The sequence below is a fragment of the Leopardus geoffroyi genome, chromosome A1 (genome assembly GCF_018350155.1).
Source record: "Leopardus geoffroyi isolate Oge1 chromosome A1, O.geoffroyi_Oge1_pat1.0, whole genome shotgun sequence".
In the NCBI taxonomy this organism is placed as follows: domain Eukaryota; kingdom Metazoa; phylum Chordata; class Mammalia; order Carnivora; family Felidae; genus Leopardus; species Leopardus geoffroyi.
The window spans coordinates 111,841,308-111,984,547 of NC_059326.1; the positions used below are offsets into that span (position 1 = coordinate 111,841,308).

Here is a 143,240-nt window from a genome sequence, read left to right on the forward strand (position 1 = left end):
CCTTTATGAGAAACTTGGAAAAAACTGTCTTTCAGGTTTGAGTTAGAAGCAGTTGCCTTTTCATTGAAAAGCATGGTTGTGTGATGGCTTGGGACTTCTGTTTTGATTTCATTAGGCACAGTTGGGAAAGGAAAACTGATCCTTTATGTTCATCTCTGATATGTGTGTGCTGCATATTTTCTCCTGGTTAAAGTCTGTTCTAGAAGCAGGCCTATTTCTTTTTAGAGAGAAACGGTCTTCTGTGCATTTTAGGCAAATGTACCTTCTGAAGCAAAGAGTGTCTGTGTTTTGCTGAATTTAGGTAACACAAGGTTTAGCCACTGTCGTCCAGCTGGGATCTCCGTAAATACAGCTGACCCTTGAACAAGATGTGTTGGAACTGCACAGGTCCACTTACGCGAGGATTTTTTTTTTGATAAATACAGTATAACATGGTGTATGTATTTTGTCTTCCTTCCGTTTTTCTTAACATTTTCTTTTCTCCAGCTTTCTTTATTGTAGCAATACAGCCTATAATGCATGTAACATACAAAATAGGTTAATCGGCTATGTTATTAGCAAGGCTTCCAGTCAGCAGTAGGCTATTAGTAGGTAAGTGTTGAGGGAGTCAAAATTAGACTTGGACTTTCTTTTTTTTTTTTTTTAATTTTTTTTTTCAACGTTTATTTATTTTTGGGACAGAGAGAGACAGAGCATGAACGGGGGAGGGGCAGAGAGAGAGGGAGACACAGAATCGGAAACAGGCTCCAGGCTCTGAGCCATCAGCCCAGAGCCCGACGCGGGGCTCGAACTCACGGACCGCGAGATCGTGACCTGGCTGAAGTCGGACGCTTAACCGACTGCGCCACCCAGGCGCCCCTAGACTTGGACTTTCAACTGTGCGTGAGTTGGTGCCCCGAACCCCCACCTCGTTCAAGGGTCAGGTGTAATCTGCATCACTAAACACCCACCGCTGTGAGAAAGCATGTCAAAGCTGGGAGCACATCTCAGGGACCTTGGGAGTGGCACCTTGCCCTTGGAAAGTTTTTGGCTGCAGGGACCCTGTCCTACAGGAACAAGAGGCCCGACCCAGCTCCAGCAGAAGTCTCCAGGCTTCTCCAGCTCCATGTGGCAAGCGGCCCGGAGACACTGGGCCCGTCCATGAACCAGAGAGACTGTCAGGAGGGGGCAGACGGGAGGAGAGAGCTGGGCTCAGATTCTGAAGATCTGGGCTCAAGTACCAGTCTGCCACTTACCACCCACATGGCTTTCAGTATACCTGCTTCCTCACCTGTGAAATGGGGAGAACGCCCTTGCCCGAGTGTCACAAGGATGGAAGGAGAGACTTTAAATGAGCTCCCCCTACCAGTCATTAGGGCCTGAGGATGCTCCTGTGTCCAGGCAGCGGTGGCCCTGTGGTGGCTCTGGGGGCAGCCGCTCTCGTCCCCCATCCTGTGACAGGAGAAGTCCACCTAGGGCTCAAGGGCACAGTAACTTGAAACAAGCCAGTCACCACAGCAATTTAACATTTTACTAAATCGATTCACACAAATTCCAAATCGCAAATATAATTAAGGACAACAGATTCTGTTCTGCCTTTTAAATCTTTCATTTTCAAATCCATCATTAAGACAAAAAGTAAACAAAAATGAAGTCTGCTGCAAATTCATGATCTTTCTTCTTGAGGAAAAAAAAGGAACATTAGAGTAAAAAGAACGCCACTGGGTGTACAATAAAGCACCACGACACACGGTTACAAAACAGGCTTCCTGGATTCAGCCACACGTAGAAGACACTGCTCTCCCCGCTGTTCTGCGTCAAGCAGGATTTCATTAAAATAAACTATAAAATCTCCTAGGTTACACTAAAGTCAGACACGGTCTGGAACACAGTGCTTAACAACAGTAATGCCAACTATCAGTGCTAACGTAAAAACATCTTAGAAGGTCAAAAACAATTAAACTGGAAACCAAAACCTTATCTTCCCTAGATGAGCAAAACTGGAAATGAAAGGGTTCCGCCTCCCAACAGGCGTGAAGGGGATTTTTCTTTCTTTCTTTCAGATCGGAGGCGGGGGCGCGGCGCAGGCTGCTTCTGTACTTCAGCCTAGTTGGCGTCCAGCTTGGCCATTTCCTGTACGTAGATGCCTATACTCTCGCTGTCAAAAAGCACGAAATACACCGTTTTGATGGAAGAGGACATCGTTGACACGAAGTAACTGGAGATGGCCTTCAGAATCAGCTGAGCTGCCGTCTGCTTTGGAAAGCCATTCCTGCAGGAGAGAACGGGGCTCAGCAACCAGGGCCACCGTGGCCACGGGCCTGCCGCCCTCCCTCCCAGAGGCCCCCAGGGCTGGGTGCTGTGCTTCGCCTCGAGGGGTCTCAGTGCCTGCGAGGGCTGCTCACACACAGGGGAAGGGCCAAGCAACAAGCACATACGCACGACTTGTGTCTCCTGCGTGGAGTCTCCCAAGGGTAGTGTGAGTTCCCACATTTCTCTTCCCAGTGTTACTGTGGCTACGACGGGGCTTGACGCCACCCCTCCCCCATGGGACAGCTGGAGGCTGGAGCTTCTACAGGAGGGGACTGTTGTTCACACACATAGGGGCGTTAAAGCCTTCATGTGAGCCTTAGACTTGACAGGTGCTGGGGCTGCTGGCCTGGAGTGCATCCCAGGACCCACCAGCTTGCTATCACCCATAGACCAGGGCATGGGGGGCTGGGAGTGCAGGGGACGACTCCTGGCCGAGGGGGCTCTTTATCTCAAGAAATGGCATTCAAATTTCCCTGCCAGACGGCTGTGAATTCACATATTTCCACTTAAGGTAGAAGTCAGGTGGGAATTTTGGAGGTAGGGCTCAGAACTCTGGCAGAATCTGAAATGAGGCCTAGAGAGACTGGAGTCTCTTGCTCTACATGTGCCTGGGGCTGTTCCTGGTCAACACCACAGGTGCAGGACCCAGGGAACCTGGGACAGTGACAGGAACATAGCGGCTTGCCTAGGCTGGCAGAAAGGATGTGGGTTTTGAGCCAGTGGTCTGGATTCAGATCCCTTACTGACCCCCTGGGTACAGTTAAGGATCCTCAGGTGAGAGTCTGAGGCCAGGTTTCATGGCGATTTCTTTTTTCATTGGCAGATCTACAGTCTTCCAGAGCCCCCAGCCTGTGGACCATTGTATCCAAAGTGCTGGGCCAGCCTGCTGGCTTAGGCCACACCCCTCCTTCAGATGGGGTGCCTGCTGCCAAGGTGAGAGGTTTTCAAATGCATAAGGTGGAGGCTTTCTTAGAACATTCTGAGCCTTGCTTGCTAAGTGCCTCTGAGTTTTGAACCACCTTAGCTTATTCCTCTGGAGAGCCACACTTACTCTCCAGTTGTCAGTACTAAGCACATCTCAGGGCCACAGGGCAAAACCATTCTAGTGACTTGGTTTTCATCAAACAGGGCTTCACCCAGCTGGAAGATGGATCCCTAGTACTTGTAGATGCTTTGGAAGTGAAGCTCATTCTTAGCAGACAGGGGGTGTCACCCGGGGCACGTTCCCAGCCTGTGCCAAGGGGCCTCTGGGCAACAGTGGGGTGTGAGGCTCGTCCTCAGCCACACGGCGCCCACAAGGCAGCCAGCCAGCACAGGACTGCCCGGGAGGAGCGGGATTCAGAGGTTGAAGGAAGAGCTGCAGAAGTGTACCAGCTGCAGGAAGGGGGTGTCAGGCCCAGACTCCCCTGGAGCAGATCCTGGGCGCTCTGTTTACCAGCAGCGCAGGAAGGGTGCCCAGCAGGTGGGGCAGGACGGAGGGTGGTGGGGACCATGCTGAATGAAAGGTTTCGCTGGAAGCGGGGAGAATGTGGGACCCACAAAGCAAGTTCTTCCCCTTCCCCCCATCCACTCTCAGATCTGCAAGCTCATTCTGGGAAGAAGCTGTTATCATCACCCCTGACAGAGTTGCCCTGACCATTTTCACAGGATAGGTTGTCTGGGAAAAGGCACGTGTTGGCAAGTATTCGAAGACATGAACTCGACTTCCCATTTTAGGGGCATGTTCCTAGGGGCACGTGTATACATGAGTGTTGTGGGGGGTCCACCTCACACCCTCTGTGGGTGCCTGAGTGTGTACAGGCTGCCCTTCACCCAGCCCCAGTCCTGAGGGTGAGACCAGGGCCAGCTTTGGGGGAAGGCTATGCCGTTACAGGGTCACGGGGGTCACTGGAATAAGGGACCCTTTAAAGTGTCTCACAAAGAGCCAATATTTACTTTCCCACTGTAAACTCAGATTATGGCCTCTAACTTCATCCCTGGCAAGAAAAGCCAGTGGCCAGATCTGCAGGAGTTCCGGGAGTGCCTGGAAGCTGAGGCAGGACGGGGAGCCTGGCCCACCCTCCCGAGCAGCCTGTGTCAAGATCAGGGAGGGCTTATTCAGATGCAGGTTGCTGGGCTCTGTCCAGGGAATCGGACTGGGCAGGTCGAGGGCACACCCTTTGAGAACCACTGTTCTGCATGGAGCCAGCAAGGAGGTTTTAATCTGAGCTCACAGGGTGGGCCCCAAGGTTAAGAACCTAGAAGTGAGGGAGAAAAGGTGGGGATCGAAGGCTCTAGGCCCGTAGTATCAGTATCTGTCAGCCCTACTGTTAATGGAGCACGGGCTGGTCTCTTTCAAGGTTGTTGGGTGCAAGTGAATTTGATTTATTTCCAGGAGAACCTCTTATTGACAAACCCATCCCTCTGTCCTAGGCAAGCACAGCCTAAAGAAAAAAATGCAGCCAAGGGAACATAGCTGTTCTGGACCATGCAGGCCGCTAGGAAGGAGTGGGGAAGGTGATTCCTTTCTTTATGCTTTCAGGGCTCCAGAATGGTTTCTCGTGGCCATAGTGAGTGGCGCTTGTAGCAAAATGGAGCATAGCAGCAGCTGTTCTCATGGCAGTGCTTTACACACCACACCCGGAGCCCTCAAGTCAGGGGCAGCTGTGTCGCTGCAGGGGCCCAGATGGCCTCCCGTCCTCAGGAGGGCCAAGCAGCAGGGCAGTTAGAGGTTCAGGCCGTGGAGCCACACAGGATTTGAGTCCAGGCCCTGCCTCTGTGTCTTGTTTGTCATCCGGGGAAATGGGGTAGGTAAGCAAGGCACCTGTTATCCCTGGGGGCTGTATTGAACAAGACAACGTGCAGAACATCCTCAATTGGTAATGGCGTCTATAGAACAGGCAGTCTGGCAGCATCTTTCTAGAGGCTCATGTGGTATAAAACTGTCTTCCTCCCAGGCCCCATGATCGCTGTCACCACTGCGCTTTCCCTGTGCCGACAATGTCGGCCTCAGGCCCCCGGAAGGCCATCGGGGTCTGCGATGCCCAGTCAGCGATGACTACTGGCACGCATGGTATGGCAGGGTGACGCAGGGTCGCTGGTGCTGTGTGGGCCAGCTTCAGAAGCATCACTGGTCTGTGGGGTCTCTCTCATCTCCCGGCTTCCTGGCTGGTTGGGGTCCAGGTTGCTGGTTGCTTCCCTGCAGCCGTCCCCAGTGGCCATCCCTTGGCCAAGTCTTTGGGCCCACCTCCCCTAGCAACACTCTGTCCACCTTCTGGAGAAGACCAGATGCCCCCTCCCCCAACGCACAGTAGAGTAAGGGGAATGGGGCTTCCCTTGTAGTATTAGATTTGGGTTTGAAGCCCAGCTGCCCTGGGGCAGGGGCCTTAACCTCTCCAAGCATTAGTCTCCTTGACGTGGGTACACGGGGTGCTGATGCTAAGAGGCAGGTGTCCCTCATACTCCCATTTAGGTCCCATGGGGCCTGCCAGGGGCCATGGTTAAGGCATGTGCCTTAAGTTACTCTGCAGGCAAGTGTCCTAGACGCCAGCCTTTTGGTCTTGAGCCAACTAAGGAGCTTCCCCTGAAGTCATTTCAGTTGTCTTCAGCCTCAGTTTCTCTAGACTAGTGAAAGGGGACCACATGAGCTGTCACACCCTTTGGGTCAGCCTGCTCAGTGATGGCTGGGGGCTACATATTGGTTGTCTGTTCTTGCATTCCACCTGGACCGCAGGGGTTCTGGGTTCACAAGGGCCATGTCCCATAAGAGATTGTCATGCCTCCAGCCCTGCTGGGCCCCCACCTTTGATGGGGCATCACTAAGTGTCTCTGTTATCAGTGAGCTCACCTGCAGGGCTGGCCACAGCAGGCACACAGGACTCTAAGCCAACAGCTGTGTTGCACAGCCTGATCAGGGACCCTGGAAGCTCCTGTGGGGAGAGGCTATGTCTCGGGGGTTGGAAGAGTCCAGGCAGATTCTTCTGGAGGAGACAGACTGGCAGCTTGCCTTTGAAGGCAGAGCAGGATTAAAGGTGGATTCTAGACGGACTCTGGTTTTTGTATGGGACTGGTCCACCTGTCTAATTGTCTTGGCGGTTTGCAAGAGGGTAGGGCTGGATGTCACAAAAGGTTGAGTGACTTTAGGAAAGTGTGTCCCTGTGTGGTCATTTTTTCTGGTAGATTAGGTTTCCCTCTCACGGTGCTCCTGCGCCTTTCCATTTTCCATGTTCTATGTAGCTTTGAGCAAGTGCCTTTGTCAAGTTGGGCTGCCTGAAGGCCACTCCCTCCAGAGGCAGAGACCAGGGCAGCAGCTGAGAGCAGTGAGCTCCACTTCCAGAGGGCATGGTGGGGGGGATGGACTGGGGAGCACAGCCCCCGTGTGGCCTGTAGCCTTCTTTCCAGATGTTCTTGTCTTAGGCTAGTAGGTAATTCTGCCCGTTCTGTTTGGTTTCTTCCTATCTCTTCTAAGGCCAATTCTCAAGGTGGAGGGAGGCTGACGGCTGGGCCCAGGGAAGTCAGGGACTTCCCCAGTGGGGTTTCTGAGCTTCCCTAAAACCTCCTCCTGTACATCACCCTCAAGCAGTGGGGCGATCCTCTGGTGGAGAGCAAATGGGGTCTGGAAGGGGCTCCGTGCCTCTCATCTTGGCCAAGGACTTGCCCTAAAATTCGGGCTCTCCCCCGTCTAAGTCGTGTCACCTCAGGGGAGCGAGTTAACCCCTCTCAGCTTCCTTTTTATTTTTTCTTTTAGTGGAATTAATGACAGTGCTCACCCTGTAAGGGTGTTGTGAGATAATGCAGATCAAGGGTTTAGCACAGTACGTGGGACTCAATGAATACCCATAAATGGTAGCTTGAAAAAAAATGAACTGGCCTTGAAGCTCATAAATCTACAGAGAGTTTAATCAAAGTTCCAAACTACCCATTCCCTATATCCTACCCCTCCAGAGAGGGGGGGTATCCATGAATGTTGTGACCATAGTACCCAAGGACAGTCTCCCTGAGGTCAGGGTCTGGCCCCCGGGGGGCTACAGGGAGAGGGCATAAGGGTGGGATGGCCCTCCACATGTTGGGCCTTGGCTGAGAGAAAGTGACCCCTCTGCTCCTTGCCAACATGTTTGCATTTCTATTATTTTCATTCCAACCCGACTTTCAGGCCGGAGACACTGGATGCCACAAACAAGCTTTTTATTTCCCCTCCTAAAACCCACTGTGATTTACAGGCCGGCTCTGGTGTAATCCTAATCTTTACTCATGAAAGAGAGGGCAGCTGTTTACATGGCTCTGTGGGGCAAGGTCTGCCTGACAGATGTGGGGCCGCTGGCATTGCACATGTGCTTGCCTTTGGCATTCTGCCCTCTTAAAAGCTTCCAATGGATTGTTTTTAAAAACTTCTTACTCCATGAAAAATGTAGAGAATTACTTTTATGCTTCAATTAAAAGTTTCCCAATAGCTATATGAAAGAATATGAAATTATTACCTCCAATAAAGGCTCCTGTTGCTTCTTTCTTCGGAAGCACCTTTCATCAGAGCAGATCAAAGTGCATCCGAAGCACTAATTGAGCTTCAGGACCATCTGTGAGGGAGGGCCATCCCCAAAGCCGTGCTCACTGATAAGGGAGGCCATGGACAGAGAGGCTAACTCGTTTAGCAAAGGTCACACAGCAGCACTGTGCCAAAGAACAGACCGTCTACAGGATGTGGAAGAAGCAGGAAGCTGGCTACTTAAACTCTGATTCAGAAGCACTTTGTCAAAAAAAGGTTCGGAATCGACTCTGGCACCCATTACACATCTCCCTAGTTCTGGGGAAATTTCAAGCTAGGGGCGGGGGGGGGGGGTGTGCTGACGACCTTACAATGGTGGCTTTTGTCTTTGCCACCGGCTGTGACAGCCAACTGACGGCAGCCTGACAGCAAATGGCTTTCAATGGTCCCTCTCCTTTAGCTTTTCTTTTAAGAGACCCTTAAATGGTGTTGCAAAGTGATGTTCAACATAGGCTCTTGGCAAAAGAGAACAGGATTTAAAAGCACAGACCGGAAGTGTGGACAGCACCCAAACCAACACGTGTCATCACATACCTCTGGATGTCCCTCACTTTGACAGTAAAGTGGCACTCAGCGTACAGGGTAGGGAGACTGTGGGCATGCATGAGGGTGGGGCGCTGGCAGGAGCTATCACTGTCCCCTGAGGGCCCCTCTTCCCCCCCACATACTGTGGGAACAGGGCAGCTTGGGCAGACGTCCCGGTGCCACGTGCTAGGAAGCCTGCCCAGGGCTAGCTCTGTCACTTGAGGTGTGGAACCCCAGTGGCAGCAGTGTTCAGAGAGGCATCATTACAAAGCCTGCCCAAGATGGAGCTCGCAAACTCTACTCTTTGCTCCTCGTGGGTTCAGAGGGGAAGTGCTTTGAAAAGAGGCGCTTTCTCTAAACATGAGGAAGGGGGTTGAGGATGGTCACCCTGTGCGGCCTGCAGTGTCAAAGGAAGCCGGTATATGGCCGCCACACAGCCCTGCCTGGGCACTGGGAGGGTCCGATGGCAGAGACCCAAGTGGGCGCACAGTCTGGATCGGATGCCCCAGGTGCAGCCACGGCCAATACATAGCCCTGGGTTATGGCCCTCTTGGGCCCAAGATGTCCACAGCTGCAGCCTCTGGTGCCAAATCCAGAGTGTGAGGCATGAGGCACAGACCGGGACAGGGAGGACCCCATGATGTGATGGGAAGTGGGGCACCGCCCCTGCATCATGGCATGGAGTTCCCAAAGCACTCTCCCTTCTCAGAGCTCTAATTTCTTTTAGTGCACACCCAGAGTTACTGGGGGCTACTTCAGCGCTGGAAGCCAGAGCAGACCCAGCCCTATGTCACTGTCACAGAAGTGTCCATTCATGTCCGCCTTGCACGAGCCAGACAGCAGGACACATGGAGACAGAGCTGGCAGGTTGGGGGGGGGGGGGCCGGGCGAGTGAAGGATGCCAGAGATACAAAGGTAAGGGGCAGAGGCATGCTGTGGCTGGGAGGGTGCTCCTGGAACGAAGGTCCTGGCTTTCACACCTCCCCTGTCCTCTCCACTTCCCTCATATCTGAGTCTTCGTGTCCTGCCAGGTTCACTCTCTAAACCGCCATCTCTGATGGTCCCACTACACCCTGAAGTCACTTTCTATGCTGACATCTGCTGTCACAAAGGAAATGTGATAAGTTCCTCAGTCTTCCTGTCTCACTCCGTCTCTTCAATTGCTGTTCACCATTGCTTAATGTTTGTATTCTTTCCCCTCCTGTGCTTTGGGTCTTCTCGACTAAAGCAGATGGCTCGAAAACAGCCTTAGCTGACCGTGCACAAGTCAGAGCTCCACGATTATGGGCTAAGTATGCAGCTAAGTATAATGACCTCACAAGCCACGATGTGCCCTTACCTGCCGCTGCCAATGGACGGGAACGCGATGGACTTGAGCTTCTTATCGTCTGCCAGGGCCAGACAGTTCTTCACCGTCTTTTCCAGAAGTTCCTCACACTTGTCTGCACCCCAGACCGGACTGTTACAGTGGATCACAAACTTGGCAGGCAGGCCGTGACCTGCGCTGACAGCAGCTGGAGGAGACAAGACAGGAACAGTGAGTTCTGTCCCTCACATGCCCAACACAGTGCCCTCCAGCTGCAGCGTGCCCCCAGGCTCCCCTGTGGCCTGCATCCAGGGAGGGCTGCAGCTGCCTGCCATCTTGTGCTTCTGATGTCCCCCTAGAAACTGCTCACCAGCGAGTCTTCTCGGGAAACACCAGGTCAAGAGCCACCCTTGGAAAGCTGGCATTGAGATGCACCGCCACTAAGAATTTTAGCCAAGATTACAGCCAGCCCTCTCTGTACAATCCTCCCAGAGGCGGACCCTGAACCACCTAACTTGACTGCCTGTGTCAGAATGTTTGCAGCCTCAAATTCGCCTCTGGGGATCTCTAAGCCCCCTTCCTCCTGTGAACTCCTGTACACATAATTATGATGTGTCTATAAATCTCCCTGACAGAGTTCAGGATAAACCTATTAGGAAAGCAACTCCATTTAATGAGCCACTAAGCAACATGACTGGCAGCTCTGGTGCCCTCTTCTCCTCCTGAACTGATCTTCGTTTTTGACAGAATTAAATTGTTCTTTCACGCTGGAACTGGTTTCTGTTCCGGGGAGAGCTGCCTTTTTCCCACTACACATCTCTACACCCCACCAAGCTCCCTCCCTCAGGCTTTGCCTTCTCATCAGAACTAAAGGCACTGGCTTCGGGCATGCTATCCCTTAGGAAGTGTTCCAAGTCAGCGCCGGGTCTCCCAGAGCATGGTCTGGGACTCCTGTTCCCAAAGGTGCAATGCACAGGTGGTGGTTCTGGGTACTGGGTTTGCTGAGTGCCTCCTGCGCCATTTCTGTACAGGAACACACTGAGGCCCCACATCGCTGCTATGATCTGATTGTTGCCTGAGCCCACTTGGGGTGACCGTCCTCGTGGGTAGGACTGTCAGGTCTGCTGTGGCACTAGTAGGTACTGGGGAAGAGTGATCGGTGGGTAGTGCCTCATGGTGCAGAGAAACAGCTCTGAACTAAGAGGTCTCAGTTTGATTCTTGACTCTGGGCTCAAGTGCTGACCTACAGCAACATGAGATTTGGGGGGTTTACGCACTGGTCTGTCCTCGGGAGAAGTCACTGCTGAACGATGCGTGGGAAAAGACTGGAAAGAAACATCGGTAACTGTGATCATCATCCGTTTGTAGAGCCAGGGCTAAGGTTTTACACCACATTTATATGTTCTAAAACTTTTTCTAAAATTGATCTTAATATCAAGGACAAAATGAGTTATTAAAACAGGCAACCATATCCTCAGCCATGCTAAATGTAATGGGTTTGCATCAGCGGTGGCCCAGGTGTCACCTGCTGAGTTTGGGGTATGGAAGCACCAGGCTGACCTTTCATCACACCTCCATCTGAGGGCCACCCATGGGAAGCACCTCCAGGCTGGCACAGAGAGGTTCTGGGAAGGGATTGAAGAAAGGTCAGGAGCCCCTGGCTGGGTAGTTAATACTACATCAGTTCTCCCTTGTTCAATATGGGACTTTGGTGGAAATACCTGTAAGGACTTGGAAATGTACACACTCATTGCAAGCAAAAGATAATGGGCAAGGCAGAGGTCCAAGGCAAAGCGAACGCTACCCTCTTATCCACACCGGGCTCTGTGCCTAGCCCAGGATGACTGGTCAAAGAGGGTCACTGGTGTACCCTCTGAAAGAGGGCTTGTGTAGAAGTCACACAGTAACTGTTGACACCTGTATTCAATTAATAGTCATTTTTAAAGCAGCAGTAGGATTTGCAAGACAGCTTGGACACTGGGGACCATCCAGTATGAAGAGGAACCAGAGCCCAAAGGAAGATAATGGCTTGTCCTCACATCACTGGTGGAGTGAACCGGGCCTCACCCCACTGTTTGGACCCCTAGGTCCTCAGGAGGCCCTCTGTCCTTCACCTCCTACTGACCACCTCCAATTCCAAAATCCAGGCCAGTAGCAGGAAGAAGGCTCTGCCACTAGCTCTTAGCAATCATTCTCCACACATCCGGTTCCAAGTTATTTTCTTACCCTTGGTATCAGGAAAGGTGTGACTGGCAAATGAAAAATGTCTATTTCTATTTTGCCCATTAAACACACAGATGGCTGAATGAAAATGATTAATTTGCACTTCTCGCCAGCACTTTCGCAGATGGCTCGGTATCACTGCCTACAATTCTCAGCTCTCAGCTTTGCCAAACTCGAATGCTGTAATTCCTTAAAATCAGAGTCTAGACACCAAACATTTAAAAGCTATTTTGAGCAATAAAAAAAAAAACTGGAAAGGTAGTTTTCACAACCCTTACACTCCCCCCGACAATTTGCATGTGTTTTAAGTCCAAATTTGTAAGGCTAACCGGCTCGGAGACAGGTTTGCGTGGCCACGCACTCCTGAGTTCCAAAATGCCTCATAATCAGGCTTTCCTAATGCTGCACGGGCCATGCCCAAATAAGCAAGGCGCTGCCCCAGCTCACCTCCAGCTACTTCCAAGGGCCCGTTCTTTTTTCTGAGTTCCAGAACAGCTTCCACAAACTCCTTGCCGCCTTTCTTCTCCAGCGTGTTTCCTAGACAAGGACAGGGTGAGGTCAGACTGTCATTCTTGCATCTCAGGGCACACACAGACACTTAGCATGTCAGGTGATTACATACTTCAAATGATCTGACCAGCTAAATTTCCATACAGCTGCAAAACAGGAAACTACGACTTGGTTAAGTCATGAAAGTGAAATTTAGAAAAGATTCACCACTCGGCCAATTACCACTGAGCTGGCTTTGCTATCCTGACATTTGGGGGTGACTCAGGGTAATCCTGGATATGCCAGAGATACGAGGGACACGGGACACGCCTGTTCCCTGCAAGCGTGCCTGTCCTGCATTTCTCGCCATGAGAAATCAGACGGTGTTGGCTTCTGAGGCTCATGCCCCCCCCCTAGATTTTCTTCTCTCTGAGGAGAACCCCCAAATATGAAGGCTTTAGGGGAAGCATACCAAGTTCCCATCAGGGAGCCAGCTCTCCCCTTGGCAGTGTGCCCAGAAGAAAGCATTCAGATTTGGTCACCTCTGGACCACCGTTATGACCATACTTCTTTCCTATTTTGCAGCTCTGGTGTCAAAGGTGAATACAAAAAAAAAAAAAAAAAAAAAAAAAAAGGAAAGGAAAGAAAAAAGATAAAAAAAAAAAAAAAAAGAAAAAAAATGGCCTCAGACAGTATTTCCTTCATCACACTAATGACTCAGAATCACTTTAGGTAAAGGAAGGCAACATCAGAAGCAGAGCTTAAAGGGGAGCTTGTACCACATGAAAGTTTGTAAAAGAAGATGACTGTTCACCAGATTTTCAAGGTTAAACCCAGCGGAGGTAGGCAGCACCTTTTCTGGAATTCGGGTTCTTGCTAAGTACCCAATTCCTGCCAGGAAAACCGGGTTCCCACACAAGGTTACCAACACCTGTGAGGCCTGTTGGTTAAATGCCTCGTGTGGCACAACAGGCGGCATTGAAAACATGTGACAACATCGTCCTTTAAAGTTTGGCCAGAATGGGGTCTCTCTTCCTTAAGCTCTGATTCATCAGTTTTGCACATTTTAAAGTACTTTTCCTCACAAGAGGATAAAATACTCCCCTTAAGATTCACCATTTATCTTGGAAAATTCGGAGTTGCACTCGGCACACTGTAGTAGGTGTCAGTCAGGGCGCATCAGAGTGCACCAGCCCAAATTCTCTTTGGATTCACCCTGTCGGGACTAGGTCTTTTTCTCTTAGAAAAACCTGCCTCACTGGCGTGCTTGTTCTGCAGGAGTGAACTAACCCCAAGAAGTATCTGGAAGGAAGAGCACATCGTCTGGGCACTGTCACAAAAGAGACGGCACCGGGGCTGATGGCAGGCACTGGCCTGCACGCCGGCCCACTGCAGGAAGTCTGGGGTTGTGTGCATGAACGTGACCGGCAGGCCGGCACCCCCAGGGAGCCCTAGGATGGCGAAGAGCAGGCCCTGCTCTTAAAGAGCAATTAGCACGGGATGCTTGGGGTAGGATCCAGCATCCCTTATTAGCCCAGACTGCCCTCACGCCGCCGCCTGTCTTGGAAAGCAGTCACAGACACTTAAAATAGCAGAGGTGTCAGGAGGGAAAACACATCCACTCCAGAGACTTTGAACTGCTGTGACAGCCGCTGTCTATTTCTGACAAAGACCAGCGTCACAAATGGTGGCCGCACAGGCATGAGGGAGCAGGGTCAGGCCTCACAGCCACCTCCACCCGGCAGGAAGGGGAGACTCTGAGGATACAACCCAGAGGAGTGAGGCCCAATTACGGGTTCACTCAAAATATCATGCAGCCGAGAAAAACGCCTCTGAATTCTGAATCTGCTGGGTCCCAAACACTGCTGCCCGCAACACCTGGTCGGGCCTTCCCTCCTGACCCATTCTCAAGTTTGCAGGAGGGAAACAAATACGCTCTACGTGCAACTATTTTAGGTGTGCATCCTCTACCCCTATATGCTCTTTGGGGAGAACTGAGAAATTTGGGAGGCAAAATAAGATCAGCACTGGAGGAATACTACCAGCTCCTCTCTAAAGCAAAAACGATTAAGAAAATGGGCTTATTTGTAATTAAAGGTGTTTGATCTTAGGAAGAGTGTTTACTTTAAAATTTTTTTACTTATAATTAAATCTCGCTTTAATTAGAAGTGAAATTTGCAAGTTCAAATACACTCAATGCATTTCCCAAACTTAAAAATTGAACCCTAGGTTGCAGGCAATCACCCGGTCAGGACTGGACTCCTACACACACATATGTACGCACATGTTCATGTAGACACACGTGTACTTTGTAACAAGAAACAGGCCCATTTCGACTGTATTGTCAACACTAGTAATGTAAGACTCTTGTTTTTTAGGCTTCACTTCAGGGTTAATCATAAAGCAATTGGCTTCTTTGCCCCCAAGCATAAACACGTGTTACTCCCATGAGAACAAGAACATTATTTCATGCTTAGAAAGCAGGCATAAGTATTGGTGTTCAAAACAGCCTAAGCGAAAATTTAGGCTTGGGCATATGTCAGGCTAAGCCTGTGGTCTATTTCACTGTTAGAAAGAACTGTGATGGGTAAGAGTTAATCACGGGGCTAAGCATTCCTGCACTGGCATTCCTTCTTCCAGCAGTCTTGGGTCTCAGGAATTCACACCCAATGGGAGAAATAGAGTGATCGTGTCCTAGCTTCCTCTTTTCCCCTCTCACACATCAAAGTGGGAGCTGGAACCAATTGAGGCCATGCATGAATCTGGTTTGTCATTGTTTTGGCATTGTAAAAGATAGGTGGGTTCAGTACTAGTCTGGACTGGTTCACTGAGAAAAGGCACTGAGGTGGGCTTTGGAAGACCTGGGTTCTGGCACAGTCATTTAGGGTTCCGGCTGGCCAGTGAAGCCATCCGGACCTGTGGAGGTTCTTTTCCAGCCGTGACAGTGTCCGTGAGTGATGGGCCCCCTGACCTCGGGCAAGCTCATGGACCCAGGGTACTTAGAAGTCACTGAGGCTCAGCATGCCTCCCCTGTGCACCTCAGTGGGGGGGAGAGCAAGCACATCACAGGGGAAAGGATTAGCACCAGTTCTGATCACGGTTTAGGAAGGACCAGGTTCTTTCCCTGCTATCCCCCGGCTGGTTCCTAACTCTTGTCTCAAAGCCTCCAGCTCTATGTCCCAGCACAACTAATCCTGCTGAACGCACCCCTTCCACAGCCACAGCAAAGAAAGTCAGCTTTCTCTTCTCCTCGGGCCTGGGGGAGACCCCTTTGCGCCCGAAGGGTGCTAATTTCCATTTTACCCAAAGTCCTGAATGGCAGGATGAACCCAGGCCTCAGTCACTCCTGGTGGAAAGATAAGCCCTTAGCTGTTCTGTTTATTTCCCTCCCATCAAGTGTTCATTTGGTCAAGAAATAAAGAGAAAGAATATCTTTCTCTTAAGCTGTCTGACTTAGGAGCTCTTAAACTCCTCCAAAATCTTGTGAAAGTGGAGTTTATTTTAATTGCCTACAGCCTGATTTCATTTTGGCCTGGACGACTTGGTGAATCCCAACTTCCCGTCCAATGTGTCTTTTCCATCCACGTCCGAGATCCAAAATGCCCAGGAGAGCAATCAGCCCAAATCCCAGTGGCTAGGGCGGGCTGTGCACAGCGGGCTTTGCTCGTGACACTAAACAGAGCTGGACAGCCTCGCATTGCTAAGCTGTTGGACTTCCACTGTCTGGGACGCTCATGAAAATCCCCATAGCCTCAGCCTTCAACATGACTTCACTTCTGCCCGTAGCAAGGGCACCACTTTAGAAAGTGGTGTTCAAATCTACACCTAGGGCACCACTCTCAGGACTAGCACATCGATGGTAAAAATCATTAGATACACATGAGAGTAAGGCTATACGGTAAGCGCCAATCAGGAGGCAGACACAAAACAAGGTGCTTTGCTTAAGTTATCCTAACTCTCACTATTATCACTCTTGCGATAGGACAGAGAAACCGAGGCACTGGGGAGTTAAGGAACTGGCCCAGCTCTCATGACCTACAGATAGCAAGGTTGGGATTTGCGCTCCTTCTACCTAGCTCCAAAGCGGTGCCTTTTTGCCATCCATCCGGATGCCCCCTCATCACGTAAGCAGCACAGCATACTCTTAGAGCAGGGCACTACCTGACTTTCATGCAGCAGGCCAGCGGCCCCAGGGCTCGGCACCCAGCCTTCCCTCTCTCTCCCTCACCCCACTCAACCCTCAGATGTTGAGCGCCAGAAGCCAAATGACTATGGGTGTCAGCTGCCAGGGAACAGGAAGGAGCTTTCTGGGTCTAGCAGAGTTTCTCAAGTGGTCTAGGCACCCCACATCAGAATGAGGTGACTTTCATGCAATAAAGGTCTGAGAACCTCAGTGTGGGAGAGTGTTCTCAAAATGCCCGAGTGCACCTGAGGCCTTGAGGCCATCTTCAGGAAAGCGTGCTTCCGATGCCAAAGTGGGGGGAGCGGTGCTGACACCTGTGCCTAGGTATTGCTATGTGTCTGATCCACAGCGGTCACATCAGTGGTCTTGGAGGCCACTCGGCCGACCTGGCTGCATCCCCTTCGCAGCTGAAATCACGGGTGAACCCAGTCTCCGACAAAGCTGTGCCTCGTGAAGCAAATGCAGAAATGATGCTGCCGAACCAGTTTCCAAACCAGAAGCGCGCCCATCTGTGAGCTGCATGACGCACCCTGGCTGCCAACTAGCTGTACCTCTCGTGTCTGCAGCCCGGGGACTGGAGACCTTAGCAAGGTCGACCTTGGGGAGGCCGGGGACAGCTGGAAGTGTGAAATGAATGCAGCCCTGCATAGCTGTCAAAGGATCAAGCTGTCTGCGGCGGCCGACTGACCATGCACACACACACTCGGCAGCACCCGGCTAGGCATTACCTACTTCACCACCGGTGTAGAAGTCAGTGTTTGTCGGGTGAACGACAGCATCACTGTCGATCGAGGCAATGTCAGCCTGTACAACTTGCAACTATAACAGGTAAACAAATGTATATCAACTGTGTTGGACCGAGACCCACGCACAGGCACATTTACTAATGCCCCAATGGCGGGGCTGGCCTACCTGGTCGATTCCAACATGTGAGCCCAAGGGGCAATCAGTCCACGAAGTGTGCGCACATGTGGATGGGGGTGAGGAGGAGGAGGAGGAAGAGGAGGAGGAGGAGGAGGAGGAGGAATATCAAATGTGACATGTTTAAATTAAACATTTGAATGACATGTCCAAAAAAAGAGAAACACACACATGAGATCATTTCCAAAGATTAAAAGAAATAACAAAACAACGAATGCCCCGTTTCACTTCGCAAAAGCCTATAAAACTGGCACCCCACTGAGAAGGCTACTAAAACATGGCATCTGTTTTAAAAAAAACGTGGACTATCAGGCCAACCACAACAACGAGTTTCTCCATTTTGTTGGCAGCCGTCAACGTTCAGAGCTGGAGTTTTGGTCTTACGACATTCAACGTTTGGTCTGCCTTCAAGGGACAGCTCTTGAAAACCAAGAAAACAGTATGTGTGCATAGAGAACTGCCTTTATTTTTTCCCGCTCAATGTGTACAAATGTGTTTCCAGGTCTACCATTTACTCTAGTCACTCTTTATTTTCATGTATTTTACACATAAAACATACTTTGGATAGATAGGATCCCTGCTTTTTCTAGCCTGTGGCTTTTCTTTTTTTTTTTTTTTTTAAGAAAATATCCATATGAAGAGAGTATGTGGTCGGAAAATAAGGCCGGGCAGGGCATTCTTGAGTCCCAGTTCCTATGTTTCCGGCCCACTGTTACACCCAATTGGTGTGGGTCGAGCCTGGGCTCTGGAATGAGCATCTGTGCCAGTAAACGAATCTGCCACCTTACAAAGGTAGCCAAAGGTCGGGGGTAAAGGTTTATAAAACAAACCTGGGTCGGCATCAGGCCTGAAGCTACCTTGGTGGGCCTGTGCTAGTCTGCTGCCCCTGTCAAGGCTCAAGGCTGAGAGGTCAGGAGCCTTCATTGAGCCCCTGAGCTGACAGTTCTCCGGGCAAAGATCAAGCCACAGAATGGGATACTGAGGGATCCCTCTCAGCTTGCCCCCAACCAGGGAGACACCATGGCTCTGAGGCAGAGTTGTCCTCTGTAGGAGCTCACCCAGAAAGAGATGTTGCCCTTCTGTTTAATATCATCCCCTAATCAAATAATTCATGAAGCTGGCATGCAGTCATATACTGTTTTCAGTTGTAGAAAAAATTGAGGAAGTGACAGTAAGTGGTAAATTTAGGGGAAACCAATTTACTGGTGGATTAAAAACAACTTAATGATATACTGATGCAGTTTAATTTTCTCCCTTTTCAAGTGCTTTTAAGCTTTGTCATTTCTAATTAGGGCTTAAATGGAGAAACTATCATTTTGTAGTAACCTGAGATTTTTCAGTTCTAAAAAAAACAAACACATTTTTAAAAAATCCCTCCCAAGTAACCAGCAGTCAGTATGATCATTATGGAAGAGAATTTAGATAGCAATACATTTACAATCAAGGGGAAAATAGCCAATTGCACTCAATGAAACATTATCGGATCATTTCCATTTGAAATGGCTTGGAGTGAGTTAACATTGAGGATTTCCTTCCAATGTTCAACTGGGATTTGGGAATTTGGCTTGACCATCTGAAGTTTGAGACGATGAAGAGCCTAAATTCTGGGTTCCATAACTTTTCATCTGACAGCTGGCGGTGCCAAACCCCATCCCCAATTACCTAGGTCATCTTTAAGGTCAATGTCAGCATTGGTAGGATTGATTATGGCCTCCACCTCAAAGCCGGCTAAATTACTGATTTCACTGTGAATAAGGTTCAGCTGAAAAGAAAAGCATGAGGTGGGAAATAACAGGACAGCCGGGAAGTCACAGAGAAGTGAGCCTTGGGATACAGATGAAGGGCAGTGCACACTCCAGGGGCACTGGGCGCACGGGGTGGGGGTGGGGAGGCGGGACAGGGAGTCGCTGGCTAAAATGAATCCAGTTCAAACAAGGCTCCAGGGCTGCTCGGGATGCTGAAAGGAAGCAAGCTAGGCTGAGGCTCCAGAACCTGCTGGGTGACGCTTGGGGCCAAAGGGAGGCATAAGCCATGTGGACTGGTGGATCCACTTCCCTCTAAGGAACAAAGTACAGCAGCTATCAGGACCCAGCATCGGGGTGCTCATTGCCGAGGTGGGAACGGTGTATGTGACCTCTTCTTTGAGCCCTGGGATGGTACAGAAGTCCCAGCTGGTGTGGGAAAGCCCTAGTAGCTCTGCCATTCTCCTCTAACTGGTCATGGGTCTTTAAAGTTGTCCCCATCACCCTGACTACTGGCTGGCTGGCTCCCCTGCCCTGCTCGGAGGTAGCAAGGAGCAAGATGGTTTGTTGCTTAGAAACCTCTAATCCTGAAGTTCTGGTGAAAGCCAGGAAGAGAACCAGCAGTTCTCTGGCAAGACCGTGTGTCTCTTAAAATGTTTCACCCTGTGGAGGCCCACTGGGTCGAGGATTTTCCTCGAGTTTCATGAGCATGGAAACCAACTGGCTCTCTTTGAAGAGCCAATGAATGTCCTCCCTTCCCACAGGTATTCCATTGCTCTAGCAAGCTTAAGGATGAGAGAAGCCCTGAGTTCTAGATTCGCCTGTCAGAAGGACAAGTGGAATTAGCTGGCCCAGGACTACTGTCCTGGGTCCTACCCTTTCCCCTCCTGTTCTTAGGTCCAAGTGCCTACAGCAAAGTGCTAGCTCACTCTCTAAGACGCTTATCCTTCAGTGACATGAATTCCTAACAGCTGCAGCCAAGAGCAATGCCTAAGCAGCCCTCAGAGGAGCTGGTGCCTGGGACCCACTGTGATCCACGCTGGAAGAGCTGCCCGCAGCCGCAGGGCCCAGCAGGACAGGAGCCTTTGTCCAGGCACGCACTTGGAGGACAGGGCCGTGTGCAGCCACTTGGCAGGGAGGCTCTTGGCAACTAAGCTCCAATGCACTGAATTTCTGAGGCCAAGTGTTTTGTTGAAAACAAAACCAAACAAAAAACCTGACACCCTATAAGCACCAGAAATACAAACCCGCATTTCTGATTCCCAGAAGTAGACAGGAGATTCTCAAAAAAGACCTGCTGAAACTAAGTCATTCTTTGTGAGAAAGCACTTCTGGAAAGAAATCTGGTCATACGACTGGAGAAAGGCTCAGCAGGGTCCCACTTCTAGTTAGGGCTGGAAGGTGGAAGAGGAACAAGTTTTCTGCACCGGGACTTCCTGGGATATGGTTCCCAGCACTGCAGGTGGTTCAGGGGCCACCAACATCCCCGAACCTGGAAGAAGCCCACAGGGGGGTGGGGGGTGGGGGGGTGACCTCACACAGCAGAGCACTCAGCACTGCAGGACAGAGGCATACAAGAGACCAGTACTGGGGCGAGGGTGCTAACTGCTGTGCTGAGGGAGAAGGGGTGTGCATGGGCAAGACTAGGGGGGCTCGAGGAAGGCAAGTGAGGAGTTGGGATTCAGGACAAGGTGAAGGGTTTGATTATCATATAAGTATTGCATCTCACTTCAAGCAAACAGTGTTTATAGCAACTCAAATTAAGTGAATCTTCCCTGCCCTTCCTCCTAAAACAAACACCCCAAGACCCTATACTGTAAAGTAGTAGCAGGTTGCTGAGGGAGGAAGGGAAAGGAGAAAACCGGGAAAGCAACACTTTACTTGGTATGGTATAGATAAGTACACTTTTAGGATACCTAGGAGTTTCCTTTCTTGTTGTTTTAAAAAAAGACATGTTCAGATCCCTAAAATTCATGCTATTTTTTATCCAATGGTGTAGATGCTTCTGAACTTATACTTGGAGATGCCTCAATGGAAAATCAGCTGTTTTACATGGGCTTTGATTTGGCTAGCAGAGAAGACCCCAGAACATGGTCTCTGACTCTGCCTGGGGAGAAGCCCCCTTTTGCCTGTGGGATGGGCTCTCTGGACAAACTGTGTGTGTGTGGGGGGGGGGTGGATTCCGGGGGCTTCATGGCAGTGCTGAAGCGAGGGAATGGTCGCAGACAGCGCAAATTCCTTGCAGAACTCCCTATTCACTCTCTGCACCTTCCTTTCTGACAGAGGCAGCCTGCTTTCTGAAGCACCGCACTGAGCCGCGGCCCCTGCAACAGAGAATTCCCAGACAACCAAGTACTCTCACTCTCCCTCACATCTGAGTCTTGCTTTTCTGACTATATTCCGCTGTGTACCAGGCTTAGTACAAGTCCTCAGAGTGAGGGGCTGAGCCACAGAACCATTCTGCTATTAAATATATAGAGGTACTTTAAAAAACCACCTCTGAACTATATAGCATGTGTTTGGGGTGGGGGGAGCCTTGTGTGTGTCTGGGAGAGACATGGGTGCGAGGGGAGAGGCCACATGGCTAGAGGCACTTTGGAAAGACACCTGGGTAACCAGATTGGCTTGGGCGGGCAGGCCAGTAGACAGAAGCCAACAGTGAAATGATTAAGAACAAAGGCCAAAGCTCCCCTGAACAGGAGGAGAAAGCCCATGAGCATGGGATACAAACAGGCCACGTGTGCAAATGTCTTGCAAGGATCCTGTTGTCCAGTGGGTACATACAAATAGGCCTGGTGGGGCCAGGAAAGATGGCCAGTCCTGCCAAGTCCCAACCCCCTTCCCCCAGGAGCCACATGGCTCTATGAAGCACAGGGCAGAGCAGGGGGACCTGTGGGCTGGGAAATAAGATTTCTGGGTAACTGCGAAAATTCTGGTATTTAGTTTGATTCTCTGGGAGGCGGGACTAATGATTTCGCAATTTGAATAAGGTCTCTACTTCTTTGTCTTATCATTGGGAATGATGGGAAAATAAGTTTTGGGGGCACCTGGGTGGCTCAGTCAGAGACTGAGACTTTGGCTCAGGTCATGATCTTGCAGTTCATGAGTTTGAGCCCCATGTTGAGCTCTGTGCTGACACCACAGAGTCTATAGCCTGCTTCAGATTCTGTGTCTCGTTCTTTCTCTGCCCCTTCCCTGCTCATGCTGTCTCTCTCTCTCAAAAATAAACATTAAAAAAATACATAAATAAAAGTCTTAAAAAAAACAAAAAAAAAGGAAAAATAAGTTCTGAATGACACCACGGGGAGTTTAAAACATCTGAAGATTGCTGGCCACCGTAGAGAGTGACGAAACGGCACTGCCCGTTAGAGAGCAGAAGGGGGTCCTACTTGGCTGTGGAGGTGGAAGAAGGGGACCTAGCTAAGTGTCCCGTGAGACCCTTCCACCTCTGGGCCCTGACTACCCTAATCTCAGCTGGGTTTACCACATCCGGTCTCTCGGTCTGTAGTACCCCCATATTCCCTCCAGTGGTTATGTCCACATTAGTCCTTTTTCTCTACTCACAAGTGAACTCATTAGGAGAAGCTCCCAGAAGGCAGAGACTGGGTTGTCTCTTAACCCTGAGTGCCACAAGAGGCCCGAGACAGTGCTCAGGCTGCTACAGGCACACAAACAGAGCTGGAATTGAATGTCAAACATTCCGACAACTCTGAGGTGAAATGCACATCTCTCTTCTCTTAAAGCAGGGCTAATGGAAATGCCAGAGCTCAGAAACCGGGCCCTTGGTCTGCAATGGACCTCAAGTGGCTCAGGGCCAACCTGGTCTTTCTGGAAGGCAGGCTGTGGCCCCCACCACTTAGGGCAGGTCAGAAGGAGGCCTGCCAATGATAGGGAAGGAGCCAGTGGCTTGGAACTACTAGACAGATATGTGGACTGTGCCTTGACATGACCTATTTGGCTAGAGGAATCCTATTTTTTTTTTTTTACTTATCAAAAATTCCATTTTAGGAAACAAAAGTAATTGATAAACAGTATCTGAAGGACATGTTAAATCTAGCCTGGAATTATTAAGTTTTGACATCTCTTTGACAATGCCTTCACAATGGACAAGGAAGGGAAAAGACTGACCAGTCTTATTTCCTTGTGCTGGCCATATACAATGCAACTCTCTTCCTGTCACCAAAGTCCACTTCAACCAAGGCCAAGGGAGAGGGCACTGTTTCTAAGCCCCTCATGGAGAACTGTGTCTTCTCTGTGGCCCCATCCTGCCCTGCCTCTGGGATCAAGGGGTTTTCTTTAACGGTGCTCTGATGCCCTGCCTGCACACATCCCCAGATCTCCAGCTTTAATTCTCCTGAAGATCTCACGTCTGGTGGTAGCATCTGGCAGGTTTCAGGCTAGACCTGCCACACAAAGGACACATGTGAGCACCGCTGGAGGCCTAGAAGCCCGGAGCCAGCACCCTTCATGGCATGTGAGAGGCCCATTGTCAGCTGTAGGGGTAGAAAGACAGCATCAGCCCTTTTCTCCTCACTGCCGTTTCAACTGCCTCCTCTCCTTATAATATTCCAGCCTCTGGGAATCGGGTGTCTCTGCGAGGCAGAAAACCTAAAGTACCCTGCCCCATGCCTTTAGTGGCCTATGGGGCTGCAGCTCCGATCCTGACAGTTGGGAGGCTTGGAGACTCACTCACACTCTCCTTACGCTGCCTTCCCTACTGCTGACCAAGGAAGCCCCAATCAGTTACTACCACTGACACAGGTTTATGGAAATACACATTGGAAGAATTTTTTGGAAATAAAAAAAACCCATCAGGTTTTTCAATCTCTGGAAGGAAGCTGTGAATCTCTGTTGAAGCACAAAGCAAAAACATTCGGTAGATTCAGATTCACAGCACTGTCTTCTTTTTGAAAACAATTCAACAATGTGTGTGAACGCTGGATAAAAGCAGAGTAATGAGGACGATCACTCCTGAGACTTGAGAACCTGAAATACACCATCGTCAATGATAATTAGACTCCAGGCTCCTGAGCCCTGGGCCAGCTTCTGTGAGTAGCTTAGCAACCAGGCCTTGCAGGGATGTGCAGGGTGCAGTATCACCTTTCTCTACCTTCTCCTGCTTGCAGCGTTCAAGCATGGGTTTCATGGCCAAAGATGGGAAAACAGGACTCGTGGGACAAAGGGTACGATACGGTCTTCATCTTCAGGTACCCTTCTTAGGACACTGCCTAAAATCCAACTCACAACTAACGTCCGTAGACTCTTGAATACAGAGAACTGAGGGCTGTTGGAAGGGAAGGGGTGGGTGGGGGAATGGGCTAAATGGGTGATGGGCATGAAGGAGGGGACATTTCAGGATGAGCACTGGGTGTCGTATGGAAGAGATGAATCACTGGGTTCTACTCCAGGAGCCAGGACTACATTCTATGTTAACTAGCTTGAATAAAAAAACAAAAACGAACTAAGGTCTGTAGTAACATTTTAAAATGCGCTTTGTATGAAAATTCTCATCAGTTTTAGGACTCTTGCCCCTCTTGCATTATTAAGCCATGACTTTCACCCCACAGTAATAGCCAATAAAGAACCAGAAAGTACTGCTTGCAAAATAACGCTCCTGACCATAAATACGTGCTCTACCTCACACTTCAGGGCCCAGCGTTCCAGAAAGGGTTGCTGGCACACTAGTTTCCGATGCTGGCACCCAGGCTGACTTGAGGTGTTCCCTTATTCTGTGATGCCACAGTTGGGGAGATAGAGGCATGCCTGCTAAAGGGCATGTGTGGTGCTGGATTTGGGGGTACCTCGCCCTGGATGTGTGAGTTTTGGGTCATTAACCTGGCAGCACATTTGATGCGGAGGGCAGCCTCGCGGTAGCTCAGTGTTTGTTCTCCCCACTGACACTTAACTGTGAGATGTGGGAAAGAAGGTGGGTGGTCTGTCTGGGTCTGCACGCAGCCCCCTCTCTGACAGCTGACCGCTTTACACGGGGTTCAGCTCAACCAAACAGAAGTCAAGACCTCAGACAGGCATATTAGTTTCTTTGCCAAGTCTACTTCTCCCATTTTCCTGTTTCTTAAACAACATTAGATGACACATCTGTAGGTTATTATGCAGTGTCAGTACTTCCCTATAGCTTTTTGCTCTCCCCTCTTCCCAATCCTGAATGGGGTACAGTGTTTGCCGATTTGTACTCTCTTGTACTGTTAGGCCTGTGGCACCTGGTCCTGAGACCCCACATGGTGGGGAAGAAGGCACTGCGTGCTGCAGAGGAACTAGCAAGGTGTCTGCGGCCTTTGCCAGCTCCCTTCCAGGGCTCACAGGCAGCAGAACCCAGACAAGACCCTGACCCCCGAGATCGAGAAGGGCATCCATTTGTACATGGACACCTGTGTGGCTGAGTGCTGCTATTCTGAGGGTACTGGAGTTCGTCCACTAAGGGGGTGTGAGGCTGGCTGTGGGGTAGTCAGCAGGAGACAGCAAGACCACCACAGGGAAGGGAGAGGCCAGGGGCAGGGCACCCAAGGGTGGGATGGGAGAAAGCGTGAGAGACGGTGGGGGACAGCAGGAGGGCCTGAACTGTTCTACCTGCTGAATCGGCTTCCAGGCCTGGCTGACGGTCTGCAACAGGGACCTAAAGACACTGGAGCTACCCCTCAAGAGCAGGCTGTTCACACTCGAGTTCAAACCAAAGCAAGTGGGAAGGCACTTCGCGTTAACGTTCCGTGTATTACCCAGAGGACAAGTTAAAGGGTGTGAAAGTAGACCCAGATGGTTGCCTTCATTGCTGAGTTGAAACTTTTAAACAAATAAAAACAAAAATCTTTTAAATGAAAACTCTGAAAGCCCCAGACCTTAAGATGACAAGCGCTGCTTATTTTTCCCTTTGAAAAATGCGTACAAAATACAGATAATGGTTATAAAATGTCAGCTGCAATGGTTATTTGCTGGAACACAAGGTCCACCACAGGAATTGCATCATGAGAGCCTGAGTGCAATTAGTGACAGGAAGGGGGGAAGAGGGGAAGGAGCGCTTGCAATGCAGGAGCAGGAGGGCTGTGTCACTGAGATGCAAAAGAAAATTGACAGTGAGGTTGTAAAAATGATGCAGCTTCAGAACCAAGTTGTTAGCCACAACGCAGTTTACATGAAGGTCAAATTCATTCATGCCTTTAATTGTTTCTCACGTAGGACTGAAACATTAAGAGAAGCGTAATTCCCTCTCTCTCCACCCCCCCGTTTTTTTTTTTGTTGTTTGTTTTTTTGTTTTGTTTTGTTTGTTTTTGGTGTTAATAGAGCATTATTAATTAACTCTCACTCTCAGGTCTTAAAAGCCTTTGCATCATTTTTATTTTCAACAAAAGTGAATCATCTTTTACAAAACCATGGCGTCCTGGCAAAGCTGCATCACTGGGATGGCTGAAAATACATTGCCCACGATTAAAACAAACAAAAGATTGGCTTGAGGAGTCCAGAGGTGGCTCAGTGCACCCATTACCTAAGGACGTCTAAAAACAATCCCGCCCCCGGAGCAGAGGCTCTGACTTCAGTGCCCACCCGAGCCTGTGCGCTGCCTACTAGACCTTTCCTTTTCCAAGACCCAGCTTTGACTTGGGGCAGTTTTGCTGGCCGGGGGCTACATGATGACCAGTGTATCCCACATTAGTAGCTTCTTCTGCAGACTAACCCCGGGGTTGTCCCGAGCCCCCCCCCCCCCCCCCCCACCAACCACGGGAGCGGCTTTCCCGCTTCTTTACCACTACCTCTTCTTCCCACCTGCCACTCTCCCCCACTGCTTCTGCCGCAGCCCCCCGTGAGGCTACCCACTCCTCCTTCCACACCCACACGGCCAGGAGTGGCCTCCGGGAATCCCCAGGCCTTCCTGCAACAGAGGTGGCCTCCACCCGACTGTCCCAGGGCCGCGAGCAGACCGAGGCCGCACATCTGCCTACCTTCTGGCCGAGGAAGAGGCTCTTGGTGGAGAGTACTGTGAAGCCATCGGCCGGCGTTCCCTCGGTGGTGCTGTCGGCGCTGGCTGCCTTGCTGACTTCGCCCTGCTTCTTCTTGCACAAATACAAGAGTCACTATGAGGCCCATGCAGGCAGAGACCAAAGGAATCTGGGCTTTTCTAATGGGGAGGAAGCTCACAGGCCCTCCCCTTAATACTGCAGAAAACAGGAAACTAAAACACAACCAGTTTGGGGCCTGTCTCAGCTTGGGAGCTGCAGGCTCACTGTGAAGTTGGGGAGTTCTATGAGGACAGTTAGCTGTATTTGCATCACTTTGTCATGTAAACACACAGCTACTTAAAGGCAAAACTCTACTGTAGAATGATAATCGAGAACAACTATTTTTATAAGTTTAGGCCAATTAAGTATCTCTTACTTAAGGGTCTTTGCTTTCTCGATGTCTGCACACTATTCAAGTTGGAGGGGAAAAAGCAATCTGTTCCTGGTGACTAGTTCTCAAAGAGCAAAAATCAGACCAAGAACCATAATCCTGCAACCTCTTCCAGCCCGGTAGGTAAGACACTCCCAACTGTCCTTCATGAAAACCAGCCTTGGAGAAGGATCCCTATGGTGGCTGTTGCTGAGTCCCGCTGCCCCTGGGGACTCCCCGTCCTCATAGTGGGCATGGATATCAGCATCTCATGGGCCTCCTTCCAGCCCCAACCCGACTCAGATATGTATACCCTGGGGTTCCTAAGGACCTTGCAAGGTCTATTGTCCAGAGAGGTTTAATTCATTTCCAGATCCTCAACTTTCTCATGTACTTTTTCCTGAAAGTGATCTACCCTAAGTGATCTGCACATGTGATAGAGGTCTCATGTCAGAACTCCCTGCACCACCACCCTTGTCCTGCTTCCCACAGTGACTAGTAGCCTGGCACACCCCCAGGGAGGGAAAAGGGATACAGGACTTTACCAGTCTTTCATGCATTTCTCTTAAGCATGAGGATTATAAGAGAAATGGGTATTCTGGCTCATTTGGGGATGTTCTGCATTCACATGTATCATACACTGAGGATAGCGGGAACAATGTCAATTTGTGTTTAGATACTTCGCCTTTTCCCTTCCCAAGTACGATCAAAAAGGACATCACTCTTGAGAGATGCTCCAGTGTGAGGAAACCAAGAAAACAGGGGATGAAAGGTATCCCAGATGACCATGCATTTATGAAGGAAGGCTCTGGACCACAGACCCTGTCCACATGCCAACTTAGGGATTCAAATTCATTAACATATTAACATTTTTGCTTACATTGAAAAAATAAGGGCTAGTTTTACTCAACACTGTAACAAGAAGGAATGCTTTGACATTTAAGTTCTATGGCCAACCTCGAACATTTTCCATAAACGAAATGACCTAAATCCGAAGCTCCAAGGTTTTGATATAAATAAGAGAAAAATTATTTTATCACGAAACAGGGTATTAGCAAAGATATGATAAAATGATCACTATTATGGCTTTCCTAATTCTTCCAGTACGCCAGACTGGACAAATGATAGACCAACAGTGAAAAAGGTATAACCCACAGTTACGTGGTAAGTCTTAGTAAGCCTATTTTTAATACACTTTCCAGGAAACAAGAAAGGGAAAGGCTGGGTGACAAATCCTTTCACTACTCAGATGTTTCTAATTCTGTGCTTTCAACAAAACGGGAGAAATACGAAAATGACTTAACAGATGAGAGATCATTAAAGAACAGACTGATGGAGTTAACAGTGCCAGTTTCTTAGTTGTGACAAATGTACCGGGGTTATGGAAGATGTTACGATGGGGAAACTGGTGAGGGGCATTCAGGAACACTCTGGACTGTCTCTGTAACTTTTCTGTCCAACTAAAACAATTGTGAACTAAAACATACTAAAAGAAATTGATGACAGATTACTATGTGACTGCTGCCACATAACTCAAGAGTTCGGAGGATCGAGTGATATTGCTGTGCCCCGAAATCCTTTCCATTCCCATTCAACTACTTTCTGTACGTAAGACATTCCAAGTACTTACACCTATAAATATCCAAATATAGGATGCTGAACCCTGTTTCATTTTATAAGTAAGTAACTGTCCTAGGAACCTGAGTGAATTATAAAAACGATCTCCATCTATCCCATTATAAGACACGGTTATGGGGAAAAAAAAGATACAGTTGAGGGAATATTTTCCTTAATATTTATTAAATTTGCACAGTATTGGTGTGATCAACTGTGTGTTAATAAATGTGACAATGATCCAATCCTGTAGAATCCACAGCATTTAGTGGATTTATGATCACAAGAAATTTTTTCCAAGTAAATTTAAATTTATATACCTTATTTTTGTTCTGAACATCAAGAAAATACCAGCAGCATAAAATGTTTGACATTAGGATAAAATATTGTGGGACAAGTGAAAGGGAAATACGAGTTCAAGGAGAAAACTAATGTAAATTTGCTGCCTGTTAAAAAAGAGCTTGTCTGTATGTTTTTAAATGATGGTACTCCAAATCAACGTTGTATTTCAATTTCTTTGGATACATGTAAATGAGTGATGAAACCGTGTTTTGCATACCAAAAATTATACACTTCACAGATATTTAAATTTATTATGAAAAGTTTAGCTGTCAAAATTTAAATGTGTGAGATATAAATATCTTCAAAATTGTTTTAGGATGTAGGCAAGCAAAAACCTTTGAGAACTACTGCTCTACCCAGGGAGTGCAGTGCATGCAGGGGGTCCTCAGTAAACACTTGGGAATGGGATACAGTTGATAAGTAGATAAGGATTTAGTGCTTATGCCCCCCAAATACTTGGACTTTTAGAGGTGAGAAAGCCTTAACTTTCAGAATTTCAGGTATCCAAGAAAGGGAGCTGGTTTTACTAGATGGGGTTGTGACAGCTTCTCTGGGACCCGGGTATAAGTCAGCAGCTGCCTATGAAGCCAAATTATAAGGCTTAGCCTGTGATAATTAATCCTGGTGGCTTTCAGCAATGGTTCATTTGCTCAGGGCCTCCACCATTAAAGCTGTTGCCCATGCTATACACTGGGACAACCACTAGGGGAAAACGATAGGAAGCTTCCTCAAAAAATTACAAGCAGAACTATCATATGATCCAGCAATTCCACTTCTGGGAATATAACCAAAGGAAACAAAAATCCTGTGTCAAAGAGAGAACCATACCCCCTGATCACAGCAGCATCATTTATAACGGGCAACACACAGACACAATCTAAGTGTCCACAGAGAGATGAATGGGTAAAGAACTGTGGTATATATATACTGAAATATTCAGCCATAAAAAAAGAAGAAAATCCTGACAGGAAGCCCACAGAGCTCCAAAAACTATGAACCCAAAGAGACCCACACCAAGACACATTATAATAAAATGTCACAAGTTAAAGATTTTTGACAAGGAGAGAATCTTTTAAGTGGCAAGAGAAAAACAACTTGTTGTTTTCATACAAGGGAACCCCCATCCGACTATCAGATTTTCAGCAGAAATTTGTAGGCCAGAAGGGAGAAGCACAATATATTCCAAGTACTGAAAATTAAAACAACTTCCAACCAAGAATACTCTACCTGGCCAAGGTGTCCTTTGAAATTGAGAGAGAAATAAGTCTCCAGACAAGCAAAAGCTAAAGGAGTTCATCACCACTAAACTAGCCTTATAAGAAATGTTTTTAAAAGGACTTCTTTAAGCTGAAAAGAAAGGAGTGCTATTAGTAATAGGAAAATACATGAGAGTATAACTCTCACTAATAAAGGTAAATCTATACTAAAGGTAGAGAATTAATCGCTTAGAAAGCTAATATGAATGTTAAGACACAAGAGTAGTAAAAATAACTGCGATAATTAGTTAAGGGATGCACAAGATTAAAACACATAAAGTGTGACATCAATAACATAAAATGTTGGGAGGGTAAAAATGTAGAGTTTGAGAATGTGTTCAAACTTATGTTATTAGCTTAAAATAAACTGTTATAGGTTGTTCTATAAACCTGTGTGTCCATGATAAACACAAAGCAAAAGCCTACAGTAAATGCACAAAAGATAAATCTATACCACTAAAAACACTCATCAAATCACAAAGGCAGAGAGCAAGAGAGGTAGAAAGGAACAGAAGAACTACAAAATAGCCAGAAAACAACATAATGGCAACAAGTACATACCTGTCAATAATTTCTTTTGAACTAAACTCTCCAACCAAAAGACAGGGAGGCTAAATGGATAAAAACACAAGACTGATCAGGGCACCTGGGTTGCTCGGTCCGTTGAGCATCCTACTTAAGCATAGGTCATGATCTCGCGGTTTGTGGGTTCCAGCCCCGCATCGGGCTCTGTGCTGACGGCTCAGAGCCTGGAGCCTGCTTCAGATTCTGTGTGTCTCCCTCTGTCTGCCCCTTCCCTGCTCACACTCTCTCTCTCTCCCTCAAAAATAAACAAACATAAAAAAAAAAACCCACAAGACTCATCTATACGGTGCCTCCAAGAGGCTTACTTCACAAGGACAAGACAGACTGAAAGTGAAATGATGGAAAAATATTTTTCATGTAACTAGCAACCAAAAGGAGGCTGGGGTACCTGTACATGTATCAGGTAAAATATTCTTTAAAACAAAGACTACAATAACAGATAATGAAGACCATTACATAATGATAAATGTGTCAATCCCACCAGAAGATATTTGTATATATTTCATAAATTCCGTAAACATTTATGCACCCAATCCAAGAGCACATAAATATATAAAGCAAACACTAAGAAACCTAAAGCCAGAAGTAGAAAGCAATACAATAATAATAGGGGACATTATACCTCCATTTTCATCAATAGATAGATCAACCAGACAGAAAAATCAATGACTCATTAGACCAGGTGGACTTAATAGATATATTCAGAACATTCCGTCCAAAAGTAACAGAATACACATTCCTCTCAAATGCACATAGAACATTCTGTGGTAAAGATCATGTTTTAGGACACAAAACACATCTTAAAAAATTTGAGAAGACTGAAATTGTATGAATCATCTTCTCTGATCACAGTGCCAAGAAACTAGAAGTCAATTACGAATAAAAAAAAACTGGAAGATTCAAATATGTGGAGATTAAACTACACACTACTCAACAACCAGCGGGTCAAGAAGAAATCAAAAGAGAAATAAAAAGATACCTTGAGACAAAGGGAAACGGAAATACAACATGCCAAAACTTACGAGATGCAACAAAAGCAGTTCTAAGAGGAAAAGTGTATAGCAACACAGGCTGCTTCGAAAAAACAAGAGAGGGGCGCCCGGGTGGCTCAGTCGGTTAAGCGTCCGACTTTGGCTCAGGTCATGATCTCACGGTTTGTGAGTTCGAGCCCCGCGTCGGGCTCTGTGCTGACAGCTTGGACCCCGGAGCCTGATTCACATTATGTGTCTCCCTCTCTCTCTGCCCCTTCCCTGCTCATGCTCTGTCTCTCTCTGTCTCAAAAATAAATAAACAATAAAGTTTTTTTAAAAAAAAAAAAAAAAACAAGAGAAAGCTCAAACAATATAACCTTACACCAAAAGAAACCAGAAAAAAGAAAAAGGAACAAATGAAGCCCCAAATTAGTAGAAAGAAGGAAATAATACAGATCAGTGCAGCAACACATAGACAAAAATAGAAAAGATAAATTAACCTAAGAGCTAGTCCTCTGAAAAGATAAACAAAACTGACAAACCTTTGGCTAGACTAAGAAAAAACCCAGAGGAGTCAAATAAATAAATCAGAAATAAAAGAGATGATACAACTGATACCACAGAAATACAAAGGATTTTAAGAGATGACTATGAACAATTATATGCCAAAAAAATTGGACAACCTAGAAGAAATGGACCAATTCCTAGAAACACACAGACTACCAACAATGAATCATGAAGAAATAAAAATCTCAACAGTCCGATTACTAGTAAAGGTATATAGCATCAGTCATCGAAAACCTCACAACCAACCAACACAAGTCCAGGACCAGATTTCAATGGTTAATTCTAGTAAACATTTAAAGAAGAATGAATACCAATCCTTCTAAAACTTCCAAAATATAAGAGGACATTTCCAAACTCATTTTATAAGGCCAGCACTACCCCGATACCAAAACCAGACAACGGTGCCATAAGAAAAGTAAATTACAAGCCAATATCCCTGATGAACACAGATGCAAGCCACTCAACAAAATACTAACAAATGAATTTGACAATGCGTTAAAAGGATCATATACCATGATCAAGTGGGATTTACTGTGGGGGATGTAAGGGTGGTTCAATATCCCACAAATCCATCAGATACACCACATTAACAAATGAAGGGTAAAAAACCCCCCACAAACCTATGATCACCTAAACAAATGCAGAACAAGTCTTTGACAAAATTCAACATCCATTTATGATAAAAAAAATCTCAACAAACTGGGTATAGAAGGAACATACCACAACATATTAAAAACATAAATGTCAAGCCCACAGCTAACTTCATATTCATTAGTGGAAAGCTGAAAGCTTTTCCTCTAAGATCAGGAACAAGATAACAATACCCATTCTTGCCACTTTTATTCTAATATATATTAGAATATATATAAATACATACATATACACACACATACTATATATGTATATATGTATATATATATACTATACATATAATGTATATGTGTATATATATATATACACACACACACAGTATGTATGTATACATATATATATATATTATATATATGTATTTTATTCTAATACTATATTAGAAGTCCTAGCCAGAGAAATTAGGCAAGGAAAAGAAAAGGCATCCAATTCAGAAAGAAGTAAAACTGTATCTGTCTGCAAATAGCATGATACTATAAAACCCAAAAGACTCCATCAAAAACCTGTTAGAATAGAGGCACCTGGGTGGCTCAGTCAGTTAAGCATCTGACTTTGGCTCAGGTCATGATCTCACAGGTCGTGAGTTCGAGCCCCGCATCAGGTTCTGTGCTGACAGCTCAGAGGACAGAGCCTGCTTGAGATTCTGTGTGTGTGTGTGTGTGTGTGTGTCTCTCTCTCTCTCTTTGCCTCTCCCCTGCTCACACTCTGTCTCTCTCAAAAATAAGTATACATTAAAAAACTTAGAATAAATGGATTCAATAAAGTTTCACGATACCAGATTAATATACAGAAATCTGTTGCATCTGTATATGCTAATAACAATTATCATAAACAGAAATTAAGAAAATAATCCCATTTACAGTTGCATCAAAAAATAAAATATATTACAAATAAATTTAACCAAAAAGGCAAAAAACTATATCCTCAAAACTCTAGTACATTAATTAAAGAAACTAAACCAGACACAAATAAATGGAAAGATATTCTGTGCTCATGGATTGAAAGGATTAATATTGTTAAAATGTTAATACTACCCAAAGCAATCTACAGATTCAATGCAATCTGTATCAAAATTCCAATGGCATTTCTTATGGAAACAGAACAAACAATATTAAGATTTACATGAAATCACAAAAGACTCCAAAAGACAAAGCCATCTTGACAAAGGAGAACAAAACAGAAGTCATCACGCTCCCTGACTTCAAATTATATTACAAAGCTATGAGATACAAGTGTAATCAAAACAGTATGGTATCAACACGAAAACAGACACACAGACCAGTGAAACAGAATGGAGAGCCCAGAAATAAACCCACATATTATGAATTCATGACATAAGAGCCAAGACTACAACAGGGAAAGGGCAATCACTGCAATTAAACAATGTTGGGCAAATAGGATAGCCACGTGCAAAAGGATGAAACTGTACCGCCATTTTACATAATACACAAAAATTAACTCAAAATGGATTAAAGACTAGAATGCAAGTCCAGAAACCAAGAAACTCCTAGAAAACAGATGGTAAGCTCATTGTTAATGCTCTTGGCAATGATGTTTAGTATATGATATCATAAGCAAAGGCAATGAAAGCAAAATAAAAAATGGGACTACACCAAACCAAAAAGATTCTGCAGAGCAAAGGAACCATCAACAAAATGAAAAGGCCACCTTCAGAGAAATTATTTGCAAATCATATACAGACAGGCCCTGACTTTGAATTTTTCTGCTTTCCAATGGTGCAAAAGCTATATGCATTCAGTAGAAAGTATACTTTTAATTTTAAATTTTGATTTTTTTCCCCAGGATAGCAATGTGCAGTACTATACTCTCTCGTGATGTTGGACATCAACACGCAGCCACAGCACCCAGTGAGTCACAGAGTCATGATGGTAAATGATTGACAGACTTACGCAAACATTCTGTACCCATAGAACCATTCTGTTTTTCACTTTCAGTACAGTATTCAATAAGTTACATGAAATATTCAACACTTTATTATAAAATAGGCTTTGGGTTAAATGATTTTGTCCAGTTGTCGGCTAATAAGTGTTCTGAGCACGTTTACAGTAGGCTGGGCTAAAGCTATGATGTATGGTAATTATGTGTATTAAATGCACTTTCAACCTAATGATATTTTCAACTTACAACGGTTTCATCATGACACAACCCCATCATAAGTCAAAGAAAATCTGTATCTGATATGGGGTTAATATCCAAAATGTATAAAGAACTCATACAACTTAATAGCAAAAGAAAAAGAATTTTTTTTATTAAAAAGTGGTCAGAGACCTAACTGTGAGACCTGAAACCATAAAGAGCCTCGAAGAGAACAGAGGCAGTAACTTCTTTGACATCAGCTGCAGCAACTTCTTTCCAGGTATGTCTCCTGAGGCAAGGGAAAGAAAGGCAAAAATAAACTGCTGGGACTGCATCAAAACAAAAAGCTTCTGTGCCGGGAAGGGAACAATCAACAAAACTAAAAGGCAATCTACAGAATGGGATATTTGCAAACGTCCTATCTCAAAAAGGATTAGTATCCAAAATATATAAAGAACTTATAAAACTCAACACCCCAAAATGAAAAATCCAATTAAAAACTAGGCAGAAGACACAAATAGACATTTTTCCAAAGAAAATATCCAGATGGCCAAAAGATACACGAAAAGCTGCTCATGATCACTCATCATCAGGGAAACACAAATCAAAACTACAATGACATATAACCTTGCACCTGTCAGAATAGCTAAAATCAACAACACAAGAAACAACAGGTCTTGGCGAGGGTATGGAGAAAGGGAACCCTCTTGCTATATTGACTGGAATGCAAACTGGTGCAGCCACTGTGGAAAACAGTTTGGGGGTTCCTCAAAAAGTTAAAAATGGAACTACCCTATTATCCAAAAAACACAAAAATACTAATTTCAAGGGACACATGCACCCCGATATTTATAGCAGCATTATCTACAATAACCAAATTATGGAAACAGCCCAAGTATCCACTGACGAACGGATGAAGAAGATGTGGTATATGTTCACAGTGGAATGTTACTCAACCATCAAAAACAATGAAATCTTGCCATTTGCAATGATGTGGAGGGAGCTAGAGAATGTTATGCTAAGCAAAATAAGTCAGAGAAAGACAGATACCATATGATTTCACTCATCCATGGAATTTAAGAAACGAAACAAATGAGCAAAGGGAAAAAAAACAGAGGCAAACCAAGAGATAGTCTCTTAACTGTAGAGAACAAACTGATGGTTACCAGAGGGGGAACGGTGGGGGGGGGTGGATGGGCTAAATGGGTGATGGGGATTAAGGAGTGCTCGTGTCACGATGAGCACTGGGTATTGTATGGAAGTGTTAAATTACTAACTGTTCCCCTGAAACTGATATTATTACACTGTATGTTAAATAACTGGAATTTAAGTAAAAACTTAAAAAAAAAAGTGGTCAGAGAATCTGAATACACACTCTTCCAAAGAAGACATACAGACAGGCAACAAGTACGTGAAAAGGTGCTCAACATAACTCATCACCAGATACATGCAAATCCAATCCACAGTGAGGTATTTATTGCCTCACACCTGTTAGGCTATTATCAAAAAGATAATAAATAGTTAAGTGCTGGTAAGGACATGGAGAAAGGGGAGTTCCTTGTGCACTGTGGTTGGAAATGTAAATTGGTACAGCCACCATGGGAAACATTATGGAGGTTCCTCAGAAAATTAAATAGAACTACCAAATGATCCAACAATTTTTACTTCTAAAGAAAACAAAACACCAACTCAAGAATATATGTGCACCTGCAGGGTTACTGCAGAATTATGTATAATAGCCAAGTAATGAAAATAACCTGAGTATCCATCAATGAAAACATGGCTAAAGACAATGTGAAATTTGATAAAGATACTTATATATTATATATACTAACATATTTTATATCCTGATATATATGTCCTTACATGTAATACGTCCTATTAGATATGTATCCTATTATACATTATCTCCTCATGTATTTTATATATACATATACACACACATACAAAATAGAGTGTTATCACTAAAAAAGAAGGATGTGACCTGGAGGGCATTATACTAAGCGAAATAAATCAAGACAGAGAAAGACAAGTAACTGTATGTTCTCACTTATGTGTGGAATCGCAAAAAAGAAAAAAAAATCCGAGTTTACAAATACAGAGAACAGACTGATGGTTGACAGAGGTGGTGGGGGGGGGGGGTGAAATGGGTGAAGCTTGTCAAGAGGTACAGACTTCCAGTGATAAAAAAAACCAAAGTCACGGGGATGTAATACACTGCACGGTGACTATAGTTTTTAATACCGTACTGCATATTTGGAAGTTGCTAACAAAGCCGACTTGAGAAGTTCTCCTAAGAAAAAAAACTTGATAATTACATATGGTGACAGATGTTAACTGGACTTACTGTAGTGATCATTTGCAATATACACAAATATCAAATCATCATGTTGTACACCTGATATTAATATGATATTAAATGCCAATTATATCTCAATAAAAAAAGAATTCATATCCATAATAAATATGTACTGTAAGGTATTTAAAAGAGATAGATAATCCACATTTTTAAAACTGCCTAAAACACTAGCACAAAAGGAACTATCCAAAGGGCCAAAATTTGTTTCAGCATATGCGAAAGCTAAATGGTCATGAAGACAATGCACAGGCATCAGACTGGCTAAAATCTAACTCTCAAAAAGCCTGCCTTGGCAAGAATGTAGAACTGGAATCCCCATTTGCTGCAATGGGAATGCTCACTTTCACCACCACTCGGGAAAACTATTTGGCACTCTCTACTAAAGCTGAACACATGAATACCCTGTGATACCACAATTCCACTTAAAAGTATACTCCCAAGACAATACAACATGTGTGCACCAAAACGCATGTACTTTCATAGCAGGAATATTGGTAGGAGCCTCAAATTGCAAACAACTTAAATCTCTCAAGAGCAGAATGGATAGCCACGTGGTGGTAAATTCCAACCATGCAACACGCAGACTCAGTGCTATATGCTACATAAGATAACCTAAATGAGTCAAACACAATGTTAAGACAAAAATAAAGAAAAAAAATACACCCTAATGGAGTTAAATGTACTATGGAGATTAAAAAGGTCCCTTACCTCGCTCAGATTCCACCTAAGTGTCTGTACCTAATTTTTTATTTATAGTTGTATATTTGTGGGAGAACTGGATGTCAGTGGTCAAAAGGCTCAAACTTTCAACTAGAGTTCCAGTCCAAAAGTATGACGTGGGAAGACCCTGACCCTCACCTCCGTCATAGACACACCCAACCTCCAGCTACTGATAGAGCAATTCCTTCTGAAGAATTGAAGGCTGACTGAACAGCTTTCGTACAACAAAGATAAAGAGACCACACAGAAAATAACAGAAGGAAAGAGACACAGTGATGAAGGGAACCCCCCACCCGCTGCTGCGAAGTGCAGTAGGGAAGGAGATACTGAGGGACTGGGAGCAAATTTGTTAGCCTTGGGCACAGAAAAAAAAGCCTTGATTTAAAACAGAAGCTAGTAGGGGTGCCTGGATGGCTCAGTTGGTTAAGAGTCCGACTTCGGCTCAAGTCATGATCTCATGGCTCATGACTCCAAGCCCTGCGTCAGGCTCTGTGCATTGACAGTGTGGAGTCTGCTTGGAATTGTCTCTCTCTTCTCTCTCTGCCCCTTGCCCTCTGGTTGGTTCATTTTCTCTCCCTCTCTCTCTCTCTCTCTCTCTCCCTCTCCCTCTCTCAAAATAAATAAATAAACTTAAAAAAAAAAGAGTGCCAGTATATAAAAGATCTAGATCCTCTGGCCCTCTTCTGCTTGTGCACATTCTTTCTCCCTCTCTCTCTCAAAAATAAATAAATATTGTAAAAAGAGCAGCTAGTATATAAAAGATCCAGCACTATAACTCCACCAAGTGACAGGGAAGCTGCTGGAACTCTTTTCACGTCAGAGGGGCTGATGAGTGCCATGGTTTACATTTCCCCTATACCTTGGTAGCATGGGTGGATGAGAGCAGGGTCCCAGGGCTCCAGATCCAATATCCTTGATGAACACAGATGAAAAATCCTCAACCAAGTATTAGCAAACTGCATTCAATGCAAGAATACATTAAAAGGATCATTCACCACAATCAAGTGGGATTTTTAGTCTAAGGATGCAGGATGGTTCGGTATTAGCAAATTAATCAACATGATGTACCACCATCAACACAATAAAAGATAAAAATCACATGATCATCTCAACAGATACAGAAAAAGCATGTGACACAATTCAACATCCCTTCATGATAAAAACTCTCAATAAAGTAGGTTTAGAGGGAATATACTTCAACATAATAAAGGCCATATATGAAAAACAGCAAACATCATACACTCACTGGTGAAAAAGTGAGAGCTTTTCCTCTATCAGGAACAAGACAAGGATGCCCACTCTCACCATTTTTATTCAACATAGTACTGGAAGTCCTAGCCCCAACAATCAAAAAAGAAAAACAAAAATAAAAGGGATGCAAACTGGTAAAGAAGTTAAAGGGTCACTCTATGCAGATGAAGTGATACCATACATAGAAAACTCTAAAGACTCCATCAAAAAGCTACTAGAAGTAATCGATGAATTCAGTACAGTTGCAGGATATAAAGTTAATACACAGTAATTGGTGTGTATACACTAAAAATGAAAGAGCAGAAAGAGGAATTAAGAAAACAATCCCATTTACAATTGCACAAAAAAGAATAAAATACCTAGGAATACACTTAACCCAGGCAGTCAAAGACCAGTGCCCTGAAAACTATCAAGAAATTGAAGACAACACAAATGAAAAGATATTCCACCCGCACGGAATGGAATAATATTGTTAATATGTCCATACTACCCAAAGCAATCTACAGACTCAACACAATCCCTAACACATTTTTCACAGAAGTAGAACAAGTAAAACCAACATTTGTATAGAACCACAAAAGACCCCAAACAGCCAAAGCAATCTTGAGAAAGAAGAACAAAACTGGAGATATCACAGTCACAGATTTCAAGATACACTCCAAAAGCTGTAGCAATCAAAACAGTACGGTACTGACACAAAAACAGACACACAGATCAACGGAACAGAATCGAGAAATAAACCCATGCTTATATGGTCAATTAATCTACAACAAAGGCAAGAATATACAATGGGAAAAGACAGTCTCTTCAACAAAGGGTGGGGGGAAACTGGACAGCTACATGCAGAAGAAAAATACTGGACCACTTTCTCATACCACACACAAAAATAAGCTCAAAAGGGATTAAAGACCCAAATGTGAGACAATAAGCCATAAAAACAGAAGAAAACATAGGCAGTAATTTCTCTGATATTGACCTTAGCAACATTTATGTAGATATGTCTCCCCACATAAGGGAAAAAAAAGCAAAAATAAACTATTGGAACTACATCAAACTAAAAAGCTTCCGCACAGCTAAGGAAACCATCAAGAAAATGAAAACGGTGGTGGTGAGGGGGGTGCTCCTGGGTGGCTCAGTCAGTTAAGCATCCGACTTCAGCTCAGGTCATGATCTCACAGTTTCTTGGAGCTGGAGCCGGCTTCGGATTCTGTGTCTCCCTCTGTCTCTCTCTGCCCCTCCCCTGCTCGTGCTTTGTCTCTCTCTCTCTCTCAAAAATAAATATTAAAAAAATAAGAAAATGAAAAGGCAGACTACTAAATAGCAAATGATATTTGCCATGATATACCTAATAAGGTATTAATATCTAAAATATATAAAGAACTTATACAACTCAACACCAAAATAATAATCCAATAAAAAACAGGCAGAGAGGGGCACCTGGGTGGCTCAGTCAGTTAAGCATCCAATTTCGACTCAGGTCATGATCTCACGGTTTCTGAGTTCGAGCCCCATATCGGGCTCTGTGCTGACGGCTCAGAGCCTGGAGCCTGTTTCAGATTCTGTGTCTCCCTCTCTCTCTGCCCCTCCCCCACTCACGCTCTGTCTTTCCCTCTGAAATTAAAACATTGAAAAAAAAAGGCTGAGAACATGAATAGACATTTTTCCAAAGAGGACATACAGATGGCTAACAGATACATAAAAAGATGCTCGACATCATTAATCGTCAGGGAAAACGCAAAGCAAAACCACAATGAGGTATCACCTCACACCTATGAAAATAGCTAAAATCAAAAGGACAAGAAATAACAACTGTGGGCGAAGATATGGAGAAAAAGGAAGCCCTAGTGGGATTACAGAATGGTGCAGCCACTATGCAAAACAAGTAAATACAGTTGCCATGTGATCCAACAATTCCACTACTGGCTATTGACCCAAAGAAAACGAAAACACTAATTTGACAAGACACACGCACCCCTATGTTTACTGCAGTATTATTCGCAATAATGAGTAGAGAGAAGCAGCCCAAGTGAGTATCAATAGATGAATGGATAAAGAAGTGGCACATACACATTTAATACACATTCACATACAAAAGAATATTACTCAGTCATATCAAAGAATGAGATCTTGCCATTCGCAACAATATAGACAGACCTAGAGAGCGTTATGCTAAGTGAGATAAGTCAGAGGAAAGATAAATACCAAGATTTCGCTTACTTGTGCAATCTAAAAAGCAAAAGAGATAAATAAACAAAAAGCAGAAACAGAATCATAAATACAGAGAACTCGTGGTTGCCAGAGGGGAGGGGGTTGGATGGGAAGGGCAAATGGGTCAAGGGCAGTAGTAGGTGCAGGCTTCCAGTTATGGAGGGAAGAAGTCACACGGGTAAAAGGTCCAGCACGGAGGATAAAATCAATGCTACCGTAACGATGCTGCACAGTGACAGATGACAGCTACAGGTGCGGCGAACGCAGTAAAAACATCCCGAGAAGACCCAAAACTAATTTAACATTGTAGGGCAACTACACTGCTTTTTTAAAATACTCCCCCAAAAGGTACAGAATTCCAGTGAGGAGATAAGTACAGGGGATGTAAGGTGCGGCAGGACAACCATAGTTAACACTGCTGTATGGCATATGTGAAAGTTGTTGACAGTCCTAAGCGTTCTCATCATAAAGAAAAACACTTTTTTTTGTATCTCTATGAGACAAGGGAGGTCATCTAAACTTAGTGTGATAATCACTTCATGATGTATTTAAGTGAGGTCCTTATGCTGTATACTTGAATGCGTGTAGTGCTGCACGCCAAGCACAGCTTAATAAAACTGGAAAACAGTGCAATAGAGAACGAGAGGGGGAAATTGTAAGCTGGGTATATATTGCAAAGGCACAAATATATTCACGATGAGCCCAGGATGTGGTATTAAAAAAACTTTTTAAGCTGTTGCCCCACTCACCTATAACAGAAGGCGTTCAGCCCTCCACCAACAGAACAGAGGGGCTTCTGCCAAGGAAAAGTAAGTGGTCCACGGTCAAAGGTCATACAAGTGACACTATGTTTGGGCTCTGAAATTCTGCATTTCATTTCTGGTTCTACTAGTGATGTAACCTTGAGAAAACTGCTGGACTTCCCTCTGCCTTCAATTCCTTGTGGGGAAAAGGAGTCTAAGGTGAGAGAACTCCTGTTAAGCCACTGGCCTTGATAGAAGGCCGCCAAACCCTGTCTGTACAGGACGGGCTTTTCCTCCCCGGTTCTCTCCAGCCTCTATACCTGGCAAATGGCTGTCTCTTCCGCGCAAGGTTCCCAGCCCAAGACAGGGTAGTCGCACTCAGGTGCCTCGTGAGATATCACAACATTCAAATCATTAGTAATTGTTTCATGAACTTTTACATAAAGCCTGTAGTCAGGGACTATTTCCCTTCCCAGCCTCTCGGATTAAAATGCCATTTTCTTTTAAGAAATGGTGATAGTGGTAGATTCTTTTCAGATCCTGGCCCGAAGGGAAAACGCTAGCAAGCAATACTCTCTGTCAAGCTCTGAAATGTTGATTTTGGAGTTTTTTGTATTGTTCTACAAATCTCAAAGCCCCCATGTATTGTACCTGCACCCTGTTTTGTTCTGAACGGCACAAATCCTCACCAGTCAGAGTCAGTGGCCTTTTTAAGAACACAAAGGACTGAGTGTCCAAAATGCCTTACGTGAAATCATCAATCCAGGATTCCCTATGCACACTCTCTTTCACCCTGATGTCCGACCTGCTAGAAAGCTCATTAAAAAGCCAGCAAAATCGGCCTCTTAATTGCAAGGATGGCGGCTTCTCGAAAGAACCAATCTCTTTCTTTGGCATCCCTAACCCGAACATTCACCACTCAATTTTCAGTTTCAATATTTATTTCTCAAAAAAGAAACAGGTGCTCTCCCAAAATCACCTTGGGCTTTCTGCCAGGCAGCGAGGAGCAAGCCTATCTTCATGATCCAGAGGGTGATTTCCACACGGGGGTGGCGTTCAGTTAGGGTGGTAGTGCAGATTTAGGTTTAAATAATCCTACGTGAGACTGAATCACTGTATTGTGCAGCTGAAACTAATATGACGCTGTAGGTTAACTGGAATTTGAATAAAAACTTAAGGAAAAAATAAGAAAAATCCTAGATGAGAGCATTTTTTATACAGATTTTTGGCAACAACTACCTATCTTCTTGGAGATCTCGTAAAGACTAGCCTATGGCTCTCGGTAAACATTCTGACAAGGGGTGTTAACCTGGAAGATTTAAGCATAAACGGTTTCCTTTGAATCTTCAGCATTTTATGCCCTTGAAAACCTTATCTTGGGAAGGATTCCTAGGCTCCTCCAACTGCCAAAGGTGTGCATGTTATGGAAATGTTGGAACCTCACATGCCAAGTCCTGTTGAGTTCTCCCTGGGAGGGGGACAGGCACACTTACTTGCTGGTCGTCTGCCAGTCACCTCCTCTACCAGTCACCTGAGGGCCCAGACACCTTACCCTCTCAGGTCTCTGTTCAAGGGTCACCTTACCAAAGAAGCCTCACCTGTGTGAAGTAATACCGCTGGTGCTGTCACTCTGCTGTATTTTTGTCACCGCACCCGCCTGTACCCACAGCCCTTCTGGAATGACTCTGCCTCTCCTTGCTAGACCAGAGCAGAGCTCACCGAGCACCAGGGGAGGGCAAGGGCCTTTGTTCACTGCTGTGCCCTCACTCCCAAGAGTGATAATGGGCACGTGCAGGCTGGATGAATACTGATCGAACGAACGCATCTTCTTTCGACAACTTTGGCGCTGAATGTTACAAGAACAAGGCAGATTTTGGAATTTCTTAATGGCACAAAATGTTCTCGATGTGACCAAGAGCCATCAGAAAACAGTCTGCTTCAGCAAGTTCACACTGGGGACTTTATCCTACGGGTGCGTGGGCACACACACCCATCAACCATCGCGGTCACTGTGGCACTGTCTGTCGGAACGCTCGGGACAGCTGTAGGCTCACCCACAGAGACGTGGTTAACACGGTACTGCACACTGTAGAGGCCACTCGCACCACATCATGAAATAGAAAGAACCAGCCATATAGTCAGAGCTGTAGAACAAGTCAGTAATAGCAGCACCCAACCCGTGTGCTGCACACCCTTCCCGTCCTTCTCCACAAAGCCAGTGAGCAGGCGCCCTTAAGCACTGCCCCACCCTGCGAAAGCACTGGGTAACAGGACTTATTTATATCCAAAGGCAGGTATGACGAGGAGGACTGTATGGGCCTATACGCTTTTCCATGCGAAGACTTTCTGAAAGGCCCATAAAAATTCACTGCAGAGACTGCTCTGGGGAGGAGTGAGGGGCCGTGGCGAGAGGGGGACTTCTTACAGCACTCTCTTTCATACCATCCCAACTCTGACACCGATTACCTCGTCAGAAACATGATGCAAATAGGCACAGTCATTGAAGCATAAGGCTGGATTGCACCCCTTCATTTCATGGGAGGGGGTAAACTGAGGCACAGACTTGGCTGAGGCCACCCAAGTAGGAAGGAGGAGCCCTAAGGCACCACCAGGGCCCCGGACTCCTGGCTGCGGTGGGTTTTGGCACCTTCTCCAACCGGTTCCACAATAGCTGACTCAGCTGTCACAACTGGAGACTCTCAAAACCTTCCAATTACATAGAACTGGGGGGAAAATTATGATTTGGAATTCACGTGTTGACACTTGAAAAATACCAACTCCCTTTTACTCCAAGTGCTTTAGCATGTTAGGAAGGCTTTCTCTGCATGTCTCTGGAAAGGTTATTTTCAGAACATTCCACTTAAACCTGGAGATGCAGGTTTTCTGCTGTTTCTGGGAGCTGACACCACAATTTACATTAAACAAATGTTTTGAAAATTAGCTGTTCACGGTTCCAATTTCAGCTTCCCCCAGGGTTTAATGTTAGCCAAATACTGGTACAGTAAGCAGACAATGTGTTTTATTGTGTGGAAGAAAAACAGACCACCATAACAGACTTCCTGCTTTTGTAATCAAGGGAAAAGCTGAATGTTCGAGTGATTATTGGCATATGGTTATTAGAAACACTGAGTTCCAAATATAGCTACTAGGAGCTGAACACACACACACACACACACACACCCTTCATTTGAAGTCCAAAAAGAAAGGCACAGCATTCTTAGTGTTCGCTTAAGTGGGAAGGCAGAAAGTCATCAGGCAGAAACTAATAGGGGAAGTAGTGGGATGACGGGAGCGGGGTTCAGCCCAGGGTTGCCCGAGACACAGAATCAGAGAGGCTGCTCAGACGCCAACCAGCAGTGGGCCTGCATTAACAAGGGCCATGGCTAGGGCCACAGCCAGAAGAAGGCTCAGCCAAGCACTAAGGGCACCAGCTCCCTGAGGCCCATGTTCAAGAGATGATGGACCTGACACCTTGATCCTCAAACATTTAGAAAGGCTTGCCCATGCACCTTTCCCCTGCCTTCCCTGCCCCACTATTCCCAGCAAATGCAAATGCTAGAACGGTTCAATATGCTAATTTTACAGTTGGTGAGCATGAGTAAGAGCATTCTGCAACATCCTCGCCTGGTCCTGAGCCTCCCCCAGGGACTAGGTGGAGCACAAGCGCCTGGCAAGAACCTACAGGACACTCCTCAGGAACAGGTTTCTCTCTCACAGAGCTGGGAGTGATTCTCAGGTGGGGTGGGGTAGGGCAAGGTGGTGTCCTGGTGGCAAGAGGAATTCAGATTTTGTTTTTAGGGAATCATGTGTCTGCGCCCAGAAGGGTGTACAAGAACTTCAACCATCAAAGGCCAGCGAACAGCGTAGACACAAACTTGGGAGCCTGGGGCCTGCTCTGTGGACTGGCTCAGAGGAGAGGATGTGTCGGGAGTGTGGCCCCGAGCCTAGCCCCGGGTCAGTGCTGCTGCAGCCTGTCCTGGGAAGGTGTCCTCACCACCTCATCAGGTAAGAGGCTTGGGTTTTGCTCGGAAGAACGTGCTGACACTGCATCTGACCCACAAGGCATTTCCACCAGCTACTACTGAGGGTCTCACAAAACAGCCAGGTCGTCTTCTGCCACGGGTAAATTCCTCCTCGTCTGGCTGGAGACCAGAAGGATCACACCTGAGGGGGGCGCCCAGGGCAGGGCAGCTTACATTCCATTTTACTGATGATGAACTTTCACTGCACTGTCCCTCGTTTGTTGGCCCCGGAGGTTCTGACAACAGCTCAAAGGCGGGGACGGGTGAGGGAGGAACACGGAGCACGTGTTCCAGTTGCTTCCAGTTGTGCCAGCCCTTGATCCTGCTGATACTCAGACAGGTAAGAACAACCACCTGCAGGCCCAGACCTCCCGAGGGTGGGCTGCTGTGCTGCGTGCAGTGAGGAGCGAACATGGGGATAAGCTGGCCTGCCCCACCCAAGAAAACATTAGGTCACACTAATGAGAGGGCTTCACTCACCACAAAAAGACCAGCACCTAGGACCTGCTCGGTGTAGGCTGGGTCTGGTAGGGGCACCTGAATAACACATCTATTTTTCTCCTTAACAAGGCAACCGTCCTACAGAGCCAACTGTCTGAACCATCCTACTGGAAGATGCACAGTGGAGGACACGCAGGCACAGTAACACAGTGACAGTTCCGAGAGGCAGCCAGTACCTGTGGGTAGGACCCGATGGCAGCCACCCCTAGCACAGGAAAGCTCCTGCACACGCAGATCCCTTCCCAGAGGTAGAAGCATCTCCCTGGCGGGCCAGGAATGGGCTCTTTCAGCCTGGGGCTATCTGCCCCAGACCCTCCTCACACCCCCTTGCCTACCGGGATCCAGTCCCCCAATTCTGCCCACCTGAGCTGGACTAGCCTCTCCGCAAGCAGCTCCCATATGTTCCTCCTTAGTCCTCGGATAAGTCTCAGCACAAAGGAGCCACTCATGACCTCACCTGCTTGCACCTGCCCCAACCCGCCCACTCCTGCCAAATCACATACCTTGGATTTCCGAGCCCCTTTCTTGCCTCCTGCTTTCTTAGACACAGGCTTCTTCTGGGATGGAGACTTGGCCTTTTTGGCTGGGGGTGGTGTGATGATGGCTTCCAACTTCCCTTTGGATCCTCGTTTCTTTGCTAGCAACTCCGGATGGATGTTTGGTAACACTCCCCCACTGGCTATGGTGACTCCTTTTAGCAGCTTGCAGGAAAATCAAAGTAGCAGATGGTGAGCCAGCCCACCCTGTCTCTGACCTTCAAGAAGCCGGCCCTGCCCATTCACATTCTTGCTTTGGGTTGGGATGAAGAGCTCCTTCATCCACGGGATCTACAAGGATGCTGATGAGACCCAGGCTCACTATACAGGGAATAAGTCCTCAGGGTCCCTCACTCTGGTGAAATTTCACTATCTTTCCTCCAGGGAGAGCCAAATACCTTGTTTCATTCCCTCCTGCTCCCAAATAAAGCCTGGAGGAAGAACTGCCATGGGGGCGGAGAAGCTGCTAACGGTCCAAAATGCAGCCCAAACCTCCGAGAGCCAGCCAAACACCAACCTCCCTCCATCTCTCAGCCACTGTGACTGCCTGCACAAGCGTCTGGCGTGCGGGACGCGGAGGAGAGCCCCATACCTGATTTAGCTCTTCGTCGTTGGCCACGGCCAGCAGGATGTGCCGGGGGGTGACCCGCCCCTTCTTGTTGTCTCTTGCTGCGTTGCCAGCCAGCTCCAGAATCTCAGCTGTGGGGAGCAGAGGGGTAGAGCAGCTGGTCATGTTAGATCATCAGGGGGTCCCGGGCATCCTCCTGATACCCCCCACAGTTCATGGTGCTGTGAATGGGCACAGGCAGCAGCCTCATCAAACAGCTGCCCTGAGGTATGAAGCTGCAGGGGTCCTACCTGGCCACACTTTGAGCGAAGCTACAGAGGTACCGAACGGAGCCAGGAGGCCCCCAGTCCATCTCCTTTGTTTTGGAGATGCGAACACGGAGGCTTAGAGAGAAGGGAGGAGCTGAGGGTCTCTTGGTGATAAGTGGTGGAGCTGACATGTGAACCTGTTTCCCAGAAGGGGCTGCCCTCAGCCGGCACTCCACACGTCACCAGGACCAACCCTGCAGAGCCAGAGTGCGACCCTGAGAGGCAACCGAGCACCATAAGCAACGGCTCATGCATGTGTCCACGGGATGGTGGGGGGAGGTGGCTGAGCAAATCTGTTGACCAAAGCAATGTCCAACACTGCACATTCACACTCAAAGCCAAGAAAAAAAAAAAAAGTTGTAATAGTCATTCTAGAGAAAAAATGAGATCTGAATGTCAACTGGATATTAGATACTAAAGGATTATTAATTTTCTGGGGTGTGGCCATAGCATCAGTACCCTGTAGAGAACACTGTTCGTAGGAGATACCTGCCCAAGTACTTGGGAGTGAACTATCTTGATGTCTGCAATTTAGTCTCTCAAACAATTCTGACAGACACCATGGAGTAAAACTAACGTGGGGATACGCTACGTGCTGTTAAGTCTAGGTGTGTGACACAAGCGTCCCTCCTTCAGCATTCTGTACGCTTGACACTGAAAAAAAAAAAAAATGTTACCAGCTAGCAAGCTAGGAGTTTGGTCCCTGGTTGGTGGTTAGTCAAAGTCCCCTGGCCGGTCCTTTGGGGCAGGCTCTCACTGGACAGGGTGACAGCTCTGCCACAGCACCCAACCCGGGGGACAGCCAGTGCCCTTTGGCAAGAGGGTTTTTCTCCCTGGCAGCACAATGCTCTTGCTGTCAACATCATCACTGTGTCCTCATTTCCTTAACCCAGACTGTCTCAAAATGTATCTTACACCCCCTCCCCATGTCTGCAATTCTGCCCATGCTGTGGTCCTCTGGGCCCAGCTCAAGCCTGACCTCTTCCTGGTACTAAAGATTTCCTAGTATTCCAGGTCACGGTGTCAACACTGGATGTCTCCAGCAAAGGCAAAACTGAGACTCATTACAAAGTAAGTAGGGCAAACCTTCTAGCTACATGAAAATCCTGTCTTCAAAGTTTACAATATTCCATGGTACACATCCACAAGTGCCAAGTGCCGAATCGAATGCAGTAACTATGGTGTGTGTAGAATGCTGAAAAATTGCTTGGCTACTCACACAAACTCTCATATTGGTAGAAGTGAAAAACCAGTCACACCTGGGACAGGTTTCCACTCTGAACCCAAGGCAGGACTTCATTTACTCCATAATCCCGTCAGTGAGCACACACGAACACTGGAGGCACCACAAGGCCCCTGGCCACCTGATGCTCCCAGGCCAGTGTCCCTCATGTTGAATTTCACAGTTGAGAGTCACCAGAGTGAGGCCCGGGGAGGGCCCGGGACAGGAGGAGAACCAGCCTACTTCCCACCCTGACTCATTAGTCTCAGCAGGACTGTTTCCCAGCGCCCTGAGTGCAGGTGCAGGGGAAACAGCCCCTCCAGCCATTTCACTGAAGCCTCCCTGTAAGTGATCATGGCAGAGTGTCCCTATGCCTAGCACAGATGGGCCTATTTTGACCAATGCAGAAGAGGGTGCTTGGGATGCCTCAGTGGCGCCAGGCCCCAGAGGCCATGAATGCAGAAATGAGCCCACCTCAGGCTTCTTCCTACTGTGTTCACTGAGGAGGCAGCACACCTGTAACACTACTGTCCTGCCCATGGCTGGCGAGGAGCTGAAGTGGGAGCCTCACGTGGTGTGAGCACATGCTCTAGGAGTGAGGGCAGAGGGAAGACAGTGAAACTGTGGCCATCTCTGGCCGGAGACCAAGTGGCAAGAAGGCCAGAGAGGAGCAGGTGGCACCAGAGAACTGAAGGCCATCTGGCATTCTTCCTGGCCTCAGCCATCCCCTCCGCTCCTTGCCACCTCTCCCCCCCCCCCACTTTCTGACACCACAGGGAAACACGGGGCCATCCATATCTGCAGAGCCAGAATGCACACAAGGAGGCTGTTGGATTACAACCTTTTCCCAATAAGGTGCTAAGAATGCTTTACCTGGCCTCCATTAGAGACCCACAACGGAGCCGGAAGTCCTCTGGCATAATGGATTGAAAGGATGGCTTCTCAGGCACGTGGACGTGGCCAGTTTCCTCTTCCCGCCCCCAGAGTGTCAGTGGAAGGCTCTCTCCCATGAGAAGGCACCATGGCCACTGTGGGCAAGGGCTGTGGTCTTAGGTTAGGCAGCGCTGCTTTAACTTTTTCTGTGTGCAGTGAAGATGGTGATGACAGATGCAAAGACTCAGAAGGTGGGTTTGGGCCGCTAATTTGGGTGGGAGACAGGCAGCATGTACAAGCATTTAAAGTACAGGAAGGACTGTGAGTAGCACCCGTGGCACAGCAATCTGGAGATGAATTCTCTAGGAACTTCCCCCTCGCTTCCAGCAGCGTTTGTGCCCCCGCCCGCTGCGCTCTTGCTTTGTGGCTAAAGGTTCTAATGGCCTGAGCTTCCACACTTGGGCCATCGCAAGGCCTGCACTCACTTACTGCTAAGTCAGCACGGATCCACGTGGAAGCGACACTGAGGGATAGGTGTGTTGAGTGGGATGAGGAGCAGTGTAGCTCCTTGGAAAGAGCCAGGCTGTCACTCCTCTGCCTCCTTCACCAAGGAGCAGGAAAATCCCCAACTCTTTTCTGGCTGCAAACCCCATCCAGCATTCAATCTGCGAGTGCCAAGAGGACTGGCCCTCCTGCCCTCTAGCCCTCTACTGCCAAAGGGCAGGCCCTCAGCTCAGCCTGTGGGGAGGGAGAGGAGGTGTGGCAGGTGGGGAGAACAAAGAGGGGCACATATTCACACTCCAGCTAGTTGAGCAAGAGCCATACCTTCAGTTGACTCCTGCATGTTTTCCAGAGGGTAGTTACCATAGCAACTCCTTTGTCAAGGGACACCCGAGACAGAGCACCTCTGAGACACACCTTTTATGAGAAGCCTGTTCCACGCCCGACCGTGCCATGCACCGCAGCAGGCAGAGAGCCGGGGCAGTTCACAGCAGCCAAGAAAGACGGAGGCCGATTCTGACAGCTAACAAAGGCAGGAGCCCAGAGCACGAACTCAGCCCTGGCCAAGTCTCCATAAATGCCCCCCCTGTAGTCCTCAGACCAGTTTCAGAAATAGCAATCACAAGGGGCTTTCCTGGCCAGGAGACGGCGGCCCGCCGCAGGCGGAGAGGAGAGGGCTGCAATGCCAGCTGCTCGGCCCTATGCAACAGTCCCCATCTGCTCTGCAGAGGGAGTGGGTGCTGGCTGCTGGGGAACTGGGGCAGGGCACATGCCACCAAAGGAGACTTCCTCGTTCAGTTTCCTTCCTAGTAATTGATCCCGTCTTTGCAAATGACAGCAAGGGCAGGGTCACGGAAGCCTTAGGCTCAGAGCTGTTATGTAGGTTCCTGCCACGGCCCCCACCACATACACAGTGGGAAGGGCTCATGCCCCCACAAACAAGGGGGAGGGGTAGTCCCGGGCCAGCTTCAGCTCTGTCTTAACCTGAATGGAAACCATGCCCTCCTGCAAGGGACGGTTTCCTACACTTGATTCATCTTGTATTTTGGAAGGTTTTGTCCATCTCTAAAAAAATTTTTTTTTCCCTGCCTACATTAAGATAAAAGCATTCTGGGAAAGACAATCCAGAAAGCACCAGATCTACAGACACAAGTCCTTTTCTCTATGGTGTCCAGAGCTTCATGGTTGGATCCTCCTTTGGAGGTTGCTTTTAGGAGCTACAACCCTGTGGGCGGTAACCAATACAAATGGAATCTGCAAGAAACCACAGGAGGAAACTGGGCAAGAGCAGTTAGGAAGAGAAAAAACAGACCCCTTCCCAGGTTCTCCACCCCCTCAAGCCATGTCTTCCTGGCCAGTGATGGGAAAAATTTTGTTACCAATGACCAACAATGAACTGGTTTGGGCCCAAAGGGTCAACTGGTTTGGGGTCAGCCTTGGAAAGGACTCTAAGTGTGGTAAGGTTCCCAATGATAAATCCTGTAAAGGGTAAAGGGGACATGTTGAATGACAAGTAACACTGGCCGGCTTCTGAGCTATTTTTTTTGTTTTGAGATCTTTTTGTTTGTTTTAAGAGCTAACTCACAAAACACCCAAGCGTCTCTGGCTCCCACTCCTGGCCAGGGCCGGTCTCTGGCGAGTAGTGAGCCACTGGATCCATCCTTTGTAGTGGCCCAGACCAGTAATGAGACCTTATTCTCTACTCAGAGCAGCAAGCACTGCAGACACCCCTGGGCCCCCCAGCCCCCAGCCTCATGGAACGTGATCTCTTTAAGGCCACTTGACAAAATTCCCACAGCCGTGAATAATGGCATTATTTGGCAGCCTTTTCAGCTATAGACCAGCTGTCTGAACGTGAATACCTCTGACAGGTCTACTTTCCAAGTTCACCCAGAGACCAAAGGCTTAGTCTTTCCCCACCCTGCCCCTCACCAACCCCCCCCCCCCCACATCTTGAACTGAACCCTATCTGTTGTATTGAAGCATTCCGTCTATCTTCCTTTAGGGAGATGAAGTCATGGCTTGCAGAATTAGACTCCTAACAGCTAACAGGTGACGTGTGGAGGCTGAGCCAAACTCTAAACACAAACCTTGCGAAGACTCAGGGGCTTCTCCAGAGCTGTTTGAAGCATCTCCGTTAACAAAAGAAATATTGAAAATAACAACCAGAAATCAAAGGAAAGCAAATGCTCACGTAATCCCAAGGAGAAAACAGATATTTGCTACAAGGCCAACAACATGACGAGCAATCTGTTTATTGTATTTCTTTCAATTCATCGGGCCTCCCTCAGCAGTTCACGGAGTTCAGAACTGTTTTACACCATTCTGGAAAGCTTTAACCCAATCAACTCCAATTGGAGAGGAAATGCTAAGAGTTTCCTGCATCCCGATTGCACCACGAGTTCCTCCAATTCCCCTGGGGGCCCAGAATCCACCGGCCCGCACCTCACCTTTTCAGGAGATGAGCGGCAGAGTCTGAAGCCTGCTAAGCTGTCAACCCAGAGCTCCAGGGCCTCACTTACAGGCCACAGCAAAGCTCTCCAGTCTGCCTGTCCCGGGGCCTCAAAGGAACTGGGGATTCCACAGAGAAAATAAAACCGACAGCAGTAACAGAAGGTAGCATTTTCTGTGCAAGATGCAAGGTATTTTGTAACAATGAGCCATTCTGCTGCTTTTCTGCAGATGTTCCAAGTCTGACACATACTGTCCCTTGCTGTTAAGCCCACGTTACAGACCCCTCCTAAAAACCCATGAGCATCTGGTCTAGTCTCCCACCTTCCCCACGTCTCCCAGTAAGACAGAAATACAGCTTAATTTGGGAGTTTCTAAAGTAAGCTGGTTCTTAGACTTCCAAGTAAAAAGTAGGTCATTCTACATGATACAGATTAACAAAAAGGAGATCTCATTCTTGACAAACATGACCTTCCTCTAACCCTGCAACCCAGCCGAGTGCCTGAGTACCTTCCCTTTCTGGAACATCTTCCTGTATCTTCCCCCAAGTCTCCAGCACTTCTGTATAAGCTTACCTCCTCGGTCTGTCTTGAACGGAGTGCAAGAGCCACAAAGGGCAGCGTGCTACAGCTAGGGTCTGCTGTCAGACAGCCTGGGTATGAATCCCAGCTCCCACACCTTGCTGTGAATGGCCAACGCACACCCAAGGCAGGCTCTCCCTCTCTATAGAAAGGGGATGAAAATTAGGTCACTCCAGGGCTAGTGAGGATTAACGAGTTACCAAGTTCCATGGTTAGAGCGGTGGATAAATGTAAACTACAGTTATTGGGGCTACAACCACACACTTCATCTTTTAAAAAGTGTAGCAGGCTGGATTTCCAGGAGAAGAAAACTAAACTTCCTATTCCTCAGTTTCCTCCTACCACACTAACGGCCTAGCTAAACGGATAGATGCACGTGCATGAGAGTTGGAAGGAGGAGGAGGAGAAAAGCAATATAGAAAACCTGGTGTTTCCTTGCCCGATAGTTTACTCTTTGCTGTTACACTTAACAGTTTACATATGTTTGAAAAACGCACTTGAACCTGATTAACCTTGGGGCTGCCAGACTTACCTTGATAGAATGCAGCACCCAGGGCGGCCCCACAGGCAGTCTCTGCCTGGGGATGGGGTCTGGGGCTGTTGTCTGACCCCCACAGAGTGCACCACAGCAGGGGCAGAACCAAAACCGTTTGCTGAGACAGCACAAGTCAAGGCCCAGGAAGGTAGGTGGAAGGATGAGGTGCCGGGGGCGGGCCCAGGAAAGCCTGCTCTAACTCTCCCCACCCCTGGCTGACAGCTGGGCCAGGCCCTCTGCCCTCCCACTCACTCCCTTTCAAGGACGCCAAGTTAATCTTCAAGGAAGCGGTTAATATGTGTGTTTGTTTTGATACGGAAAATCACAGCCATTTGTTCTTAATTCATCTCGGGAAGGGGCGAACAATCAGATGTCTGCTGAAATGAAAAGATCTGAAGGGGGTAACGTAAAGAGGAAACTCACTGCAACAGCCCTGACGTGGTGACACTTCCCTGACAGAGGGACGTTTAAGGAAGAGAACAAGAAGTGCTCGTGGGGCGGGCTGCCCTCGTGCGGGGGGCGGAGGCGGTGCCTGTCCTCCGCACTTACGCGGCGCATGCGCGTTCACGGACCTGTGACGCAGACATGCCTACTCTTGAGTGGAACTTCATCGGGGGAGAGCATTTTGCTCTACCGTCTTTGGTGCTGTTTCCCTTATGCACAGTTTGTCTTTTCAAAATGTCAGAAGTGAAATGAAAACGCAGCGTAAATGAACAGAGGTAACTATGGTATGTGCACCGCCCCCCCTCCCCACCACACCCCCACCCTTCGCAACTCTGCGTCACAGGCGCCCCCCCAGGCCCTGACAGCTGTCCCAGCCTGCTCAATCCTGCTTCTCACAAGAGTTATGAGCATTTGGACTTTTTAGGTTCTTTGCATCACCGACTCTCTTTAGAGCAGTGTGAGGGCACTGACTTCCTCTCTCCTAGGGCTCTTTTCGCTCCTCTTTCCCCCAGCACCCCACTTGTCCTGCAGCTGCTACAGCCAGCACCTCGACAGTGACCTGACCGCCCCTTCTCTATAGCCCAGCACAGGTCATGCCAACGGCCACGGCCCTTCTTGTGTTCAAACCCATCTCCTTCCTGTCGGTGACTCCTCACCCCTGCAGGACCCCTGTCCCCTCTGCCCACGCCAGGCCACAGGACCCTGCAACTGCTCAGGGTCTGCCCCTCTTGGGAGGCCTTGTCTGCCTCCTTCACCAGGCTGTGGCTCCACCCAGGACCAAGCCAGCCTTAGAGGACTGGGTGCATACCATCCTCCTGTGACGTCCACTGGAGACAACGGAGATGCGCAGTATACTGAGGGACCCTGAGACCCCCATGCTGTCCTGGTAACTGCTAAGGTCTGAGCTCCTGAAGAGAGCCTACAGGAGATGCTCTTCTAGAGACGAGTCACTATGCTGAGTGGCCTCACAGAGGTTACTTACACTCTAAGCCCCAATTTCCTTCTAAGCAGAATAGGAAGTGTGAGGATCCTGTGAACTACCAAATGTGAAGCACTTAGCCAGTGCCTGGCACATAGCAAGTGCTCACTATAAGGCAGATGTTTCATTCCTTAATCGCTCTGCCTTTGCCTAGCACTGAAAGCACCGGCCTCCATGCCCCCAAAGCTAACATTACCACAAGCCACTCTCAATCTGGAATGGGGACCTGCCAGGGCCTGGGGAGGAGGCCGGAGGGCAAGGAAACCAATGCTCCTCCAGGTAAAAGCCTTCATTTTCTGATACTGACTTTCAGCAGCCAATAGCCAGATTTACAGAAGCTGCAGATAAATGTTAACCAAAGACTACCTTAGTTACCAGTTACCACAAGGAGCATCCGTCAGGACAGACATGGCAAGGGAAGCCTACGATTAGCCTTTTACAGAGGCCCTGGATTCCCACATGGCTCCCACAGTCCTGCAGGCAAGAAATGTGGGCTCTGGCAGAGCAAGAGCCTCCTTGTAATGAGGACGACATTTATAAATGTCTTCTGTAAAGGCCACTCTACAAATGTCTCCCTGTGTACGCAGGCATGACAGTAATCCCGTGAGAGGACACCTCAGCATCAGGCGCCGTCACAGGCCTCTGAAGTACCAGGGAACACGCTCTTCTGGCCACCACACAGAAGGCACTTGCCTAAAAAGGAAGGTGGGACATAAAATGAAGGAGGGAAGACATAAAGGAAAGGAAGGTGGAAGCCAGGGTCAGAGCTGCAGGCAGGCTGAGCAGCCTGGCAAATGCAAGGAGAGTCCCTGTTATCCTCTTGGCAGCTGGAACTGGAGGCGGCTGGGGGGTGGGGTAGGGGGGACGGGAGAGACAGGGAGATGGAGGGAGGCGCACTGTCCTGAATACCCTTTGGGTCTGTCTTCTTGCTACAACGTATTTACAGCTCTGAGGAGTGGCTTTTCACTTTCACGATATTTTATTCTAGGTTGACTAGACATAGAGGCCCTCAGGCAGGGAAAGAAAGCAAGAGGACTATAAATATGTTTTATTAGTTGCTGATATTTTAACGGGAAGATATCAAGAGAGAAGATATTTGTAGAATTCTTATCACTTCCTTCTCCTCTTAGTAAGTAGTTCTTTAAAGCCATTCTTGGTGGTCATCCACAGAGAGACCCTGGGGTACTTCTAGCATGGCTCCTGGGATGCTATTTAAGTCAGTGGAATAGCTCCTTGCTTCCTCTGCTTTTCAAGGTACAGACATCCTCAGTGGCTTTTGTGTCAGAAGTGAGAGATCAGCTCTTGATAAACTTTCCATGCCTTCCCATTTGCCACCAACAGCTGCCTGACACTTGCTGTTGCTCAGGTCGGTCTGGCCCCCGATGCCTGGTGTCATTAGCATAACCCTAATTATGCCACATTTAAAAATCCAGGGGTCTAGTTCAGCTCCCATCTCATCAATTTCCTGGCAGGCTGTGACCTTACCAACATTCCCTCCTCCTGAAATTCATCCCTGTAGCTGGTCTTCTTACCTTCAGTAAAAAACTATTTACTAAGCGGCTGCAGAAGGTAAGCCCTCATGCTGGTAGCTGAGCACACAGTGATGGGGGAGGGGTGGGGAAGGTACAGTTCCAGCCCCCGGGGTCACAAATACGACCTCCGATATGTCTGACCCATCACAGACACTCAGTACAAATCTTCTGAAATGAACACGGATTCTTTCAACTTTCAGCACCCAGCCTAGCACCTTGCACCTGGTTAGAGCTTGGGAACTCCTTCACCAATAGGTCATTAAGGATGGATCACTAAACAAGTACACTAAGCACTTGCACCACTGAGACAGTGATTGAGGATGGAAGTACAGGGACATTCTCCAAGGCACTGGCCTGGTTTCATGTATTAGAGCCAACACTCAGGATCCATGGCAGGCAGTATGAACTGAACTATAAAGCAGTCATCCAAGAGGAAAGTCATCCCAGCCCCCTGATGGTCCAAGATCCAGGCAGGCCTCACCTCACAGTCTCAAGTGAGGTCTCAGGGTTGGCTCAGGGGCCTGGGGGGTACTGGGGAGATCAACAACCCTCAGATTCTCCCAGCCAAGATTCTGGCTCAAATATCAGTGTCAGTCTGTGCACATCACGTGTACCCATTATCCTGATTCATTATTTCTTGGCATTTCATATTTTAGATTTTGAAATGAAAACGGAGAAGAAAAATATCTTTAGAAAGATAGATAACTTACATATAACTAATAATACTGTCTCCTGGGAGGAGAACTGGGTAGGAAAAAGAGCACGAAGGGAAATGAATGTCTCACTGTATGTCCAGGGGAACATGGAAATTTTACCATTGGTAAACATCACTTAGTAAAGAAAACAATCAAAGACAATAAAAGACCTACCAGATATGAGAAACATAAAGTATGTAACTAGACAAACCAATGAAACAGAAAATAAAGCCCAGAAATAACCCTAAATATATCTAGAAATTTCACGTATGGTAAAGGTAGCATCTCAGATTACCAGGGAAAAGAGGAGATAATTAATTGTGTTGAGAAAACTGGGTAACCATCTGAAATAAAATTAAGTCAAGCCTTATCTCACACTATGTATCAGGATAAATGGATCAAAGTAAAAATGTAAAAAATTAAAACATAAAAATACGAAGCAAAAGCACAGGGGGAATTCCTTTGTAACCTTGAAGAGAGGCAGACTTTATGAACAACAAAATCTGGCAGAAATAGATTTATGAAGACTTCCATTATTAGGATTATTCAGATAAACTTGACAATCATTCCACAATATGTATGGATATCAAATCATCACATTATATGCTTTAGATATATACAGTCATATTTGTCATTTTCCTTGATGAAATTGAAAAAATGAGCTATTCAAATAAATACACAATAACTTTAGTTAGAGAAATAATTTTTAGAGAAAACTTTGAAAATGAAGAGAAAATAAGAAATTATAAAGAACAACCAAGCCGATTCAAAAGAAAACCAGACAGGACTTCTAGAAATAAAAGTTCAAAGCTGATGTTGAAAATTCAGTGACTGAATTAAATAGCAGATAAGACACAGCTGAAGAGAGAATTATTAAACTGGGAGACAGTTCCAGAAGATAGATCAGAAATAATTATCCACAAATAAGACCTGCAAGACAGAAATGAAAAATAAGAATGAGATGAACAGATATGGAAGAATGAAACACTAACATATATTTGATTTGTGTTTTATAAGGAGAAAGATCCCAGAATAAAGACACTAAAGAAGTAACAGCTAACGACTTTATGGATGTGACAGAAGCGTGTTCAAAAACAGCCTGAGAAAGCTGATCACTAAAAGACCTCATGAAATGAAATCCTCAAGGATGTATCTCAGTCACAATTAAGTGATCCCAGATGGCAGGTCTGAGAGGAAAGAGGCACACTTAGTGTTGGGCACACCTTTTTCCTTGCCTGAATCCAAAAACAGGTTTTGTCTTGCTGTGTGCTTTTCCACTGGCCCCAGCAAAAACCCAGCCCTTGATAGGGAACTTGTCGATGCATTTGCAGACCCCAATGGCAGAAATGAAAGTGGCATGTCACCGTTCCCAGGGAAATCATGAGGCAACAGTGAGATTCCTTGACCACCGAGCATTCCCAGGCAATGCAGCTTATCTTGGAGAAAACAGAGAGGTTATCAACAAATAGCGCTAGTGCTGTAAATCCACGTCCCAAGAGGTGAATCTAGACACAGACCTTATACCCCTTGCAAAAATTAACTCAAAATGGATCACAGCCCTAAACATAAAACACTATAAAACCCCTGGAAGATAACATAGGAGAAAATCTGCATGACCTTGGGTTGGCGAGAACTTTTTAGAGACAACACCAGAGGCATAATAGATGAAAAAAGAATTAAGATGCCAGACTTCATTAAAATCACACACTTCAGCTCTGTGAAAGACACTGCTAAGAGAGTAAGAAGACCAGCCACACCCTGGGAGAAAAGAAAGCAATGAGGCCGTTCCTTTCTGATCCCAGTGACACAGTCCAGCCCCCGGCCCCGAGAAGGGAGGGGTAGCAGGGCCATTGTTTCATGAAGTGGACCCCAGTCACACTTACACTCTCATGGACCACCTTATGGACCCTTTGGAAGGACTGGGTGGTGGACTGGATAGAAACTCAGTGTTTGAGCTCCATGGCAGATTCACGTGCTTGTGGGAGAAGGGTGCTGTCAAGCCGGGCTTCTACCTCCACATCTTGCCTGGGGTAGCGAAGCTCCAGGCATCGCACCCTGTGGCGGTTTCCAGGCTCTCTCCTCAAGCCCCGAGGCCTGCCAACCCTGGATCTGCTAACAGGCGGGCAGGCCGACAGCACACGACGAAGAAAATGTCAAAGGCACCTTGTGATAAACTGCTTTTCCAAGCACTCCTCGGATGTCTACCCACCATGGAATCATCTACTCCCCTGGGAGGGTGAGGGAGAACTAACAGTGCAGCATAGGTGGGAGCACCTCCTAAATTAACACATGATTGGCTCTGCAAGATTATGTATAATGATGATTTTCTGTGATGGGCTATCAGTGGAGATCGTTAATCGCAGATATTAATAAAAACAAATATTGAAGCTAAAATCTAACTTCCTTTCATGCGTGTGTACATACACACAAGAGGCAGTCAGGCCCAGCAGCTATCTCTGGGCAATGGCATGAGCTTTAGCTTCTTACATTTAAAAAATATGTGTTTTGGGGCGCCTGGGTGGCGCAGTCGGTTAGGCGTCCGACTTCAGCCAGGTCACGATCTCGCGGTCCGTGAGTTCGAGCCCCGTGTCGGGCTCTGGGCTGTTGGCTCAGAGCCTGGAGCCTGTTTCCGATTCTGTGTCTCCCTCTCTCTCTGCCCCTCCCCCGTTCATGCTCTATCTCTCTCTGTCCCAAAAATGAATAAACGTTGAAAAAAAAATTAAAAAAAAAAAAAATATGTGTTTTGTAATATTTATTTATTTTTGAGAAAGAGAGAGACAGAGTGCAATTGGGGGAGGGGCAGAGAGAAAGGGAGACACAGAATCCAAAGTAGGCTCCAGGCTCCGAGCTGTCAGCACAGAGCCCGACGCGGGGCTTGAACCCACGAACCGCGAGATCATGACCTCAATGGAGGTCGGATGCTTAACTGACTGGGCCACCCAGGTGCCCCTATATTCTTACATTTTTAAACACAAACTGCTCATATCACCCAAAATGGGAATATGAATTTAACTATGGTCTGCACACAATGGGTGTCCAGTGCACTAGTCTCAACTCCAGTGTTCCAGCTTCATTCTAGTCGCAGCCCTCTGGCTCATTAAATCTCTTCCCTTTCGTGTGTGTGTGTGTGTGTGTGTGTGTGTGTGTGTGTGTGTGTGTGTTCAGGAGAATAAAACTGGCAAAGGGCTTTGCAGAAGAATGAGCACTGTGGGGTGGTGAGAGTCTGAGGGCAGCATGAATGCCCAAGACGGTGCCAGCAAGAGTTAGCTGGGTTCTGGCCTGAAGTGTTAGTCTAAGGTAGGAGTGGTCAGGCAGACAAGCAAGAGACTCAGGAGGAATTTGGGGGGGCCTCAGAGCATCAAGGAGCCAGCCTGACTGTCCTCTTGTTCCTGCCCTATTTTTAGCTGCAGGAGTAACAGGACACACTCGGGTGTCCTGGATAGGAAAGTGGTAAAGAGGCCAGGTAAGTGATGGAGCCAAGGGCAGCCTCTGCATACCTCAATCTGCCAAGCTTGTCAGATCCTTTCTTTCCTAGGCCAGAAGCACCAAGTCTGATAGGTGTTTGCTGAACCGAGTATCCGTGTAACAGGACGGGCTGCTGAAAGGGAGGGTTCCCCCTCCTGCACTGAGAGGAGACAGGGCGGGGACGGAGTGCAACCCAGCCCCTAACACAGGAGAGATACCCAGCATCTGACCCAGTTACAGATCAGAAATGAAGCAAGCTGAAACTTGGGATAAGGATGATCATTTCATCAGCCAAACCAGACAGCAAGGTATATTCGCAAGAGTCACCCCTTTCCCTTAGGGTTTTATTGTAGGATGTGGTTAGGCACAAGGGCTGAGACTCAGCTAGTCTGCAAAGTGGCCATAAGGTCACCCAGGGGACCCTGCTTGTTCCCCAGGCCAGGAGCTGGCCCTGTAAACTTCACCACGGCAGCTTCTGACTGGAGCATCTATGGGGAGAAGATTCCAGGTACTGATTAGAAGACAGGGAGGCTCTGGTCCCCAACAAGAGACAGGAGAGGGAAGACCAAGGCTGAAACATGGGCACTGAGAGTGGCAGGGCTTGGGAAAATGGCAGGAGTGGGGTTTAGAAATATAAAACTCCAGAGGTCATCATTTTGTAGTTTAGATCCAAAGAAGACAGGAAAAAAAAATTCTAGCTATAGCCTTACCTTGTGAGAGGTGGAAATGCAGTCCTATGGTGCTGGGCTTTTATTTTATTTTTTTTTATTTTATTAAAAAAAAATTTTTTTTAATGTTTATTTATTTTTGAGACAGAGAGAGACAGAGCATGAACAGGGGAGGGTCAGAGAGAGAGGGAGACACAGAATCTGAAGCAGGCTCCAGGCTCTGAGCTGTCAGCACAGAGCCCGACGCGGGGCTTGAACTCCCGGACCGTGAGATCGTGACCCGAGCCGAAGTCGGACGCTTAACCCGACTGAGCCACCCAGGTGCCCCTGGTGCTGGGTTTTTAAATGGACCACAATTTAGGGACCCATACCAGCAGGCTGCTCCCATAGCTACCTTGGGAGAGTCTATATCTATCACAAGGTGTCAGCATTCAGTCTTGAGAGCTGGCTGCCAGGGCTTGACATCTTTCTCAGAGAAACCCTCTGGGAGTGCACTGAATTTCTGCAAACAAGCTTAAGTACTAGGAGGGAAGTTGGTAGAGTAAGGTTTGTGCTCAGGACACGTGACAGGGTTTCTGCCCCCCCACCCCCCAAAAAAGGAAAAGATGTCATCGCACATCTTTTTGGATTTGATGAACAGGAACCAGGCCTGTTCTTTGCTCAAGGGTTGGATAAAATGGCTCCAAAGGCACTTCCCTTCCAGGAAGTAAGTTCCTTGGGCAGAGACTTTTGTCTTGGACCTCAGTGTCTGGCACAGAGCCTGGGGTATGATAGGCCATCTCCGGGTCAATATGTGAGCAACTCAGCTTAGCAAAGTAAGTGCTAAGGGCTTCCCAAGATACCACCTCACCTAGCAAATGTTCAGGCACCTTCTATGGGTTGGGCCCTGTATGGAAGAGGAAGACCCAAGGTCTCCTTATGTATCAGCCAAGCTTCCTGCCTCAATGCCACAACAAACCAAAGCTGGTTCTTCATGACAGCTTTCGATTTTGTTTCCTCACTGAGCCTTCCCTATAGTGCCATCTGTCATGGGCTAAAGCCACACCAGTGTTCCCTACACTGTACTGTGCAAGGTGTTTAAAGGTGTTCCTTAAAGACTTCTGTGATAAAAGTCTGGGAACCACTACGTAGCACAGCTCCTTCCCATGGGGATTCACAGTGACACCAACATGTTAAAGGCTCTAAAGAGTCTTGCTATAAAGAAAGCTATTTCTTGCTGGTTCCCAAACTAAAACAAATTCCTTTACTGAGAAAATTGTCGAGGTTATTCATAAATCCACCTCAAAAGAGAGGATGTGAATCTAGCCATCTTCTGACCTCAGTCATACGGCCGTGGTTTTTTTGGTGGAATACCTCTCGAATTTCACCAGATACGTAGGTTCTGCTGAGCACTGTTTGAACAATGCTGACCCACAGGACCTTGACCCATGACTCAAGACCATCAAATCATAAGGGTGCTTGCTCTTTGCTCTACCACACACTGTTCATTTCCCACCACCCTCCACCCCCAACTGTGGGACTCAAGCACCTTTAACTTATCCCCCCCACCCTGTTTGCCCTATTCCCTTATTGGTCTCTGGGCTTGGGGATCCCCATCATCAATGGAAAGGTCACTGGGACAAAAGCCACGCCATATAGTTCTCATTTCACATCTCCTATACCTTCCAGTAGTGCTATGCTGGGCACAGAGGAGAGATTCCAGAAGCTTCTGAACTGATTAAAGTCGGGTTCCCTTTTCCCTTACATATCATTTAAGGGAGAAGTACCACAGTACCATGGGGGCAAAGACAATGAATGGACTGGGGCTGCCCTGACTGCCTCAGTTTCCATGCAGTAACACTTACTTCCATCTACCATGTATTGAGAGGTTACTAAAAAAGCTGGCTAAACACTTTAGATGCAGTGTCAATCCTCACAGAGCCCCAAGAGCAATACGGGCTGCTATACTCCCCTGGTGGAGAATGGAGGGAGGCCCAGATAGTCCTCCACACTGAGAAGACAAGTGGACAGTGTCACACTGCTTGGGGAGAACTCCAGGAAGAGGCCAGCAGGGAAGCTGGATCTGGGGAAGGAGCTATCTGGCTGCCACGACTAAGCTGGTTCCAAGTGTTGCCTTTTTCCTTTTAAGTGCAGCAGATGATTGGGCTCTGGACCCAAGAGGACAAAGAGAGGCCTGCTTCACTTTTCAGAGCAAGATGCAAAGCTACAACCTCCTCCCACATCTACCCCAGCCGGGAGCAGACTGTACGAAGCAGAACCTATGTGGTCCCTCACCACTGAAAACACGCTCTGCATGGCGGGGGTGGGAGGATGGTGGTGGGGTGTCACTGGGCTCTGACGGTCCCCTGTCTGAAGGGCTGCTGGTGGTTCAGACACTTTTTTTTTTTAAACATGTATTCATTTTTGGGAGAGAGAGAGAGAGAGTATAAGCAGAGGAGGGGCAGAGACAGAGGGAGACAGAGAACCTGAAGCAGGCTCCAGGCCCTGAGCTGTCAGCACAGAGCATAACGGAGGGTTCAAATTCACGGGCTGCAAGATCATGACTTGGCTCAACCCAAGGCACCCTGGTTCAGGCTCTCTTAACGGTGGTCTGGCCTCAGCTCTGGCATGCTCAGCTCCTGGCTAACTAAGAAATCTTCCAAGAAGATTTCCATGCATGTGCCAGACGCTCAGTCAGAAGTGGCCTCCAACATCAGACAGAAGAGTTCGGTAACAGGACATGTTGGTGGTGAGGCCAGTACAGGCTTCAGGAGGAGGAATCCAGTGCCACTTGAAACAGAGCAGAGAGAGTAGGGCCTGAAGCTGCCAGGGCATTCTGCGGGCGTCTGGTGAGGCCTGGTGGCTTCTGGCGAGTTGCAGGATAACACGCATGAGCGGGTGGTGACAGGCCCCATCACCAGCCCTAAGGAAAGTCACCTCAGCAGCCAGAGCAGGAGTACCAGGGACTTCCTCCTCTCTCAAATGCTAACGTGAGATTTGGGCACTTACACGGTGAGGGCGTGGGAAGAGCACTTCCCCTGCATCCTCTCACTGCAGCTTCTAGAACTCTGGGAGACACTCCCCACAACCCCATTGTACAGATAACCAAACCACAGCTCAGAAATGTGAGCGACTTGTCTGGGGCCATAGTAATGAAAGGGCGGCTCTGGCACCTGGGTCCACATCTTATCCGTCCAGCTCCACTGCCTCTTCCTGATGTCTAATGAACACTGTGGCGTCCCACATGGTCCCCAGGGCCAGCTACCAAGGAGACGTCAGCTCCCTGCTCCACAGCCACCTAGTCCCACCAGGGCCCTGTAGCTCAGCAGTCCTCTTAGCAAGCCCTCTCAGACCCCTCATCTCTCCACTGAGGCCTGCTGAAGGCAGGAGGCCTAGCCCAGCCATGTGCAAGGGTACCATGGGGCACTCCGCCATCACCGTGCCTGCAACTGTGTGTACCACCTGTAAGAGTCTGGGTCGTGCAGAGAACATAATCCTTCCACAAGCCTCTCCAGCTACCAGCAGCACGTACAGTTCTGCAGCATCACCGCCTTTTGCTTGCCTGGGCCGGACTCGGACAGGCAGCTCTGAGGGGTGAAGAAAGGTCTTGCTCTGGATTCGATCCCTGGGCCAGATGCAAGTTCGGTGAGGACCTGCTGAGTGAGTGGTGCTCGCTTCACATGCCTGGTGTTAGAGCATGATGTCTGCGCCACATCCTTGTCTAGGCCCTGAGCTGTTCGAAGGCTGCTGCTCGGGCTTCTCGCTCTTTCCCTGTCTTCCCCAAGCTCTGGGATGAGCCTGGCACCCAGCAGGCACACGGAGTACAGTTGAGTGAGTGGCACTGCGCCTCTCCCAGCTCTCACAGGGCCGGCTGGCCACACAGCTTTCTCCAGGTCTCAGCTGAGATCTCCTCAGAGAAGCCTTCCGAGCCAGTTCATCTCCAGGCCCCCAGTTAGCCCGGCCCCGCTTTGGCCTATTTACGCTCTCTGTGGCATCTATCACAGGCAGTAACCATCTGGTGTGGTTGGTTCTTTCTCCCAGACTAGACCATGAGCCCCACAGAACAGGCCCCAGTCATTCCTGTGTTCTCATACAGGGCCTAGCATGGTGACTGGTACACAGCAGGTGCTCAGTAAGTGTGTGGAACAAACCAGAAAGTGTCTTCGGGGAAATAAAATCAAAGAGCGGGACAGAAAGCAGGCTTGTCCCACCTTCCCTTCTCACTCATGGATCAAAACCAAAGCTGTGACTGGGCAGATGCTCAGAACTTCCAAATACCCACATGCTCCCACATCCCAGCCCAGGGAGCTTAGGGCTGGTCAGTCAGTGTGGGCATGCAGCACTGTTCTGAGGGGCAGAACGGAGCAGTGTTTTCACTGGATAGCGCCCCAGAGCTCAGCTACTCTCCCATCAGGGAACAGGACTCAAGTAACCACAAAAGTGACTGATGGCTCAGGATGTCTCCCGAGGTGTCTGTCACGTAGGCCAGGCACCGTGCTGGGGGCAGGCATAAGGCAACGGTCAAGCCAATGACTCAGCAGTATGTGAGGGCAGCAAAAAGTGGCTCAGATTCAGCTAACTGTAGCTCTCCTGGAAAGACTTGGTAAAACTTAAAAATATGTATGATGTTTAATACACAGGGGTTAACAAGGCTGCTGCCTGAGTAAAGATTTGCCTTGAGCTACTTTCTAGCCCTAGTGATGGGCTGTCCTGACCATTCCCACACCCCTCTGTGACCACTCCCACACACCCACGAGAGCAGGGGCGGGAAAGGCATAATGCTGTGGGTGCAAACAGAGTCAGGGTCTCTGGCCCCATGAGAATGGACCCACTGGCCTCAAACTCATGAGCACTGTGCTCAGTTCCAGAGCCAGCCAGGCAACCAAAGACGACTAGATTTTCTGCGTGGCACACATAGTAACTGCCTCAGATATGCCGGAGCAACGGTCTCCCCCCCAGCAAACTAAATGGTAGAAGCTTGACGGAAGACACGAAACTGATGTTGTACTTGACCTACCGGTAGTGTCTGTGGACATCCCCGTGACAGGGACATCATGGCATTCGGGCACCAGGAATCGTGGCCTAGCTGGGTACGCCCAGCACATGAGCTTTCCCGTTGTGCTCACACAAAGACCTGCGGCTGTCACAGCAGCCTGAAGCTGGTGGGACATGGGCTGTTATCAACATTTTGAGGTGTAGGGGAACTGGGGTCCACACAGGTTAAGTGAATCACTCTAGGTCACAGAGCATATATAACCGCCAAGCCAGAATTAGAAATGTCCTCTACTTCCTGTCTAGTAACTTCGGCCCTGACTGCCAACGTTATACATGGTTTTCCTGCCTGCGTCACGAGCTCCAGTCCTCTGTTTCCTGATCTACAGAAGAGAAGAATCACGACTAGCGCATGCTGCCAGGCATGCCACCTAAAAGAGTCTCTAAGGAGCCAAGGGTTAAATGCCCCAGAAGTACAGATGCCTCCCAACTGTAATACACCCATGTCTTTTCCTGCCTAGGTGCTCTCAAAAGAACAAAGACACCATATCCCTCAGGACCATGTTCTTTATGGAAGAACCCTCACTCTTGCCTTAATGAGAGACCAGGGAGAGCAAGAGGTAACCCAGCTCTTCTGCTTCCTCTTACCACTTCGGAAGAGGAAACCTTGTCTTGCTGAGTCTCCTCGTCTGGCTGGAGGAGGGCTGGCTGCAAGAATCAAGGGTGCCCTTCCTGCCAGCTACCCTGACTGTGTATGGAACAGTAAGTGGTAAAAGCGTTACAACAGGCCAGCAGGATCTATGTCCCGTCCCAACTCCTCACTGGCTATATGCGACCCTATGCAAGCTCTCTTATGCTTTAAGGCGGGTTTTGTCATCACTAAAAATGGGGGTGACATCCCTGCCCAGCCAGCTTCCCACAATTGCCATGGAGCCACCAGTAAGACCAGTAAGATTATTTCTGGGAAAAGAACCACCCCTTCTCTCCCTCCCCCCCCCCCCCCCCCCGCCCCCTGCCACCAGAGAGAGAGCTGATTCCAAGACCGGTGCTGGGAAAATTCAGGGTGAGTCCAGAACATCTCATTGTGTGAAAAGGCAAGAAGATGTGTAAGAATGGAAGAGGCCGCTGCAAAGCACAGCAGAACCAGCTTGAAGGTCAAATGTGGGACAAGGTGAACACCATACAGAGCAATGAAAGGATAGTGTATTACCCACTAAACCAACGAAGTCCATGAAGCAACACTGAGAGTACAAGAAATAGAGAGGAAGGGCAGAAGGAAAGTAAGTTCATTACTGAAGAGTGCCAACTGATAAATGTAACAGAAATGACAGAAATAGAAAAATCACTCTTTTATAACCACTACAGTTATAACGGATTCAGGGAAGATCATCAAGTGATGCCAAAGCCATCAGGTGAAGACTGTGACTCAGGAGGTACAGAAGTCCATTAGACACCACCTTAACCAAATGACCAAACGGAATCACCAATGGCAGGACGAATCTACATCAGGCGCCTCCCGGCGTGATACCAGGCAAGGCCTCAATGCCACTTAGGCAATCCCCCTACCAAAATGTTTAACTCGAATCCAAGCCTGAGACCAGCCCAGGCTGAAGGTCATTCTGCAACACAGCTGGCCGGCACTCTTCAAAAATGTCCATGTCACGAAAACTGGGGAATGGTTTCAGCTTCAATAGGACGAAAGAAACCCAACAACCAAAGGAAATGTGTGATCTTGAAATGGATCCTGGGTCAGGAAAGACAACCAGACAAAATTATAGAGGACGTTTTGGGGACAATTAAGGAAATTTCCACATGGACTGTGTAACAGCCAAAAATCAAGGTACAAACGTGTGCACACATGCATGTTCACGTACACACACAAGGTGGGGGGGAGAAAAGGCAAAGGGGCCAAAATGTTAACAACCGGGACACCTAGGTGAAAATGTTCATTGTACTACTCTTACGAGTCTTCCGGGGGTTTGAAAAGTTCCAAAATAAAAGGAAGCAGGCAGGTCCCATCAGTCCTGGGCAAGTGTCAGAACAGCCACTCTGTGAGCACAGAGGAGCCCTTCCTCGGTGGACCCGGGCACACTCACCTGTCAGATACTCCAGGACAGCAGCCATGTACACGGGTGCCCCCACTCCAATCCTGTACTTGGGGTGGCCTTTCTTGATGTACCGCAGCATCCGCCCCACGGGGAAGATGACTCCCGCCTTGGCGGACCGGGAGGTCTTGGTGGATTTCTTCTTCCCACCCCGGCTCGACATGGCGGCGGCCCTGGAGGTGAGTCAGTAAACACACTGTGGAGGCAAGAGGCACAGCCGTCAGGATCATGGGGGCAGTGCACCCCTCTTCCCCACAGTCTCCGGCCCCTACAAGAAAGGCCACTCCTCGCGGCCACTGAGTCCTCCGGGCCCAGTTCGTGTACTTGGTTGGCGCACTCTGGCCCCTAAGAAGAGATTGGCTACACTTTTCACATTTTATACCACGACATCAATTTTATCGGCCACTTACATTTAAACGTTACTCTGACAATGAGTGCTCTTAAGTACCCTGCCTTTATGCCACGTGGTATAAAAGAAAATGGGATTTCTTGGCTACGTCCAATATGCTTGTTTAATAATTGCATTTTCATACACTTGAGACCAGGGCTGATAAATTTGCTGAAGTCTTCGTGGAAAAAAAGCAAACGATGTCACCTTCCCCTGGAATAAAGACGTAAAGCCTGACACCTAGGTCGCCTGATGGAAGCAGCATCTCTACCTCGTGACCCTTTCCCCGTGAGGGGCAATGGCAGCTCACAGGAGTCCAGCAGATAGTCAGGCTGCAATCACAGGCCCTCAGAACATGCCCAGTCCGCTAGCTGGGCCTGTCCTTAGAGAAGAGGGAGAAGGGCTTTTCTTACCCTGATCCTCCTCCCAATCCACATCCAAAATGCCACGCAGTCCAGAGGATGCCCCCTTTTCAACACCTCACGGAGGGTCCTCTCCTCTCCACCCCAACTGTGACTGGATCCAGGTTGTCTCTAACCAAATGATCGCAAATATGTCCTGAAGAGATCTCCCCACTACTCGCCCTACTCTCCAATCCACCAGCCCTCTGATGGTGGTGCATACGAATCCGAGTACTCGACGGCCCGGTGTTAAAGCATTCTCTGGCTGCCACAGTTCCTGAGGTCAAATCAAGATCCTGGGCCTGTCATGCGATGCCCTAGAAATCTAGGCCTGGCACATCCATCCAGCTTCACCCCATACCTCCTGGGGTCCAAACTCGGACACGGGGCAGGGGTGGGGGTCACACACAGTTCCCTTCAAGTGCCCTCCCCTGCAGTGGCTGTGCCCTTTTGCCAAGACCTTCTCTATTCCTCACACTTGCTTCCTGCTCTCTGCCATCCCTACCCTGAGCGCTCGGGTACAGCCCCTCCATCCACTGGGCTCCCTTGCACTTCACACCATGGCAGTGATGTGCATACAGCCCCCGCTTTCAGAGAGCTGCCCCTGGCTGGGCCCCTAGCACAGTACCACTGAGGTCTGCATGTTTGCTAAGAGCACTCAAGGGTCTCAGATGTTTGCTAAAAGCATTCTGGTCATTCATGCATCCACTTTAGGAATGATGCTGGAAAATGGAGACGGTAGTACACAAGGCAGATGAAGTCGCTGTCCTCCCAGAGTTGGTGGGGAAGAGGGGAAGAGAAAGAGGAAATAACCCTACAGTCATTTAAATGATCATCATGAAAGGCAGTGAGGGTGCTGGGAGAGGAGCTGTGAACAGGCCTCTCAGCCTGTTCTCCCGCACGAGGCAAGCATGTCTTAGAGGACATTTATGCTCAATCATTTAACCAAATGGGCAGGTCTCCCATCTACTGGTAAACTGAGATCAGGCTGCGTGCTGTGTGGGTGCCTCCAGCTCCAACAGGCCAGGCCTCTATGCCAGTGGAGTTAGGAGTCCTTGTTACTCTGATGCCCAACCCTGTATTCGGAACATGCTTGCGGTTCATACCTAACATTAGTGTGACCCCTAAGATATCTCAAGTCATGTGCCTGACAGCCATGGCCAAAACAACAGAGAGCAGAATTTGGGGGCCCTCTGACTTAGAATGAAGGTGGCTCAAGCCCCAGCTCTGAAGAGATGTTTGGAGGGTTGTGGCAGGGGGAGGGGCACTAAAGACGACTATGATAATACCTTGTATTTCTCATCAAGGGGTACCAAGTGTTAATGGATCACTGAGTGCTAAAAATAGAGTCCCAGAAGGGTCTGCGCTTCTCTGAAACAATGAGATGGCTCCATTTCTTGCTGTGATGAGCTCCATCTTGAGACATTCCCTGCAAACAGGTGCACATGCTCACTCTGAGCAGGAAATGGTATATGTACACGTGTACATGTGTGTGTTCGCAGGGAAAGCTGCCGCTGGGTTTCCTAGCAGTCATTTGCTTTACCACAAATGTGTTTCACAGACCAACCCAATGCCTCTGGACCCAGAGTTTTCAGATCTGAACATTTCCCCTCTTTCAGCAGGAGAGGCCTGCAGTCAGTGATGATGAATGCAGCTCAGTCCCATTCTTACTGGAGCACAGGCTTCAGCCCTATCTCCAGGCAGACCTGTCTGGGTAGGTTTGGGGCTGCCTCTGTGGGAATCAGTAACGTCCTGCCCCAGGGAAGAGCCATTAGCATTCAGAGACCTGATGGGCCCTAGACATGCTCATTCTTTAAAAGTGATGCCTTCCTTCCACTCCAGCCAAGAGTCTTGATGTGGACATGGACATGGACAGGACAGTGACTCCCAGGTCTCTAGTCCAGTGCACACCTAGCTACAGAGCCCCAGAGCTCTGTTCTGACTGCCTGTGGCTAGGACCCACTTGACAATCCCATGGGCACCTTGAATCCCTTCCTGTTCCAAATCCTGTGGAATTTTCAGCTCCAGCAGTGACAACCTTGTGCATGAAGCCCCTAAGTGGAAGTCAACATGGGCCCATTCTCTCTGCCCACTTTCCCAGCACCCAGCCATTAGCCAAGCTCTGTTGAACCCACCTCGTAACTGCCGAAGCCTCTTTCCTCCTCTTCAGCCTCCCTGCCTCGGTTCAGCTCTCTCTACTCCTCATCTACCTTCCCCAGCACTAGTCTCTCTCCATGGATGCCAGGGGATCTCTGCTCCCTTGCTGGTTCCTCACCACCCTGAGCCAGCCACAAACAGCATCCTTCAACTACTTCCGCAGCATCGCTTCCTGCCACCCCTCCCCCTGGGGGCGATGCTCCAGGCCACCACTGGTTTCCTGCCCTCGGATGCAGTGTCCAGAATGTCTTTACACAGGCTGTCTCTCCTGCCTGTGACACCCTCTGTCCTTGTGCCAATCTGCTGCACTGGCACTCGTGAGATCCCTGTCCTCGGACCCAGCCGTGGACTGGAATCGCTCACTGCTTCACGTTCCCAGAGAACATATCCTGGCACGTATCTGTGTGCCTGCCTGCCCAGCTCAGCCGAACCGCAAGCTACTTGATGCCAGGCACTGTGGTCAGCTCATCCCTAAGTCCCGGGGTCCCAGGCAGGGCCTTAAACGTCATGGATCCTCAAGGGGTATTATGCTGAGAGGAAACCATCTTCACACCTAGTTTTCAGTCAGGCTCCTGATAAAGCAGCCCCGTCTTCACCCCTCCCCTGGGAGCGGTCCTGCAGCTCCTGCTCCTCACCCTTCCCCGCATTCTTCCTGCACTTTTTTTATTTTAGAGAGAGTGTGTGCACATGCAAGTGAGCGGGGAAGAGGGGCAGAGGGAGAGAGAGAATCTTACGCAGGCTCCACGCTCAGCACGAAGCCCACGTGGGGCTCAGTCCCACGACCCTGGGATCGTGACCCGAGCTGAAATCAAGTCGAGTCGGATGCTCAACCGACTGAGCCCCCAGGTGCCCCTTTTTTATTCCCTGCACTTCTAGCTAGGTCCCCAATGTGCAGCCACAGCTTGGAAAGACGTCTGAGTCAGCCATGCAGCTTCATGACATCCAGTCATGTGTACGGACTTTAAAAACATCTTGGAGAAAATCACCTTGTGGCTGGGCAGTCTCCAGATGAACCTGTGAATGTGCCGGCACCATACTACTCTTCAGGGGTCTATGGAGATGTGGGCACCCACGTTGGGGACAGAGCGGCCGTGATTGAAGTGGCTGTTGAGCACTAGGCCGCGTAACTCAAATTCCAAAGTCAGACTGACCTCATTCAAGTTGTGGCTCTGTCACTTACCACCCATGCATCCTCGGGCACGTGATACGATATTACCCTCTGAGCTTATTTTATCATCAGTCAAGCGGGGATGAAGGTAGAATCGACTTCAAACATTTGGTGGGAAAACTGAACAAAACATGCATATATGGGGCCTGCCAAGAACTCACTGAGTGGGTGCTCAGGTAAGTCAATAAAAACAACAACAACGAACAAAGGCCGCCTCCTCGAAAACCAATGTTGGGTATTTGAACTGGCAAGGACAGCACCAGTTGCTATAACAAACAAGCCCCCATAGCTTATTTCTCTCTCATGGAAAGTCCAAAGTAGGTTTCCATGATTGGTTGGTGCTTCTCCACATGATTCAGGGACCCAGACCCCGCCCCCCATCCTTCAATGCACAATTCCCGATGTCACCACAGAAGGAAAGAGGTCATGGATGCTAACACATGAAGGCCTTCGGGGGCCACACCCAGAGGCGGAGCATACCACTACTGACCATGATTCATCGACTAGAACTTGGTCACATGGCCACACGTGATTGCAAGAGAGGTTGAGAAACGCCCTTTTGCTATTTGCTCAGAAAACAGCCAGTCTCTGTCCTATAACAAACCAACTTGAAAGCTGACCCTGAAGCCAGGGTGGGAGCAACCAGCCAAAGCCTGTTGGGCCCTGTTTGACCCATGCCCTGCATCCAGCCTCTTCTGAGAGATGGACAGTCCTACGTCACAGAAGAAAGTGGCTTCTTGCACACTCGGCTTCTCTTCAAGGCATGGACATTGCTCAGGAAAGAAACAGCTGTACTATCTTGTCAGACTGACAAAGCAATGTCCTTCCTTCCCGGGCTAATCATCCAGGAGAGCCCCCCCTTCAATAAACCAGAAGTCCTCACCCCTAGGGAGGACCCCAAGTGCTTGGAAGACAGTGACACGGCCTCAGGCAACCTCACTACACATGAGCGTAGCTGCTTTTTTGACTGTTATCGGGCCAGGAAATGAAGACTCTGTGGTTGATCCCAAAGGGATCTCTGTGGTCTTTACCTCTGCAACTCCTCCAACTATAAATCAATCACAGTAGACATGACCCTTGCTTGCAGAAACCCAAGGCTTACCCAGAGACAAGCTAGGCTTGAGTGATAGGCAGGTCTCTGACCACCGGCTCCTCAACAACTGAGCTGTGACTGGGGCACCTGATCTGTCCTCTTGGCACAGGACTAGCGAGAGGCCTGGCTGTGAGGATCCCACGAGTAAGATGGACACGAGAATGACAAGCCCTTTACTACCACAAGGGCCACAGAGGAAAGAGGGTCAAAGGGCTGTCCTACCTACTACCACACTGTTGCACTCTTCCCCAACAGGGCACTGTAACAGGCTCCATACTGCCCTGTAAACCACTTTCATCACTTCGGCACATACCACCCTCTCAGTTGATAGCACTCTCTCCAGCCCTGTGTCTGTTCCTGCTGTGGCGGTGCCTTGTGCCCGCCAGTCACAGTCTGGTTTGGGCCAGCCCTATGCCCAGACTCCAGCCTTGTGCACAAGGCCCCACTGACCTCCCGCCCACCTCTCCCTATTTCTAGCAACGAGGGCTCCACCAGGCTGAACGGCTCCCGGAGTCCTTAGTGGACATTCCTGCATGTGGCCCGAGCCCAGCTACAAATCCCTCGTGACGTTCCTCACCCTGACACCATTCTTTAATATGTTCAATTGCTTTTCTCAATCTTATATAAAGTGCTCTGCAAATGCAGTTCCCAGCCCTTTCTTCCAACTGGATTGCTACTCAACATCCAATTTATATAAATATCCTGAAGCCAACCTCCCCAACCTTAGCAGCTGCTATACTGTATCATCACTGCCAATTTCCTTGTCTGTCTTGGTGGGACGTACCAGTCTGCTCCCCAGTGTACCTCCAGGAACCCACTGCCCTGCCTGGTACCTGGTAGGCCCTCAAATGCTGGCTGAATGGTGACTAATTAGTTGGATGCATTTACAGTTCTCTGGACAAAGATGAGGACAGCATTTCCAAAGGCCACAGGACTCAGAAATGTGGCAAGTGGGACAGCAGTCAGGGACCTTCATTGAAACCATTCACGGACACATGAATGTCCTGGCCGATCCCTGTGGGAGCTCAGACCCTTGAAGTTCAGGGAGCTTGTGGGGCCATCTTAGAGATTCCCAGGGAGGAAACACCACAACGGCCCTGACGGCTGAGGTGGGAGCCCCACAGAGGCCTTCCCACTCCCTAATAATTCTGTGGCTCCAGCCACCTCTCCTCTTGCCAGGCAACTAGCTCAGTAAGAGACTGGAGGGAAATACTTCCCTTTCTCACACCTGTAAGTGACTGACCTCCACTAAGGCTACAGCACAGAAAACTCTTAATCAGGGCACTTAGAAAACCAACTGAACTGGAGATTGTGAGGTCCTCTGTTACCTAAGCAATGAATTTGTGCATATTGATACCGAATGAAATGTTGACCAGAATTGCTGTGGAGCTGGCAGTCACACGGCCCCCATCCCAAGCACCCGAGGACAGGGAACCTGAGCGATCAGCGCTTACAGTTGCTGTCGCCGAGGGAGGACTGCACCATCCACTCCCTGCAGCTGGATGAATGCCCACGTGTCCACATGCATTTGTCAGCTTCCCATCAAGTCCAATCATGACAGCAAACCTGAGACACTTAATTCTGAAGCACAGGACACTAATCCTGTTTACAGCATTCTCTTCCATTTACTCCTACCATACCAGATGATTAACGGTGTCACTGCTGTCAGGTCTCCAGAGGCAGGAGGATCTACTACACAAGTATCGCTCACAGAGCTGGGGTTCAGAAACAGCGTTCTGATTGGCCGAGAACAGAGACTTGTTCTGGTGCTCGAGCCAATCAGGGAAAACCTCTCTCTCCATTCATAAAACACTAGATCATAAAGGGAGCCGGAGGATTAAAGAACTTACAGTCCACCCTCAGTGAACCAAGGGATTACAAACAAGGAGAAAAGGACAAATTGAGATAATAAATAAATCCTAAATGGCACTTTTTGTTCCAGCACACGTGTCTTCCTCGTGTGTTAGGTTTTTAGTGGTGGGGAACAAACAGAAACCCGAACCAAGTGTTATTCAGGAAAGAGTTTACAAGAGGCTAGGGGAGTCAGCACGACATTTCAATAGCAAAGCACTGTCTTCCTGCCTCACAAGGAAACTTTAATTCACACTCCTCTCTCTTTTAAAAGTTGTGCCTGGGGCGCCTGGGTGGCGCAGTCGGTTAAGCGTCCGACTTCAGCCAGGTCACGATCTCGCGGTCCGTGAGTTCGAGCCCCGCGTCGGGCTCTGGGCTGATGGCTCAGAGCCTGGAGCCTGTTTCTGATTCTGTGTCTCCCTCTCTCTCTGCCCCTCCCCCGTTCATGCTCTGTCTCTCTCTGTCCCAAAAATAAACGTTGAAAAAAAAAAAAAAAAAAAGTTGTGCCAAACATTAAGATAATAATTTCAATGGAAGGTTATCAAAGGAAAACTTTAAATGTGAGCTTCAATAGGGCAGGACCCTGGCTGGCTGGGCTTGCCATCCAGAAGCCATTCAGTATTTGTGGAATACATGAAGCATTCACAATAACAATAAAAAACATCTGGCCATGATTCTTTCCTGCTCAGAACCTTCAACGGCTTCTTCTAGCTTCACCTGAGTTCCCTCCACGATCCAGCCATTCTGAGCCTCTGGCAGTTCCCCCACATGACCTCTATTCTCACTGTTCTAAGACTCGACACATGGGGTTCCCCAGGCCTCGAACACTTGTCTCCATCTGCCCTCCGTTGCCCAGCCAACTCCTACTTGGTCTTTCTGTACAGTAAGGGCTTGCTTCCGCTTATGTCACCTTTCTGGGGGTTACTATGGGAGCTCCTGTGGCCTTCTGCACCAAACTCACAATAGCCCCTTGCCTGTCTTCTCCTTGTGTCAGTTTCCCAAGGACAAGGACTGAGCACTTCTTGATCATGCTTTTGTCCCCAGTGCCTGACTCAGAGCTGATTCTCAGGAAATATTTACTGGAAGACTTTAAGACACCAGTCAAGAAAACAAGCTATACAACTCTTTGGAACCCATCTGGGCTCCCTTGTAAGAGCTGGGGTGGGACCTAATGTACTTCTAAAACTGTAGAACGTGGGGAGGACTCACAGGATAGGTGCGGGGTCCCTCTCGTCCCTGCTCCTTCCCAGCACATGTGCCAAGAACGGGGCTCTGAAAAACCCAACACAAATCCAAAGGCACAATCAAACCAAAAACTAGAAGCTGCTGCAATTCTGATCAATACCACATATAGGCTCTTATTGGACTTCATCAGCTTGGACTTTGCACTTTTGTTTATTTAAATAAATCTCCTTTAAATGACTGGGGGCAGCATTAGCTCTGAAGGTATTGGAGGCAGATCCCAGAAAACATGTACTCCAAGCCTTCCTGTGGGGAAGGGATGAGGACTCTTGGAGTTCTGTTGTCACCAGGACCAGAAGAAATGGCAGAATGAGATGTACCATTCCCTGTGTCTGGGCCCTTTGGTATAGACCACGTTAGTGACTTAGGACAATATTAGACTGTCACATGTGATGTTCCAGACTACTCTTCATTCTAAAGGACCTACCTACCTCAAATAATTTTCACTTAAACCCTTCCCACCTCCCCAATGCCTTTAGGGATCAGCATTAACAATGGTGACAGGTTAAAACAAAATACAAGAATGAAGAGATTTCCCACCCTCCACCTAAAACTATAGGGGGCAAGAATTTAAAGACTGAGGGTTTTTGGTTTGTTTTGTTAAGAAAAAAAAAAAAAAAAAGGTTTATAGGACCCTGGGTGGCTCAGTCAGTTGAGCATCCTACTTTGGCTCAGGTAATGATCTCATGGTTCATGAGTTCAAGCCCCACATCAGGCTCTGTGCTGGCAGCTTAGAGACTGGATGGAGCCTGCTTCGGATTCTGTGTCTCCCTCTCTCTCTCCCCCTCCCCAACTCACGCTCTCTCTCTCAAAAATAAATAAACATTTTAAAAAACTTTTAAAAAAGGAAAAAAAATATAAGGTTTAAAAGCATATTTATCTTCACTGGAGAGCCTCTTGTGCAAGACAGAGATGCGGCTACCCAACGTCAGCTAGTTGTTGTACGATGGGTATTAATTCCAGTTGCAAGCAGGGAGTGGCCATTTCAGAGCCGGTAACCCCCCCTGAAGGCACTAAAGGCGCCCCTGCAGTAGGCGGATTCCACCAAACTTACAACTAGAGTCTCCCATTCAAACCTAAAGCTGCTTGAAATTCCCCTAGTCTGTGAGGCAGGAAGCCTTGGAAAAAAGCACCTTGCCCCCTCTTTAACGGTAAAACCTCAAACCACAAAGGTGGAAGAAAAAGAGAAGCTAGCAGGAGTGCCCCTCTTAATTGTCTATTTTTATATGCTGTTTATTGGGTCGTTAAAATCTTACAAGGATTTCACGGTAATTGTAATTGTTGAATTCCAGGTTTGTCTTAGCTGATTGTACGGACATTTCTCACTTTCAAACTCAGCAATATTTTTCCTAATATCTTGTCTGAAAGAACCTTCCAGTCTGCCGACCAGATCCTTGAGTGATCCGTGGTCCCTGCAGGAGTGGAGGCGGGGCGCGCCACCCCGCACACCTGTTGTCAGGTGACACCGCCTGCAGCATCCAGCGCACTCACCTCTCCACTCCACCCCACCCCCAGCGAGTCCCTTCCCTCCCGGCCTTCTCCACCGGGAAGCCTACAGCCTTCTGGAGTTACCTTAAAAAGGAAAGAAAGAAAGAAAAAAAGAAAGGAAGAAAACACAAAAACCTCCCAACCACAAAGCAAACAAAAGGCCGATCAGAAGATGAGCGAGGGCAGCGGGGGTTCCCGCGTCCCCTCTCCAGCCAGTCCCTGGACAACCCCCTCCCCGGCCCTGCCTGGCTCCAATCCCACAAGTATCCCCCAGCCGCCAACCCTCCCCTCCCCGCAGAGAGCGAGCCAGACGCCTGCACCACGGCCACCTGGCTCTCGGGCCCGACTTATTGTGCTGGGGCCGGCAACTCGCGGGCCCGCGGGGCCCTCACCAAGTACAACTCCGAGCACCGCAGCTCCCGGTCGCCCAGGCCCACGCTGGCCGGCCAGCGCCGCGGGGCCTCCCCGGGCCTCTAGCTTAGCCCGCCCGCCCGCCCCGGGAAGGGTCGCCGGGGGAGGGGCCAGCACTGTCGCCTTCCCACAAAAGCGCCCAGGCGCGGGCAGGAGGACGCGGTTTGGAGAGAAGTTGGCTTCCGGGTTCGCTGTTTGAACAAAACCAAAGAGAATCCCGCGCGGCCGGGCGGGGAGGGCCTGGGAGGGCGCCGTGCGCGCGCGAGGCCCCGCGTGGGCCACGCCGAGCGCGGCGACCCGAGCCCGGCCGAGCGCCGCCTGTGCGCGCCAGGCCCGGCCGCTCCCAGGCCCCCGCGGCCGGAAGCGCGCGGTGGCCGGACCCGGCGGCGGGGACCGGGCGCGGGGCGAGGGGGCCCGCGCGGCACTTACGGGGCGGCTCGGCGGCGGCGGCGGCGGCGGCAGCAGCTAGGTGTCCGGCCCGTGCCCTCTCGGCCGCTCGCGCCTTTTCTCTCCGCGCTCGTCGCTGGCCCGCCCGCCCGCCTCCTCGCTTCCCGCCCGCGCGCCGCGCGCTCGCCCCCTCCGCCCGGCTCCGCTGCCGAGTGAACTGGAACCAGTCGCCGCGGCCCCGGGATTCCCACAATGCACAGCGCGCCGCTCGTCACATCCCATGCCGTCCCCGCGCGTCCGGCCACCCCTCCCGCGCCACCCGGGCGCCCCGGCCTTGACCCCAGCCCCGCGGCTGCGCGCGCCGCGGCCTCGGCGCTCCGCAGCCGGGACGTCTGTCCGTCTGTCCGCGGGCCGCCCCGAGGCCCTGCCCGCGGGCACCCCGCCCCGAGGCTAGGCGCCCGACGCAGGGCGGGCCCCGCGAGCCGGGGCGCGCCCTGAGCTAAGTCCTCAGAAGGGGTCTGGTCCCTCGCAAAGGCGCTTCTCTGGCGCGCGTCGCAGCCCGTGGGTCTCGAGCGACACTTCTTGAGTGCCTACTGTGTGCCTGGCATGGAGCACGGGACTGTAGCTGACTCAGCCCTAAAAGCCTTCTCGTTAAGCCAGGGAGGGGGAGGCACAATTGCTGTTACCAGCAAACACTTTTCCCTCCACCACCAATGCAAACCTCCCGCGCACCTGAGAACGTTCGCCGTGTTTCCGTTCGAGCCCCCATCAAACTTTTTCCTGCCCCACGACCAGCCACTGCACATCATGCTCACCTGGGGTTCTTTATAGTGACCCCCGGAAGTCTGGACCTGCTTTGTGCATGGAAGCGGTTAGCTACTTTGATTCAGCCAACGTTCACTATTGGACTCAAACTGGGATTTACAACATCAGAAGTGATTATCACACACACTTTTTTTTTTTCAAACTGCAGGCAAGCAGAAAGAGAAGGAACCACTGCAAAGCCCATCTGTATATTCCTAAATTGGTTCCTTGCTCTAGAGCGTTAGTGCCCCATCCAGGTTGCCTAAATAGGGACCTTCTCTCTGCGTCCTTCCCTCTCCTGGCCAAACTGTGAAGGGGGAAGCCACCTCAGCACCCAGGTGTGGACCAAATCTAAATAACAATACACGCCCAGCAGAAGTTTCCTGTGCTCTTGCTGGAGGTGATGGGAAGAGATTATGGAATTAACCCAAAACCGCTCCTCCCAACTCTCTGGCCGCCCCTATAGCAGCGGTGGTGACTTCCTCCCCTCACTATGCTGCTTTCACACTTCAAAAGTTTGCAAAGCAGTGTCCAATACAGGCCATTCATGCATTCATTAATCCGGTTAACCATTGCGGTCATACTTTGTGCCATGCTCCAATTTGGGTGATGGAGATGAAGCAGTGAACGAACAGGCAAAAATCCCAGCGTTGGAGTTTGAACCCCATAGGGAAATAGGCAATAGGAAAAAGGAGAACCAGTCTCCTTAACAGGAGAGAACCTCTGGGCTGAAGGGAAGACCAAACCTGGGGGGGGGGGCGGGGTGGGGGGGGAGACTCGTAAAGCCTGTTGGTGCCCTGGCAGCAGACAGATGTGAAGCTTCTTCTTCGACAGGTCCTCAGTGATGGCCAAGGCCAGACACAGAGGATGACCGTCCGATAGATCCCAATCTGCAACCTTAGGAGGCCAAGAAGTAACTCATTCACCGCCACCCCAGCATTGGCTCTGACTCAGTAAAGATCACATATACCCTATAATTTCACCCTCATGACAGGCAGGCTAGTTCTGTACGTTTCTACTTCCATTTTACAGATGAGGACGCTATAGTTCCAGGAAGCCAAGAAATCTGCCCGACATCACACAGAGTTTCAAACCCAGGTTTGTCCAGGACCTGAGTTTTCATGATTCAGGCCTGAAGGGAGCCCTTCTGGAGGTTCGGTTTTCTCTATGTGCACAGTCCAGTCTTCCATGTCCCCCAATGCAGAGTGGGTCTTTTTGTTCCCACCCAGTCCCACACCACCATCCATGGGTTAGAGTCTGTACCCTTCCAGAGGTGATCTTAGTGCGACCCCACCCCCCAACACCCCTCTCCAGCACACTGTTCTCATAGAACTCACTAGGAGTATCGTCCCCCAGAGCTGTTCAGGCAGAGGCCCTGTGTCCATCTCTCTTTAGAAGGCTCCACCTTTTCTCTCCTTTGTCTCTCCTCCTTATTTTGTATGCCTTTGGTGACCTGTCCCCTCACCTACTCTGGCTCAGGGAGGTTCACAAGCTGTTTCCCCTCCACTTGCAAAATAAAATGCATGTTCACCGTGTGGAACTTGGAAAATAAAATTGCACAAAATTTAAAGTACACCACTCTTAGTACACCATTCTTAGTACACCACTAGGAGAGAACCACTATTCCTCTTTCAGCTTTTGTATCCATATCTACTTAATATTAAATATATTTGGGTTTCTACTGCATTTAGTGCTTGTCACTTGCCTTTTTAAAAATATGTTTCGGGGCGCCTGGGTGGCGCAGTCGGTTAAGCGTCCGACTTCAGCCAGGTCACGATCTCGCGGTCTGTGAGTTCGAGCCCCGCGTCAGGCTCTGGGCTGATGGCTCAGAGCCTGGAGCCTGTTTCCGATTCTGTGTCTCCCTCTCTCTCTGCCCCTTCCCCGTTCATGCTCTGTCTCTCTCTGTCCCAAAAATAAATAAACGTTGAAAAAAAAATTTAAAAAAAAAAATATGTTTCAACGTTTATTTATTTTTGAGAGAGAGTGTGAGCGGGGGAGGGGCACAGAGAGAGGGAGACACAGAATCTGAAACAGGTTCCAGGCTCTGAGCTGTCAGCCCAGAGCCCGACGTGGGGCTTGAACCCACAAACCATGAGATCATGACCTGAGCTGAAGTCAGACGCCCAACTGACTGAGCCACCCAGGCGCCCCTGTCACCTGCCTTTTAAGCTTAATGGACGTTTATGAACATTTTACCAGGCCATTATTCTAACACAGCAGTTCTCAAACTATTTGGATTCAAAAACCTTTGTCCTCTTAAAAATTAACGAAGACTCCAAAGCACTTTTGGTTATGCAGGTTATGTCTATCAAGATTTGCTCTATTATAAATTAAAAAAAATTTCAATATTTATTAATATATTCACTTTAAAATGTATAATATATATAAATAATGTATTTGTATGAAAAACAGTCTCTAAACAAAAAAATGCAAAAAGAAAAGTGGCTTTGTTTTGCCACTGTGCACATTTCTTTAACGTCTGAGTTAATCGACGATAGCTAGATTCTGATGTTGTTTTATTTGAAGCATACAAAGAAAATCCCATCACACACAGGAAATTATTTCTATGTATATAAATCCTCTATTAAAATGGAGAATTTTAATAGCCTGCTTAGATTATTTTGCCTGTTCTTCTTTAATATTATACCAAAATTCAAGAAGTAGTAGTTTCATAAAGGTTCATTGCGATGTAGAATCTGAAACTGATTAATGAATTTTGTGAACTAACACAAAAGTTCATGAATCTGTCTTGTATCTTGAATGGATCTTTTAGCCATGCATGATTTGGTAAAATCATACATTGGTCATTTGGAAAATGTTTTCTTTCCAAATGAGTCATATAGATCTTCCAGTCTTCCAAATGTGAACACCTTTCATTGTAAGTATCAGAAAATCACATTTTTTAGTATCAGCATTGATATCATCAAAAGATTTTTAAGTATTGGTAAGTTGTAAAGCTTATGGCAGCAAAATACAAGTGTTCCAAAACTGTATTAAAAAAAATTTTTTTTTTTTTAGTGTTTATTTTTGAGACAGAGAGAGACAGAGCACAAGGGGGGGAGGAGAAGAGAGAGAGAGGGAGACACGGAATCTGAAGCAGACTCCAGGCTCTGAGCTGTCAGCACAGAGCCTGACCCAGTCTCGAACTCACAAACCATGAAATGATGACCTGAGTGAAGTCAGATGCTTAACCGACTGAGCCACCCAGGCGCCCCCAAAACTGTAATTTTTGCTTGAAAGTTCAAATTTATCATTGGCAACATAATTTTGGTTATTTTCCTTGAAGTGACAGGTTAGTTTCCTGCATTTTCAAGAAACTGTTTATCACATACACAGGACTGCATTATGACTTCTGCAGGCCTTAGGCATTTTCCCTTCATGGGTCCCTTCCTCCATTAAAACAAAAACAAAACCCAAAAAACCCTGCATTTTTATAAAGACAAATATATTAACATTAGATATTAAAATGGTGCCTTACAGAGAATTCAGCCCTGCACATTCCAGGTCTAAACAACCATAGTTTGTCAGTCACTTGGCCAACTTCTCCATTGCTGAGGCTCACAAGACTTTATGGGCCCACAGAAACATTTTCTTTTAAAATCAGAAAAAGAAGGGGCGCCTGGCTGGCTCAGTCGGTTAAGCGTCCAACTTCAGCTCAGGTCATCATCTTGCAGTTTGTGGGTTCAAGCCCCGCATCGGGCTCTGTGCTAATAGCTTGGACCCTGGAGCCTGCTTCGGATTCTGTGTCTCCCTCTCTCTCTGCCCCTCCCCTGCTTGTGCTCCGTCTCTCTCTCAAAAATAAATAAACGTTAAAAAGAAATGAAAAAAATCAGAAAGAAAATGAAAGTTAATTCTTTTAGATAGAAGAAAATATCTCAATAAAAAATATTAAAATATTTGTCTTTCTACCATTGCAATCATAAAATATAATTTTTGTATCTTTTTATGGAGAAAAGGGTCCACAGAGGCAAAAATGCTCAGGGCCCGTGACAGTACTAATGAAGTCCTGCAGTTATTGTTTCAAGAACAAATGGTGTTCGTTGTAAAAAACAGCTAGGTTAGCGCCCAACTCAATCACACAAAGGTTTTTCCTCAAGGCGACCGTCTTTGTGATATGGTGAAGTGCTTTCTCCATGCTTCTCATGTGGTCACGTAGAATGTTTAGAAATGTATCCTAAAGGATCAAGATTCAATAAAATTAATATTTTTTATTGCTTAGTCACGGACATTCCTAAGTGAAACTTTTTTTTTTTTTCCTGAAAGTGTTTGGCAAAGAAGAAAATGAATATCAGTGCAGGGTGGTGTCCTTGCTGATCTGTACTAGGTCACCAGCGGTATTACTCACTTCTGTGTTTGCGTCCTTGGTGCAAAGATGAAGACAGTGAAATGTCTCAATAATGTCTTAGTTTTGTCATAAGAAGTTCTGACTCGTGGACTCCTGGAAAGGGTCTCAGGGACCTTCAGGGCTCTGCAGACCCCATTTTGTGAAGCACTGTCCCAAACATCCTGGGGCTGTACCATCATACTTTGTTTCCTTCATGTTATTCTTTTTCCTTTTAGACTGTTTCCAACTCTATTACAAAGACACAATGAATACCCTAAGAGATACATCTTTGTGCACATCCGATTGCTGATCAAAGAGCCACTGCATGAAGCTTTAACACAGGGAGCCAGGTGGCCCTACAGAGAAGGCAGGACAGCGTGCCTTGGTGGGCAGCCTGAACATTCCTGCATTCCCCAGCACCTCTCTGCCCCACACTGAGTGTTCTCCAAGACCTGTGATGATCTGAGGGTCTGTTTAGTCGGGTGTCACCTCTTTCCCAACGTCCCTTTACCTTGATCTTGATTGCGGAAGGGCAGTGAGTGGGTGTCCAGTTAATTCCTAAGCTTTTGATCAATACAAACCACACCAAGAAGAATGTGTGTGCGCTTGAGGGAGTGGGGGGAATCCCAGGAAACAAAGCCTCTGGTACACATCTCCCCCACCACCCTCTGCCCCCACAAGCAGACAGATGTGTTCTTTTCCACGGAACAGGTGCATTTGTCATCTCTACTGGCTGGGGACTTTCTTCCTTACTTGATTACTTCAGAGATTAGTTTTTCTTTGATCTGCAATTGGCGGCAACATCTGACACTTTCCCTTGTTTTCAACAACCCATACCCCATCTCGTCTTTGTTAAGCAGTTAATGCCCTTCTCCAAGAGGAGCACACGTACATATTTACCCTTAGTAAGGTGTAACAAGGGGCTGAGGAAAACCATCCTAGGATGGGTGTGGGAAGGAAGAGGGGCTGTATTACCTCTTTCCAGGCAACTCTAAATTTAAATATCTTTTCCCTAGTGAATTTAGTGCTGGATTGAAAAATATAGTGTGAAGGATTCAGACCACCTGTAGAGCAGTGGTCTTCAAAGTGTGGTCCACAGACCATGGTGGGGTGCCTGACACACTTTATTAGGGTCCGTGCATCAAAAGTACTTTCATAATAATGTTAAGGCCTTACTTGCATCTTTCACTATGTTGACATTTGCACTGATGATAGAGAAACACATGGTGGGTAGACCGTTGGTGCCACAGTATGAATCAAGGCAGTGGTTTCAAACTGCTAGCAGTCATGGGATTCTTCAACACACACACACACACACACACACACACACACACACACACACACAGCTAGTTTCATTTAATTTAAAATGTCCTTAATGAAACAGATTTAAAAATTTTTGTATCTGCCACCATGACTTGACAGCTTCCCAATACTTAAAACTTTTCTGGGGCACCTGGGTGGCTCAGTCGGTTGAGGGTCCAACTCGTGATTTTGGCTCAGGTCATGATCTCACGGTCATGAGATTGAGCCCCAAGTTGAGCCCTGAATTGGGCTGAGCTAGGTGTGGAAGCTGCTTAGGATTCTTTTTCTCCCTCTCCTTCTGCCTCCCTCCTGCTTGCACTCTGTCGGTCTCTCTCTCTCTCTCTCTCAAAAAAAAAAAAAAAAAAAACTATAAAAAAGAACATTCTGATGAGACTGGTGATGGTATTAACAGACACTTAAAAAAATTTTTTTTGACGTTGTATAATAAAATCTGTCAACATTTGGAAAGATCTTATATATCTTAGTGATTTATGACAGTACAAGCTAGTGAACTAGTATTTTCCAAACAACTAATGTACGATACTACAGCATCATGAGTAGGTTTAAAAAATCCAAAGTGCAAGATAAAGCAATGGATTTAATATCTCAGAGTATGAAGAGCTCATTGATATGTTTTAATAACCCACATAATGCTAAGAAGGTATTTTAAGAAACTACCACTTGTCAAGTTTGGGTGTAGAATCAGAGAACAATATCTACAATTATTTGAAAAATTATTATAATATTCCTCCCTTGACTACATAAAAATCAAAATAAAACTTTTGCATGGAAAATAATCCAACATAAAAAAGTCAAAAGACAAATGACAAACTGGAAGAAAATACTGGAAAAATATAACACAGATAAAAAGGATTTTCCTGGTCTTAAATCTGCTTAGGCTGTTGTAAGAAAATACCATAGACTGAGTGGCTTAAAAAAAAAAAAAAAGAATTTTCTCCAGGTGCCTGGGTGGCTCAGTCAGTCTTCAGCTCAAGTCATGATCTTGTGGTTCATGAGTTTGAGTCCTGTGTAAGATTCTGTGCTGACAGCTCAGAGCCTGGAGGCTGCTTCAGATTCTGTGTCTCCCTCTCCCTCTGCCCCTCCCCCATTGGTTCTCTCTCTCTCTCTCTCTCTCTCTCTCTCTCTCTCTCAAATAAGTAAAAATATTTTTAAAATTTTAAAGTAAGAATTTTCTCACACTTCTAGAGGCTGTAAAATCCAAGATTCAGGTTCTGATTCAATTCAGTTTCTCTTCCAAAGCAAAGCCACTTGTCTTCACATGACCTTTCCTCTGTACATGTGTGTATGGGGCCAGGGGTGGGGTGAGGGTGAGGGCAGGGAGGGCTCTCTATTGGATTAATGTCCCATCCTTATGATCTCATTTAATGTCAATTACCTCCCAAAGACTCTATCTCCAAATACAGTCAGATTGAGGGTTAGGACTTCAATATGAACTGTGAGTGGCCATAATTCAGTCCATAGCAGTCATATATATATATACATATATATATACATATATATATACATGTATATGTACATATACGTGTACATGTACATGTACATATACATGTACATGTATGTGTACATGTACATGTACATGTATGTGTACGTGTACATGTATATGTACATATACATGTATAGTACATGTACATATACATATATATACATATATATGTAGTGAAAATGTATATATATATATGTATATATATATATATACACATATATATATATATAGTGAAAATCACCGAGGGTAATTAAAACCATTGAAAGACTGCTCAAAAACTGTGAACAATTAACAAACAGAGATTAAAATAGTGCTTACAGTATGAAAAGATGTTCAACTTCACTCATAAGTGCTAATAAAATCACACCTCGCTATCATTTCTACTTACCAGGCTGGTACAAGTTCCAAAGCTAGAAACCGTTAGCACAGGAAACCGGCTCTCATGTATAACTGGTAGAACTACAAGCTGCTATGGCCCTACAGAGGGGGCTTTCACAGTGTTTAATAAAGTATCCCTAACCAAGCAATTCTGCTTATAGAATTTACTCTGAAAATGCACCCCAGTGATATGAAAATACAAACCCACAAGATTGCTCATTGCTTCATTATTCGTCATTGCAAAATATTTATTGCAAACACTGAAATATCCAGGCATGGGAGATTGGTTGAATAAACTATGATAGGTACACACTAAGAACCATACACTGTAAAAACAAATGATGATCCCTGTGAACTGATGACGGAGTGATTTCCAGGAGATATTGTTGTGAAAAACGCAGACGGCAGGCGAGCATATATATAGGATGCTACATTTCGCGTAAGAAAGTAGGGAAAATAAGAACACATGCATATTATCTGTACAAATGGTAATGCAGGGGGATAAACGAAAACCCTAAAGACAGTTACCTATCCGTGAGGGGTGAGGGACAGAAAGAAAGGGACACAGTGACATTTCTCTGAGTATATTGTTTTGCATACTTTTGGCTTTTGGAATAATGTTAGTGCTCTGCATACTCAAAAACCAGCATTTCATCTATAATGATAGACAGGAAGAAAATTCCTAAAACTGAAATCAAACTAAAACCCAAGTGTATCTCAAGTGAATGTCATAATCCTCCTGAAGGCAGGGAGAAAGAAGTAATCCACTTTATTTATGAACACAGTATTTGATACTTTTGGTCTGTGGTGAGAAAGCGCATCAGGGAAGAATTCCAAACAAATCCTGGACCACTTTTACGGACTTGGTTTTTCGCAGTGACCTGGGAAAATCAATTCTAATGCAACTTTGCATCTACTATAGGTTTTAGTAAATGAGTACACGTGTTGATGCTGTTGGGAGTTAGGGATCTCAGAGTAGGAGAAGGGACACCCAAGTATGAAATGAGGGAAGTCAAGAAGGAGCCCTGTGAGGATGAATTGGGACTGGAGGTATTGGTGTGAACTCACTTCTAAAATATACATGCATATGTATGTGTCTATACCTGTATATGTGCACACATGTATATATGCGTGCATACGTATGTATGTTTGTATACATGCATGTTTCCTCGCTCTGTCCACAAGCAAAGACACCCCTTGGCAATAAGCACATCTAGCACTCATCTTGGTTTCTAATACTACTACCTACTAAAAGAAGCCAGGGCTCCTTTGAGAAATGGCTGGAGCAGGAAGTATGCAAGATAAGCCTGTGATATCTTGTTATGCCAGAAAAATAGGGAAATACACACACACACACACACACACACACACACACACACACACAATGGGGGCATGTCACAAGAGCAAAGTGGCCAGTTTGAGGGGGCACCCCATGGGCTCAATTTGGGACAGTATGAGGGATTCTTAAGTCCATACTGAGAATAAAAAGATCTCATACACATATGATCACATATACTTATTATATATATATATATGTGTGTGTGTGTATACATATATATATGTACACATGCATATATATACATTTTAAATATGCATTTATAAAGGTGAGGGGAAGAAGTTCTCCTACTCTAGTAGAATATTGAAATAACTGGTAAATGTTGAGGGAAGGGTGAAGTTAGAAGAACATCAGCCTTTCGCAGTGATGCTGATAAAGACTAGTTTGGGCAAAAGTCCGCAGTGGATACTGCATTAGTTTCTGATTCCCGTTACAACAAATTGCCACACATATTGCAAGATGTGCCCTCGACATTTTACCAAGAAATTGTTTTTTCTATCTTTCCAATGATTACAAGACCCCAGAATATTTAACCGAGGATATTTTAACTCTTTCAACGTTTCATTATTCTCATGAATCTTCTACATCTGCTTTAAATTCAGCTACATCACTAGGATTATTTTGTGCAGTTCTACTCATTTATATTTACCCTTTTTGGTGTTCTTCATTCTCCTTTGCACCACCTATGCTGTCATGCGGATCTTTTTTATTTTTCCTGAAAAAAAACTACCATTAGTGCCGGCAACTAATTCTCTGTTTTTCCTTCTTTTTTTTTTTAAATTTTTTTTTCAACGTTTATTTATTTTGGGACAGAGAGAGACAGAGCATGAACGGGGGAGGGGCAGAGAGAGAGGGAGACACAGAATCGGAAACAGGCTCCAGGCTCCCAGCCATCAGCCCAGAGCCTGACGCAGGGCTCGAACTCCTGGACCGTGAGATCGTGACCTGGCTGAAGTCCGACGCTTAACCGACTGTGCCACCCAGGCGCCCCTGTTTTTCCTTCTTTAAAGAAGTCTCAAAACTTCTTTACTTCACCTTCACTCACAAGAAATTCTGTTATGGAAAAATTAAGACATTTACAAAGTAAAGAGGAGAGTGTAACGCATTCCCATGGATTCATCACCTAGTTGTGACAATTATCAAATTTGGCCATTCTCGCATCTTCTCCCAACCGCACCCCAACTTGATGGTAATGCTGCTGCTGATGATGATTTTTTTTAATGAGGAATGTTGCACAATGGTCTTTAATTTTTTTTCTTTAAAAATGGGAAAAGAGAAGGAAATGCAAGGCATTTCAGTGTATCAATTGCATTATAAAATCTGATACAGATAGAGATAGAGATAGATGTATGCATATATCAAAAGATAAAAGGAAAAAATAAGATACTGTGGCTGTAGAGAAAACAGTGTTAGAGAAAATGCAAAATTTTTCGTAAATCATGGAAAGCACCAGCCTGACAGCTTTACTTTGTCAGTGTTTCTCAGAAGATAGATTATAAGCCAGAAAGATTTTTTTGTTTAGATCGGTTGTAAAAGTAGGCAAAAGAAATCTGACACTTCAGAATCTGTCTCACAAAATCAAATATGGAGAAAACAAAACCTTAAAATTTTAGTATCTGAATATGTAGAAAGGCAAGTGTTTTGACAAGTAAAACAGGTTTTATGTTGGTGAAATCAGTTATTTTTTTCTAAGCTGCTTCTTTATGGTGTAGACTAATCCAATTGTTTTATTTTTTTAATTCTTTCTGACTTTCATTCATTTTTGAGAGACAGAGACGGAGCATGAGCAGGGGAGGGGTAGAGAGAGGGAGACACAGAATCTAAAGCAGGCTACAGACTCTGAGCTGTCAGCACAGAGCCCTATGTGGGGCTCGAACTCATGGGTCCTGAGATCATGACCTGAGCTGAAGTCGGGCACTTAACTGACTGAGCCACCCAGGTACCCCTAATCCAATTGTTTTCTGAGGAAGGAAGTTAGGAACTACAATTGCAACAATGGTGAAAAATACTCAACTATGCCCTGATATTGTAATCTAGCAACTCATAACTTGTGAATTGAAGTTTTGGTAGGTTTAGGTAACCTGTTGCAAATGATTTTTAGAAGATGGGCAGTGGGATATGGCCTGACCAATAAAAACAATGATGATGATGATTTTTAATAGCTCTTTTATTTTTAAGGTAAAATGTGCATCATGGAGGTACACACACTTTAGTTGTGTGATTTTGACAAACAATACCCTACTTTAATTGCTTCCTTTATCACAATCAGAACATTTTCATCATGTTAAAAAGTTGCCTTGAGTCCCTTCCCAGTGAATCTCTACCCCCAGAGGCAACCATTGATTTGATGTGTTTCACCTCACATTGGTTTTGCCTGTTTTAGAACCTCGTAAAAATGGCATAATACAGTTTATCTCTTTCGTGTTCCATTGTTCTTGTTTGAGGGATCGATGCATTTTGTTGTGTGAATAAATACTGCATAAGTTTTTTATTGTTGAATAGCATTGCATTGTATGAATATATCATGATTTGTTTATTCATTCTCCTCTTGATGGACCTTTTACGTTCCTACCGGCAGTAGAAGAGTTTGGATTGCTCTACATCCTTGCCACTTTCCATTCAAATATCTTCCTTTGTGAAATGTCCCATAAAAAGTAAGATTGTTTGTTCTTTTAACCATTAAGTTGTAGGTGTGTTTTTATGTCCTGGACACTAATTACTTCTTAGTTATATATCTTGCAAATATTTTCTTTTGGTCTGTGGCTTGCCTGTTTATTGTCTTTGTGATGTCTTTTGATGAACAGGTGTTTTTACTTTTGACAAACTCCATTTTGTCAATGATTTCTTTTACAGTTTTATCAAAATCTTTGGCCCCTGATCGTGAAGATATTTTCCTTCAGAGCTTTATACTTTCAGCTTTCACGTTTAGGTCTACCATCTATGACACATCAAATCTTGTGTGTAGTGTGAGACAGGGAAATCAAGCTTTGTTTTGTCTCCTTTGGGTCCTCAGTTGTTATGGCATCAGTTGATGAAAACATTTCTTTTGGTTTGTTTTGGCATATTTCTTGAAAATGAATTGACCATATATACACATCTTTCAAAAGGAATTTGGTGTTCTGCAGTCATTTGGTGAGAGGTCTTCCCTCGTGAAATCCTATGTCCTTCAATCTCCATTGCCCCCAGAATTCTCTGATGCTTTAGAATATATGATTTTTATGGGTTGCCTGGGTGGCTCAGTTGGGTGAGCGTCTGACTTCAGCTAATTTCATGATCTCATGGTTTGTGGGCTCGAGTCCCATGTCTGGCTCTGGTGTGAGCACAGAGCCCACTTCAGATCCTTTGTCTCCCTCTCTCTCTGTCCTTCCCTGTCTCACACTCTTTTTAATATATATATATACATATATATATATATATATATATATTTTTTTTTTTTTTTTTAAATGTTGTCTGCTGTTTCTAGGTCTTGTCAGTGGGAGCATTGCCTTGCCACAAGCTACTTCATCAACCGGGAAGTGGAACCCTGTGTCGAATTTGCTGTCGTTATCTTAACTTACCAGAGACAGACGCTCTTTCCTCTTTTCTCTTACATGAACTCCAGGGGATAAATTTCCCTCTAAGCCCAGGTTTTCTGTATCCCACAATGTCTCAGCCAGCTCAGATGGCTCTAACAAAATTCCATACATGTGTGTGGCTTAAACAGCAAACATTTATTTGTCATTGTTCTGAAAGCTGGAAATTCCAAGATCAAGGTGCTGGGTGAGGACCCTTTTCCTGGTCTGCACATAGCCACCATCTTGCTGTGTCCTCACATGGTAGAAAGATGGGGAGGAATCTGGTCTCTTTCTCATCTTACAAGGGCACTATTTTGATTACGGGTGTTCTGTCAGTGTCACCTCAACTAAACCAAATGACCTCCCAGAGGCCCAATCTCTGAATGCCATCACACTGGGGATTGGTGTTTCAACATAACGAGTTTTGGGGAGACATAAGCACCCCATTCCATAGTACACAAGTTTTAGTATGCTGTCTTCATTGCTATTCAATAGGATTCTCCTTTCTATTGAGATGTCTTCTTTGATCCATGACTTACTTAAAAGTATATCACTTAACTTCTGAACATTTAAGAATTTGGGGAGTAATTTTATTGTATTTTATTTACCAATTTCTAACTTCATTCCACCGTGTTTAGAGAATATCTTCTGTATGGTTTCAATTCTTTGAAATGTGTTGAAATTTGCCTTATGGCTCAACATGTGTTCAATTTTGGCCAATGGTCATGTGCTTGCAAAAATAATGTAAATTCATTCTTTTGCTGTTGGGAGGTAGTAGTCTATATATGTTAGTTAGGTCAACATTTTTTATTGTATAGTCAAATTCTTTTCAATCCTTACTGATTTTTTTTCCTTGTTATGTCATCAAGAAAAATGTATTGAAGTTTGTCCCTTTCCCTTTTAGTTCTTGCAAGTTTTATTTTTTATATTTTGAGCCCCTGTTTTGAAGCACATACAAATTTGGAATTGTTATATATTTCCGGTAGATTGACCCTTTTAATATGCATTATCCTTCTTTATCTCTAGGAAACACTTTGTTTTAAATTCCACTGAGCAAACCAGCTTCCTTTTAGTGACTATTTGAATTGAATGTCTCTTGCATCCCATTAATTTTTTTAAGATTTTTATTTTATTATTATTTTTTTATTTTTAGTAGGCTCCACACACAATGTGGGGCTTGAATTCACAACCCAAGATCAAGAATCACGTACTCTAGTAACTGAGCCAGCCAAGTGCCCCCATCCCATTACTTTTTTTTAAAGTTTATTTATTTATTTTGAGAGAGAGAAAGAGCATGAGCATGAGTGGAGGAGGGGCAGAGAGAGAGGGAGAGAGAATCCCACCCTCGTGGTTTGGGACTGATCCCACCAACTGTGAGATCATGACCTGAGCTGAAATCAAGAGTAGGACACTTAACCGATTGAGGCACCCAGGCACCCCCATCCTACTAATTTCTAATAATTCTGTATCCTTATAAAGTATGTATTTAAAGAAGCATTTGGTAAATGTTGTCATTATTTCTAAACCTACTCTAACTAAGACTCTTAATTGGAGCATTTCCATCATTTATATGTGATGTTAGAGCTGATATTTGGGGCTAAGCATTGCAATTTACTATTTATTTTCTATTTATTCCACCTCTTTTATGTTCCATTCCCTTTCTTACTCTCTTTTCTATTATGCACTTTTATTCTATTTTTTCTCTATTAGTTGTGAGTTACACATTTAGTAATCATTTTGTTAGCGATAAGCCGAGATTACAGTGTGCATTTTTGATTTGTTAAAATCTAATATAAATGAATATTTTTACAAGTTTCTGCATAATACAAGGATTTTAGAATGTTTTCACTTACCTCCCTCCTTCTGCATTTTCTGTTACTGTTGGATGTTTAATTATGTATATAATAACATAATATAATTGTGTGTGTTTATTAATATGTAATATGTGTATGATTTAATTACAAGTAATGCTAAATATGTACTTTTGCAATCCCACATGACATTATTATGGATGTTTTCAAAGTGAAAATTCATTTGGCTTAAACTACTTGTTTACTTTCTTTAAAATAAAAATTTTATCGGGGCGCCTGGGTGGCTCAGTCGATTAAGAATCTGACTTTGGCTCAGGTCATGATCTCGCAGTTCGTGAGTTCGAGCCCCGCATCAGGCTCTGGGCTGACACCTCAGAGCCTGGAGCCTGTTTCGGATTCTGTGTCTCCCTCTCTCTCCGGCCCTTCCTCTCTCTCTCTCTCTCTCTCTCTCTCTCTCTCTCTCTCTGTCAAAAGTAAATAAACATTAAAAAAAATTTTTTTTTAATAATGAAATAAAAATTTTATCTTCATTTTAGGTTTGCAGAAAAGTTGCAAAGATAGCGAAGCAAGTTGCACACACCTTGCACCCACTGTTCCCTGTCACTAATGTCACTAATGCACTAGGTGGTGCATTTACAACATAAGGAGCCAACACTGGTACATGATCATTCCCTAAGCTCCATACTTGATTTGGATTTCCTTAGTTTTTCCCGAACATACTGTTTCTGTCCCAGGATACCACTTCATGTTTGGTCACCACGTCTCCTCCTGCTCTGGTCTGTTATAGGATCCAATTTTCCTTGACGTTAATGAGAGTGCCAAAGAGTCCTGGTGTTGTGTCGAGCTCACGGTGCCCTCCCTCGCACCCATGTTCCTCCTGCTCTTCCCCACTTCCCTTTTGTCCTCTCTCCAGCCCCCGTTGCAAGTGCATTTCTTAGAAAAGTGTCAGCATGCAAGCTTTTGCCTCTGGCTCTTTCTTCTAGGAAATCCGCAGTAAGACTGTCTCGTTCTAGGCTCTGGATCTTTGGGGTCCCAACCAAAAGCCTGAGTGGCCCTCCTGATTGGCAGATCTCGAACTCCAGCTCTTGTTCCTGCTGAGAGGCTGCCAAAAGTTGTACTCGGCTTCTCAGCCGCCACTTTCTGATCACCTTTTCCACCAAAAAGTCCCAATTGGCCAATATCTCAAGGGGAAAAATAGTGCCAAATATCAGGCTCAGCTTCCTGGGCTCCCCTTCTCTCCAAGATCTTGCTTCTAGAAATCCTGCATTTTTCTTTCTTGCCATCAAACCATTTAAAGATATATATTTCTGCCTTTTTTTTTTTTTCTTTCCCTAGTTATTTTTAGCTAGAAGCTTGGTTCAGAAAAAAAGCTAGTTCTCCATTTCAGGAAGCAGAACTCACAACCCTGGGTTTTCATAGGAAACCACAGGGTACCGCTAGAAAAACTGCTGTTTCCTTACAGACTCTGGCAGGCCCCAGGCCCGGCGGAGAACAGAATAGGGCTCTGCCCCTCACGCACCTTTTTATTTCTGTTGTTTCTCACTGCCTTTGTTTTCTAACAGCTTTCCATGTTTGAGTGTGTTGGTGGAAGGTAGCTTTAGTATAATTTTCCTTGCTATATACAGTTGGATCTCTCAGCTGGAGAATTTTTTTTCTAATATATATTTTCCTAGAAAATGGTCAAGGTTTTGAAAAATGTTGATGTAAGATCATACTTAACAGTTACCTATAATTTTATTTTTTGTTAAATTTAAAAAATGTTTAATTCCAGTGGAGGTGACATACAGCGTTATATTTGTTTCAGGCGTATAGTGATTCAGCACTTCCATACCTCACCCTGTGCTCATCACAGCAAGTGTAGCCCTTAATCCCCATCATCCATTCAACCCAACCCCCCACTTACCTCCCCTCTGATAACCATCAGTGTGATCTCTAGGTAAGAGTCTGTTTCTTGGGGTGCCTGGGTGGCTCAGTCAGTTGAACGTCTGTTTGACTCTTGATTTCAGCTTAGGTCATGATCTCAGGGGCTGTGGAATCAAGCTCACATGGGGCTCCATGCTGCTTAAAACTCTCTCTCTCTCTCTCTCTCTCTGTCTCTCTCGGGGCACCTGGGTGGCTCAGTCGGTTGAGCGTCTGGCTTTGGCTCAGGTCATGATCTCACAGTTTGTGAGTTCGAGCCCTGCATCAGGCTCTGTGCTGACAGCTCAGAGCCTGGATCCTGCTTCAGATTCTGTGTCTCCCTGTCTCTCTGCCCCTTCCCCGCTTATGCTCTGTCTTCCTCTCTCAAAAATAAATAAACATTAAAGAAATTTAAAAAAAAAGACTCTCTCTCTCTCTCTCTCTCTCTCCCTTCATCCCAGTCTCAAACGCTATGAAGGATTGCTACTTAATGAGTGTTTACCATGTGCTAAGTCCTCAGAGCACCTGAATGGCTCAGTCGGTTGAGTGTCCAACTTCAGCTCAGGTCATGATCTCATGAGTTCTTCCAGCCCCACGTTGGGTTCTCTGCTGTCATTGTGGAGCCTGCTTTGCATCCTCGGTCTCCCTCTCTGCCCCTCCCCCGTTCTCTCTCCAAAATAAATAAAATAAACTTTGTTTTTAAAGATTCTTTCTCTTCTTCTCCTTTCCCCTCTCCCATGCTCACGTGCTCTCTTCCGCTCTAAAAAAAAAAAAAAATTAAAGAGTCTTCTTGACTTTTCTCTTTTTTTCTTCACTTTCTTCGCTTTCTTCATACATTTCTTAAATTCCACATATGAGTGAAAGCATATGGTAGACTAAAGAACTTTCTACGTGAAGGAAAAATGCAGAGTTAGTCCTTGGAACAATTGCAAGGGAGATAGAGGTGGGGAGCGTGCATCGCAAAGATGCTTACCTCACTGTCCCCCATTCCATCACCCAGGGAACTTTCCACAATTCTGGTATCTGCCTCCTGTCCCTTTCCATAAATGTTGACTCCAATTTTCCTTTTCATGATGATTGCGTTACCATCATGTGCACCAGCTATTATATAGTATTGCCCTCTGGTGGATGGAACTGTTGGTCCCTTATAGAATGGGCCCAGAATGCTGCCATTTTGAACCCTGTCAACAAAGGAGGAGACAGAACAATTAAAAGAGAAAAAGGACTGCCGACTCTCACATCTTATTACAAGGAGTCTTTTCCCCCTGGATCTCTTGCCCTAACTCACCAGGGACTGGTGAATTGTGCCTGTGATAACTGTTTCTGAATTAAGAATCAATAAATAACAAGCAGGACTACACTTTGGCCTCTCGGTTTTAAAAAATACCCTGGGGCTGGTTCTAGGTTGAGAAGGCAGGCGTGATTTGGGGAGAATAGGATTTGCCGAATTTCAAAACCGCTCTTGTATTTTCCAGGGTAGGCTAACTGCTGTAACACATAAGCTACACATTTCACTACTTTACACAGGAAAGTTTATTTCTTCTGCGTCGGGCTTCCCTACATAGCAGAGCAACTCCCTTGCTGTGATGTATTGAGAGTCAGCCCTCAATAGAAGGGTTTGTTAAAAAAAAAAAATTGTTTTCTTGCTTGTGTAGTGTCCCACCATAGATTTTCCAGGTCAGGTGACTCTCCTGTATGGCTCTCCTCCACCTGATGTCACAGGAACTCAGGCTGCTTCTGTTTGATGTCTCTGCCCTCTTCTAGGGCCACAGAGAACTCTCAAATTAGCCAGTAGCAAGGAAAAGGTAGTCAAGGCTTGCACACAGGGAAGTTTATGAGCCAGACTTGGAATTATACCCACTCTGGGCATTTCATTGGCCACCATCCAGTCAAATGGCTGCACCCACCTGAGAAAGAGGTTAGGAAGTATAGCTTAGTGGTGGCCCAGGAGGAATAGGTAAATGGTTTGTGAACAGCTATCAAGTCCCTACCACAGGTCTTGTGCCTGTGTCTGTGTGTGTGTGTGTTTCTGCCTTCCAAAGAAAAAGTAAGAAGAATGTCTCGGGTGTCGCAAAGAGCCTCCAAACCTTGTTAGATCATTGATGTTCTCAGTCTACTCAAATCCTGAGTTGACAGCAACACGGGATGTGATTTTTTTCAGCCACTTAAGACTAGAAGGAAGAGGCTTTTCAGTTAAAACACAGAATATTTTCCTGGTCCTGGGATAGATCTAATTGGCCAATATTATTTTAAGTAAGCTCCTTGTTGAAATTTGACATAATATAGAAAAATTCAGAAAAACCACCGGCCCATAAGAAAACAGCTCAATGAATTTTCACAAGGTCAATACAGCCATGTGACTATCACCATCAAGAATGAAAACATTACCCCATCTTAGAAATTGACAAGTAAGGGTGGACAGGAGGGTTCTTGGTGATGTGAGAGGGTATTCTAGGGGCACTGAGTTGTAGTACATTGCTTGGGTTCTCCTTTAAATGTTAGCTCCAGGAGCTCCTGGGCGGCTCAGTCAGTTAAGCGTCCGACTCTTGATTTCGGCTTAGGTCATGATCTCACAGTTTCATGAGTTCGAGCTCCACATTGGGCTCTGTGCATTGACTCCATGGAGCCTGCTTGGGTTTCTTACTGTCTGCCTCTCTCTGCCCCTCCCCTGCCTGCACTCTCTCTCTCTCTCTCTCTCTCCCTCAAAATAAAAAAAAATAAACTTAAAAAAAAAAGTGCTAGCCCCGAAGTTGAGGAAATGCTAAAGTGGCCTGAGGTTTGCCCTCCCCTTGATTCCAGACATCTGAATTACCTCTGACAGGTTAGTTCCTCTTTTAGAATCTCTGTTTTCCCATGTGTACTATGGGAGGTTTGGACTGACAAACCACTAAGCCTTCTCACCTTGGGACAATTCGGTTTTAGGACTTGCTCCAAATCCTACAGGATGGGTGTGATGGGGGGAAATGCATGATAGGCCTGGACAACATCGCTTGGGCAGACAGATGCCGTAGCCCCAACTTGTGCCCAGGCCCGGGGCCATCTTCACTGAGTTCTCCAGATTGTGGTCCGGGCGGTCATTCTCCAGTGCTGTGCCATGAGCCATGCTCACCCCGTTGGTGTTCATTTGTTTTGGCTTCATCGAGTCTGTGTGTGCTGCGTGGGCTGCTGGACCTCGTAGAGTTGTTGGTGCACAGTCATAGCTAGGAGCTGAGGGTGTAGAATATGGACTTGGGCAGACTCAAGTGCCAACTCTGACTTTATCAGAAGCTGGCTGTGTGACCTTAGGTGAGTCATTTAACCTCTCTGAGACAGGCTCCTTATCTCTGAAGTTCCGAGGAGACAGTCACCTACCTCCTAAGTTGTTGTGTGGAGGAACTGAGCTAATCCTTGGTGCCTGGCCTCTAAGTGCCAGGGATGAGGTCGCTGGCAAGCCTGGTTGTGGAGAGTTTAGGAGCAGACCGGAAAGGCAGTCACCAGGTCCTTGTGACAGCAGCTGTGGTGGAAGCTCTAGCAGCTTCCCGAAGTCTCAGTCATGTGATGGATCCTTATATTCGACAGCCGGCTGTCGCTCCTTTGCGTAGGCTCCTCCAGCCCTTACCATAGCCTTCTAAGCATTTGACTCCTGGTACAAAAGCCCTCTTTTGCTAGAAACACCTAGAACAACTTCAGTTCCTTGCACTGAACCCAACTGGCACAGGATGGTGGTACTGCTAACACTTACACAATCACGGGCTGAGGCAAGCTTTCCGAAGAAGCACTCCATCAATGGTACTCAGTAATGGTTGCCATAAGACTACCTGGTTAGCTGTTCGAAAGTGGGGAAAACCAGTTCTGTAAATGGCAGCTTGCTGCCCGCCAGTGCTAGCAGGATTTTTTCTTCCTCCCACTTTGGTTTTTCCAAGCAGTCAGCAGGCATCTCTAACAAGAGGAAAATGATCCTTGGCTAATGTTGCTTTCCCCCTTGTGTTCTCGCCAACAATTCATGTTGCCTTAAGAGATTAGGCCTTTTTATTGCTTGCCTCATTGCCCTGCTGTCTGCACCAAAGTTATGTCTTGGCTGGCTGGGCGTGTCCTTCTGATGGAGTCCAGGCCTGCTGCACAGAGAGCAAGGGGGTTATTTGATCTCTTGACTGTGGCTCTTATAAGCCCCATTGAGGGTGCGCTTACCCACAGAGCTCTGCTATGCTAATTGGCCCCGGGTAGCCGAAGAAGCGAAATCCCACCTAAAGCAGTGAGTGTTTCTTCTGGCAGGATTTGATGTTTGGGAGAAGGCAGCCTCTACGGGGGCTCAGGGGTCAGCTCTGGATCCCACTCGACCCTTCCCAGATTCAGCTAATGGGCAGCCATTTCTTGATCAGGGTGATGGAGGGTCATAAGGGGCATCTCCTGCCTCCGGAGAGATTTTCACTCGGCCTGGACTTAAATCCTGGAATGTGAGAACACCCCTCTGATTGTTTTTCTGTCAAGATGAACCCAAAGCCTGATATCTTGCCCACCAAGAGCTGTTCCACAGACACTGCTGGTGAGAAGGTAGAGAAGTTAGCCTCTCCACTCCTGACTCACTTTTTTTTATTATTATTATTAAAAGCTGCATGGCACTTTTCCCGCTCTGAATTCTCATTGCAGCTCTTCCTAAAAGGCAGAGTGATCCTACAAAGCCCACAGATAAAATCATTAGACCCTGGAGAGAGTTTCAGACTCAATCCCTTTCACTGGCAAAAGCTTAATGAGAGTGGATCCCCAGCACTGAGTGGCTCTCCCCCAGCTTGGTCATTCTCACCTGCCCTGGTCTTCCCAGAATTGCCCCTGCCCTGGGAACCCCCAAACCCTTCACATTCTCTTCACTGCTGTGATGTGCTCTTGATGGGCACTGAACTCAGCACTAGGAAACTGTTTGTCTACAAAAGAAGAAGAAGAAAATTCACTCTTTGAAAAGTAACCCAAATCCCCTTTTCTTTACCGTGAGTCCCTACCTCTCTCTAACGAATGTCCCGTCTCCTTTGTATACAGCAGAGTTCTCCAGACTTAGCGTGCTTGAGAATTACCTGAAGCAAAAGCACAGGCAGATACCATGTCACCCCTACTAGGATGGTTCTAATCAAAACCATGGAAAATAACAAGTGTTGGTGGAACCCTTGTGTGTTCATTGCTGGTGGGAACGGCAAGTGGTGCGGCTGCTGTGGAAAAAATTTTGGGGTCCCTCGAAAAGTTAAACATAGAATTATCATGTGACCCAGCATTTCCACTCGTGGGTATATTCACCCAAAAAATGGAAAACGGGGGCTTGAGCTGATACCTGTATACCGATGCACACATAATGTACTCACGATGTACTCACAATAGCCAAAAGTAGAAGAACCCCAAGCGTCCATCAACGGAAGAATGGGGGCACCTGGGTGGTTCAGTGAGTTAAGTGTCCGACTCTTGATTTTAGCTCAGGTAATGATCTCATGGTTGTGAGATCGAGCCCTGAGTCAGGCTCAGCACAGAGAGAAGACTCTGCTTGGAATTCTCTCTCTCCTTTCTCTCTGCCCCTACCCCACTTGTATGCTCTCTCTCTTTCTCTCTCTCAAAATAAATAAATAAACCTAAAAAAAAAATAAGGATGGGTACACAAAATGTGGTATAGCCATACACTGGAATAGTATTCAGCCATAAGAAGGAATAGAGTTCTTTTTTTTTTTTTTAATTATTTTTTAACGTCCATTTATTTTTTTTTTAATTTTTTTTAACGTTTATTTATTTTTGAGACAGAGAGAGACAGAGCGTGAACAGGGGAGGGGCAGAGAGAGAGGGAGACACAGAATCTGAAACAGGCTCCAGGCTCTGAGCTGTCAGCACAGAGCCTGATGCGGGTCTCGAACTCACAGACTGTGAGATCATGACCTGAGCCGAAGTTGGACGCTTAACCGACTGAGCCACCCAGGCGCCCCTAACGTCCATTTATTTTTGACAGACAGAGAAAGAGCATGAGTGGGGGAGGAACAGAGAGAGGGGGAGACACAGAATCTGAAGCAGGCTCCAGGCTCTGAGCTGTCAGCACAGAGCCCGATGAGGGATCATGAGTTGAGCCAAAGTCGGATGCTTAACCAATTGAGCCACTCAGAAGCCCCAGAAGGAATGGAGTTCTAATACACACGACAACATGGATGAACCTTGAAAATATTTATGCTAAGTGAAATAAGCCATACACAAAAGGACATGCATGGTACATTTCCACTTACACACAGTCTCTAGAATAGGCAAATTCATAGAACTAGACAGTGGATTAGGGATTACCAGACCCTTGGGGTAAATGGGGAGTTACTACTTAATGGGTACAGCTTCTGTTTGGGGGGATGAAAAAGTTTGGGAAACCGTGGCAAAGATTGTACAACAGTGTTGATGTGATTAATGCCTGCCACTGAATTGAACATTTAAACATAGTTAAAATGGCATATCTCATGTGGTATTTATTTTACCGTAATTAAAAAAAAAGTTACCACAAGAGCTTGCTGAAATGGGCCTTCCCAGGACGCTCCCAAGCTTGTTGAATCAGTATGACCAGGGTGGAGCTCCATCATGACTTGTCAAGTGTCTCTGATGTGGGTAATCCAGGGTGTTCTTTTAGGATGCAGATATGCATAAGGATAGGTCAGGCCACCTGCCTTCCTTGGGAAACATAAAGAAACAAAAGAGGAGGGTGGGCCAAGCTTTCCTGAGGCAGGACACGCCCACTTCACACACCCTGATGAGGAAAAGTAGGCCATGCCGAGCCCTGGCCTGGTGAGGACGGGCACACCAGTCTACTACACAGGCTGCATCTGAAGGTGGCACTCTTGGGACCAGAGGAAGAACAGGGACCTTGCGACCAACACCGTGATTCTGAGGTCCAGGGTCTTGTGATGGCACCTGCCGGTCTCCGGGCCAGCCCTCAGAGCCCTGTCCCGTGTCCTTCTCCAGCCTGCACCTGCCCAGCCAGGCTTCCCTCCCGGCTCCAGCAAAGGCCAGAGGCAGGAGCTGACTTGGGGTTTTGGCCGCTTCCGGAGTTGGTCATGTTGTCTTCTTTCTTCCTAGTTCTCCCAGTGCCAGGGTCAAGTTTGCTGTTCTTTCCTCAGGTGGTACATGATCTCCATTCCGGTATTCCCCTCCCCATGACCAATGCACTTTACTGTATTTATTGACTATGTCTTTTCTTGCATGCAAGTAATCAAATTACTAGCAAAGAGAACGACCCAACAATGACACAACCTCGCTGGGCTGATATTTGAGAGTTGTGCTTGTTGCCTGGCAACTCAAATATTCTTTGAGATTGGTTTACGCTTCTACTCTGAGTTCCTAACACTCATTTTCAGAAACTATTCTGATAATGCCCCATCCAGAGAAAAGCTGAGGAAAAAAAAAAAAAAAAAAAGGCTGAACCTGGAAACTCAAATCTAAGTCTTGTTCGTCTTCAGGACGGAAAGACGAAGAAGGGAAGAGGCTCGCTCGTTCACTCCTCTGCTTTCTACCGAATCCCGACCCGGGGCTGGGTCTGCACCTTGGGAAGTGAGAGTGGACAGGACACAGCTCTCGCCTTCGGGGAGCTCAGTCCCAGGTGGGGTGAGGGTGGGTCTGGGGAACACATGTCAACTGGCCACCATAAAATAGTTGACTGGTGGGCAAGGCAGGGGTGTGGAGGGAGGGCCAGAGGCTTGGCCTGATGGGTCATAGATTGGAGGATTCAGGGAAGATCAAAAATGAGAGGACACTTTGAGGAGACTCTTGAGAAATGGGTATTTTTTTTAGGCAGACAGGATGTGGTTGGGACCCGAGCTCTCCAAGCCGTGAACAAGATCACCAGTCAATATGGGGCCAGATGAGGGGAGGGGAGCCTGCAGGATGCAAAGCGGCCTGATCCCTTGCACTGGAATGACACCCTTACAAGTCCAGACTGGATCCTGTAGGCAGTAGAGAATACCAGAATATTCTGAGCAGGAGAGTGCTGTGGTCAGATTTGCAGGGTTATTGAATGTATGGAAAATTCCGTAAGAAGAAAAGAAGAGTGTGATGAACCAGGAGCCCATACTTAAACTGAACAATTATGAATGCTTCTCCAACTTTTCTTAATGTATTTCTTTGCTAAAATATTTTAAGGCAAATCAAGCCATCTTCTCTAGAAACTTCAGTGTGCCTCCTTTACAAATTCAGATTTTCTTTTTACTTGCTATCACACCTCACACACTTAACAGTAATTTCTCAACATGTCATCCCAAGTTCACAACCAAATTTCCCACATTGTCCCCAAACGTTTTTGTTTCAAGGTTGCTTTGTCTGAATCAGGTTTCAAAGCCAGTGTGCACACTCCAGTTACAGTTTTTGTTTTAGAAACCTCACCCAGGGAAGGGCGGACTCTGGAAGGTTCAAATCTTCTAGCCCCGGGGAAGAGGCCAAGTAACATTGTTTCAGTAGGAAACATGGGCCTGCAGTTCAGGCGAACAGGCCCGGCGGGAAGTTGCTCTGCTCCTGGGCAAGAAAGGCTGGTGTCACTTGGAGCCCTGGGAGGACGGACTCTGAGGGGTGGCGGGCTTGGGCGTCTTTTGCAATCTTTAAGAGAGATGGGGGATGGGAGCTTACCGGCGGCAGGTGAGCGTTGAAAATCTACCTTGATTTCACAGAACTCTGGAGGCAGTCGCAGGGGAACAGTGAGGGTCAGAGCCTTCTGCGGTGCCCCGAGCGGTGGACACCAACAAGGTAAGGGGACAGGGATGCGGACAGCCTTTACAGGAATCTTTAAGAGAAAGCGGATGGGCCATAGTCAGAAAGGACGGCGGGCGAAGGGGAACATCCCCAGGTATGGCAGGTCTGTGACCCTCTAAAGGCTAAAAGGCTCTAGTTTGTCACTCCAGCAGTAGAGGAAAGGTCAGGTGGTGAGTCTCAACTGAGGCCGCGTTCTGGAAGATAGCCCAGCTCTTTCAAGTGGCCTTAGCATCGAGCATGCCCACAGAAGCTGATGGCAAGGAGGTGGACATGTGCAGGAGGGTTTACCTAGCAGGTGTGTTGTTGCTTCATTCGTGCCAGGAAAAGCTGAAAGTAGCCTGTAGGTGTGACAATAAGGATATAGAGAGACACGTTTTCTCAGCCTCAGCTGTCATTGTTTGAGGTCAGGTGAGTCTTTGTTGTGGAAGCTGTCCTGGGCATCATAGGGTGTTTAAAAGCATCTACCCACTAGATGCCAGTAGCCACCCCCACCCCACCCTGCGTTGTGACAACCAAAAATGTCTCCAGACATTAAAAATGCCCCCTGAGGGAGGGGCGAAATCCACTGCAGTTGGGAAATACTTAGGTGAACGCGTGATGTGCCCTTACGGTGACATATTACAGCATCCTAAAGATGTCTTTTAGGGGGCCCCTGGGTGGCTCAGTCAGCGAAGCACCCGACTTCAGCTCAAGTCATGATCTCCCAGTTTGTGGGTTCAAGTCTGTGTCGGGCTCTGTGCTGACAGCTCAGAGCCTGGAGCCTGTTTCAGATTCTGTGTCTCCCTCTCTCTCTGCTCCTCCCCGACTCATGCTCTGTCTCTCTCTCAAAAATAAATAAAAGTAAAAAAAAAAAAAAAAAAAAAAGGATGGCTTTTAGGAGTGATTTAGGATGTGTGCCAGAATCCTTACAATATAATAATAAGAAGAAAAAAGTTGCACATACAATTTTTTATACAAGAATAATGCTAAATGTACAAGTAAGCACACATCATACCTGGGAAGAGGTGGGAAGGAAAAATACTAACATATGAAAGGAAATTAATTCTGGATGATAAGTGACCTCTTTCCAAGTTTTCTGTTTTCAGGAATAATGAAACCACCACATTTTCTACACGGATCCTGGGTGTTTTATATTTATTTATTTGTACACACAGTGTGGCCATGCACCCACTCATTTATTTTAAGGAAATTTATTACTGATCTAACTTATGTCCAAAAAGAGTTTGTAGGCATATAGCTCAGTGGATTTTCACCCAGTGAATATACTTGTGTAAACCGGTGCTCAGATCAAGAAACAGAATATCAGCAGCCCTCTCAGAAGCCCCGTGTGTCGTCTTTCCGTCATTCCCTCCCCCCAGGATGACCCAGGTCCTGATTTAAATACCATAGATTCCCTTTACATACTTTACAGCTTTATATTCTTTATATAGATGCGATTGTGCATGCAGCGTGAACTATTTTGTATCTGGCTTCTTGAGCTCAATGCTGTTGGTACGATTCATTTATGTTATGGTGTGTGGTTGTAGTATTTTATAACGAGCGTATATTATTTTTAAAATCATAAAGCTATTTTACAAAGACGGCAGATGGCAGCTATTAAAAACCTGGGATGGTTTCCACTTCCCGATGATTGTTCTACAGTTCTCTGCTGGGGAGCTGGTCATGGCCTCCAGCCCTTGGTCCTCTGCCTCCTGCCTTGTTCTTCCCAGTTGGCTCTCCGAGTCTAGGGAGGACGTAGGCTGATCTCACCATCCCCTGGCTCACCTGCTGTCACCGGTGATGCACATTCGTGTTTGAACCCCCTCCCCCCACCCCCGATGAGGAGACTGATCAGACAAGATAGGGAGAGGGGCATGTGAGGCTTGGCACAAGGCTGAACAGGAAGGGGGGCCTGGGGTGTCCCAAATGGGGCTGGGCACTCCTGAAAAGAGGGTCTTCACTTCTGTTCCCATGGTGACTGTCACTGGCATGCCATGGGTAGAGACACAGACATCATTTGCCTCATCTGGTCCCCTGGCTTGTCACATTCGTCAGGGTAAAGCAACCTCCTGGACACTCCTTTGTTCCCCAACATCATACAGAGGAGGGACTGTCATGATTTCCCAGTTCAGGCACCAAGAGTCCGATGCCGAAAGAAGTAACTCGTTAAGGCCCTGAGCTGGGCCACAAGCATTGCCTCTCAAGGCCACTGTCTTGCCCTCTCCCGTCGCTGGCTGAGATGGGGGCAGGGGGGCAGGACTCCATCCGCGGTGATGTTCTCTGTCTGCTGACCTGGTCACAACCAGCTGTGTGGTCAGGCAAGTCATTATCTCAGACACCGCTTTAGTTGGTTTGGCCATAAAACGGGCAGCTCAGTACCTCCCTTCTTCATCCCCCAAGCCCCGCCTCCTCTCGCCAACAGGAACCCCTGGAAAAATGTTCTGGAAAAACGGAGGCATTTTTACGACTCTCTCCTCACCTAAACCTGCTGGGCCAGGACAGAGCGCAGACCCTCGGGCCCTGACCGTTATCCTACACTTTGGACCCCGGCGCCTCCGGCTTTGATGTCGTCTTGGTAAATGTCCCTAAGTCACCAGTGGGCTCTGATCTCCCCAGCACCTAATAATTCAAACAGCCTGGGCAGTGAGCAGCTAATCAGCTGGGCAGCCTCTGCAGCTGCACAGTGAGGTCGAGAGAGAAGGGGTCCCTTTCATTCTTAGGGTCTCATTCCACAACCCGAGGGCCAGGGCAGACGCCACCATCTCCTGGCCCAGGGGGGGAGGTTAATTCCTGCAAGGACCCGGGCGGGCATCTGCCTGGCCGAGGCGGCCAGTTGCACGGTTTGAATCATGGCCGTGGCGGCCAGGCCATCGGGTGGGAATTAAAATTTAATTTAGAAAGTCCTGTCTCTGCGGCCCTGGTGGCCGTCGTCTGGGTGATTGACTGGCTGGTTTCTTTCACCTTTGCACGCCTTGGGTTTTTACTGGCGGAGGAAATGAAGGCTGAACTGGGGCAGGAAATTCCATGTACACAGGTGTTTCTGGTTAGCCCCGTGCACCTCGCCCAGGGGCACGTTTGGGGGCCAGGGATGCCTGTGAGCCCGGGGCTTCTGTGACCCGGCAGCTGCTGTGGCTCTGCCCGTGGGGAAGGCTGGACAGGGCACTTGGGCCCCTGCAGGGCAGACAGGGGTGCCAACGAATGGTCCCACGGCTGGTTCCGTGCCTGCCCACCGCTGACACAAGATCACGCAGGCGACTTGGCGAGAGGCGCCCCAGAGTGGCGCCTGGTGGCACCAGGGCCTGACCTGGAAGATTAGCGGCGCCCTGAGGCGGTGTTTACACGTTGTAGCCAGCTCTTCACGTGGCTGACCTGCCCCCATTTTCACATCTTCTGAAGGGCTTAAAGAGCCACAAAGCATGCCCTCCCTTGCTTAAAGGGGCTCTGGAAGGGCTGGGGAGGCCGCCTTGGGCTCGGTCTGAGACAGCCATCTGGGGGCTTGTTCCAGAGGCCAAAGAAGGAGCTTTCCTTGTCCTATGGCTTCCCCATGCTGCCATAGGGGCATCTCCACCAGCAACCGTTCACTGTGCGAGTGAAGGCACCTGGGGGCTCCCCGTCCATCCAGAGGGCGCCTGGAGGGAGCAGGCCTCCTGAGAAATGGCACGGGGAGGTACACTGGCTAGCTCTGGGCAGAGGCTCACCCCCACCCACCCACCTCAGTTTTTTAATGGACATCCTAGGAACGAAGTCTGCTGTGTTGGCCGATTGAGGAGATACCCTCGGTCTGTGAGGAGCCCACAATCTTTGCGCGGCTCTCAACTGACCATCCAGCTCCCGGGAACGTTCCCAAGGGAAGTGCTCAAAAGGAAAATCATTTTATGAGTAGCTTAGAGTATTACTTTAGACACAGCACAACAACAACAAAAAATGTAACCAATGAAAATGCCCTTCAGTTGGTTGCAGACCGAGGTATGTCATTGACGTAATACCGAAGAGCAAACAGATCACTGTGTTGAGTTGTGAAACCATGTAAAAGGCCCAGGAAACGACTGAAGAGAAGTCTATGCCCCCCGATTACGACGTGTGGAAAATGTGTACCTCAAGGAAGACTGGAGGAAGATGCAAGTAATTGTTCATTTAAATATATTTGTCATTCAATATTTAAATGCATAATTTAAAATGAAAATTAAGTAAGAACAGAGATCGATATGAATATGTGTAAGTTATCGAGTTCCCACTAGGATGAGACCCCGTGTTGTCTGTCCAGGACAGGATGTATGGGATCTCAAAGGCTGGAGAAAAGCCTGTGACTGGAGCTTGGCCACCGTGGGGGGACATAAAAGCGGGGTCATCACAGTGAGTGTGGCCACCCACGTGAGGTTGTGGTTAGGGTGTTCTGGGCATCCTGGGGGAAATGGGGCTAAGCCTCTGGCACAGTTCAGGACCCCGCATAATCCCCTGGTCTCTGAAGAGGGGTGGGAGGGTCCGCAGGGCTCTGACCAGCACACGGCTGCCCCTAGCTGTAGGGTGCGAGAAATGGGTTTTCACTGCAGTGAGGAGTTCTAAGGCTGGGTTACCTAAGCAGCACTGTAGAAGGGACATCATGCTTTGTTTTTGTTTTTTTTTAAGTTTATTTATTTATTTTTAGAGAGAAAAGAGAGAGGATTGGGGGAGGGGCAGAGAGCAAGAATCCCAAGCAGGCTCAGCACTGTCAGCGCGGGGCTTGAATTCACAAACCATGAGATCGTGACCTGAGCTGAAATCCAGTCGGACGCTCAACCGACTGAGCCACCCAGGCGCCCTGGGACCTCTTGTTCTTAGTGAAGCACAAATGAATGGCTGCCACAAGTGACTGTGTAGGTTGAGGTACGGAGGGGGCTAAAACTGAGCCCCCTGAGCCCCCTACCCCTACCTCTACCTTGGCCTCGGACCCTGCCAGGTATGCTGCAAGGCACCTAGGGTGGGCATCTCTCTTGCTCAACATACTTCCCATATTTCAAGGCGTAGCTCCATCCTCTTGCTCCCAGGAACCTCTTCTGAGCAGCTCAGCTCTTGCCAGCCTGTGCTCAGAGTGCTTCTAGAATCTGGATGTGGTCCTGAGTCTGAGGAGGGCAGGGGCCAGGCCTCACCCTCTCTGGACAGCACCTCCTTCCCCACCCTGGGGCTTTCAGAGCGGTTCTCCGTGCCTTCTCCGTGCCACAGATGCAGAATAGCAGTTGGAGTGGTAGCAATGATTTGTGAATTTCAATTCCTCTTCTTAAACCGCTTGCAGATATTGCTGCTGCTTTCCTCCACTCCCCCATCCTACTTCTTCCTTCGCCGCAGACAGGACTTAGGAAACAGTAACTCACACTCCCCCCCTCTGCTTCTCCTGCTCCTCCTGTGGGTATCACTATGGCTACTTCGGGGATAAGCCTGATTCTGATCCACCTCTGAGCACCCTAGAACCATCAGACAGGGTGCTGTTCACCTTTGGGCGGGGGGAACAGCAAAGAAAGAGAGCTTCCCAACACTGACTGCTCACTGAAAGCCAAACACTGCACTCAGCACCCCGTTGGCATCATCTGGTTTCATTCCCCCAGACACCGCACGAGACAGGCGGTGCTCCTGCTTATAGATGGGAGACCCTGAGGCTGGAGGAGATTGGTCTCTTGCCCAAGGTCACGGAGCTAGTAAGAGGTAGAGCCAGGCTCCAGACTTTGACTGTCTGATTCCAAAGTCTAGGCTTTCCTTTGCTCTAAATCCCTCCACTCAACCTTCTCTTTTGTCTGCGGAATTCTAGGAAGTGTTGGTTCTGTTTCTCATCAGCAGGGCCTCGTGCTCCCCGCAGAGCAGGGTCTCTGGGCATTTGCACATCATCCCTACAGGCAAATGTTGGGTGTGCAGAGCCTCATCTCCAAGTCCAGGGTGTCCAGAACCAGCTGGAATCAGAGGCATTCTGGCCCTTTTCCCTGCCACATGGAAATGTCATTTGCAATCAGCCGGCTGTAGTTGGAGAGCTGCCTTTTAGGTGCAGCGACTAAAAGGAGCACATGGAAACACTCAGTGCCTGAGCCAGCATCGGAGAGGCCCTGGCTTTTAGCCATGAATGGCGGCAGGTCCAATAATGTTGAGCTCCAGGCATGCGTGTTGCCAAGAAGCCAGAGGGGTTTGGAGATTGACCAGCTCCTGCAGCACGTGAAGATGCCTTGCACAGTGCTGGGCGTATGGGTGCTTGAGAATGTAGATCCCTGTTTGGTGACAGAGGGGCCGTGGTCCCGTGGGCTAAGTGCCCGGTGATGAAATGTTCTGTGCCATGGCTGCCTTGGGGGTGGGGCGCGGTCTAAATCATGGGACCGTGGGCTTCTGACGTTGTATGCGAGTGTTATGCATGCTCCTGTATCCAATGGGCGGCCATAGCTTTCTCTGGGCTTTCAGAGCTATCCCAGACCCAAGATCCTACTATCCAAGAGGCTGCAGGTAGGGAACAAGAGATGAAACCATTCAGCATGTTCTAAGATACGCTCACCCCTGGGACAGCTGGCAGGGGGAGATGTGCCAGACTGATGAGAGTGTGAGGAGGGGGAACAGGTACCCAGGTCAGGCTGCCTCTCTGAGCAGAATGGAGCTCCTGCTGACTCCCCTCCTACTCTGACCACACAGGCTGCAGACAGCAGAGCCCTCCGGCCCTTGGGGGGAAGATGGCCTCCCCCACCATCATCTGTGAACCTCATCTCCAAGTTTAGAGCTTCCTCCCCAGGTGGGGTTGCCCCCTCTCTGAGCTCCAATTTCCCCATCGGCCTGTGGCCGTATATCTTCTCCTCTTTTCTCCTGGCTGCTTTATAGCTTGCTGGAAACACCTTCCCTTAACACTTCGAAATGTATCACTTGAAAGCATCTTAACGTTAACCAATGCGATTCTTTTTTAATTTGAAGGGGCTTATTTCTCTGAATGGCTTTCCTGATCATATAGGAGGGCATGCTCCCTAATATTAAACTTTTTCTTTAAAAAGAGCAAAAAATGACTCACATCTGTTTGATATTTAATTCAAATTGAATGGCAGGACAGGAACAGAATTACACTGCAAACGGCCATAAAGAGCCAAGCATACGGAACCTACACGCCAGAAGATTTGAAATGACAAAGGATTGAGGGGGATGTGGCCTGGGCAATGGGGCATGTCCTACCCAGAAGCCAGAGCTGTAGTAGCAAAGCCAGGAGAAGCCGGAAAGTGGGAGAGGGGCTCCCTTTTGCACTGGAGGATTTTGTAGGGACTGGTATCTAGATGCATGTAAGTTTGGGGTCTGGGATCCAAGCCCCCAACAAGCGTCCTGATCCCATCTGGAATCCAATGCTCGTCGCTCTACGTTGGGGTGGTGACCTGTCTGGGCTCCCCAAAGGGCTCTCGGGTAATGCTCGCACACAGCCTGGGTGACCAACCAGTCACTGCCCTGATCTCGGGGTCCTGGAGGCCTTGGGGTTGGGCTACAGCTCGGAGGTTGAGCTCAAAGTCTCCCTGCTCCCTGCTGATCAGTTCACCAGAAACTCCAACACCCAGCGTCTAAGAGGGCAGGGAGATGAGGTGGGGCCTAGAGAGCTGTGTTTTCCTCCCTTCTCAGAAAGAAGGTGACTTCTAAATGCCAGGCGACCTGTACTTCCTTGAGCTCTGAGAGTGAGATCCCAGGAAAGAAATGAGCACAGCCTCTTAGCTAATACCTGCGGGCATGTTTGAAGTCAGGGGACTGATTACAGGATCCAGGCACAGCACTTTAATTGTGAACCGTGTCTCGTGGCATCTGCTAGGCGGGCATCGACAGTGGGGTTCTACAACCCAAGCTCAGCCAGAGCTTGTAGGCTTCCTCTCACCAGGTGTGCATGGATGGTGGGGGTGAGGAGAAGGGCAAGAGTCCCCCACTTACCAGCTGAGTGCATTTGGGAGCCTTTCCCCTCCCTGCACTTTTGTTTCTTTAACAAAAGAAAGGGTTTAAAATCCTCATAAGGTTATTTGAAACATCTAACATTAAAAATACAAATGACTTCACTTTTAAAATGGCCAAACACCATACTGTTTTCTTAGAATGGTTACCCTGACCTCTCCAGCACTTCTGTGTAGGCACCATATGCATCTCAAGGCATTTTCACATGTTTGTTTGTTTGTTTGTTTGTTTGTTTCTCTGGCCCACCGTTCTCAGGTGCTGGAACTTTTTCCACATGGTGGTGTGCTAAGAGGGTCCCATACTGTCTTATAAGAGCCGATTGTTAAACAAGCCACCACTGAAAATTAAAGCACAAAGGGGTGCCTGGGTGGCTTAGTTGGTTAAGCATCTGACTTCAGCTCAGGTCATGATCTCCCAGTTCATGAGTTCGAGCCCCGCGTCGGGCTCTGTGCTGACAGCTCAGAACCTGGAGCCTGCTTTGGATTCTGTGTCTCCCTCTTTCTCTGCCCCTCCCCCACTCATGTTCTGTCTCTGCCTCTCAAAAATAAACATTAAAAAAAAAAGAAAATTAAAGCACATGAACTTAGTGTTGAATAAGTTACATTAAATACAAAGTTAAAAAATAAAAACTCACAGTTTCCTAATTATTTTACTATATTTGGCTATATCTGTGCTCTTGGGGTATTTGCATCTAGTCTCTCTGTGTGCAGAAATGCTATCTGTGTGTGTTTACTGCACATCTCTTTCCAACTCCAGGTTCAGTGGTGTCACCCTGATACCTTGAAACTGACGATGGTGGGAGAATTTCCATCACGGAAATCAGAAATCGGCAAACACTACACAATCAGAGGTCTCCCACCACCCAGAGAGCTGGTGGTTAACTGTCTGCCAGCCCCTGACTGACTGTAGAGATTGGCAGAGTGAAGTCTCTAGAGCCTTTGGTGACTTTCTCAGTATGCCGCGTCGTTCTCTCAACCTGCTGCTTTGTCCACCAGACTTAGATCTTCCAGCATTCCCAGGCCCTCGTGTGCAGGGTATACGGCATTGCTTTATTCAGAACACTCTGAATTTGGCCTCCTCCGAATGCCTCCTACCATTCCTGTAATGAGGTCTCTCCTTGGCTTCTGGTTTTTTCCCTGAGCTCAGCCAAAATATTCACCCTGGTTTTGTGAAGCATGCTGCGACTCTCAAGTGGAGGTATTTTCTCTTTAACTGAGAAGCAAAACTCACAGCTCATAATGACCCTGGGGATTTCTAACCAACACCTTACCCGGGGTGCTAGACAGAGCCCAGAGGCTTGCATGTGTGTGAGAGTGTGTGAGTGTGTGAGTGTGTGAGTGTGTGTGTGTGTGTGTGCACGCGAGATGGAGAGTGGCATGGAGAAGGAGAAGTCAAACCACATGAGGCTTTCCTGACATTTCAAATTGAAATCTGCACAGCAACCACATCCCCAGGGGAAGAGGAACGTAAAAGTGAAAGATGGAGCCCCCTGATTATTAGCTTCCCTCCTGGGCCTCCAACAAGTGTCTACAGGGGACCATGTGTTCCTCAGTAAGGAGGGCCAGGATGATTCTGGAAACCTCTGACATCAAGCATGCAGCCTGCTTGCTTCCAGTGTTCCCCGGGGGCAGAGGTCCAAGTTTGGGAGCTCTGCACCTCGTACATGTGTTTCTGGGTGGTGGGGGGCTGGGCACTTGTGTTGAACCATAGACATAGGACTCATCTGGAAATGGGAAAACCTATTGGCAGAGAGTAGAAGAATCAGGGGTGTGAGCCCTGCAGGGCCTTGCTGGATTTGTCCTTACCTCCTGGGCTTAGGGTCCTATAGAGAAGATGAGGGCACTCATGGAACAAACCACTTACCCTGGCCTCTTCTCATTCTGAGTAATTCATTGTGTAAAGTCCATTTTAACCTGTTAAGCCAGCAGCTTTGTTTTGACATGAGGTTCTTCTCAAAACTCATTCCTGGAGGCCTGCTTTCACCCCACGCAAATTCTTTGTCCCAGCTCACTTTCTTGGCAGTCAGTCAATAGACCCCTGCTGAGGAGCCGGGTGGCTGTCCCATCCGTAGACGCAGACTCGTCCGAGTTGGTCTCTGCCTTGCCCGGGGCCATGTTGGCGGGGCGGAGCACACGGCAACCACACGTATTCCCAGCTGAGGAGATACCATGTGGTTGATACCATGGATCACTGCCTGGAAACCCCTCTGAGTGTCCCACAACAGGCTTGGAGCTTGGGGGGGAGACCATTCCCTTTCCGGAAAAAGTCAGGAAAGCTTTCTGGAGGGAGAAACGTTTGGGGATGGGTGGTGGCAGTTCACACTCACGGCCGGCAGTCATTGAGCGTTTCCAAGGCGTGCGTGCTAAGTTCCATTACACATATGTGTGCATTTCCATCTGCACAGAGGGGGCGCGGGTACTGACAGCATTCCCGTTTTGTACTTGGGCGTCGGCGGCTTGGGAGATGAGGCAAGTTTTAGGGTCAGTAAGTGGACAGCGGTGGGGATTTGGACCCTCCTCTGCTGCCCTGCCTCTGAGGTGGGGGGAGAGGGGTTTTCAAAGCAGGAGCCCCGGCTGGATTGCGTGACCCAGGCCAGGATGGCCCCACCTGGCTCTTCTCTGGACCTCACTGTCGGTACCTGTCCTCTTGCGCCCTCCTCTTTCCTTTCTTACAGAGGCCAAAGGATATGTGGTTGGGGTGACGTGTGGGAGAGGGAGGGGGTCTGTGCTCGCCTGTTGCCTCCAGGAGGCCCCCAGGCAGGGGAGCCCTCTAGGCCATGCCCCCTTTCCTCTCCCTTTCTGGTGGCCCAGGCCCCCTTCTCCCTTTTTTTGCCCTCGGACCCTCCGTCTCCCTTCTCTCCTCTGCTTACCGGGGCGGGATGGGGGGGGGGGCAGTCCACCCTGCAGACTGCCTTCCCCAGGTTTGCTCACCAGCTGCCTTCTGGCTGCCTTCGGCCAATAAGAACCGCAAGGGGTGGGCGAGGGGAGCAGTCAAGATATGTCACCCTCTCTTTCAGCGCCGCACGCTGGGGAGAGAGTCTGGAGCGGCAGGTGTATCTCCTCTTTGGCTCCAGCCTACCCCCTCCCCCCGATGGCCTCTGACCCTAAGGTCCCAGCTTCTGCAGGGACAAGGCACATTCGTTCTAGCTCTGTGCCTGGCAATGCCTGCTCTGGTTGACTCTGCAGCCCCAGGGGTGGGAGCAACTTCTGCTCTTGCTGATTTCTGAGGTGCGTGGCCTGTTATGTTTTTGCAATGCTTACAGTGGTTTTTGTTTTCTTGACTGGATCCTGCTATGCACCCTCTCCTACCTCCCCCCCCAACCCCCGCCGCTCCCTCCCCCCAGGCAAGGTGACCTAATAGGACCCATCGTGCAGAAAGCTGCATATGAATGGAGGAATGATATCATGGTGTCCAGATCCCTCAGAGAAGAAATTACGGAAAGGAAACCCGTGGCTGGCTGCCTGACTGAGCTCTCCCTGGGAACCACCCCCCCCCGCCCCCCCCTCCCCGTCTCTGCTTTATTCTGAAGAGTCCCCACCCCCTACCCCCTGCCTCTGTGTCTTTAAAGGAAAGCAAGGCAGATGTCTCAGCTGGGGCTCCTTCCAGCAGTTTGAATGCTTGGCTCAGAGCCTGGACGTCGTGATGGTTTTGCTCCGGTACCTGCTCTGTGTAATTTCTCTGTTAGGTAACACAGAGGATCGGAGAAATAACAGAGTGGGGAAGAAAGCCCCCCTTCAGAACTCCAGACCCCATGGGTCTTTTCCCTCCTTCCAGGACTGTGATTTGAATTTTATTCAACTCTGCCCCTTCTCAGACTCCTTCCTGGTTCCCAAAGGTCTGGAGCTGGGCACTGTAGCTGCCAGTGCCCCTTAAAAAGGTAGGCACTGTGGGGGAAATGGAGGCTATGTTGCCCTGGAAAGAAGAGGCAGAGAACAGTAACAGTTCAGGGAAGGCTGGCATTATCGGGGGAGGGCACATCTTTGCGGAGCAAGCCCCATACCAAACGACACTTTAAAGCCTTTTCAACTCACGTCCTTAAAGAAGAAAATAATTAAACTCTTCTGCTGGGGATCACCTGGCTTCCCACATCCCTTCACTTAGGATGTTTTGTTCCCACTGGAGCGTGTGATTGGAAAACAAAGGTAAATGAGAGCAATTTATTCCCGGATCATTTCTTCCCCCGGCGGGCTTAAAGCTGCCTCAGCCATAAAGAGTTTACAAACTCTAAAGAAAGATAATAACTTCCCTTCTCACGGCCCGGTCATAGGGAGGTAATGTATGTTTCCAATCAGCTGAGAATGTAATTCAAATGGTAGGTTTTATTTCACTTTAATCCGCCTGTGAGTTCACATTCAAGGTAAGAGGGATCACAGCCCTGCAATGTGAATAGAGTTCATTAACTTGGCATCTCCACTTAGAGGCGGAGGAGCTGGGTCTGTCTACTCTTCTCCCAGAGCCTTGCACAGGCTTGGGCCTCGTGTGCCGGCCAGCGACCAGAGCGCGCCGGGATGTGGGCAGGGCAGCCACAGCGACAGGAAGCTGGAGGGTCCAGTTTGGGGACCAGCTAACTGATGGCAGCATCAGCATCACCAGGTGCCATGGGGTAGAAGCCGAGGAGGAAGAAATGAGCTCACACAGTAGATAGAGTAGATAGTCTCCCCTCCGCAGCCCAGTTTGGGGGTGGGGGAAGGTCCTGGAGGTGGTGATGAACTGTCCACACTGCCTGGGCTTACTTGCTTCTACACACATCTTTGCTGACAGCAGCCTAGCTACTCAGTGGGCTGTTAGGCAAAGAATCCGTTCTTAGCTCTATTGGAATCCTGTCTCAGCTCTATTTAGTCACAGGGAGACCTTGAACCAGCCACTTGACTATGCCTTGCTTTATACATTTATGAAGTGACTATCCATTTGAGGGGAAAGGGATATGTTTTCTTCATTGGCCTACTGTGAAGCCTTTTTTTAAAGTTTATTTATTTGTTTTGAGAGAGAGCGAGAGAGCACGAGCAGGGTAGGGGCAGAGAGGGACAGAGGCAGAATCCCAAGCAGACTCCACGCTGTCAGCACAGAACCCGTCGCGGGGCTAGAACTCACGAACCATGAGATCATGACCCAAGCAGAAATCAAGAGGCAGACACTTAACCAACTGAGCCGCTCAGGCGCCCCTGGCCTACAATGAAACGTTTAATGCCGCTCGTTCTACAATGAAACTCACTCCTGCAGGGTAAGCGTTACCCTCTCCAGCCCTTTCTTTGGAAATACTGATGCCTTCAGCAGTGTGATATCTTAGCTTCCCAAGCCACAGGGAATCCCTTCAAGGAACAGTTCTGGTCTGTGCAGATGGGGTGTCGGTTTAGGGAGGCAGCGTGTTCCTAGCGAGTGTCTGGGGGAGGAGGTTCTGTGGAGGGTGGCCTCCATCATATGGGCGTGGAGCAGAGGTATCAAACCAGATCCAAGGAGATGTGGGGGGCTGGGGGCCCACACTCCATCCTGCCGGTCCAACTCAAGACTCCTAGTGATTGGAGCCCCTCCTAGAGTCTCCTGGAGGTACCTATGTGCCTCTAGGAAGTGCTGAGAGCTGTCTCTCAGTCACATGGGGGGACTTGTCACATCTGTCGACCTTCTCCAGCAGTCATCTCACAGAATCTCAAAAATGCAGCATCCTGGCTGGCTTGGGCTGCAGAGGCTCAAGCCGCAGAGAGAAGCACAAGCTGTGTTCTGCCCCAGCTGGAGGATCTGGGCTCTCCTCACTGAGGCCTAGAGCTGGAAGAGATTTATTGTCTGCCCACGGCTTTCAGCCCCTACTGCCCCAGTTGGCCGAACCATCTCTCCTCCTGCCACTACAAGCCTTGGCCATGCCCTCACCTGCCTCACTCACGCCTTAACAACTCACCTTGCCCGTCTGTCTGTCCATCCATTCTCTGACCAGCTCCCCAACGGCCCCCTGGAACACAACAGCAAACCACCCGTGGTCCTCATCTGTGTGGAGCCTAAGTCTCACAGGGAGACAGACACAGAAACTACGGCGACAGCATTGGGGTGTCCAGTGCCCTTCCTTGCCCCCAGCCACAGCCACGGTTGTGCTGTCCTGCCATCACATCCTCACCATGCTTGCTTATGCCTCAGAGCCCTGCACATTTATGTGGCGTTCTCAGGTCTCCCTGGAAATGGGGCTCGGGAGGTTACGGTGTCCCACTTACAGACAGGTTGGGGAGACTCCCATTCTTGGAAGAGCAGAGGAATGTGAAGGTTAAAATGTCTTAAAGGGCACAAGGGGTGATTTCTAGATTTCCGGACATGCCTTCAGAGAATCGTAGTGCTCTGGGGGTAACTGTTGTAGCCCTTTGTAGCAGACGTACGCATGTGTGTATATGCTGAGTGTATGTGTCAACCCGCATTCAATTCATTCCACCGAATTGGACAGTGAAAGCTTACTCTACTGAGTACCTACTATGCGCCAAGCACCACACTAGGTGCTTCATATGCGCTGCTTCATTTTACCACCACCGCTGGCTGTCACTTTTCCCATTTTCGAGAAGAAGAAACAGAGGCACAGAGACATTCATTCACTTGTCCAAGGTCACAGAGCTAGTAACGGTGGAGTAGGAATTCCAACCCAGACAGCACCGGATTGCAGAGCCCCGGCTTGGAGCCGCCCCAGCGGGTGGGCGTGGCCCGTGTCCGTGCGTGCACGTGCACCCCCTCGCCTCCGCGCACTGCCCTGTGTGTGGGAGCTGAGGGAATGCAGAGGAGGTTTCTGGGAGGGTCTTTCCAACCTGCTCAGGCTGCCTGTGCAGGCCAAGTGTGCAAATGCAGGTGGGTGCAGGGACCTGGTGATTTAAATGGTTCTCTGGTCAAGAAAGATGGAATCTAGCACGGAGCGGAGCTTTGCTGCCCTGCAACCTGGTACGAGGCAAGCGGAGAGTTTTCCAAGGAGAGTTTGTGAATCAGCAGAGTCCGAAACAACGAGCCGGACGTGTCTGGGCTCCCTCCTGCCTCGTGTCTGGCAGGCATCCTGCAGCCTGCTGCACACTTCATCCTGGGGCCCAGAGGGACTCCCAGACACTTCCCTCTGAATCTCCCACTCCTCATGGGGGGGGGGGGTAACTCGTTTCCGCTCATAGACCCCCAGCGGCTAGGGTTTACTTTCTTCCGGGGGGGAGGGGACCCCTTGAGTGGTAGAGGTTCCGTGCTGGAGCAGGGGAGCTGCCCCCTGGGACTCTGGGGTAGCGTGCCACCAGCCAGCTTCCTCTTTTTTGCCTTTGAAATTCAGGTGTGGTCTCCAGGTTGTGGCTTCCCTGTTCTGTATGTTCTGTATCTGCTCCCTTATACACAGTTTGGCGAACGTTTTGGTCTCCGGAGGGATGATCGCTGCATTTTGAACCCGTGTGTGAAATACACAAAGGCAGCTCCAAAACAGTGGGCTTCATCAGACCGCCCAACACACGGCTTCTTCTGCTTGCCAGCCCCGACCGTGTGTCTCCCATCCAACAAACTCTAAATATCAGGCCTTCTGGTGCAAGGAACAGGTTAAAGCCCCCTTCTGACTGCCCACCAGGGCTGCAGCAAAGGCAAAATCCTTTATCAGGAAATCACAGACTGCAGGTGAGGCCTTGGGTACGGACCCATCACGTTCCCTCTGTCAGGTTTCATGATGGTATCTAACCCTTCCTGAGTGCCTACTATGTGACAGATGCTTCACTATGAGCTCCTAAGACCGTCATAACATCACCAGTGAATGGTGACTGTTATCTTACCCACTTGCCGGAGAGGGAAATGGAGACCAAGAGCAGGTTAAGTCCCTGGCCCAACATCACACAGCCAGTAAGTGGCATGATATTGGGCAAGATACCTTTTCTAAGCCTCAATTTCCCCAGGTGTACAATGTGTTAACACCACTGTCCATCTGAGTGTTTTGAGGATTCAGCTGGGCAAGGCACATAGCTCCTAGCAGAGGGCTAGGCACACGTAAGCACTCACCAGACATGGCCACTTAATGGTAGAACTAATGTTAACACCAGCCCGAAGAGAGAGAAAACACGATGTTTACAGCACCAAGAACAGGGGTGATCAAATAATTCAGTGATTAGTTCCTCAACAGGTGTCTTTCATGAGCCCAGATAAACTCTCTGGGGGCAGGGACTTTGTCAGCCTAGTTCACTGCGGGTTCCTGGGGCTTTGCATAGCATCTGGTGAAAGTTTGTTGAATAACTGAGTGAAGGACCGTTTGGGGGGCCCCCACATGCCATTCACAGCATTGGACAGCCCCTTCTTCTTACAGCCCTTGCCCTCCTCTGCCTTTTGCTGTAATCTGAGTGTACTTGTCCTATTCCCCATTAGAAGGGAAGCTTCCCAAGCCAGGACAGGCCTGGTTCCTGCCCACTGCTGTCTTCCCCATGGAGAGGATGCTCAGAGAGTGCCTGGCAGACCAGCTGAATCTTCTTGCCAGGCTCAGTGTCTCCAATATCCTAGAGCATGGTCTAAGATGATGATGGCCATCTGCGTTTGTAGGTCCCTCCCTTCACGGCACGGGTGAACATTGTTTCTCAATGATGCTTGCAAGCCCCCACTGGGGAGTTGGAATGGAGATGATGTGGAGAGTAGGTACTTATGCTCAGCCCCTCTGTTCACTGAGAAGTTGTCCCACCCTTAACCTGCATGGCTTACTAACTAGTCCCTTATATTGGAAAGACCACCCCACCCCCGTTGGTATATGACCCACTTTGAGTAAAATTACCGTTGAGCTGAATTTTACCACAACCTCTTCCCCCCACCCTCACGGACTTAGTCTTGAAAGATTTCTCTGCTCTGGGAAGCCACCTTTCCCTGGAGGTCTTGCCCTCCCATCAGCCAAGGCTTTGATCCAGAAATAACAGAGGGAGGGAGTGTGAGGATGACCGTGTGACAGTGAGTTTCCCGGCAGGCCCAGCCCCCAGCTCCCCGCCCCCAGGAAACCCTGAGCTCTGCCCACATCCTTTCCAGAAATGTGAGCCCCCACCTTTCCAATTTCCTCTTACACCTCTTCTGTGTTTCCCGCCCCTGCCTCTGCGTGACAACGTGGCGTGCACGCACCCCGTCTGGCGATCAGGGAATCCTACTGGGCATGCCAGCTTAATGAAATACTTACAGTTTATTAAACACAGGCTTCCCTAAGCCCTGAGTGCCTGTGGGTATTAGAAAGCCCAAGGTAACCCCGAGCTACCACGAACGTAATTGGTACATGTGTCCATGCATTCCTCGTGCAACCTCAGACTCCAGCTCTTAAGCGGCTCACGAAATTAGCCACATAAAGTAACTCCTAGGCAGACAGGCGGGGGGAAATGTGGGGAAAGGCTGAGAGAGGCTCTCAGAAGCCCTCAGGGCCTCTAACGTATACAAAGTTCCCGTTCCTTTACGTAGCTGTAACCATGGAGGGTGCTCTCCCAGCCCAGGCTGTTCCTGTTTGCAGAATCTGTTCATTATTACCAGGCCCGTCTTGCTTGTCAGCCTCACATGATGTAGCTACAAGAGTTCAAGTTCTATTTCAGGTAAGCCTTGCTCTGGGCCGCTGGCGGGGCTAGCAGAGCATACTTTCTGAGGGCTCCTTCTGGAGCTGTGTTTCTGTTCCTCCTCCAGGGCTTGGATGGGAAGGGCTGTGGTGAAGCCCCAGGTGATCTGGAGCTCGCTGCCCTGAACTTGGGGGCTGCTGCTCCTGGGGTTTGCTTTCCCATTCATCAGTCTCCTCAGCCTGGGGCCTATGAATCAGGGGCGAGGAGCTGAGATGGAAGCAGCAGACAAAGGCCTCCAGGGAGGTGCCTCGCTCTATGCGGACCACCATCTGGATGCCGGAGAAGGCAACCCTGTTGACCACGCTCAGTGGAACCTGCTCCAGGAACCTCAGAGTCAGCCCGTTGACCCACACACAGCCTTTGCGGCTCAGGGCCTTCAGGCAGAAGGCCAGGGGAGTGTCACCCTTCTCCCGGTAGGGCTCCAGCGACAGGTGTCTGCGGGAGAGGCACGGGAGCCGCAGCTGGAGGTGGGCGTCCGGGCCCCGCCCCACCAGCAGTGGGTTGGTGTCATGCTGCAGCTTCGGTGGGACGTTGGCAAAGGTGTCTGGGTCCTGCGTGGGGTGGTACAGGCTCACATGCAGGACCGTGAGGGGCTTCTCCATGGATGGGAGCCTGGGAAGGATGGAACACAGACAGAGAAGTGTGGTTGGAGCCTGACACCTCTGTGACTCCCTGAACCTAGACATGCTTGCCTGGCTCAGGGGCCCTGGACGCCCTCCAGCCCAACAGAGCAGAGCACGGAGTGTGGACATGGTCATCCTGCTCAAGCCAGGATAACACCGAGGCTCAAGCTGGTGTGGAAGTTCAGCCCCACTGGTTCTTTTTTTTTTTTTTTTTTTTAATTTTTTTAACGTTTATTCATTTTGGAGAGACAGAGACGGAGTGCGAGTGGGGGAGGGGCAGAGAGAGGGGGAGACACAGAATCCCAAGCAGGCTCCAGGCTCTGAGCTGTCAGCACAGAGCCGGACATGGGGCTCGAACCCGTGAATCATGAGATCATGACCTGAGCCAAAGTCGGACGCTTAACCGACTGAGCCACCCAGGCGCCCCTCAGCCCCACTGGTTCTAATCTCAGTGTCACCTTGATCATATTCTGTGAGTGGGCCTTACCACCCATCCACTCTGAGCTTTAGTTTTCTTTTCTGTACTGTCAGTATGCCCCTCCTTGTCTTTGTAAGGTATATGGGATACCAGCTTCTGCGGTGTGGTTATGGTGGTGGCCTACTGACATCTGGAGACAATCTGGCCCTGTTTTGAGGGGAGGGAAGAACAGACAGACAGGATACACCTTCCTCGTATCCAACCGTCACACAAAAATGCCCTTGCTGGGCCCTTGTTTGAGCCAGGCACTGAGCAGCTCCTGGCAATGAGCACAGGCAACAGGAGAACAAGAACTTGATTTCCGGAACACCCAGCTGGGGGAGGAGACAGGTGCCTCTTGCATCAGGAATTATGGAGAGAGACAGAACAGGGAAGCCCAGTTGGCTCCTGGGGGAACCAGAAAGGCTCCCTGGAGACCCAGAGGATGAAGAAAAACAGCTAGCATGTTCCAAGTTGCTTCTATGGGCCTGGCCCCATGCCAAGTGTATTTTGGGCATGAATGTCTCACTATATGGGCAGAGGACAGATCCTGATGGAGAAGGTGGAGAGCCATGAGAAATGTCACTCAAGAACCAACAGGGGCTCACGGCGTCTGGATGGCTCAGTTGGTTGAGCACCTGACTTCGGCTCAGGTCACAATCACACAGTTTGTGAGTTCGAGCCCCGTATCAGGCTCGCTCTGCTGCTCTCAGCACAGAGCCCTCTTCAGATGCTCTGTCCCCCCTCCCCCTCCCCAAGTCATGCGCATGTGCTCTCTCTCAATAAAAAAAAAAAAAAAAGAACTGACAGGGGCTGTGTGGAGGCCAAGTAACAGGGCGGCCACAGTGTGAATCGCACACATCCTTTGTTCCAGCAACTCCATCTCTGATCATTTGTCCTTTAGAATGTCACTGGCACATGCAGTAAGGCTACTTACAATAGTCGGCTTTGCTCCTGCATGCCTTTGAGGAATATAAACTCTCTGGCACATCCCCCAACCCCATATGGCCCAGAACCTGCCAGAGCCTTCCCTGGGAACCAGGGGATGAGTGGGTTTGAATAACTAATTGTACACTTTCTCGGCACCAGACTTTGCTTACAGGTTTTTCTCTGCTAAGAATGTATCCTCCATCCCAAACCCTGACCAAATACCGCTCCTCTTGAAAGGCCCGGTTCCAATGTGGCGTCTTCTATGTAGCTCTTTTCCTGTCTCTGCCCTCTGACCCTTTCCGGACACCGCCATTCAGTCCATCTTCTCATTACACGTCAGAATTATGTGGGTCCTCGTCCTGTCTTCCCTGAGCCCTCCTGCTCTGTCTCTGAGACTTCCCAGGGGCAGGCTGTGGTCTGAGCCGCCCTGTTGCCCAGTGTCCCATTGCCCTGTACAAACAGGGCCTGGCCACATGTGTCTGGGGGCACATTTGACAAATGGCTCAATGAAGAGACGCTCACACAGGAAAATCATGTGAAACCAAGTTTAGGTACGCGGCAAATGTGAGCCTAGAGCACAAGGGCTGTGTGTGGAGGGGGGTGGGGCTGGAATCCTGTCACAGGTGGTCTGAATCTGGGGCCCTCCACCCCTTCTGCATTTTGGGTGAAGTAGGTTCATGGTGAAGACCTTCCACTCTGGCCCCTCAGACCCCTCCCTTTTCCCTAAAGCACAGACATACACATGTCTCCATCCACAACCCGCTCTGGCCCCAGCCTGCAGGGGACCTCCTGACTACAAAAGACAAGCTGGGCCCGGAATGGCCAAGCGGGGTATCCAAGTCCTCACGCCAGGCCAGAAACTCAGAGTTCACTTCTAGGACCCGATCTCACATCCCAGGGACCCTGAGAAAATCCCTCAGAAATGAGGGTTCACCGCTGCTCGTGAGACATTACTCTCTGCTCCACTGCGCGCTCCAGAGCCGACAGAAATCCCCCAGCAGCGCAGAGCCCCGGAAGAGGCCCTCACATCTCCAGGACCCTCCAGTTGTTCTGGGGAAGCAGAACCCAGCCCTACCAATGCCGTCTCTGGGAGGAGACAGCAGAAAGACACTGAGATACGTGCCTGGTGAGTAGCCAGCAGGGGCTCTGCTCCCCCCCTCCCCCCCCCCCCCCCCCCCCCCGCCCCAGGCCATCTCCCCTGGCTGTACGTCAAGTCTCCTTCCACCTACCTTACCGCCAGGGGCACCTCTGGCTGTGACTCGGCAGCCATGAGCTCTCAGGAGCAAATGGGTCCCGGCCAGGGCAGGTCTGGCTTGGCACTTAAGGCTGCGGTTTGGGGATGTGATACGTCAGAGCATTCATCAGTTTTGCTGCTTTCTTCCTTTTTCCCGTTAGGAAGGAAAACGTACGTGTGATTTCCCATTGCAGAAGTGCAACCCTAGCGCTGAGTGGTTGAGAAACCGCAGCCTGGGATCCTTGCTAGCCCTGGCCCCTGGGGGGTGGGGTTCCCCGCTGGGCTTCAGTACACTGCCTGGGTCTGCAGCCTGTCCCCAGGCACCCCGGGAGCTGTGTCCAGGGCACCAGTCACTGGTGCTGCTACTCTTCTCTGCTGCCAACCGCGGGGGTGTGTGGGTGTGTGGGGTGAAGGCCTCCCAGGCTTGTTAGAAAGGAGAGGCTTTTTGAACAGAGAGCCAATGAGGGGAGCCCCCACTTATGTGGGAGAGTGCGAGGAGAGTGTTACAGATGGGCCGGCGGTGGCCAAGAGGGCTGTGGGTGACAGAGCAGTCCACTCAATATCTCGGGAAGGGCAGGGCCTCAGCGGATGGGGGTGAGGGCTGCTCATGGTGGGCGGCCTGTCCCACAGGACAGCAGAAAGGCCATCTTCTATGCTCACCCCTCCTGGGCTCTGCTGGCCTTCCAGAGCAGCATGGAAGAGACTGAGATAGATGCTTGCCCAGCACTGTGAGCCCCGGCCATCCTGGAAGTGACCCAGTGTCCACCGGCGTATTCATACTGCCTTCACTGTACCCCCCAAGCTGGCAAGAGACAGGTGCCCATGGTATACAGGGGGTAACGGGGGCCCTAAGAGAGGCAGTGCCTGGCCCAAGGCCCCAGAATGCGTCAGCATATAATCCTTCCTCTTTTTCCCATCAAACCTGGGCTATCCTGGGGATTCTTGGGGGGTATCCAGGTGGGTAGTACAGCCCGATGGTCTCCCGATCTGCCTCACTGTCCCCAACCCACAGCTTACTCTCCCCCCGAGAATGACCCTTGTAGCCCCTGAGAACTCAGCAGGCCACACTGTGGGGGCCAAGCCCCTCTGGGCACTATTCAGTGCTTCGTTCTGCTTTATCTCTTCTGAGCATTTAGACTCTAGTTGCTTAGTAACTAAGAAGGAAAATAGGAAAATCTCGAAACGGTCATCTGTCCCCATGTGTCCCAGCCAGTGTGACACAAGCACGAGGGCTCCCCCAGGAAACCAGGTCCTCCGGAGATGGGAACTGTATCTGCCCCTGGGGGTGGGGGGGGACCAACCATTAACTCCAGGCTGCCTCCCTGGAGGCATCTTCTTCACTAGCTCTCTAAGCTCCAGCATGCACAGAGCTGGGCCAGGTGTGTGTGTGGGAGGCCTGTCCCCATGGGGATCCGCCCAGAATATCAGCATTCCTGTCAGGAACCCAGGGCGGTGGGCAACAGGCAGAATCCGGGCAGGGGCTTTGCTACCTCTTGCTCTGTGACCTTGGGCAAGTCCTATCCCCTCTCTGGGTCTCAGTTTTCCCTCCTTGGGGATGGGACACCGCCTTCCCGTTGTACCCTGCGACCATGTCTCAGTGAGAGAAGGGCTCTGTCCACACTTCCAGCCCTGGCATGGGACAGTAGGTGGGCAGAAGAGATGTGTTCATGGCCCCCTGTGCCCTCAGGACCTGGGTTCAGAGCATTCCCTAGCAAGAGAACTAAAACAGCCAGGGAATCCATCAGTACGAGGAAGTCTTGCCTGGGCTGTGTCTTCTGAAGGAGAACAGGAAGTCCTGTTCGTCACTGGCTGGCAGTCTCCTGAGGGGACAGCGAGAGCAGGGGGAGAACAAGTGCTGGCTTCTCTCTACTTGGCCCCCTTGGCCAGGATGGCCTTCTCTAGTTGCTGTCGGGACCCCGAGGAGTGTACCTCAGTGAGCAAATGTCTCTGTCGTGTGCTCCTGGGAAAACTCAGGGACAGAACAACAGTTTCCAGGCCTTTCTACAGTGGCGGGCAGGCGAGAGTTCTGGGGTCACACAGGCTCTGGTGTGAGGCTTGGTTCCTTCTTATAGCAGGTGTGTGTGTGACCCCAGGCAAGTTACCTGGCCTCTCTGAACCTGATTTCTGCTCTGTGAAATAAGGACAGTTTGTTGTGTGAGGGCTAAATGAGATAGGCGCCAAGTGTCAAAGACATGGTTCAAAGCTGGTACGTGAGGGCCGCTCGTGGTAGAAGCCTTAACAGAAGACCGCGAAGATGCACCTTGTGAGAGACGCTGGAGGAGCAGACTAACAGCCTGCACAAACCCCAAATTCTCAGAAGGCCAGGTTTTGCTTTAAAATTTCTTTTTTGATGTTTATTTATTTTTGAGACCGAGAGAGACAGAGCATGAATGGGGGAGGGTCAGAGAGAGGGAGACACAGAATCCGAAACAGGCTCCAGGCTCCTAGCTGCCAGCACAGAGCCCGACGCGGGGCTCGAACTCACAGACTGTGAGATTGTGACCTGAGTCGAAGTCGGATGCTTGACCGACTGAGCCACCCAGGTGCCCCGACCCAGGTTTTGCTTTAAAGGAACATAATTTTGGAGTGCAATACCTAATTTGCACGCATTTAACATAAATTCCATTTTCAATGATAATGAAATTAAAAGGGCGTGCTCCAGGAAGACTCTCCAAGTTATGGCCTGGGGCATGTGGCCCTAACACAGGAGGACAAGGTTACGCACTAGACAGATGAGGCAGCTGAGGCCCACAGCAATTAGTCAACTAGCCTCAGGGTCTCGTATCTGAGAAGCGGCAGAACCAGGACTGGGACCCATTCCATGGCACTCTTGGGCCTGATCGTGAAGCTGCTGGGCCTCAAAGGTGGTATTCTCTGGAGTCCAGCTGTCCTGCCTTCTGCAAACGTGCTCCTGCCGCCTGGCTGGCAGTGCGCTCGGGAGAGAGGGGCTGGCTTCCAGCAGCCGGCCAAACTGTGCGGAGGCCACTCTACTGATGTCCCGGTGGCCTGTGGCCACCAGGTGGCAGCACCCACAAACCTAGTGGCCTGCTCTCCGAGGGGGAAGGAGAGGATGGGCAAACCATGGGGGAGTCATTCACCAGAGGACCTCAAAACTCATTGTGTGTGCGTGGAGATAAAGCAGGAAGCCAGCGCAGGAGACCCTGTGGGGCAGTGGTCACAAGCACGGGTGCGGGGCCAGACAGGCTCAGAAGGGTAAGTAAACTGCCCACGGACACAGACTTAGTGCACAGCAAGGATGGGTGAGAAGCCGGGTCGGCTCTGGTAAAATGGAGTACCGCGGGTGCCCTCGAGGGAGGGGGGGACAGCAGGAGAGGAAATGCATGCAATGCGCAGAGCCTAGGCCAGGACCTCATGCAGGGGAAGTGGACTATGGCCGCAGTTACCATGTCTGTTATGATTGTTACCACGTACCTACTGTTACTCTGATCTTGCCTGATTGCTCCCTGCCCCCACTGAGCTCTCCCATAAGACAAAGAGCACCTGTAACTCATAGAGATAGGTGCTGTGAAGGGGGGTGGGCACAGAACCACGAACCTCCAGGAGGAGCATCTAACCTGCCAGGGGTGGGGGACACCTGGGAAGGCCTCCTGGAGGAGGGGACGTTTGTGCTGACTCTGCAGGGTGGGATGTGGGACGGTGCCTGGTGGAGGAAGGTGGGAGACCGTACCCAGTTTCCAGAGATGCGTCTGCCTCCCCCTGCCCCATGCTCTTGGCTAATAAGAAGGCTAACCACCAGGTGATGGTTGGTTAATGAGAGGGCTCACTGAATGAGTGACCAGGGTTTGTCTAGCGCTACCGGTATCTTGGCCTGAGCCCCGGTGGGAAGCAGATGGCTATCGGGGTTGCCCTGATTGCTCGTTCCCTCTGTGTTCACTCCCAGAGTGCCGGCTGGGCCCCTTGCAGAGGCTGGGCGGGCCGGCAGACCTGGGTGGCCTCCTCCTGCCGAGAGCCAGAGACAGCGGGAAGGCCCTCGGGAACTGCCACCATTGCCACCCAGGCCCTCCCCCCCATTCCAGGGGCCACTACCAAGCCTGATTTCACTGATTTCACGATCGTGCTAAATGCTTAATATGTATCCATTTTACTTATTGTTAAATCCCATAATAAGGACTTACCTAAGAGCTAAATCCTGGAGCCCTGACCAGTGCCCGGAACAGGCCTGGGGATGGGGTGCCTGGGATTTCTGAGGCCTTCTTGGCTCTTACCTTGGGGTGGGGTGTTCAGAACACAGGGAGCTGGTGCCTGTAGGCCCACCAGTTCCCTTACAGTTTGACCTATTTTTTCCCCACTGAACTAAGAGCCAGCCCTTAGGTTGCCTGGGGAGCAAGGGCTCAGGGAAGGAGGAGGCATCCTGGCTCTTAGCCAGCATGCACTCCCTCCACCTCCACCCACTGGATCCAAAGCAGCAAGTGTCCAAAAGGCAGAGAGAGAGCCAGCCTTGGCTTTCCTGTGGACATAATTTGGGGCAAGCCGCTTTTCCTTTCTGGGCCTCAGTGTCCTCATCTGTAGAATGGGGATCATCATGCCTGCTCTATAGCCACCGTCTTCATTTAACACTTTATGAGGAGTCAGCTTTCACTTGGTTGAAAGGACTTGCCTATGGCTGCTTTTCTGTTTCCATCAAGAACCCATATTGAAGAAATACAGCTTGGTCTTATTTAGAGGATGCATCTGGCTAGGAAAGATGGCCTCAAACACAGCATAACACACATCAAACATGGCCTTTTTGTTTTTAATTAAGTGAGGTAAAAGCCTAGCATAAATACTTTTAACTAAAGTTTAGGAATAAAGTGTATTTTGAAATTAGCGTGTCTTCAAAGGCAGACTTTTAACATACCATGGGGGAAAAAAACTGTGGGAATTTAGGTGGTTTCTGGCGCCTAGAAACACTCCATGCAGATCTGATAGCAACCCAGGAGGGAGAAGAAAAAGAAAACTCTCCCTCTGCAAACAGTTATCTGCCTTTACATTGTGGCGAAGTGTACAATATATAAAAGTTACCACCTCAACCATTTTAAATGTGCAATTCACAGTGGTACGTATATTCACATTGCTGTGCACCTAATCTTAGAACCTTTTCATCTTGCAGAACTGCAACTCTAAACTCGTTACAAAACTCCCCCTCTTTCCAGCCCCTGGCAACCGCCATTGTGTTTCTTTCTATGACTACTCTAGAGACCTCATATAAGTGGATCGTACAGTAATTGTCCGTTTGTCACTGGTTTATTTCGCATAACACGATGTCTTTAAGGTTCATCCATGTTGTAGCCTGTGTCAGAATTGCATCGCTTTTTAAGGCTGAACGATACTCCATTGTATCACTCCACCGAATACGCCACATTTTGTTTATCCATCCATTTGTCCATGGATGCTTGGGTTTCTCCTACCTTTTGGCTATTGTGAATAATGCAACTCTGCACATGGTGTACAAATACCTGTTTGATTCCTTGCTTTCAATTCTTTTGGAAATACACTTGGAAGTGGAACTCCTGGATCATCCGGTGATTTTATGTTTAATATTTTGAGCAACCACCATGGCGGCCATAGTGGCTGCACCAGTTTACGTTCCCCCCAACAATGCACAAGGATTTGGACTCCTCCGTATTGTTGCCAACATTTGTTATTTTCTGTTTTGTAAAAAATAGTAGCCATCCCAATGAATGTGAGGTGATAGCTCATTGAGGTTTTGATGTGCGTTTCCCTAATGATTACTGATATTGAGTATCTTTTCATGTGCTGTTGGTCATTTGAACTGAACGTCTTCTTTAAAGAAATGTCTACTGGGACGCCTGGGTGGCTCAGTCGGTTAAGCATCTGACTTCAACTCAGGTCACGATCTCGCGGTCCGTGAGTTCCAGCCCCGCGTCGGGCTCTGGGCTGATGGCTCAGAGCCTGGAGCCTGCTTCCAATTCTGTGTCTCCCTCTCTCTCTGCCCTTCCCCTGTTCATGCTCTGTCTCTCTCTGTCTCAAAAATAAATAAAACGTTAAAAAATTTTTTTAAAAAAAATAAAGAAATGTCTACTTAGGTCTTTTGCCCGTTTTTAAATTGAGTTATTTTTTCCCATTATTGTAGGCATTGTTTTCTTTCTTTCTTTTTTTGAGAGAGAGAGAAAGAGAGAGAGAGAGCGCGCGCAAGCAGGGGAAAGTGGCAGAGGGAGAGACAGAGGGAGAATCCTAAGCAGGCTCCACCCTCAGCGTAGAGCCTGACGTGGAGCTCGATCCCACAACCCTGGGATCATGACCTGAGCTGAATTCAAGAGTCAGACGCTCACCGGACTGCACCACCCAGACTCCCCCTGTACACTGTCTTTATATATTCTGGATATTAACCCTTATCAGATATAGGATTTACAAATACTCTCTCCCATCCCATAGGTTACCATTTCTCTCTGTTGATTGATCCTTTGATGCAGAGTATTAAATTTTTATATAGTCCAGTGTACCCTTTTTTACTTTTTGCCTGTGGTTTTTACTATCATATCTAAGTCATCATTGCCAAATCCAGTGTCATAAAGATTTTCCTCCAAGAGCTGTGGGGTTTTATCTCCAACGTTTAAATTTTTCATCCATTTTGAAACAATTTTTGTATACCACCTAAGGTCAAGGTCCAAATACATGTGGATGTGCAGCTTTCCTACAAAGAGTTATTTTTTTGTTGGAGGTGAGAGGGGTGGAGAGAGAAGGAGAGAGAGAATCCCAAGCAGGTTTCACACCCAGCACAGAGCCTGATGTGGGGCTCAACCGTGAGATCATGACCTGAACAGAAATCAAGAGTCGGATGCTTAACCGACTGAGCCACCCAGGCACCCCTACAAAGAGTTATTTTCAGATAAGATTTATGACTGATGGTGACAATGTACCGTATTTGACCATATGAGGCAACATAAAATATTTTACATACCTTGGTAACAATATAAAACAAAGTGCCTCCAAATTTACCTTGTAGTTTTTGTTAATTTTATGTTCCCATCTTTATGGCTGAACAGAAATACTCTTCCTTTGGAATAAATAACATGCCACACTGTCAGCAGTACAGATTATTTTCTGACGATATAAGTCTCACGGAGGTGTGAGTGGGAAAATCGGTGATGGCTGTGAGCTGCCAGGCTCCCGAGCCCACCATTTCCTGCCTGTAAACTGGGTCCCATGCCCTTGCTCTCTGCCCTTGCCTGATGCTCCTGGCGTCACAGATTTTAAGGGCAAGGGTTAGTGTTAGTGCTGTCTTTTTGTTACCACAGGCTTCTGCACAAAGCCATAGCCAGACAACCTCCACTTCACAGGTTTGGGTCCCAGACTCAGAGCCCATGAGGAGAATTCTGAGCCCCCAGTACGGTAGATTCACAAACCCCAGAGGTTCAAAGCATTTCAAAATTTTTGAGTTTGCTCATAATTTAAAACTCTTCCTAGAAAGTTGGTTGTCTAAACCATTGGCTCATTCCCACAAGGAAAACTGGTCCCCACTGTGGGGACTGCCGCCAGGAGAGGAAGTTTGAGGGGACTGTGCTGCCCACAAGTGGGGGTTCACTCACATCTACCACCTCTGTCTACCCCACCTCAGGCCCCCGCCTGCACGTGGAATAGTTATCATGAGCTGGAGGAGGACCCAAGTTTCCTGGGGAAAGCCGCTAAATCATGGAGGTTTCTGATGCCAAGAAAAATAGGCTTGGCCTAGCTCTGAGGCCGTGAACCTCAGATGCCACCTCAAGAGGCTGCCATCACCGTGGGCAGTGCCATCTGGCTTCATTTTGCCAAAACAAAGGCAAGGCCCTCCAGCAATTTCTGTGGATTTGTTTTGCAAAATTAAATTGTCTGCTTTTAATTCTCCTTTACCAGTTTAATACCTATTGGAATTTCAAACCCAGTGACATTCAGAAAACCCACTCTGGAGTTAGGTGTCAGATCCCACATGACCTGCATTTCAGCCTGGGACCAAAAAAAAAAACAAAAAAAAAAAAAAGAGAGACACTATGGAAACTTCCAGGGAGCAGGGGCCTTGGCAGAGTGGGATCTCTAGGCTTTGCAGCTCCTGGACCACCCCAACGTGTAGACATGCTCTGAGTCCATAGGGACTATTAGCTGTCTCTCCACACCCAGAAACAGAACCAGGCTTCCCTGCTTCGGGACCCTACCCCAGCTCCAGAGCCAAGTTCCACCTCATGCTTTCTTTTTTTTTTTTTTATTACTATTATTTTTAATGTTTATTTATTTTTGAGACAGAGAAACACAGAGCATGAGCAGGGGAGGGGTAGAGGGAGGGGGAGACACAGAATCCGAAGCAGGCTCCAGGCTCTGAGCTGTCAGCCCAGAGCCTGATGAGGGGCTTGAACTCACGGACCGTGAGATCATGACCTGAGCTGAAGTTGGACGCTTAACCGACTGGTGCCCCCAGACACCAGCTCGTGCTTTCAAGTGGGCCTCCTGGACCTCTTCCTAAGAGGTCCAGGCCCGGGGGGGAATTGGCCTCCTCTGCACCCAACCCTGCATGGGCTCTGTACTGGCCGAGCAAAGAGACAAACTCTACTTCGTGGGGATCCAGGCCAGTGCACAAGACAGACTCTTGGACACATACCAGCTGGAGGAACCAAGAAGAGCATCATGAGACCAAGGGAGTTTCAACAAGGTCCAAGACCAGCCTGGGGGCATAAGGAGGGCTTCCTCAAGCAGGTGATGGCAAGGCTGGGTCTTGAAGAAACAGTGTGTGTTGGCTAAGTTAAGAAGGAGGAGCGGGTGTCCCAAGAGGAGATCTTGCACAAGCAAAGTCTCCCTTGGAAAGTTCGAGAGAGCCGATGTCAGGAGAACCACAGAAGGAGTGGGCTACTTCCTCTGCCTCCGAACAAACACCTGGGACTCTGCTATCATCACTGCTCGCAGCTACTCCTGCTCTTCCCCTCCAATCTCTCCCTTGACCCTGTCAAAGCCCCCAAGGCTGGTTGATGCGGCATATTGGCCTTCATCGCTTAGCTCATTGTCCTGTCTCTGCTGTGCTGTTGAATGTCCTGTTTATTAGGGTGCAGCCACAGCCCCTCATAAAAAACATGCAGTCACTGCCCCCCGGGACCAGGGGGGAAAGAGGCTGCAGCGTCCAGCTGGGAAGTCTGGATGGCTCCATGCCCAGGGGACGTGCTCAAGTTCATGGCTCGAGGGAGGAAGTTTCGTTTCTGAGATTGTTTTCTCCAGTCTAGATATGCAACATTTCCCTGAACGTTCTAGGTCCGTTCTGAGATGCAGGCTCACAGAGTGAAAGGCTTTGTGTTTGTCTTGTTTATATGCAACGTTTTGAAAAAGTAATAGACTCACATAGTTCACAACCCTTGAAAAGATTAAAGGAAGCCGAGCGAAAAGTCTCCGTCACCCTTCCCATCGGGTAACTGCCTGTGTCCTGTGCATCCTTTCAGATATTCTTATTTTTTTTAATGTTTATTCATTTTTTGAGAGAGAGGGAGAGACAGAGCACAAGCAGGGGAGGGGGCAGAAAGAGAGGGGGACACAGAATCTGAAGCAGGCCCCAGGCTCTGAGCTGTCAGCACAGAGCCCGACGTGGGGCTCGAACCCACGAACCTTGAGATCATGACCTGAGCCAAGACGGACACTCAGCTGACTGAGCCCCCCAGGCGCCCCTTTCCAGATATTCTTTATGCAGTTCCAAGCATGTATGCGTATACAGTCTGGCCATGCCCTCCTCTTTCCTAAACACTGCCTGGTGCCTTGCATTGTGGAGGTGTCCTTAAGACCAGCAGCTCAAGTTCTCCCCAGCGGTTTCTCACTCTTAAAATTATTCTCCCTGTCCTATGATATTTCACACAACTAGCCCCAGCCACGACAACAAATATTTCATACCCTTCATGCATGACATTTTTCACATATGCTTTACAAATGTGCGTCTTCATTCCGAACCGAATGTCGTGGGAAATATGTCTTTTCCACATGGCCGCTACTATAATATAAAAAGCATTTTCCCCTTTCCCTCGGCCCCAGGGGGGCACTATATCATGAAAATGGAGAAGTGAAGAGAAAATGAGAAATCCTGCCTCCAGAGCTCTCTCTCCAAGCGGTTTGCCAGAGGCTCCCTGGGACCGTGTCACCTCCCGAAGCGTAAATCACCAACGAGGCCTCCGCTCAAGTTGTCACCCGGTGGCCTAGCGCGTGGCTATTTCTGTTTGGCGGCCATCGACTCAGAGCGTCCATGCTGTGTAAGTGTTGCCCTCTGCGTGTCTGCCTCCATGCCGGCTGCCAGCGGACCTGTTCCTAAGATGGGCATATGCTCCCCTCTGGGTTTCTACTTGAGGCCCGGGACCACTGTGGTTCAATCCTTCAAGGCAAACCCCGCTGCTGACGGACTTGCTGCAGACGACGGGATGCCTCTGACACCTTTAAATAAAGCCCAGGGGCTTCTCTGCTCCACCTCGGTGGGCCTTTGAGAACCTCTAGTACAAGCCAGTATCTGGACTGCCTGGAAACCTGGGAACCCGGCTAACAACCAGGGCCAGGGCTTGGCAAACGCCAGCCTCAGCCTGCCTTTCTTTCCCTCCCTTTCCTGTCCCTCTAACCCCCAACATGCGCGGGTTATGGATGAGTGTGGCTCAAAGAAGCAAGATTTCCCCCAGTCTCTTGCTCTGCGATACTTAATCTGGAAGCCCGATGCTAAGAACGTTTACGGTTTGTGAGTGCTAGGAGGCACTGTTGGGCAAGTTTTGTGTGCTCCAAAAAGGGTCTTGCTTGTATATATATATATATATATATATATATATATATATTTTATGGGCTTAAATTTTTAGAGTAGTTTTAGGTTCATGGCAAAATTAAGCAGAAAATACAGACAGTTCGCACATACCCCTCGCCATGCCTCGACACACAGCCCCCTCCACTGTCAACATCCTGCACCAGGATGATACGTGTGTTGTAATCTCTGAATGTACCCCGACACGTCATCATCACTCAAAGCCCGTAGCTTACATAGGGTTCACTCTTGGGTTTGGAAAAATGTATAATGACGGGTAACACCATTACAGTCTGCTACAAAACAGTTTCACGGCCCTAAAAAATCTCTGTGCTTGGGGCACCCGGGTGGCTCAGTTGGTTAAGCATCTGACTCTTGATTTCAGCTCAGGTCATGATCTCACGATTTGTGACTTCGAGCCCTGCAATGAGTGAGCTCTGCGCTGACAGCACGGAACCTGCCGGGGATTCTCTCTGTCTCCCTCTCTCTCTCTGCCCCTCCCCTGCTCCCTCTCTCTCTCTCAAAAATAAATAACACCTCCCTCCCCTGTAAACTTTGGCAACCACGGATCTTTTTACTGTCTCTGTAGTTTTGCCTTTTCCAGAATGTCATATAGTCGGCATCAGGCAGTACATAGCCTTTTCAGACCAGCTTCTTTCGCTGAGTAATACGTATTTAAGATTCCTCTAGGCTTTTTCACGGCTTGATAACGCATGTCCTTTCTGTGCTGAATAACGCTCCATTGCTGGAATGTACCGCCGTTTACTCATCCACTCACCCGCTGAGGGGTGTCTTGGGTGCTTCCGATTTGGGGCAATTATGAGTAAAGCTGCTAGAGACCTCCCTGAGCAGGTTTTTGTGTGGACTTGAGTTTTCAACTCATCTGAGTATGCAGCAAGGAGCATGCCTGCCGGATCCCTGGCTGTATATTTGGAGGACAGGACGCTCAGTGGGGCAGGCTGTCCCATTCTCAGTCAGCTCACTGGGGCCCTAGCAGAGTCTCTCCTCTGTCAGGGCCAGAGCTCCCCCTACCTCACTTCTTCAGAGTCCACTTCCTGTCCCTCTGGGTGGCATCAGCCCAGTGCCTCTTAGCGTGGGTGGAGAGGCGCCAGGGAGATGTGAGTGAGCAGGACTGCATCTTTCCCCCTCCCTCCCTGTACTCCACAAGTTCAAGGGCCCGCGGGATGTTTTGGTATGAACTGAATTCCCCCCGCCCCCCAAACCAGCATTAAAAAAAATCCAGAACACAACATTTCATTCATTTTTGGTATTTTCTGTCATTATTAGAATGACTGCCATGATTCTAGTTAGTTAGTTAAATATTTATTTTGAGAGAGACAGAGCACGAGCTGGGGAGGGGCAGAGAAAGAGGGAGACAGAGAATCTGAAGCAGGTTCCAGGTTCTGAGCTCTCAGCACAGAGCCCAACGCGGGGCTCGAACCCATGAACCGGGAAATCATGACCTGAGCCAAAGTCGGACGCTTAACTCACTGAGACACCCAGGCACCCGTGTCATGACTCTTATTTAAGTGTTGCAAACACAGAGCCACATCGGCATTCAAATTGGTTATGGTGATTTACCTCAGGAGAATCACAGTCCCCCATGGAGCCCTAGGGAAGTCCTACCTTTCAGGTACCCCAGATGAGCCGAGCAACTAGGACTTTGCCCCTTCTGTCTCATGGATTCTCTGTCAAAGAAAAAACTGGCGACTATCGTTGGCCTGCAGAGTGTGGGATTTTAAACATTCTCGGTTGTCAACGTTTGAAAACTAGGGACCTGGAAGTATAAACCTTGCTTGTAGCTTCTCTTGAAAAGTCATAAAATGAGGCCACTGGGGCTGCTGTTCACCCTCGGGGTGAGCTGGGACTCGTCCCCGTTTGCCCAGCCACTCCCCCCCCCCCCCCCCCCCCACCCCGCCATGTGTCACTTACCTATGTTACGTTCTAGGCTCCTGTTGCCTTGAGTTTGCAGCTCTTAGGTGAGGTGTGTTCACTAAGATGCGATTTTTCTTCAGCAGTGAATCCCCAAAGGATTCACAGAAATCATTGCCAAGTAGCAAAGCCTGACAAGTGAGTGGGTGGCCTTTCTAGACTGGGGTGCTTTGGGGGTCCCTAGCTGTGCTAGTGTGTGACAGCAATGCTGTGAGCACTTTCCACACGTTGACCAATTGGATTTCTTCAATACGCCTATAAAGCCAGGGCCGTTCTTGCCTTCATTCTACCAATGGGGAAAACTGAGGCAGAGGAGTTAAGTCTCGCACCCAAGATCACACAGGTGATAAACATGATGTCTTCAAAGTCTTGTGACCTTAACCACCCCACACACTGCCTCCTGATAAAGATACTGTGAGGGCTAAACGGGCCCCCTCAGGAAAGCAGGACCTAGCCCTTGGGAGTGGAGTGGAGCCCTGTAGGGTCTCCCAGGTCCCATGCAGGAAATGGGGGGCTCCTCAGGACTCAGGTCAGCCGCCTCTCAGGGAAATGATGGGAGGGCAGCTGGCTGGTGCCTGGACAAGACCTTCAAGTCCCCACTCCCCTCTTTGCCCTCAAAGCAGGCGGACCCACCTTTCCACTTGCCTGTGTACTTCATCCCAGTCTCAAGTGCTATGAAGGGCTGTTACGCACTGAGTGTTAGTACACATTAAGTACTCTGCAGTCATTGTCTTCTTTAACCCTCTTGATGACCATATAATGTCAGTCTGTTGCCTCCATTTTATGGAGGAGTAAACTGAGGTTTAGAGAGTTTCCCTCACTTGCCTGAAGTCTCAGAGCTCGTCAGTGATAGAGCGGGCCGTGAACACCGTCATAGACTGAGTGCTCAGTCCGCACCACTTCCCTCTCCAAAGCTCGCCCCTTGCCCCCGCCTTCCGCTCCCCCTCCTTGGTTGTGATTTCTGGCCCAGCTTCATCTCCAGCTCCCGGGTGGCCCCACAGCCCCTCCTCCCCTCTCTGAAACGTGGCCTGCCTTTACTCTTTCCTCTCCATTCATTCACCAACAGGATCCAGCTTCTCGTTGTCGTGGTCAACTCCACCATCTTACTCACTTTCCATTTGATCCACCCATTTTTTAAAAATGTTTATTTATTGATTTTCGTGGGGCGGGGGGAGGAGCAGTGAGAGAGAGAGGAACGATCCCAAGCAGACTCCGTGCTGTTAGCACAGAGCCTGATGTGGGGCTTGATCCCATAAACCATGAGATCATGACCTGAGCCGAAATCGAGAGTCAGACGCTTAACCAACTGAGGTCTGCATCAATTTTGAGAGGAACAATACAATTGCCTACTATGATTATGTTCTCATCTCTATCACCTTTTAATCCTTTTCATTTAGTCGAATTTTGCTTTATCTGTATCGAGATCAAGCTGTTAGGCATCCACACACTCCCCATTGATGCCCCGTTGCCTTACTATCTACTCTGCTCATAATGTAGCAGCTCCGTATCTCTCTGTTTTCTACCTCTTAGAATGCATGTTCTCTTAGAACCTGCAGCCGTATTTCGTTGTTTTCTACCCCATCTATTTTTCTGATAGTTTGGTTTAGGCGTAGTTTCTTTCATTCAATAACTTAACACATACATATCGAGGACCTGCTGTGTGCTGGGCACTGGTCTGGCCCGGGGGGTTCAGCAGTGAGCTGCTGGGTTGGCACATTCACTTCTTGTAGCTGTTGTAACAAACTAACACAGACCCTAAGCCCATGCTGTTCTGGAAGCCAGAAGTCTGGAATCACTATCACTGGGCTGAAAGGTGTCAGCAAAACCATATTCCCTCCTTTTCCTCCTCTGTAAAGGAGAGACACAACAGTGACCGTCTTTCAGCATTGTTGTGAAGATGCAAAGAGCTAAAACAGGCAAAGGGCCTATAGCAGGGTCTTAGACTAGGAGATTGGAAATGTTAACTGTTGTTGTTTGAGCTTTAGTTTCTGCAGGAAACGACTATGAGAGTAAGCCATTGCTTTGTTTTTCTGAAAAGGGGAAAAAATAACTAATAGAAAATTTGCTTTTATATAGAAAAAGCCATGATGCTGTCTTGGGATGGAGAGCTTCCAGCCCACCAAATAAAATACCTGAGAGTTTTGTTTTGTAGAATCACACGAAAGGTGGCCTTTGTTCAGGGGAGAACTGGGTCTCTGGCCAGTTTGCTTGCAGAAATATGAGGGAAGCAATTTTCCTCTCAGGGACTCAGAAAGCTGGATGCTTCTGGAACTGAGGGAGGGACTGGACTCACCCTTCTGGAGGAGATGCTAGTCTAGGACCCCAGAGAGACAGAGTCAAGAGGAACCTGGGGCCAGGCTGGCTTTAGGACTTTGAGCCTGGCCACCCCCAGCAGCTACTTATGGGTTTCCCAGCATGCTCTGTGGCTCCTGTCATTCTTTCAGGCAAGTCTGGTCCTTTTGGGTTTTGGGGTACTTGGGGGGCATCCCTGACCACGTTGGGGATGAGGAGGTCTGGGCATCAGTGGAACCTGGGAAATCTTGTTATGAGGTGGCAAGAGTTCACTGGAGAAAAGGAGAATGGGGAGCCAGGGTCAGGAGGTGTAACAAAACAGGAGCCACAGCCAGGATTTGACAGAAGGGCCAATTTAACCTGTAGACCCCCAGAAACACTGGGGAGGGAACCTGATCAGAGCTGGCCATCATGAGCAGATAGGGTGAAGGCTGGGTCTCTTGTGCTGTTTGGGCCGGAGAGAGAAGCCTGACCCTTGGGAGCAGTGGGTTCTGGGTTACAGATACGATTTCCATCTTCACAGCAACCCTCTAATCACGGAGCTTGTGTTTCAGGTGGGGACACAGACGCACAGAGAAAGCAGCATGCCCTTAGTCACACAGCTAGCCAGCAGCAGAGTTGGGTCTGTCTGACCCCAAAGCCTGCTGGTCTCCCAGGGAGGAGGCCCTTACCTCAGCTCTGCAGTACCTGCAGTCGTTGCATCCTGCCCAATGCCTTCTACGCAGGAGAGTTCCTTGGTAGTTCCTGCCCTAGACAAGCTGGTGGAAGAGAAGCCCTTCCTGCATATTCTCAACACCATCCAGACTTCGACTCACTCCCGGGCCTTACTCTTCTTTTCTCAATGAGGCGACCACGTTTTCTGGTGATTGCGAGGCAGCGTGCAGAGCGTGGACTCCGGAGAAGCATTGCAAATCGCGGTTGACATCACAGCGGTAGGGGCGGTAGGGAGGCGCCCTGGATCTCTCGGCTTCCAACAGCCCTTTCCTGCCAGCCTGCAACGCTGCCTGTAGATGGCGCTCGGACCCCGCTCCCTGCCGCTCTCCGTGCTGGAGATCCCAGTGTCAGCCTGCCCGACCCAGAGTCGGTGGGAGGCGCCAGACGTTCAGAGGGCGAGCTGTCTCTTCACTGCTCTTCCTTTAGCAGAAACTGTGTGACACCTGCTGAGTATCAGGACCCGTGCTGTGTTCTCGGTGTTCAGTGTTCACGGTCCAATGAGGAGGACAAATAAGGCCGTGGCAATTCAGCGTGACCTCGTCTAGGACCCTTGGGTCCTGGGCAGGAACTCGAGAATTGGGGAAACACCAGGCTTGGTGGCCTTGCACCGTCTAGGGTGAAGGCTGGAGTTAGTGTTCTCATAGGCTGTGCCTGAGGGAATATTCGGGACCAGGCACCGCCAGGCACACTGTTGGGGCTCGAGAAATGAAGGAGAGCAGATGAGGGCATGCTGGGGGCATGGCAGTGGCACCAGCAGCACCGAGAACAGC

The 143,240-nt window shown here is 48.3% G+C and overlaps 2 protein-coding genes and 1 long non-coding RNA gene across 9 annotated transcripts; 1 reads left to right on the forward strand and 2 right to left on the reverse strand.

The window, feature by feature from the left end:
• Nucleotides 1–1,496: 1,496 nt before the first annotated feature.
• On the reverse strand, nt 1,497–80,735 carry LOC123603947 (core histone macro-H2A.1). Of its 6 annotated transcripts, none has more exons than XM_045489529.1 (9): nt 80,525–80,735; nt 69,888–70,092; nt 48,591–48,697; nt 47,966–48,163; nt 27,152–27,259; nt 17,268–17,358; nt 12,315–12,404; nt 9,678–9,852; nt 1,497–2,251 (listed from the first exon to the last, which is right to left on the reverse strand). In XM_045489529.1, the coding sequence occupies exons 2-9, from the start codon at nt 70,057–70,059 to the stop codon at nt 2,086–2,088; spliced, it is 1,107 nt and encodes a 368-aa protein (XP_045345485.1). In that variant the 5' UTR covers nt 70,060–70,092; nt 80,525–80,735; the 3' UTR covers nt 1,497–2,085. The 6 variants fall into 6 exon arrangements, with proteins under 6 accessions (XP_045345485.1, XP_045345472.1, XP_045345449.1 ...); XM_045489516.1 differs by having other exon boundaries at nt 27,152–27,262; XM_045489493.1 differs by lacking the exon at nt 17,268–17,358 and adding an exon at nt 19,123–19,222 and having other exon boundaries at nt 27,152–27,262; nt 80,525–80,733.
• Nucleotides 4,595–10,417, forward strand: LOC123603970. 2 transcript variants are annotated; one of them, XR_006715149.1, is made up of 3 exons: nt 4,595–4,788; nt 8,214–8,395; nt 9,570–10,417. It is a non-coding gene; the product is annotated as an uncharacterized LOC123603970 (long non-coding RNA). The 2 variants fall into 2 exon arrangements; XR_006715147.1 differs by lacking the exon at nt 4,595–4,788 and having other exon boundaries at nt 8,118–8,395.
• Nucleotides 80,736–123,113: 42,378 nt separating the features above from the next.
• TIFAB (TIFA inhibitor) lies at nt 123,114–126,972 on the reverse strand. Its single transcript, XM_045489553.1, has 2 exons — nt 126,790–126,972; nt 123,114–124,162 (listed from the first exon to the last, which is right to left on the reverse strand). The coding sequence occupies exons 1-2, from the start codon at nt 126,828–126,830 to the stop codon at nt 123,559–123,561; spliced, it is 645 nt and encodes a 214-aa protein (XP_045345509.1). The 5' UTR covers nt 126,831–126,972; the 3' UTR covers nt 123,114–123,558.
• Nucleotides 126,973–143,240: the final 16,268 nt, after the last annotated feature.

What these genes read in the sequence shown, in the direction of transcription:
- LOC123603947 (XM_045489493.1), bottom strand. Translation starts at nt 70,059, where the DNA reads ATGTCGAGCCGGGGTGGGAAGAAGAAATCCACCAAGACCTCCCGGTCC. An exon ending in GCCTCTTCCTCGGCCAGAAG is followed by an intron (nt 19,223 to 27,151) that starts GTAGGCAGATGT and finishes TTTTCTTTTCAG; the next exon opens with CTGAACCTTATTCACAGTGA. An exon ending in GCCCTTGGAAGTAGCTGGAG is followed by an intron (nt 9,853 to 12,314) that starts GTGAGCTGGGGC and finishes TGTCTCCTCCAG; the next exon opens with CTGCTGTCAGCGCAGGTCAC.
- TIFAB (XM_045489553.1), bottom strand. Translation starts at nt 126,830, where the DNA reads ATGGCTGCCGAGTCACAGCCAGAGGTGCCCCTGGCGGTAAG. An exon ending in GAGGTGCCCCTGGCGGTAAG is followed by an intron (nt 124,163 to 126,789) that starts GTAGGTGGAAGG and finishes CATCCTTCCCAG; the next exon opens with GCTCCCATCCATGGAGAAGC.